Consider the following 123,194-nt stretch of genomic DNA (forward strand, 5'->3'; position numbering starts at 1 on the left):
ATTTAAACTCAGGTACTCCTGAATCCAGGGCCGGTGCTTTATCCACTGCGCCACCTAGCTGCCCCCCCCATCACTATTATGTCATGCCTTTGCACTAGGTTTGTAATTCATTTCCCTAATTCCTCATCTATTTTCTCTAAGTGACTAACACTATATTTCAATGATAAACACATCTTTTTGTCCTTCAATTTATCTTTACTCAAGTGTTCTCTAGCATACTTTCCCCTTCTGGTTTCTGCATTTTGTCACGGGTATACCTTCTTCTTCTTCTTTTTTTTTTTTTTTTTAGTGAGGCAATTGGGGTTAAGTGACTTGCCCAGGGTCACACAGCTAGTAAGTGTTAAGTGTCTGAGATCAGATTTGAACTCAGGTACTCCTGACTCTAGGGCCGGTGCTCTATCCACTGCGCCACCTAGCTGCCCAACGGGTATACCTTCTTAATATAGAATGTTAGTCCTTATCCAAAAAGAAATAAAGCTTCCACTTAGCAAGGATACTTTCTCGTCGTTTTACCTAAAAAAAATCACCTATGCTAGATCAGAATGGGTTATCTATCTCAATTTCATTTAACAAACATTTATTGAATACCCACTATGTGCTAGGCATGATGCTTGAAAGAAAGTGAGATTCAATGATAAGTAAGATATAGTCACTTAAATGGTCAAATAATATAGACAATGTTTAAAAGAGTAAGAAAAATGTTCAATAACTAACATAGCTAAATTAAAATAATTATTAGTTACTACCTCATATCAGGGCCTGGAATCAGGAAGACTCATTCCTGAGTTCGAATCTGGCCTTAGCCTTACTAGCTGTGAAATCCTGGTCAAATCATTTAATCTTCTTTGCCTCGGTTTCCTCGTCTGTAAATTGGGAAATGGCAAACCATTCTAGTATCTTTGCCAAGAAATCCCCAAATCAGATCATGAAGAGCTAGACACCACTGAACAACCCACCACCACCACCTCATATCCATAAAAAATTGGTAAAAAATATTTTTATAAGTGTATGTATGTGTAAAAGTGATGAAACTCCATGCTTGTGGATGCATGGGGGGATTATTGGTGGAATTGCAAACTCGTAAAATCTTCCTGGAGAATAATTGAACAATACACAGTAAAAATTACTGTGGACCTTGCCCTCCCCCCCTTCATCATATCCTTTAACCCAATTATTCCATTGTTGGTGATAACTGTGAAAGTGTTAACAAAAACATAAAAGAACTATATAGTCAAAGATTTTCAAAGCATCATTATGTGTAACTTCAAAAAACTGGAAACAACCCAAATATCCAACAATAGAGGAATAGTTAATTAAGTTATGTTATGGAAAGACCTCTGAAATAATGCAAAATAGGAGGGGGAAGGAAAATGAGAATGATGGTGTGGATAGTATAACCACATAAGAAGAAAAATGAATGAGAAAAGGATACTGATGAGGACTTGGAAAGACTGGAACAATTGTTGTGATATTTTATATGCTGAAGTTAATTTTGTTCATATAAATGACATGGAAGAAGTCGGAGAAATCCTTGGAAGCCTTTGGATGAAATGAGTTGATTCCATACCCGAGGTGGTTTTGGATTGACTGAAGAGACTTATTCATGCCCTGGGGGTTCTGTGTTAAGCAGCTGCCCGATCAGAACTCAGGAAGTGGACAGCAGTTCTAGCCAAGTCCCTGAATGGGAACTGATTGGCTGGGAGGAGACAAAGTCTCAGAAACAGAGCTCGTTACCTTTCCCCTCAAACCTACTCCTCTATCAAACTTGACTTATTTCTGTCCAAAAGCACCACCATTTCCCCAGTCTCTCTTCCAGCATTAGGACTATGACATTACCCTTAACTCTTCACTTTCCCTCACCCCGCGGATTAGTCAGTGGATAAACATTTATTAAACACCTAATGTGTACTGGGCACTACTTAAGCACTGGGAATACAAATACAAACAAAATCAAGGGCAGTTCCTGCCCTCGAGGACTTTACAGTCTAATGGGGGAAGACAAAGGAAGTTGGGGAGCAGAGGTCCAGAAGCAGCTGTGCTAAGTTCCTACTTTCAGTAGAGGTCCTGGAGTCCACAACCCAGGTCAAAGCGGACTGATGAATGGCAGGATGAGGCCCGGGCCAATTCAATCTTGCAGCAAAATGAAATACCTGCAGTCAGTCAATTGCCAAGTCTTGCCTTTTCAATGTCTAAGTCATCTCTTGCTACTGACCTCTTCTCCCTACTCACACAGCTTCCACCTCAGGCCAGGCTCCCGTTACCTCTTGGTCGGGGATTGTAGCAGCCTTTTGATTGGTTCCATCCCAATGACCCGGCTGCCAAAGTGATTTTCCTCAAATGCACATCTGACCATGTCACAAAGATCACAGCCCCTGCACCCCTAAAAACCAGCAGCAGCAGCCCCTTCTGTGTCCCTCACTGCCTGCAGGAGCCAGTGTAAATGCTTCTGCTTAGCTTTAGAGTCCTTCACGGTCTGGCCATAAGCCCATCTGTCCAACCCTGTTAGGCTCCGGAGAGCAATCCTGCCCCAGCCCGCCCTCTGTCTGGTCCTCCCACATGACGTGCTGCCTCCACACCTCCGCAGTGGCCACATCCTGTGACCGGAGTGGACTTCTTCACCTCTGCCTCACAGGATCCTTTTCTTCCCACGAGACTCAGCTCAAGCCAAACCTTCTACATGAAAACTTTCTTGATCCCCTTAAGAGCGAGTGTCCTCCCTCTCAAACGATCTTGTATTGAAAAACTTTGGACCTATTTTTATTTATATTTGTCCTGAATATTCTTTTTTGTTTTGTTTTTTTTTGTGGGACAATAAGGGCTAAGTGACTTGCCCAGGGTCACACAGCTAGTAAGTGTCAAGTGTCTGAGGGTGGATTTGAACTTAGGTCCTCCTGAATCCAGGTCCGGTACTCTATCCGCTGCGCCACCTAGCTGCCCTGCCCTGCATATTCTTAGGCGATGGGAGACTGGCCTGTGGAAGCCGGGTCCCTTGAAGCTTACACGGTATGCTGGAGGCTGGGTGAGTCTGCTTTCAAGGAGTCTTGACGGGAAGCCCTAGTGGTCGGCTGCTGAGCCAGGAAGCAGAGGGCATTGGGCCACAGTGATCTCCCTCCTCCAGGATACCAGGCCGCTCCAACCTGTAGCCAAGAGCACGGTGGGGGTGTCCTTTGTGGTTTGTTTTCACCTTGCTGTTTCTATTCTAGTGAAGTTGGAGCTGAAGGAGCACTGGAGGACTCCCACCTGGAAAGAGTGAATCACCAGAGGCCCAGGAACTGGACCTCAGGCCAGATGTGAATCTGGTGAGACCAGGCTGGCAGAGCAGCAGATGGACCCAGCAGCCCAGATGGGCCGACAGCCAGGGGTGTGGACCTGGTGCAGTGAATGCTTCCCAGGAACTGCTTTACGTATGAACTCATTCTCCCCAGGGGGCAAGAGGATATAAGGGAGAATGTGCCCAATTTCAGGGGACTTTTTGTACTTCAGGTCTTGCTATTTCTTTTCGGTAAATATCATTTTGTAAAAGCTAATTGAGGACATCTAGGTGGTGCAATGGATAGAGCACCAGGCCTGGAGTCAGGAAGACTTGAGTTCAAATCAGACACTTTCTAGCTGTGTGACTCTGGGCAAGTCACTGAAATATGTGTGCCTCAGTTTCCTCATCTGTCAAATGAGCTGAGAAGGAAATGGCCAATATCTTTGCCCAGAAAACCCCAGATGGGGTGAAGAAGAGACAGACACAACTGAATAATGGAAAAAGTTGCCTGATGTTAATTGGTTAAAACCATAGTGGGATGCTAATCACTGCTCTCTGTGGGATGACTGGTAATTGTCACTAGGGGGAATCTGCCAGAATGGGGACGAAAGGCAATAGCATTAGAAAGATCTCTCTTGGCTAGCTGCCCTTTGCATACCTGACTTGCCAGTGTGTGGGAGTTGGATAAGGATCCCCAGAATTTATATTGCTACACACACACACACACACACACACACACACACACCAGATGTCTCCCCCAAGTGTGTGAGTACCTTTTAAGCAAGGATTGTTTCATTTATTATATTTGTATTCCCAGTGCCTGATACATAGTAGGCACTTACTAAATACTGAATGATTGAGTGAAGGGGAATATTATGGGATTAAGGCTATGTTGAATGGAGGAATAAAAAAGCATTTATTTAGCACTTTTGAAGTGCCAGGCACCACAGGAGTGTTGGGACTATACAAACAGAAGGGACAAGATCCTGGCCTGCAAGGATCTTCCCTTTTAACAGGGGAAGATGGTATGGGGGCAGTGCCAAGGAAGAGGAACTTCAGCCTGGATGTCACAGTGGAGGTGAATGGAGCCGTCTGATTGGTACACCATTCCAGAAGTAACGATGGTACTAATCTATGACCGTGCCCATGGCAGGGGCTTCTTTGTAGTGACGGCATACGGTCAGAGGCCAGGAATGTGAAACATAATCTGGTTTGGGTCCAGTTAAGTGAGTTTGCATTCATTTGTTCATCATCAGTCAAGACAGCTCAATCCCAAAGCGGAGAATTCCCAAACTGAATGGACTAATTGCCTCCGGGACTGGGACCCCGGCTGAGGAGGGATCCTAATCAATAACATCTATTAAACACCTACTATGTGCCAGGCACTGCTAAGCACTGAGGATACAAAAAAAGAGGCACAAGACAGTGTCTGCCCTCAGGGAGCTCACAATCCCACGGGGGAGAGGAGTAAACAAATCTGTACAGCTAAGCTATGTAAGGGGTAAACAAGAAGCCATCAGCAGAGGGCAGGCACCAGAATTAAGCAGGGCTGGGATAGACTTCCTGTGGAAGATGCGATTTTAGTTAGGACTTAAAGGAACTCAGGGAAAGCCAGGAGGCAGAGACGAGGCCAGCTGGCTGAAGGGAGGACAGAGGAAGACTAAGGTGTGAGAAGCCTGGAAAGGCAGGAGAGGGCTTCGAATGCCAAACCCAGCATTTTCTATCTGCTTTTGGAGGCCATAAGGAGCCGCCGGAGTTTACGGAGTAGGAAAATCACTTTGGGGCTGAGGCGGGCCGACCCCCGACCCCCCAGCAGACTATTGCCAAAGTCCAGGCTGGAGGTGACTCAGGCACTTAGAGAAGGGGGCCTGTGAGGAGATGCTGCAGGTGACATCGACAGGCCTTGATGGCAGCTCGGACATGGGTAGTCACGGATCATAGGCGCAGAGCCGGGGGTAACCCGAGCCAACCCCTCATTTTACAGGTGAGGAGCCTGCATTTCTGCGGCCGCATACGCAGGGAGGGTGTTCGCCCGGCTTCCCACCTCTCTCCCTCAGGAGCCAAGTGGCGTCTCTGACCGTGGGAGGCTGGTTCCCTCCGGGAGGAAGTGGGGGGGTGCCTGGTCTCCCTTTCCCTTCTAATTAGACACCTGGAGGAATATGCCCCCTCCCCACCCTCAGGGTTAACAACCAGAAATTCTAGGTCACAAGACCTTGAGACGATGGGCAGGCTTGGGAGAGGGGAAATGAGGCTCCAGTTGGAGTGAGAAGTCATGGGTTCGAATCCTGCCTCGACACCTTGGGGGGGGGGGTTGTAGGAAATCACTTAAACTCAGGGCCTCAGTTTCCTCAAATGAAGAAATGAGGGCGGTTGCTCTTGATCCACACGCTTCCTGTACCCCACCCCCAGACTTGCAGGTACCTAGGAACCCCTCTAGCCCAGCCCCATCGCTTGGGAGACTCGGACTGTGCCCGAGGGGTCGGCACGTGGTCAGTGTCAGTGACTGGATTCGAACCCGAGCTGGGGCTCTTCCCCCTGTGCCGCATCTGCTTTGGCACTGTCGGGGTAACTGGGGACTCCAAAGGCACCTCCTGCCGAGGCTCCTAGAAGCTGCGCCAGGGGTTGGGGGGGGGGGGGGGAGTGGGGACAGCACTGGGTCCAGATTCAGAGGTTCTGGATTCGAATCCTACCGGTCACACGCCAGCCTGGGGGGAGCTCTAGCTCAGCACTCGGAAGCCACCACTTACCTCTTGGGGCCTCCCCGCCCTCATCAGTCAGGTCGCCGGGCTGGACCGAGCGGCCTCCGAGCACCCGCCCTTCTCCACATTCGCGAACCCGCCGGCCACCCACGAACCCCGCCTCAAGTCACCCCGCCCCCAACCTCCACCCTTGGAGCCCCGCCCCCGGCGAGCTCCGGGAGGGGGCGGGGCCTCCCGGGCGTCGCCATGGCGACCGCGACAAGATGGCTTCCTTGAACTCTGGGTTAGAGGGTCCAGACCACGGGGCGCTGAGTTCAGAGCAGATCACACGGCTGCGCAATTTCAAGGTGGGTATAGCCCGAGCGCGGGGTGGGAGAGTGAGTGAGTGAGTGAGTGAGTGAGTGAGTGAGTGAGTGAGTGAGTGAGTGAGTATGTGTGTGTGTGCGTTTAGGGGTCCAGAGAGGGGGCGGGGCCAGGCCTCCCCTCCCCCCTCCTCGGAGGGAGCTGAGGCTCAGCCTAAGGGGTGGGGCCAGGCTCCCTCTTCCCCGCCTCCTCCCCGCCCCCTTGTTGGCAGCCCGGGTTTTGTGGATGGGGGCGGGGCGTCTTCCCTCCCTCCCCCACCCCCGGTCCCCGGTCCCCGGCCCCCGGCCCCCGGCCCCCGGCCCCCGGGGCTGGGTCCGGGTCCTCAGCCGAGCCCTCCCTCCATAGATCAGCACGCGCATCGCGGACGAGAAGTACCTGCGCTCGCACAAGGAGGTGGAGCTGCTCTTGAGCGGTTTCTTCAGGTAGGCGCCGCCAGGCGTGATGCCTGGGCTTCAGTTGCACCGGGGATCGGGGAGGGAATGGGAGTGTGTGTGGGGGGGAACCGGACGGGGATGCGCAGCCTCGGAAGCCCCCTGCCCACCCCCACCGACGGCCCGACCCTGGTGTTGCAGCCGTCCGAGGTGGGCACTCGATCCCCAGAGGTAAGTTCCGTTCTCCAAACAACAGCAACTTCACACTGCATAACAACTACTGGAATGGCTGGGATTCACTGTCTTGTGGCCTTGGTGAAAATGGGACATGAAGCCCCCCCCACCCCCATTAGACCCTTCACCTGGCGTCTACCTCGAACGGTTGTGACCGCCACAGATGAGGAGCAGGATGGCAACGCTCCCAGTGATGAAAAGCACATTAAGACACTGACTAGGTCTACAAGGGCTTGATGAGACCAAAGAGAAGATGTCTTGATACAAAAGTTGTGGATGGAAAATCAGAGAATGAGTTGGGAGCAAGGGCTCTTTTCCATTTATGTTTGAAATTGAGATGAGGGGTGCTCCTTGCTAGGCTCTATGCCTTCCTTTTAGTCATTTTCTTAATTATCTGGAACCCCTAAGGGGTGAAAAGAAATAGATTAAAATCTACCCATGTTACTTTGTACACAGTATTTTTTTAAATCCAAGAAAAGTCGTGGGCCAGAGCAGTTTTAAGGATTCAATGTCAATATCTATTTACTGCCACCACCACCACCCAGTATCAAAGTTTTCCAAAGGAGTGAAAATATGTTGTCTTTGTTCCAACAATCATGCAGTCCAAGTCAACAGTGATTCACAAAGAGTGAAGAGCCATGTTAAATACCTGAATTAAATCAGTGTTAATAATCTAGCCCTACTACGGGGTTATACTATCTGAAGGGGGAGGGTGAAAGAAGGTAGGCACAAGCAGCTAGGTGGTGCAGTGGATAAAGCACCAGCCCTGGATTCAGGAGGACCTGAGTTCAAATCCAGCCTCAGACACTTGACACTTACTAGCTGTGTGACCCAGGGCCAGTCACTTAACCCTCATTGCCCTGCAAAAAACAAACCAAAAGAAAGAAAAGATGGCAGGCAGAGTAACTGCATGGCAGGTGAGCCTTCCCACTTGGCTTGGAGAACTTCCAGGAGTTGCTTAGGGCGCTGAGAATTGGCTGCATCTATAAATCAGGGGAAGAGTTGAGGAACCATACATCCCTGTCCCGTTGGTTCTGAGGGGAAAGTAGTGCAGCTGGTTGCCATGGAGCAAAATGTTTGTCATTAGATGACTCCTTATGGAGTCCACAAATGTCTCTCAACAACGTTCCTTTTGGCCTTTCCCCTTCCCAGCCCCCTTTCCTCTGTGCTTATAGGCAGGTAAGATGAGAAGCAGCGAGAAGGGAGTATTTAGGCTTGGTCTTCTCTGTCTTGATGGCTGGGTGACAAGAGAACTGGGTGACATTCAGCTTTTTACTTTTCTGGATGCTCCCTGCTGACAGGGAGGATGACAGGGGCATGGGGGAATGCAATCACAAGCCCAAACACCTGCCCTTTGATACTCCTTGCAGGGTTTGACTTGTTGGTATTTAGCTCCAGGCCTGACCCAAGTCGAGGGGCACTTTCAAGCAGCTCCCCAGTCTTACACTGGCAGAGAGGCCTTCCTATTTGGATTTTTCACATCCTGTTATTCTGTCATAAACCTCAAATATGTACTGTCATATATATAAAGTATATATGCCTATGCACATAAATACAATAGAACTTCAAACTTAAGAGATAAAAGTAGGGAACTTATTCTTCATAATTTAAAACTTCAGGTTTAATCTGAGGTATACAATGTATTATAGGAGTTTCCTATCTCTTTTATTAGAAGGAAAGAAGAGGGCAAAATCCACACTGCTCTGGAGTTATGGGGTCCCCATTACTTTATTTGGTGCCCAAGACAGGGTCTGTGTGGTTGGTGACTGAGGGGAAGTCCAAACACTGGGAAAGTAATACAAAGGAAAAATGAATTGTAACTCCCAGCTGATTTGGTGCCAGGTACTGGGTGTATTCAAGTTTCCAGGATGGTAGGAACCCATGGTAACCTTTCCCTTTTAGAGAACTTCACCCCAATCTATTAGAGGACTTTTTTCCATCTCTGATTTTATCATGTCGGTCATTGAGAAAAAAGGGATTAATTTTAAACCAACCTGGCCTATTCCGTAAGTTGAGGGATACCTGCATGTTTCATTTAAGAGTAGGAGTTCTTAATCTGGGGATCCAGGGGTTTCAGGAGGCTCATGAACTCAGTTGGGGAAGAATCCCATCTTTACTTCAATATAATTGGTTTCCTTTGTAATCCTAAGTATTTTATTTTATGCATTTAAAAACATGATTCTGAGAAGAGGTCTAGGACACAAAAAGGTTCTAGAGCTCAGAGTAGAATATCATTAAAATGGTTGTTTTTTTCCTGTCAAAACAGATTAGATTATAATCCAGTTAGCAGTAAAAAAAGACTTCCAATAGTTATGCCATGGATTAACTTGCTTTCTCTTTCTGATGAGAATACCTAATAAATTCAAGAACTGCTTGTTTTTAAGGCTTTTCTCCCCTTTCGTATTCTCCAGAGAAATGTTTTTGAAAAGGCCAGCGGACATCCAAGAGTTTGCTGCAGGTGAGACTATCATTTTTGGGTGTTTGATCCAATCAGGGAAAAAGATATTGCAGGTTTGGAGTAACTGGCAGAGTCCCTGTAGTAGGGGGGTTTACTTGGTGGGATCCAGGAAAGTAGGGGGCCCTTTCTTTCATAGAAATTTCCTTAGACTATGGACTGGTGAGATGAGGCAGAACTTCCGAGGGGACATATTTGTTAAGCACTCCACCATGGCTTCCCTGCAGGTGACATTTTGTCTCCCATTTCTAGCCTCCCACTTCTTTGAATCCCTGGCTTTCTTCAAGGCCTAGTTTTGGTGCCACCTTCTGCAGAATGCTGATCCAGTCCCCCAGATGCTAATACCTTATACCTAGAAATTATATATTTTTGTGTACATGTACTATAAGCTCTTTGTGGGGCAGACTTTCTTTTTTGTCGTTGTACCCCATGAACCTTAGTGTGGTACCTGGCACCTAAAAGGGACTGAAATGCTGGTTAAATCAAGTACTTCAAGGAGACACTCACATCTCCTATCTGGAGATCTGCAAGGGAAGCAGAGCTCTCCAGTGCAGTGCTATTGGCTTAGGTGGTGGTGGATGTGTTATGCCCCTTTCTAGCCTGAAGAATTAATTAGTAGTGGGAGGCATCTTCCAGCTTATTTAAGCAGGTCTGTGCTACCAAGCAGACACTGCTGTCTGTAGAAAACTTTGCTTTGGTGTTTTCAAGTCTGACTTTCCCCATTCTCAGGTGTGAAATCTAAAATGCAGGAGCCAGCAAGCAGAGCTTGGCCAAGAATAACTCTTGTTATTTCAATGGGCTGGAAATGGGCTAGGGAGCAGAAAAGCCCAGAGAATCCATCTTCAGAATGTTCCCTGGGCATCAGCAGGCACATAAGCAAACTCAGGGAAGCTTAGTCTTTGGAGAAAGGGAGCGCTTTCCCCTGAGTCACAAGTGATGTTGAGATTAGGCTCCCTAGCTTACAGTAATGTAAACTGTCTGCGTTAAATTATTTCCACCCACTCAAATTATTTCCTCCCTCTGCTTCTTAACCCAGAGTATTTCACAGATCCAGAACTTCCCGGAAAGATACAGTCACAGCTGCTAGAAAAACAAAAGCAGTAGCAATGAGCAGAACTGTGATTTCTGCTGTTGGAAGCACAGGTGAGAAAGAATCTAGCTCTTGGGCATTACCGTCACCCACTGAAGCTTCTTTTACTTTTATGAAAATAGGCACTGTTGTGTCCAGGGCCTAAAAGAATCTTGGTAGAAGATGCAGATTTAAAATATTTGATACTTCATTTTATTGAGGTTGTTGGTGGAGGGGAAGAGAGCAAGGGGAGTCATTTAATGTGTTAAGAGAAGCAAGAAGTATTTCCTTCTTTTTTTTTTGTTTTTGTTTTTTGGTGAGGCAATTGGGGTTAAATGATTTGCCCAGGGTCACACAGCTAGTAAGTGTTAAGTGTCTGAGGCCGGATTTGAACTCAGATCCTCCTGAATCCAGGGCTGGTGCTCTATCCACTGCACCACCTAGCTGCCCCTCAAGAAGTATTTCTTAAACTAGTGAGATAGGAGCAACTGAAGGCATGAAGATAAGTGTAGGGAAAAGGAGACAGTTCTGGTGAGTATTGCATCTTGGGAATTTTGCTTTTCCTGTGCAATTCCAGACTTCTGCCATCTGCTTGTGCCTCCTTGGCAGGGAGGAGCTTGAGGGTTCCCTCATTGCTTCTGTCTGTCCCATGCAGCTGTAATAGTTCATTCCCCCCCACCCCCCATCTGTGTTGGGGTAGGATTCTTCATGGGACAAAGGATAGGAGAGCTCTTGATTCCTTTGCTAACAAGATCATCTTCTGGAGCAAACACACCAGTGGCCCCAGTTTAGTTTTGCCATGGGGCCGGTGCACGGTTTTTATTTTAGTCTAAGGGACTTCTGGAACATCTTTTTAAGACTAACCTTTTTGGAGGGATGAACAAACTGCACACTGCTAGTGCAGCTAAACCTGTTCCTGTTCCACAGAGTCATATGAAGATGAGACCCGCTCCATCATCATGGATTTGTAAGTTCCCCTGGATTTTGCTTCTTGTGTGATAAAGCTCTGCATTAAAAACAGACTTCTCCCCATTTTACTTCATTACAGTCATCTTCCTCCTGAGCCCCTGTTCCCCTAGTAGTGACAAAATTGGCAGCAGATTCATCTCTCTCACTGCGGAATTTCAAATCTCCTTCATTCTTGGAGACCTATTTCCCTCATGCACTTTCAGTCCGTGACCTGCCCATAACACCCTGGATGTTGGTTTTGTGGGTGCGAAAAATAGGTGGGGATTTCTTACAGGGACATGGAGTAAAGGCAAGGCAGGCCCACGCCAGATCTGACAGGGAACCTTCTCATCAGTCGGGGGGTGGGTGGTGATGAGCAGCTCTTTTATCTCCAAAAAAGCAAGGAGAGGAGGAAGTGCTCTAACAGGGATGGCCAAAGGCAGCGAGGCTAGATGTCAAGAAGCACTTCCAGAGTGCTGGGTGGTATAAAAGGTGGAGGATGCTAGCGGGCAGCTGAGGAGGGTCAGGCATTCTGTCCTTGACTAGATTTAGGAACAGGACAGATGTCCAAGCTGATGGCTGAGGTTTAGCCCTGCTGAGACTGAAGCAATAGGTGGGATAAACTCTTGGGATCCTCTGCTAACCAAGAAGTTATGGAAGCCTTGCGTGTTTTGCTCCAGCCTCCCAAGTTGATCTTGTTTAGTGGGTCTATATATATAAATATATATAAAACCTTGTACCTCCTCATTATCTTCCACCAGCTTCACCACAGAAACGGTCTAGAGCAGGAGCTGTGGTCACAGTCAGGATTTTAGAGCTGGAAGGGACCTGAGAGATCCCAGGATCCCTGATTTAAGGCTGCAAGAGGCCCTTCAAGGTCATCTGCTCCAACCCCTGATTTTACACGCAAGGGGTCTGAGGCCCAAAGAAGTGAAGACACTTGTCCCACTGCTCCATCCCATGCTGTCTTTCTCCTATACCATCATGGAAGGAAGCAAAGTGGGGCACTCCGAGAACTACCCAAAACCAAATCACGAACCTCTGGTCTTGCAGTGGGAAGGGTTTTAATCACATCCCAGCCATTACTCCTGCCAGCTGTGGTTTCTCTGCACAGCGGGTGAGCAGCACAATGTCTTAAGAAGTGGGACAAAGCCTCCATCTTCAAACAACACCCCAGTGCCTCTCACTTGTCACATAGAGAATTAATGCAGTAGGCACCATGGGAACTTTTATAGACTGAAGACTTGGTTCCTATCCTTAAATTTAGAGTGTGTGGGGAGACACAGAAAGACAGTGTTTCTCAACACAAGTACAGCAATGATACAGACACGAGGCAGTGGAAATGGTGCCGGCCTTGTAATCAGACAACGTTAACCCCTCTCTGCCCCCGTGTGTTCATCTGTAGAATGAAGGGCTTGGACAAGATGACCTCTTAGGTCCTTCCTAGCTCAAAGTCTCTGAATCTTTATGAACACCTGGGTACATGTGTGCATATGTGCAGTATGTGATGAAAGCTCACACCACTCTTCAGATATGGGGGCTGCCAGTGGAGATGAGCTTAGTTTCTATTTAAAGACCTGAACCTTTATACTCATTCAAAAGTTTCAGTTTCTTTGTTTTAAAATGCTTTTATCACTCCTTGAAATCTTATCAGGGGCTTTCTGAAGTCTCTCTGGATCTCCCTTCCGGAGGATCAGTATAGATACATACACTAATCCTTGGGCTGGCTTCTACAACCATGGGTTAGACTTTAATTTAAAGCTTCTCTTCTCTGCTCCTTCCTCTCCTACGCCGGCAAAGACTTCCTAATCTTCCATGTTGTGAACATAAGGATGCAAAGGCTAGGAGCTGAGCATTCCCAGTGAAGAGTCCCTGTCACCTGGCCTGGTTCAGTACCCAGCCATGTAGAAGGATCAGAAGGATAAAGAGGGGGAGCTAAGCTAGGAGTGGTCATCAACATCCTCCCTTGGCCTGAAATCTTCCGACCCAGCTGCCTGGCTCCAGGCAACACTGCGCCATCACTACCTTAGACATTACTACTCAGTGTCTAGAATAATTCACTGAAGGATTGTGAGACAGTGATTCTTTTCTGTTGTTCTTGAGAACACTGAAGTTCTTCCTATCACAGCAATCCAGAGCAGACAGGTCTTGGGCAGCCACTGAGGCCTGTCCATCCCTAACAAGTGGTCCTCCAACTTTTGCTCAAAGACCTCAGGTACTTGCCAATGTGGCCTGTCCCACTTTCACAATTCTTTTTTTTTTTTTTTGGTGTGAGGCAATTGGGGTTAAGTGACTTGCCCAGGGTCACACAGCTAGTAAGTGTTAAGTGTCTGAGGTCGGATTTGAACTCAGGTCCTCCTGAATCCAGGGCCGGTGCTCTATCCACTGCGTCAACTAGCTGCCCCACCACTTTCACAATTCTAATCAATCAGAGGTTTTCCCTGATGACATCAAGCCTTTCTGAAATTGCAACTCCTTGTTTCTAGTTCTGCCCCTGGCACCAACTCTGGAAGCAGGGTAATTCTCCTTCCATAGGACAGCTTTTCCAAATCTTAAGAACAACCGTGCTGCAACATCGCAGATTCAGAGATGGAGAGGACCTCAGAGGTCATTGAGTCAAACCCATGAAGCCCCCCCCCCCCTGCCCCAAATGCTTGCTGACTCTTCTTCCTCTTGCCTTAAAAGAGTTGGTCTTTAAGCCCCCTTCTCTTTCTGAAAGCAGGGTCTTTGTTGTATCTCGCTTTGTATTTCTATTGTCCAGCACACTGTCTCACCCCTCAGGTCTGCTCGGTGCCTCAAGCTTTCTAAGTCCCTGGTCCTCCCAAGAGCTACCTAGTGAGTTGTGCTAAGGAAGGGCCGTTAGATGACTTTCTGTAACACTTTTCACCTCTCATTTATTTAGCACTTCCTGTGCTGGGCACTTCAGATACAAAGAAACAAAATGAAAGGAGTTTACATTCTACTGGGAGGAATCAATGTGTACAGCGACAGCTCCAACACAAAGTAGGTACACAGGGGAGGCACAAATCACCAGGGGCAAGAGAGACCTCCCGTAGGAGGCAGCACTTGAGATGTGTAGAGAGAGGCTGGGGGTTTCCAGGGGGAAAGGTGAGTGTTCAGCAGAGAAGAGCTAGGGAATGATAGGAATGAGACTGAGAAGAGCAGCTGAAGTCAAGCACAGAGAACACCCAAGGGAAGAAACTCTACAATAAAGATTGATAACCTTCTCTACAACTTATAGTCTTGAGAGATGTTTAGAGCATTTAGAGGTAAAGGACTTGTTCGTGATCAGACAGACAATATATGTCAAGGGCAGGACTTGAACCCAGGTCTTCCTGATTTCTGACAGTGAGCAGGTGGCCACTGGACCTTCTTCAGTTAAGAAGTGATATGGTCAGACCTCTACTTTAGGAATATCAGTTTGAAAGATGGATGAGAGACTGGAGGCAGGATGAACATATAGGAAGCTACTACAGTTATCCAGGTGAAAGCATGAATGAGGGTGGTGGCTACATGAGAAGAGAAAAAGGGACAGATGCAAGAGACCCAACAAGACCTGCCAACTAACTAGATTGAGATGGGAAGGAGGGGAAAGAGTTGAAGATAATCGACAGACCTGCTTAAAGAAATAAACCTCCCTAGAAGAGAAAACAGATGGGAAGAAATGTCATTTGGCTCTGTATAGGAGAGGCAAGCCCGAGTGGGGGAATGAGGCCCAGTTAAGATCCTTCCTGCATCAGATAATGAAAGAGCAGGATTAAATGATGGTCTTCCTTTTCCAAATCAGGCTACCTCACAATGCACTTAAAAATGACTTTGGCATAACCCATCAGTCAACCCTGACTTAATGGCTAGCCTTTCTCTTGCTAATGGGCCCTGAGTTCCTGCAGAACCATCTCCTCCCTCAATGCCTACAAAAAGTGAGTTAATGACTCTTGGCCTCCATTCCAGTCTGCCAGCCACCCACCTTTCCACATTTTAAGGCTCATCTAGAAGCAAAGGCAGCCTTCTCTTTCTAATCCTTTGCTCTTTTTAGTCTAGTAACTACTACTGTAAGACTTAGGTCTTCAGCAAGGTGCAGAGATTAAATTTTTTCTAACTGCATATGAAGAATTATAAACACAAGTAATACAGTCAGTGTCTTTGAGTGGCACTAAGCTTACCAATGGGCTTTTAAAAAACGTATTTCATTTCCATCACCAGAAGTTTGCTAACTACTGTTTTCATCAGACTGGCCAAGAACAACTTTGTTTTCTCTTTCACCTATCTAAGGTCAAAGTTTAGCATCTCAAAGATCTGGCTCAAATATTTCTCATCCTCACATTCCATCCCCAAGTAATCACACCTCCAAAGGGCACAATCTCTTTATTGATGATCATAATGCAGGTGGTGGGCCATTCGAGGCCCACAAAGAATGGAGAGATCCCAGGGACGCTAGTTAGGACTTCCATTTCTGTTCATTCAGAGGGGCTCATCCTGACTCTCAGTTTGGAAGATGCCCCATGGTATATTCCAATCCTGATCACATCTACTGACTCCAGTGCTTCCTAAGCAGGTCTGCAGTAAGGACAGTAGATGGAAAATGGAAGGTGCTGGAGATGTCCATGACGTAGGTGGCAAACACAGGGAAAGTGACGTGGCCTTCGCTCTGATACCCTCATACACTCAGACCCCAAACTAAGGCACAGTAAGTGAAGCAAGATTAAGTGTAGATCTATCTTCACTGATTCCAGAGCAGGGGCCTGGATGGTATCTGGTTGCCATAGGTGGAAAGAATACCATTTACTTGGCAGCTTGCTGGGCTAACCAACGCTTGTATCTCTTGGTCTTGGGCCTCTCAAAGTTCACCACAGACATGGGGACCCTCACCGTATCAAGCCCATTCACCTGTAGACAAACAGACAGGACATCCAGGGATTGGAAATGACGCCATCCCAAGACAGCGTCTAGCATTACCTCTTCAATTTGGTTTTCAATTACAATAAGAAAAAAGCTTCATGCAAGGGGGAAACTCACCGTCACCTCACACCAGTATTCGCCCCACCTTGTGATTGGCTCTTCAGGTAGCTTTAGGGCATGTGGGGATACTACCACGCCAAGCTGCAAGACAACACTCAGTTTCATTGCTAATGTTATGGCATATGGAAACCCTATCACAAAACTGCCACTGGAGAAAAGGCTCACCAAACCAGTTCCAGAATCTTCCAGTCTTGCCCATTCCTATGCAAAGATTTGACCAAAGTGAATTTTGTTATAGTTTCAGTTTCCCAAGGGGAGAAAAAACAAACAGGGAAACAGAAGCAAAGAGGTACCAACTCAATCTCAGGATCACAGAGTTAGAGAGGTTCTTAGAGGGCACGAGTCCAACACCTTCATTTCACAGAGAACGAAACAGACCCACACATGTTAAGTGACTTGCTGGAGTCCACACAGAGATTAAAGGGCAGACCCAGGGTTTGATTCCAGGTGCTGTGTCTCTAAATCCATTACTTTCCACTGAAATACATACCAGACCCCAAGAGCAGTATGCATTTACCATAACGATTTCAATAAAAACCACACTCTCCCCCAAATCTGGCTTGTATAAAAAGTGACAGTAGACATAACGAATGCAATTTTTTCAATGCTTACAAATTGTGGAGGGGAGCCTTTCACACAGCATCTGACATAATCCAATCAAATGCTTTTAAAGTAATCAGCCAAACAGGGTAGGCAATCTTGCATCTTCCACTTCTTTCAGGCAATTGTGTGATGGTTCGCTATGAAATATCACTTTCAAGTGCCTGCTTGTTTCCTTTTAATAATCTTTACAGGGGGTGGCTAGGTGGCGCAGTGGATAGAGCACTGGCCCTAGAGTCAGTAGGACCTGAGTTCAAATCTGGCCTCAGACACTTAACACTTACTAGCTGTGTGATCCTGGGCAAGTCACTTAACCCCAATTGCCTCACTTAAAAAAAAAAAATCTTTACAGCTTTCAAAGCACTTTCATACACAGCCAGTAAAGAGCAGACTGGGGACTTAAACCCAGGTCTCCTGACTCTAAGGCCAATTCTCTTTTCCTTTCTCCATCAACAATGAACCTGAGCAGTGTTATCACTGTTTTCCCAGCTTCTTTCTCTACATCTAGAAAACAAAATCAAACCAATTCTGCCCTATGTGCCCTCAAACCTGAATAACACCATTCCAAGGCCTTATACTTCTCTTCCCCCCTTCCCTACCTCTCCCTCAGGGACAGAGATGTACTGTGAAGTGTGCCTAACAGATGTGGTCATCAAAGGAAGAAACACTCACATTTCTGAGGAAGTGGCGGCAGACAATTTCAGGAGTTAGCTCCCACTTGACATTATTCTTCATTCCCACTTCTAGGTGGCAATTCTTCAGGAATTTCACTGTCTGGGAGACAGTGGGAGTAGGTGAGTTAGGAATGGGTTAGGAAGGGTTGTCAATATCACAGCTGGGAGTCCTGGGCTAAAAAGTAACTGAGGGATGAGGGACATTTTATGCATTTCAAAACTGGGGGTCTTAAACTTATGATCCTAAAAGACTAAGAAATTCCGCTTTCCTGAGAACATTACATAAGAATGGCTTAGCATTAGTATTACATAGGAAAGTCAGCCCTACCTAGGCATACATCCTTCCTGGATAAAGTTCAGATGCCTTCACTTGGAATTCAATGTCCTCTTCGATCTGGACCCACTATCTACTTATTTCTTAGAACTCCCAGAACTCTGCTGGGAGGTTTTATATCTGCCAGGGTTGTTGTCAGGGTCAAATGAGATAATAATTTAAAGCACTTAGCCTATGAATACTAGTTATAATAATAATAAAATAAACTAGACAATAAGCTTCTTTAGGGCAGTAAGCATGATTGTGTTTGCTTCTATTTCTCCAGAGGACCCAGCACTCTATAAGTCAAGGATTCCTCATTGGCAGAGGTGCTGCTCCCTCTCCCCGTTTCTCTCCTGTTTCCCTCCCTGCTCCCAAATTCATACCACCACTAGTTGGTGATTATTAGGACTTTGGGGGACCGAGGGAAAAAATCAAAAGCTGCTTCTCATTAGGAAAAGGTTTGGGCTTTGGCAGGAGGCATTCAGAGTCTGACTAATGGATCCCCACTCACCGTCACACCCGTCTTGGTCTGGAGCTTCTCCAGCTTCCCCTCCATCCGCAACTAGATGAGATAAGGAGCGATGGGGGAAAAAGAGTCCAGTGTTAAATATCATTCTACCTCTTGTTTGAAGAGACAATAGGTTTGAGCATCTGGGTCCCAATTCCTTTCTGTCACTGCCACATTTTCAAATTAAATCTCAAAACTGAATGGGATAACTGTCCTTCCAGGAAGCTCCTGAGGATTGTAACAACTCTTCCTCTTGCCCCTGACCTCCCTGGTAGCTGCTCACCTGGTTCTCTGCCTCAAACAAATCCTTGTTCTCTGGCGATGGGTACACAGCCAGACCCTGGGGAAGCAGTTTATTACGGCCCAGTGACTTCTTCACTGTGACAGTGTCGCCTCGGACTCCAAGGTCTGCCAGAGGGAACAACATAAACACTAAATATTATGTCAGAAAACCCAAAAAGGGGAAGAGAGCAAACTAAAGAGATGTTCTCATTTGAAGTTCATCTTCTTAGAGGAGAGAAGTATAGGCATATGTCAACTCAGGACATCCTTTGGTTTCTTTTATGACTACTTTGGAATATGTCTCCATGCAGGTGTCTCCCTATTGAAAAATTTAAATATTTGGATCATAGCAAGATTATTGGGATTTAGAATCAGGAAAACCTGAGTGAGAGTCCTGGCTCTGCTACTTATACGATGTATAACCTTGAACAAGTCATTTAATCTCTTGTAAAGTGAGGATAATAATTAAATACATTATTCCACGGGGATGGCATAAGGACTGAACAATATGCTGCATGTTGAAATGCTCTGTAGATAGGAAGCACTATAAAGATTGATAAAATAAAATGAGAGAATTCACAGTCCTTGTCCATACATCATGATCATACTAATACTGTGTTCTCACTTTTTATACTAAGTTTGGTTCAGTGCTACAAACACTTATTACAAATTATACCATGCTAGGTATACAGCAGGAATACAAAGCCAGAAACAACACAGAACTTGTTCTCAAGGACCTTCTAATCTAAGAGGAAGGAAATACAGATACACATGTGCTCGAGGCACTGAGGAACATACAAAGGAGAATCCAGGGAGTGTTAGGAAAAGGGGAAGGTCTTACTGTCCTTGGAGGAGTGCAAGACCAGGAAGAAAGAGCTTTCAAAGTTCTTCTCAAGAGCCCAGTGAAACAGAAGTGCATTATTAACCCCATTTTACAGTTGAGGAGACTGCTGAGGTCTCTCAACTCTAAGAGTGTGAGCCTATGAAGCAAAAACGTGTCGAGTAACTTGCTCAGAGAAAATATAAGAACCACAGAAATTCAAGTATAGAAGGAACTTCAAAGGTTACCTACCTTGTACAGGCCATACCTAACTTGAATCTCTACAGAACCAACAAGTAATCATTCAGCCTTCTCAAGTAGGGAGAAACACATGACCACATCTCCTGAGGCAGCCCATGCTATTTATAGGAAGTTTTCCCTTATACCTAGCCTAATATGTCTAACTTCTACTACTACTCCTAGAAGAACAAGCCTTCCACAAGATAATCAGTGAGCATTTATTAAGTGTCTACTGTATACCTGTGCTAGACCCTGGGGATAGAAAGGCAACGATGAAACAGTCCTTGCCGTCAAGGAGCTTATATTCTACTGGAGGAGACATCTACAAAAACATAGACAAAATAAAATATATAACAGCCTGCCGTCTACTTAGGAGATCTTGAGATAACACAAAGTTGGGACAAACTGATGTTTATAGACTAGCACACTGAGCCAAAGAAAGTATAATAAAAGTTAACAGAGGCAGCTAGGTGGCGCAGTGGATAGAGCACCGGCCCTGGAGTCAGGAGGACCTGAGTTCAAATCCAGCCTCAGACACTTAACACTTACTAGCTGTGTGACCCTGGGCAAGTCACTTAAGCCCAATTGCCTCACCCCCCCCTCCAAAAAAAGTTATGAAAATATATCAAATTAACAAACAAGCATTAAATATACATCCTACACGTGGGTTAAAAAAAAATCAGCTTTGAGATGGAGGACTAATCAGTGAGTCAATCACCCAAGCCTTCGTTAAGCACTTATGATGTGCTGAGCACTTGGGAAAAAAAAAGACAAAAGCAGATCCTGTCCTCTAACAGAGAATACATGTAAATAAGTAGGTATATACAAGATGCCTACAGGCTCAATGAAAGATAACCTCAGAGGGGAGATCATTAGTATCTGGGGAGACCAGGAAAAGCCTCTTGTAGGCAAGATTTGACGTGAGTCTTGAAGGAAACTAAGAAGTCGAGGTAAGGAAGGAAAGCATTCTTCCACGCACAAGAGGGATGTTAAGGGCAGAGAGGGGAGATGGAGGGTTATTTGTGAAAAAAAGCAACTAAGTCATTGTATCTGACCTGCATGGAGGGGAGTGCAAGGTAAAAGTAGAAAGGCAGGAAGAGGCCAGATTATGAAGAACACCAAAGGGTAGGCAAGAAGTGACAAGGGCCTAAACTAAGGTGATGTCTATGAAATGTGGAGTAAAAAGAGGATATATATTATGTGAGGGTAAAAATGCCAAGATTAGGCAACATATGGGATATATGGGATGACTGAGGAGTTGAGGATAACACTGGGGTTTTGAGAAAGTCTGGGTGACTGGAAGAGTGGTGGTGCCTTTTACAGTAACAGGAAAGTTCACGAGAAGGGAAGGGTTTGTGGAAAAAGAATGAGTTTTGTTTTGGGTATGTTCAGTTTGAGATGTTGAAGGGACATCCAGTTTAAGATATCCAAAAGACAGTTTGACTGAAAAAGTATCTGAGGATTTTCATGGACTGCAAGCTCAACAATATGCTAGCTAAAAATAAATTAAAAATTATTGATTTTTGGTTGCATTAAGAGAAGCCAGAACATGGGAAGTGGTAGTCCATCCCGTCAAACTTCATTTACAGAAATGTGTTCAGATCTGGGTGCAGCATTTTAGGAAGGACACTGATGAACTGGAGAGGGTGAATACAGAAATGGTGACCAGGATGATCAAGGGACTAGAGGTCATGCCATACAAAGATCAGTTAAGGGAACAGTTTAAACTGGAGAAGGAGGGAATATGATGTTGTCAAGTGTTTGAAAGATTATCACATAGAAAAGAGCTAGAAAGGAACAACTATCTTTTGGGACTGTCAAGGGATGGCTAAGGCAGAAAAATCTCTGCTTCCTCACCTCTGCCAATTTCACTTTCTCATGGACATCCCATGTTGTGTTCTTTTAAAAGTTTCTTAAAAGCTTATCTGTCCATCATAAAAGGAAAACCTATGAGATGATTCAGAGTGAAATCAGAAAACCAGATATCTGTTAACAACTGTATACCGTTAAGCTGGAAAAAAACCATGGGTAAGGATAGCAGAATTTCAATGCTTTACCCATAGGCTCTTTCCCAATGGGGGTTCTGTATGACACTTGTCCACTTTCAGACTCAGGTAAACAAAAGAGATTGGATACGCCCACTCTTCCTAAAGGAAGGAGAGAACCTATTTTTGGGTGAGCTAATAAAACAATGCCAGGGAGGCTCTTTTCAATCCACCTCCACTGAATTAACTAGTCCTTTCACCCCGGGACCTCTAAAAGATCTCCAGAATGAGCCTTCTCCCCCCGCACCCCACCCCCCTTTAAGATTCGGTTAACTCCTTAATCGTCCATGGGCTAAGAGATTTCTCAGGCCCCTGTGCTCTGGCACCTGCTGGAGAATAGTCAAGGGTGAGAGAACAGAGAAAACCCAAACGTGCTTCTTGGGAGGACCGTGAAAGGTCAGAGCTGTGGCCTGGAGGCGGCTTTGGTCTCATCTCCAAACATCAGACACGTTTTTTTAAGGATGGACGGGGTCACGGGCAAGGCCGGAGCCTCCAGGTTAGACCCGGCTGGTTTTGCCTTTGCTCGGCCGGCCGGGTCCTGGGGGTGAATCCAGAGCCCTTCCTCCCGACTCCCCCAAACCGGGCTCGCTTACCCTCCACCGTCTGGGTCAGGATGAGCTCCATCGTCCCCTGCGGCTGGTGCTGGGTGTCCTCCACCAGCCGGTAGACCCGGTGTCGCCGGCGCAGGTGCGGCTTCCGGCCCTCGGCTGCCAGCGGGACCTTCCACCAGCGCTCCACGATCACTGTGTTCTGACCCGACACGGGGGACAGAGGCGGGCTCGGTCAGCCTGCGAGGGCCGGGCCCAGCGGATGACCCCTAGCTCAGCCCATTCTCCCAGGGGAGCCCCGATCTGTCAACCAATCAGCGGGCCCACTCCGAACCCCAGAGCGCCGGTCCCTGGGCTCCCACAGCTCGCTCGCCCCTCCCCACCGACCCTGCGGCTCGTCTCGCCTCGCCCTCTCCCGCCGCCTCCAAGGCAAGCCCTCGGATCCCTCACCCGGCTGTGAGACAGGCTAAGATTACGCTCCAGGCCCGGAGCCCCGGCACCGAGCCGCGGCAGCAGCCGCTCAGCCGCAGCCAGCATCATCGGGCCCAACCGCGCCGCCATGGCCTTGGAGACCAAGGAGAGAAAGTCCCCGGCGACGGGCAGGAAGGAAGGACCCCAGCGCGGCCAGAAGGGCTCGCCCAAGACGCGCCTGAGTCAGAGCGTACTGCGCTTGCGCATATGAGGACAGGCAGTCTCCTGGTTTCCCTAGGGTTTCTGGTTGGAAGGGTCCTTGGGAAGTGCGCAACCCAATCTCTAAAAGAAGTTGAGGGGCAGAGGAGAGATTAACTGCCGCGGGCAGATTTGAAACAATTACCTGCATGATGTCTGCCCTCCCCACAGTTTGTTCTGTGCAGTTTGTGGGCCACAATTCTAGCAAAATTAAGAAAAGCAGCAGACTTAGCAGAGCAGGAGCAAACAAACCCCAGACCCCAGGAGGCAGGAGAGCTGGGTTCTAGTTGTCAGGCCTGAGACCTAAAGAAGGAAGGGGCCACTTCCTGCATCGGCTAAAATCATAGGATGGTCCTCCCATAATCAGAGGGTTATAGGTGTCAGGGGAAGAATAAAGCAGACAAATTCGGAACTATGCCCAAAGGGCTATAGAAATGTGCATTCCCTTTGATCCAGCAATACCACTGCTAGGTTTCTACCCCCCAAAAGAGAAAAAGACCATTTGAACAAAACTATTTCTAGCAGCTCTTTTTGTGGTGGCTAAGAATTGGAAATCAAAGGAATACCCATTGAGAGGGACATAGGGATATGACCCTCCACTGAGATGGAAAGTGCCCCCCCCTTCGGCCTAGTGATCTGATCTCAAAGTCTTAAAGCCCCTTAGAGCCCCCTATTTCTCTCTCTCTCTTTTTTTTCTCTAGAGAGAGGCAATAACGGGAAGCTACTATCCCCCTTTCTAAATATAGGCATATCAACTTAAAAATTGCTTCATAGGGTCTGCACCGAGATATTATGTAGATATGATAGATTATTGCTGAAACAGGAAATTTTGCAAAATAACCTACAGCTGAACCCCTGAGGATGGGGCACTCTGACCCAGGAGATAGACTTAGCACTGACCAACCCAGGAGAGAGTCTTATCGCTGAATATCCCAGGAGAAAGATTTATTGCTGAACATATAGTATTAACCCATTTACCGCATTTTGTTCAAATTAGATGTCTGTAAAGAGTATAAAAACTGCTTGGTTTCCTAATGTCAGTGTGTCAAACCTCCTGGTTGTCCCAGTGAGTGTGGTACACCTTTCTTTCGAAAGAAATAAAATCAGTGCTTTGGCCTCCTTTCTCCTCGAGTCTCTATTACAGGGGTCAGTGGGTGTACTTCCCATCCCACTCACCATCAATTGGGGAATAGCTAAACAAGCTGTGGTATATGATAGTGATGGAATATTATTGTGCTATAAGAAATGACAAGCAGTGTGATTTCAGAAAGGCCTGGAAAGACTTGTATGAACTGACAGATAGTGAAATGAGCAGAACCAAGAGAACATTGTGCACAGATAGCAATATTGTTTGAAGAACTGTGAATGACTTAACTATTCTCAGCAATACAATGATCCAAGACAATCCCAAAGGACTGTTGAAACATACTATCCACCTCCAAAGAAAGGACTGATATTGATGGAACATGGACTGAAGCATGCTATTTTTCACTTTCATTTTTTCCCTTTTATTCAAGTTTTCTTATACAAAATTACTAATATGGTAATGTTTTACATAATTGTACATGTGTAACCTATACCTGATTGCTTACCACCTCAGGGAGGGGACAGGGGAAGGAGGGAAGAAAGGATAAAAATTGGAACCCAGAACTATAAATAAAAATATTTATTACTTTAAAAAAATAAAGCAGACAGATGTACCACAAAAGTGTTTTTGCAGCTGTCACAGATACCAGCAGATTCCAGATGAGAGAGGTTCCCCATAAATGACTAAGTGACTTCCAACATTGTGTGATTATATTAAGCCCTGGAACAGTATGAGGCATCTCTAATGTAATGGAATATATTAATTTGATCATTGACAATGCTATTCTAAGGTTTAGTAAAAAATCCAGCAATTCAAACAGTTAAAGAGAATCCAGCTTTCCAGTCCAGAGTCCAGAGCCCAGTTTTCCAGACCAGAATCCAGCTTCCTCCTGATGACATCTTACCACTTCAAGAAGACAAGAGAACTCAGAGACTTTATATGAACAGTTTTGTTTTGTTGGTTTTTGTTATCTCCTTCTGTTATTATATACCATCTGTAACATGTGCTCTCTGCAGAGGTCTTCCCTCTGCAAGACCAATGTCAAAAGCGTTGCGTTCATGAGGGACTGCCCCTCTGGACAAAACTTTTCTCTCTCCCTTTTCTATATTGATATTAACATATTGTTAGTTAGCATAGGATATTATTTTTGGCTGTTTCATTGATCAAACTCATTCATTTTTCAAATGAAACAAAGGGGGGGAATGTGGTAAAATTATTTGTGGTAAAGATTAATATCGGAAGTTTTAGCTGAATCATTTGAGAGATTGCGCATGCTACTGAAGCGGCTTTTGAAGGACCTCCCTTTTGGAGAGGAGAACACAAGGAACTTCTGGGAAGCCAACTTAAAAGTGAGGGCAGGAACAGAAGTTCTCTTTCTCTGGCAGCGAATTTAGCATCGACGGAGTGGGATTGAAAGGAATGCACGTGGTTTGGTGTTTTGTCTTTTCAGGGATTCGCTGTCTGGTGGGCAGTTTGGGATTCGGTGAGTTTTATAAAGGAATAGACTAAGCTTAGATCTAAGATTATTCATTTGTATTTCTCCTTCCTTATTTCCCTAATTGGTTTCAGCTCTTGTTGTCTAATTCCCAAACAATAAAAAAACCCAAAACAATCCCTCACAGATTAAAGCTCAGTGGCTCCTTTTTCTTATTGGTCTGTGATATATATATATATATATATATATATATATATATATATATATATATATATATATATATATATATATATATATATATAAAAGGGAGTAGATTAATGCTCCATGTATCCAATTTGGCTCTCACACTAATAAAACCCACAAAAATTATTACCTAACTAGCCTGATAATTAAAAAACCAAGTGGGAGAAGACATTTTTCAGACTCATCTATTCTGCACATAGTAGGCACCTAATTCATGTTAAAATGAATAAACATTGATTGACCTTGGGGAAAGGGAACTCTTAATCCACACCTCCGATCTGTCCAGTTGTTGAAGGAGCTGCCATTCTGCCAAGTTCATACAGCATAGCAGAAAAGAATTAAGCAAAGAGATAAACAAATGCTAGGTTATGGGCCAAATAAGAAGAAACTGGTAACTTCGTCAGTTGAGAAGAGAAGTGTCCAGGACACTTCTTCCCTTGGATTCTAGCTTTGCGGTGGAGGGTACTTTTCAACCTTTCTCCCCTCAAAGCACCACTACCTAGAATGGGGAGAGGGACTACTCTTTGAGGGAGGATGGGATGACTTTCAAAGGGTAACATTAGAAAGTCTGTGTGTCATCTGAGAAAAATGGTCCCTTTGAACCACTGGGTGAAGTAGATGCAGAGCTACAAGAGGTCCTGAGATGGGTTAGGGCCAGGGCTTCTGTCCGTGTCACAGTGGGACTGTCTCTGGCCTAGCGGGTCACAATGGTTGTAGGGAGCAGAAGTCCCCAGCTCCTCCCTCCTCCTCTCACTTTGCCGCTGGGTGGCACTGAATTAAGAAACTGCCTTGTCACAGGCTGTGCCCTCCTGTATATTCCCTTTCTTATACCAAGAAAGGGAAAACACGGAACTATTTGTACCCACTCTGCTCTCCTTTTGCCTATTTTAATTACTGTTACAAGTACCGGTACACTGTTCGGGAGAAGATGCTGCCTTGTAACCCTTGTTTCAGAAGGTGAGTACTTTTAAACTCTTCCCTAGCTATAGTTGCTCCTTTAAACTCTATTCTTCCATCCATGTTTCAAATTTCAAAATGACTCAACCACTGGCAAAGAGTGGGGAAATGCCGAAATAGGGTGGGAGATTGGAATGCCTCTTCTCTGGAGAGCTCTCAGTAATCATGATACTGGATTAGAGGAGATCAGAGGGAGGACTGATGGAATGATTTGAAGAAAAGAGATGGCACGAGCGGGTCCAATGCTCCAATCCTTCCCCACCATACACAGATGAGCTTCTAATTTAGGCCCCTCCTTCTTCACCAGCTTCATTGTAACTGAGAGGGATAACCTGACACTCCGACCTCGGTGCTGCCTCCAGTGCTCCTGAGTCCCTAGCAGGCCTCCAGGTGGGCAGAGGCACTGAGCAGGGAGACCACGAGCAGCTCAAAGAGCTCTACTCGGTAAGTGGGGTTGAAGCAGGGGCCCCACCCCAGTCCTTGCTCTGCACAGTGACATCCTAGGGAAATAGACAATTGAAGGAGAAATGGTTATAATTTTAGAGTTGTAAGTGAATTTAGAGATTTACTTGAAGCTCATTTTACAATTGAAAAGGTGGATCCCTGGAGGAGCATAATTATTTTTTTGCAGGGCAATGAGGGTTAAGTGACTTGCCCAGGGCCACACAGGTAGCAAGTGTCAAGTGTCTGAGGCAGGATTTGAACTCAGGTCCTCCTGAATCCAGGGCTGGTGCTTTAATCATGGCACCACCTAGCTGCCCCTCCCCACCTTAAGTACATTTTTAGTTTGACATGCCCAGTTTTGGTTTTCTTACTCATAAGAGAGAAGGAAGGGATAGAACAAACCTAAAAGATGAAAGAATTAGCAGAGGAGGCAGTGGGCTGGAAAGAATTTGGCATAACTGCCTTTAAAAAAGGACAATATTGTTGCCTTGGGAAAATGTTTTTTCCAGTTGAAATGATGGTAAAACAAAAGATGGAATAAAGTCTTCAAGTTTCTAAACTCTACAGGGAAGGATGATAAGTATATTCATTCTCCTCTAAGTGTAAGACCTATAGAGGAAAGAGGGTAAAGTAATGATAAATTGAGGTTAGACAATATGCTCTCTAGATAATATGCTTCGAGTGTTGTCAGGCTCTGGAGTTAAGGGATGCTATGGAATCTCCAATAATTAGATAAACTCACCTCACCTCCCAAACTAAGATTCTGAAGGTTTGGGGTGGGGGATGGGGAAGCAAGTTTAGTTAGTAGCAGTATCCAGTAAATTAAAGCCTTTTCTAACCTTGGCCATTTTTCTTCTTTACAGGCTGGGAACCTAACGGTGCTAGCTAATGACTCCCTGCTCCACCAGGACCCAGTACAGTTAGATTTTCACTTCCGCCTCACCCCTCAGGCTTCTGTCCACTGGCACGGCCTCCTCTGTGACCACCGGCTCTTCCTGGACATCCCCTACCGGGCCCTGGACCAAGGCAATCGGGAGAGGTGAGAGCAAAATCCTTCATTATCCCAAGTTGTATTATTACTCTAATTGGATAGCCAGGGAGTAGTAGCCAGCTGTCCCAGAAACAATGACGCTTTAGATATGGAAGCCCAAGGTACATTTTGGGGTTAAATGACCACGAAGATATAATAGGTAAAATGGCACACAAACGGAGCCCATCAAGTTTTTAGACTGTGTTCCATGGAAGACTTCTCATCTTGGAGAGGGGCTTAAACATCACAAGGTGTGCAAGGACATGGGGCCCTCAGGGTTCTTGAAATTCTAGTCATTGGTATGGATGCATAATATTTTTCCTGTGGTAGGAAGAGTCCTTGGCTTTTTCCTCTGGATAAGCCTAATAATAGCTGCAGACCTCAGAGGAATATTTACAATACCAATTTAGGAAACTTGTTCCCCAGGTCTAGGTCAAGAGGATTAGGGACTGATGAATTTGAGTAATCCTCTAAATAGGCCGTCACCTCTGTCATAACTTAGTTATGCTCAGTAGCTTGTCTCTTTCTCTGGCTCCCAGTTTGACAGCGACACTGGAGTATGTGGAGGAGAAAACAGATGTGGACTCTGTGTTTGTGAACTTCCACAACGCTAGGAATGACCGAGGTACTGAGGTTGGGAAGCTGCCCTGTCCACTTTATACCCTGGCCTTAGTGTTGATGGAAGCTCTCACTGCTGTTCCTCTTCCTCTGCACTGTTGAAAACATGGGCTTGGGAAGTAATCCTTACTGGGTGTTTTCTATCCACATTTCAGGGGAGTTGGGGGAGATGGAGGGATAAGGAACTTGGTGAGCTCCAAAGGGATTTTCTGGTAACTTGCTTTCTCCTCCCTCATAGGTGCCTTGCTTCGGGCCTTCAGCTACATGGGCTTTGAGGTGGTTAGACCTGACCACCCCGCCCTCCCACCCTGGGACAATGTCATCTTTATGGTATACCCCCTTGAAAGGGATTGTGGCCAGTTACCTAGTAAGCCTTCCTGAATCCAGCCATACTCCCACTCAAGTGGGAGGGCTGAAGCTTTAATAATGTGGCTCAGGCCCCAGGCACAGTGGGATCCAGAGTCCTAGGTTTTTAGGATGTGATTATTCAGGGCACCTCCTCCCAACCCAGGAATAAAGGGTAGTAGAATCATCAATTCTTGGTCGTTGTCTTAGAGAGTAACAGAATAACAGCACCAGACCGCACACATTTGATCCTGAGGCAAAATGGTCTAGGATGGTGGTGCCAAACTCAAATAGAACCTGGGTCATGAATTTGCACATAAGGATCCCTGTGGGCCACATACTTAGTTTTAATAAGTAAGATTATTTTTTATCCTATTTTCTAATTTGGCTAAATATTTCCCAATTACATTTTAATCTGATTCAGGCCTCACTTGTGAGTGTGGGCCATATGTATGACACCTCTGGTCTAGTGATAGAGAGCTATTGCAGTACCTGGAATCAGGAAGGACCTGGATTTTATCAGCCATAAGCACCTGTGTGACAAGGGCATAGCACAACCTGAGTGTTTTCTTATCCATAAAGTGGGGACAGTACCACCACCTGCCTTGAAGGGTTGGTGCAAAGGATGCAAAATGTATTGCAATCTTTAAAGTGCCATGTAAATGTGAGCTATTACAAACTAGCACTCTCCCCTTTGTCTATCCACTGCACATCATGTGAATGATATTGCTCCAAGGCAATTAGCTTGCCACTAAAAGCTGACTTCTCTCCCTCCATCACCAATAGTCTCAGCAGAAGCCCAACTATTGAGGGATTTTTAGCTCACAGCAATGATCTATTGGTTCTGCCCCTTTAAAACTCCATTAGCAATAGGAAGCAAAGGGGAATCTGGAGATGGGCGACGTGAAGACGATAATCATTTTTGCAGAGATGAGGAAGGGATGAGAATAAGCATTTCTCTAGTGCACACTATGGACCAGGACTGTGCTAAGAATTTTGTAACTACCCCATTTGATCCTCACAACCACCCTGTAAAGGTGCTATTATCCCATTTTTCACTCAAGGAAGCTGAGGCAAACTAAATTGTAGTTGTTTTACTAAAGGGGAAAAGTAAAAGTGGTTTCATTGACCTACTGGTTCCCCTGTGTCAGACCCCATTTCTTCTGACAAGTCAGTACTGGAATTTTCTGAGGCAATAAAAACTTATTGTGGACATGGAAAAAGAGACAGGATTTGCCCAATAACAGCCTTCTTCATCTAGGACACTACTCAAGGTATTCTTAAAAGCTAAAAATGTTGGCTAAATTGTTCCTATCTTAGTTTCTTCCTAATACAGGGGCTCTTAACCTCTGGGGTCTGTGAACTTTAAGAAAAAAGTATTTTGAAAACTGTATTGCAATGTAATTGGCTTCCTTTGTCACCCAATGTTATTTTATGCATTACAAATATTCCGAGAAGGGGTCTGTGACACAAAAAAGAGTTAAGAACCTTTGTTGTAAAACAACAAATAAATGAAATCACTGCTCATTTCTATTAAAAATCACCATCCCAGGCAGCTAGGTGGCACAGTGGATAAAGCACTGGCCCTGGATTCAGGAGGACCCGAGTTCAAATGCGGCCTCAGACATTTGACACTTACTGGTTGTGTGACCCTGGTGGGCAAGTCACTTAACCCTCATTGCCCTGCATCCTCCCATCAAAAAAAAAAAAAAAATCACCATCCTGCATTTATGTACATGTATTCTTTCATCTATTTCATCACCTGGATCTTCCTAATGTCACTCATACTTGACAGATAGAGAAATGGAGGCCCAGAGAACAAATGGCTTTGTCAAACCAGAAAGCCCTAAGTCAATGTGCACTATTATTGCCTGAGGTCACAGTAAGCAGATAGGGAACCAGAACTTCAGGTCTCCAGGTCTCCAATTCCAGGCTCTGCCTACCACCAAACGCTGTTTTACTCACTGTTCCGAAATTGTTATTGTTATTCCGAAATTATTATTCTCAGTTTCTTTTCTTTTTTTTTTTTTTAAGTGAGGCAATTGGGGTTAAGTGACTTGCCCAGGGTCACACAGCTAGTAAGTGTTAAGTGTCTGAGGCCGGATTTGAACCCAGGTACTCCTGACTCCAGGCCCAGTGCTCTATCCACTGCACCACCTAGCTGCCCCTCTCAGTGTCTTTTCAATACTACATTAACCCATATGAAATTAAGGTATCAAGACAGAACTTGGTCCTCCAGCCTCTCCTTACATCTACAGGACTCTGCCTATTGTCAATTCAATTGGCAGCTTTTGGGGTCATTTAAAAAACAGAACTTTATTTTAATAATGATTTCCCTATGTGGCTTACAGAGTTCTCTCTCTCTTTACATACATATAGGCCATTGCACCTACCTAAGGCATTGCATTTTATAACATTTCCTGAGCCCTCACTGTTTTCCTGCTGGTACCACAGCCTAGGTTCAAGAGGGAGACAACTCTCAAAAATCTTGCCTTAAATAATAATGGCATCACCTGAAGCTGGCAGGGAGTATTACCAGCTTATTTCCTTGGGCTATTGATTCAATCCTGTTAACCTTATACCCAGGGTGTCTCTTCATCCACAGTTGTAAAAACCTGTGGGGGGTTCAGAACTTCTTCAATTCACAACTTAAAAATTTTAAATGAAGTAGACTTCTGAATAATCCCTACTCTCAACTAATAGAACCCTAACCAATGTTTTCCCTCCCAGTTCCAACCAAATACCCGGCATCATAGGACAGTGCTTTTATTGCTTGTGTCTGTGGGCAGTGCTAAGGGAACCCCTTCTAAGGCAGCGCCTGATACACAAACACATGCACACACATATATAGTCTTTTTCTGAAAAGTGCTTCATTCTGCTAGTAGAAGCAGCTGTATTTGGTTCACAGCAGGCCAATTAACAGGCAGTCCACAAAGGAGGAAATGTTGGGGTATCTTCTGTGGAATTTGATTTTCTGTCCAGCCACAGGCCTCCATGCCATACCTTGCCACTTCCTAAGCATGGACACAAATATGAGAAAGGGTCAATATCTGAGAGCAAGTCAAGCTTGGAGAATAATAGTCACAGAAAAGGAACATTAGGATCAGGGAGAAGGAAGAGAGAATGTAGCAACTCCCCATCCTCACCCCTCACCGTTTTCCTGCTCCATAAGACACAAATCAGAGCCCCACTCACAAAGCAGGCAGGTGGCTGAGCCAGCCAGAGCACAGACATCAGAGTAAGTCATCTTCTGCAAGGACACCATCATCACCAGAAACTGAGGCAGCTTCTAAGCAAAGACAGGCAGGGGAAGAATTAGACAATACCAAACTTTAACAGGCTGTTCCCAAAGTATGGGGATGGCCAGATCCAGGACCTCATTCAACTTTTCCAATTCAATCCCCTAGTTTGGATCAGAGAAAGGCAGCAGCAACCAAGGAGTTTTAGGAGGTAGGGTAAGAAATATTGTCAGTTACCTGATAAGCTGAGGCATGAGAGAGTGTGTGGTGTCTCCCCAGGGCTCTTCTTGGCCTCAGACAACAGGCTATCTAGAGAGGCATCTGTCTCTGTGGCCTGAGGAGGGAGTTACAGAAAAGTGAAGAAGACAGAAGGAAACACCACTGCACCAACAATATTAAATATGAACTACAGAAATCTGTGGAAGCAGCTGGACTTGGCTCTGGAGAGTAAACGAAAGCACCTTTTGTCAGCTGATGAAGTCATCTCAGCCCCAAAGAAAGTTCTATGCTACTAGGGGCCTGGGGCAGAACCCCAGGCTATGAACTGGGCTCCCCCAGGGGCATTGCCCTATACAACCACTGGAGCTCACCCACCAATATATCCTGCAGCATCTCAGGGACAGCAACATCTCCTTCTCCCACATCTTGGGGGAGTTCAACTGCATAACCCTGGCGCACTAGTTCTAGCCCGATATCAAGATTCTGGAGGAGGAAAAACAAGAAGGGATTATGAAAGATGACTTTTTTTTCCTATGCTAGTCATGAAAAAAAGGGAGAAAGGCTGAGATGAGGAATTTGGGGAAATGAGGAGTAACCCAAAAAGTCTAAAGCCTAAGGGACAGGGTTACTGAGCTCTGTGCCTCACCAAGGTAATCCAATGATCCTTGAGACCTCACCTGGCCATTGCTTGTGTCATAAAGGTGGATTTCTGGCCAAGTAGAAATCCCTGTTTGCACATAGCTGGAGATCTTGGCCACCAGAGGTTTCCACTCTGCACAATGAGTGAGGCGATCAAATTCATCTAGGGCTTCCTCTTCCCACTGCTCACCTGGTGAAACAGGCAAGGGAGTTAGTGCTAACAACTGGAATGCAATCAGGAGATTGCCTATCTTCTTTACAAAAGTGGTCAGAGCTCCTGGTAGTTCTTCTGTCAAATAGCCGGATAACATATGAATTTTTCAAGTGTGTTAATGTGTGAGTCATTCTACCCTGAGAACAAACCACATGGCTACCTTACCTGAGGGAACAATCCTTGCTAGACTACATTCTATTGCTTGGAATGGGAGGCTTAGGAAGTCACTCCTGAAGTTAAAAAAGAAAAAAAAAATAGTTAAGAAGAGTCTTATGACAAGAAGGATCCTCTAATCTAGTCTTCCTGTTTTTCAACTACACATAATATATGGGCAAATCTAATGTATTCTCCTTAAAATGTTTTCATCCTAAATCTCCTGATTAATGAGCTCTCCACAATCTCTCTACCTGACAGGGATGAATTAATTGGAACTAAGATTTGAATGTGACCTCTCACTATACATCCAAATATGACTGGCTTTGAACTGACCTGATAGCTCTCAAGTCCTTGAGTGGGCTCTCCCCATTATCTCCAAAGTCAACAAAGTAGAGATCCAAGTTCCCATTCTCAAGGGTACCCAGGACCCGGGCCCGATACCAGGGTCCATCTGTAGGTAAAGGAGCTGCTACAATGTCACCCACGTGCACAGTCAGATCTTCAGGCTACACGTCCAAGTTGGAGGTAGGGAAGGGGGGAGGGTGCAATGACAAATAAATAAGTCAGATAAGAAAAGATGATAAAGGAGAACAAATGGCCATTTGAGCCATAGAAAACTGGTTTCCAAAGGGAAAGGAAGAAAATACACGGAAAGGGAAAGGTGGGAGATACTCCTTTCTCTCAAGCCCTATTATCCCCACCACCCCTGGTCCATATGGTAACTCACTGACTGACTGTTCTCATAGTACTGGGTCATCTCGTTGACCAGCTTGTCCAGCTGTAAGCTGCGGGAGCCAATAATCTGGATCCAGAAATGGTTGGGGTTTTCAGAGGCAGACACATAGACTTCTAGATACTCGTCAGCATGGAAACTGAAGTCAGGGCTGGGGACTGAACACATTGTGGGGTTGAGGTTGGTGGCTATGACAAAACCATCCCTGGCTAGATGAGGGAATGGGGAGTGGTAGCTTTCAGCTTTCAAAATACTCAGGAACAAAACAGAATGATTCACTGAAGAGAGAAATACTGAATGAGGATGTTTATACTTCTCTTGTTCCTTTCCCATTAAGACATGACCATGGCCATGACATAATTCAGATCCGGTCACATTTTACAACGCTTCTAATGTTGGTCTCCTTTGGAGATTGTCAGAACTCCCACCAGATGGATATGACATAAGACTGAGCAAAGGAGGCACTGGGTAGCAAGAGATTTGTATTCTATTGTCTGCCCTAGACTCAGATTCCCAATATGAACCCTGGGCTCCCTCCCCATTTACCACTCTCTCCCACAATTTGTGGAAGAAAAAGTTTCCAGACCCTAAGATCTTCCTTTGTAGGGATGTTGTAAAGCCATATGATATATGACTACAAAGTAACAAGATGTATTCCACAAACCACATAAGAAAAACAATTGCTTTCCTTTGTATTCATTCACACCTCATACTGAGAAGTGTTTTGATGAAAACTATATAAAGCCAAGGTAGAAAAGATCTTTAATTAGTTGCTGGCTTATCTGAGGAAAATCTTTAACCCTGGACAGCTAGGCTTCCAGCAAAAGATTTTTGAGGTTCCTTTTCTCGCCATCACTTTGTACTTTGGAAATGGACTGCTGGAATAATTATGAGCAAATATTATTAGCTTAGCAATTTGCTATTTTCAAAGAATTGTGGTTCATTCCCAAGACAAATATAAAGTACTTTTGGTTATCTGTAACTTTTAACTATCCATGTGAGTCTTCCCCCATTGGTTAGCATTGACAATCAAGCTGTCATTGGAGATAACATACTTTCAAACTTTGGCATCTCTGGACTGGCCTGGGCTCCCACGTTCTCCTGGTAGCTGTTCTCACTAAACTTTCGTTCATGGGAATATTCTACCCGCTCTGGTCTCAGCCCAGCTGTATCTCCTCCTCCTCGGCTAGGAGCAGAAGCCATTGTGGGGGCCAGCTTCTTGCTGATGCTCATGTCCTTAGGAAAGGCTGGCTCCCCAGCTCCCCTGGGCCCTACCACTTCTTCTCTCTTGACACTGATGGGCTGCTTGCGCTGTACTCTGGATTCTGCTGAATGAGCAATCCTCTTCCGGAGCTCTTCATCTTCAGAAACTTTTTCTAGGATAAGATGCTTGCCAGAAAAAGAGAAGGAATAATCAGCTCAGATCCTCAAGTAATGAGGGCAGGAAGGAAGGTGCTCTTCTCATTCAGATGTATATACCCAGCTCTATTCCATACCCACCTTGGCCGCTGCCACTTCCTTCTGGGTTCCTGAGATCTTTATGAGGCGTGTTAGTAGCAATGTCCCTTCTGATTCCTTGTCACAGGTGATTTTGGCCCCAGAGCTTTTGCAGATGGCACGAATGGTCTCCCCACCTCTCCCTGCAGAAAGATACATATACAAATTCCTCTGCTCATCTCCTTATACTCCACAGCAAATAGAAAAGTCAGCAGAAATAAGAATTTTCATTTCCAAACTGAGCCAAGCACCAGGTTCTTAATAAATGCTTCTTATGGAACTAATCATTTCTGAATTCTTTCCTGCCAATATAGCCACTAGGTAAGGAATGTTTGGTTTTTCTTTTAATTTAAAAACTTTAGGTCAATTCAATTCCTTCACTCCAAATATCTCTATTTTCCTAAACCATTCAGGGAGGCTACACTCTTCAGTCCTAAAATAAGCCAGCACACTACAATAGAGTAAGATAATAGAAAGAGCACTTGGGGGCAGCTAGGTGGCGCAGTGGATAAAGCACCAGCCCTGGATTCAGGAGGACCTGAGTTCAAATCCAGCCACAGACACTTGACACTTATACCAGCTGTGTGACCCTGGGCAAGTCACTTAACCCTTACTGCCCTGCCCCCCCATCAAAAAAAAGGGGGCGGGGGAGAAAGAACACTTAACAAGTTAATGAGAAGAAGTCGGTTCTAGTCCTTGCTGTGGGGGACTCATAACTTTTATGACCTTGGAAGATGTCAGTGTTGAGTTTGTTTGCTCATCTGTAACCCAGGGATAGTACTTGCCCTACCTACTTAAACAGAGGAGTTATGAGATACAAAGAAAATTAGCTTATCAAAAGCAATATGAATATTATTAAGTTCTATTAAATTTTAAGATCTCTCTTAGAGTAGCACAAAGGGACAATACTTTATGTATGGGAAGAAAGTATGTATTCTACTGCCTTCAAAAGTTAAGGATATACCATGAGCAGTCTTACTTTTTAAAAAATCCTTTTTGAATCTACCACCCACGAATTTCTCTAAATCCTTTTTTAATTCATTTTGTATTTTGGGATCATATTTGAGATAAACTGTTTAAGCTTAACATCTTTTGAATATCTTCCCTTATGAAGATGATACTAACCAAGAAAAACACCTAAGAAGATGATATGAAGATGCAAGATACAGAAAAGAGGAAGCTAAATTAGAGGGAGACAACAGTACCTATAATTCTGCCCACAGATCTCTGAGGTACTGAAAGCTGTTCATACACTGGGGTGTTCTCCGTCAGGATCTGGTGGATTGCTGCTTTGGCTTTGCAAACCTGGACAGGAAAGCCACTGATGAGCAGCACCCGCTCCTCACCTACATCTTCTGTGTCCACATCAATACGAGCACCAGTCTGCTTCCTCAACTGCAAAGAGGACAGGGGAAGGAGAGGGAAAGTATATGTACGTGGTCGGGCTTAGGAAGAGACCCCATAGACATAGTTGTTTATACATGATCAGGATGGGAATTTGTTTTGGTTGACTATGCATATTTGTTACAAGGGTTTTGGTTTCTCTCTCTCTCTTTTTAAAACAAGGCATGGGAAGAAGAGGAAAATCTATTTTGGTTAACTGAAAAAAATTCTTTTTATTAAAATAAAAGGATTCATGAGATCTGGTTACTGATTCTTTAAACCAAACTATGGGTGCTTTAGAGAGATAGAAGGAGACACAATGGCTCTCTAGTGAACTCCCTGATCTGGCTAACTGGAAACTCAATTGCTCCTTACTTTACTTGCACTGATAAGCAATAAATGAATGATGGCAAAGAACAATTTTAAAAAGTCAACTTTTAAAAAACTATTCAGGTTTGTAATACTTTTTTAAACTTTAAAGCAGATTCTTTTCTTTCTTTAAAAAAAGTCTATTTTATTTTATTTTCAGGTCTGTCTTCTTTCCACTTTCCCCAACCCCCACAAAACTATTACAAACATCTATAGTTGAACAAAACATATTCCCAACACTGGTCAGGAAAAAAAAAGTCTCAATCTGTACTTTAGTCCTTCATCTCTCTATCAGGAGGTAGGTAGCATGTTTCATCAGGGCAGCTAGGTGACAGAGTGTAGAGCACTGGCTTTGGAGTCAGCAGGACCTGAGTTCAAATCTCACCTCAGACACTTACTAGCTGTGTGACCCTGGGGAAATCACTTAACCCCAATTGCTTTAAACATCTGGAGCCATCTCCAGTTGTCCTGATATATATCTTGCCATTGGATACAGAAGGCCCTCAAGGACAGAGTGAGGTTGGTGACCTTGCACAGCCCTTCTCTCACATAAATACAACTCAGTGCAAGTCATAACATCACCTGCTGTCATGGTCCTCTTCGAGAAAACGAAGGACAAACAACAACAGCATGGTTTCATCACTAGATCTCTGGAATAGTGTTTGGTCATCAGTCAACAGGAGTTCTGAAGTTTTTCAGAGTTGTTAGTCTTTACAATATTGTTGCTATTATATAAATTGTACTATTTTTTTACTTTATACTACATCAGTTCACACAAACTTTGCCAAGTTTCTCTGAATCATCCCTTTATTATTTCTTACAGCATAACATAACAACATAATCCTATATCTTAATTTGTTCAGCCATTCCAATTGATAGGTATCCCACTCAGTTTCCAATTTTTTTTGCCACCACAAGAAATGCTGCTATAAATATTTTTGTACATGAGAGTCCTTTTCCTCTCTTTGTTCTCATTGGGGTATACACCTAAATGATATACACTGGGTCAAAGGAAATAAGCATGGTTTAAAAGCTTTTGGACATAGTTCTGAACTGTTTTTCAGCAGGATTAGATTAGTTCACAGTTCTACCAACAGTACATTAATGTACCTATTTACCCCAGAATCCCTCCAGCATCTGTTTTCCATTTTTTGTCAACTCTGACAATCTGATAAGTATGAAGTAAAACCTCAGAGTTGTTTTAAGTTGTATTTTTCTAATTAGAGTTTTAGAGCATTTTTTCATATGGTTATTTCAGGCTAGGATTTCTCCTGAAAACTTCATATCCTTTGACCATTTGTCAGCTGGTAAATGGCTTATTATTCTTATCACAAATCAATTCCTTAAGTATCTTAGGAAATGAAACCTTTCTAAAATTATAAGTAGCATGTATCTAAACTATTAGAAAGCATTATATGTAATGGAGATGAGCTAGAAATCTTTCCAATAAGTTCAGGGGTGAAGAAAGGATGTTGATTATCATCACTATTATTCAATATTTTACTAGAAATGATAGCTATAGAAGAAAGAGAAGAAAAAGAAATGAAGAAACAGAATTATCACTCTTTGCAGATGATAGGATGGTACACCTGGAGAATCGACTAAAAAAATAGTTGAAATAATTAAAAACTTTAGCAAAGTTGAAGGCTATAATTTCACACAAATCATCAGCTTTTCTATGTATTATCAACAAAATCTAGCAGCAAGAGATAGAAAGATTTCACTTAAAATAACTGTAGACAATAAAAAATACTTGGGAGTCTACCTGACAACATAAACCCAGGAACTGTATGAACACAATTACAAAACACTTCACGCAAATAAAATCAGATCTTAACAACTGGAAATACATTAATTGCTCATAAACAGGTCAAGTCAATATAATAAAAATAACAATTCTATCTAAATTAATTTATTCAGTCTCGTACCAAACTACCAAATATTATTTTATAGAACTAGAAAAATACAATACAAAATTCATCTGGAAGAACAAAAGATCAAGAATCTGGTACTGGCTAAGAAATAGAGTGGTAGATGAGTGGAAGAGATTAGGTACACAATACACAGCAGTAAAAGACCATGGTAATCTAGTATTTGATAAACCCAAAGAACCCAGCATTTGGGACAAGAATTCACTATTTGACAAAAATTTCTGGGAAAACTGGAAAGCAGTTTGGCAGAAACTAGGTATAGACCAACATTTCATACCATATATGAAGATAAGATCAAAATGGGCTGATGATTTAGACATAAAGGTTGATAAGCAAATTAGGGGGAGCATGGAATATTACCTGTCAGGTATGTTAGTTAAGGGAAGAATTTATGATCAAACAAGACACAGAGAACATTATAAGATATAAAATGGATAACTTTGTTTACATTAATTAAAAAGGTTTTACACAGGGGCAGCTAGGTGGTTCAGTGGATAAAGCACCGGCCCTGGATTCAGGAGGACCTGAGTTCAAATCCAGCCTCAGACACTTCCTAGCTGTGTGACCCTGGGCAAGTCACTTAATCCTCATTGCCTCGAAAATACCAAAACAAAACAAAAAACCAAACCAAAACAAAACAAAAAGTTTAGCAAAGGAGCATCATTCACAACTAAGTGATGAATGATGAGGATGCTGTATAAACTTTAAAAAAAAAAAAAAAGGTTTTACACAAACAAAACCAATGCAGCCAAGATTAGAAGGAAAGCAGAAAACTGGGGAGAAAATTATAGCAAGTTTTTCTAATAAAGGCTTTATTTCTCAAATATATAAAGAACTGAGTCAATTTTGTAAGAATCACAAGTCATTCCCCTAATTGACAGTCAAAGGATATGAACAGGATATGAACAGGCAGTTTTTAGATGAAGAAATCAAAGCTATCTATAATCTTATGAGAAAAATGTACTAAATCACCATTGATTAGAGAAATGCAAATTAAAACAACCCTGAAGTACCAACTCACACATATCAGATTGACTAATATGGCAGAAAAGGAAAATGATAAATGTTGTGGGGGATATGGGAAAACTGGGACATTTTTAAAGCACTGTTGGTAGAGTTGTAAACTGATTCTTCTGGAGAGCAATTTGGAACTATAACCAAAAGGCTTTGCTGTGCATATCCTTTGACCCAGAAATACCACTACTAGGTCTGTATCCCAAAGAGATTTAAAAAAGGATCTATATGTACAAAAATATTTATAGTAGCTCTTTTTTGTGGTAGCAAAGAACTAAAAATTGAGGGTATACTTTTCAACTGAGGAATGGCTGAATAAGTTGTGGTGTATGATTGTGATAGAGTACTACATTGTGCCATAAGAAATGATGAGCGGGGTAGCTAGGTGGCACAGTGGATAGAGCACCGACCCTGGAGTCAGGAGGACCTGAGTTCAAATCCTGCCTCAGACACTTAATACTTACTAGCTGTGTGACCCTGGGCAAGTCAGGTAACCCCAATTGCCTCACTAAAAAAAAATAAAATAAAATAAAATAAAAACACCATAAAATAAACATTAAAAAAAAAAAAAAAGAAATAACGAGCAGGATACTCTCAGAAAAACCTGGAAAGACTAACATGAACTGATGCAAAGTGAAGTGAGTAACAGCACTATAGTATGATGATCAGTTGTGAATGACTTAGTTATTCTCAGCAATATAATTATCCATGATAATTCTGAAGGACCCATGATGAAAAATGCTATCCACTTTCCAAGAAAGAACTGATGGAGTCTGAATGTAGATCAAAGCATACATTAAAAAAAAAAATTTGGGGGGGGGGGGGAGGTCTGTGTTTTCTTTTACAATATGACTAATATAGAAATGTTTTTTGCATGTCTGAGCATGTATAACCTATATCAGATTGCTTGCCTTCTCATTTAGGGGGGAGAAGAGGGAGGGAGAAAGAATTTGGAAATCAAAATTTTGAAAAATGAATGTTAAATATATATAACATATATTGGATTGCCTGCTGTCTGGGGGAGGGTGGGAGGGAAGGGCGAGAGGGAGAAAAATTGGAAATCTTATGTAAACAAATGCTGAAAGCTATCTCTACATGTAACTGGAAAATAATAAAAAATACTTTTATTTAAAAAAAAAAAGAAAAATGAATGTTAAAATTTTTTTACATTTAATTGGAAAAACCTGAAATCTTCATCAAAGAAACTTACTACACCAATTTTTTCCCCCCATTTGTGAAGCAGTTTTGTTTTCCTAATTATTACCTGGATTAGGGAGATAGTAAATTGCTTTCTTAATTTTCTAAATGAGAAAAGAAGAAGGTGATTGTAAGATATATGCTGGGTTGCAGAAAAAATCATCCAGTATGAAACTTTTTATTTATGGTAAATTATCTACAAAGTAAATTTCTGAGTAACTGAGTCGTCCATTTCTTGAATGTCAAGAGCCTTATATAATGAAATAATGGCTAGATTGAAAGCCATCTGTCATATCTAAGGGGAGCAACTTAGCTCGCCAAAGGTGCTTTTCTCTAAAAGCAATTTATTTTATGCATGTGCATGCAGTTTGGGTTTTTTTGGGTGGGTGGGGAAATCTACAAAATACCCACAAAAGCAAACATCCTTACCTGTTTAATATTGGCTCCTTGTCGGCCAATAATCAGTTTCACAGCCTCCTGGGGGACCCGCATCTCCACCTCAATATCATCTTCCCCAACGAATGTCAGTCGTTCTTCTATAAAATGACCATCAGATAAGTCTTAATGCCAAAGGCTAATATAATACCCCTGCTCCCTGACTTCTACCTCAAAAACCTGACTGTCAAAAACAAGAGGAGCCAAGGGAGAAAATGGGTAAAGAAACCCAATAACAGCAACAAAAGAAGGTGCTATCTGAATGGGAATTTATAGATTATAGAAGATATGGCTGGCAGACAGAATAGCTCTGCAGAATGCTGCTTCACAGATACTAAAGCACAAAAAGCTCTTTAGTCCTACAGGGAAAGTATGCTGAGCTTTAAAGGGGCTTCTAATTCCAAACTGTCTCCAGTGTTACCAGGAGAAAATCCTAGAAGACAGTGAACTAGAAGGAATCCAAACTCGACTGCATTTTCTGTTCCCATTCAGAGTTTATCCCACCAAATGTTTACAATCCATTAACACCCTGAAACACAGGTTATTAAGTGAGGAGAGCATGAATGAGAAGAGACCCCAATCTCTCCTCACGGATGAATAGGAGGGTACATATAAAAAGAATAGGCCATTTATATTTACAAGTACATATTAACAGATATAAGACTAAAAGCCATTCCCCAAAATATAAGTGGTCAAAGGATATAAACAAACATATCTCAAAAGAAGAATTGCAAAGTATTAACTATCACACAAAAGAATGTTCCAAATCACTAATAATAAGAGATACAAATCAAAACAACCATTAGGTTTTAGCTTCTAAGCAGTATACTGGCAAAGATGAAAAAAGATGGGAATACTTAATCTTGGAGTTGTTGTAGGAAGATGAGCACCCTAGTACATTACTGGTAGAACTATGAATCAGTACAACTATTTTAGAAAACAATTTTGGAGTATGCAAGTAAAGTGATAAAAAATATCCATAACCTTTGACTCAGAGATTCTAATACTAGGCTTATATCCCAAGGAGGTCATGAATAATAAAGTCTACACATACACCAAAATATTTATAGTAGCATTTTTTTGTGGTAGCAAAGAATTCAAAACAAATTACATACTTACCAATTGGGGAATGGCTAAACAAATTGTGGTATATAAATGTAACGGAATATTTGCTGTGCTGTAAGAAATTATGTGTATGATGAATACAGAAAAGTGTGGAAAGATCTACATGAATTGAGGCAGCATGAAGTAAGCAGAGCCAAGGAAACAATATAAATGGAAAGAACCACAAAAATTCAAGAATGAATATTGCAAAATTACAAAGAACAAACATGACTTGAAAGAATAGCTATGAGGAGTATTGTACACTGCACATATTTTCAGATTTTTTCAAGGATTGAGCAGTTATGCTGGTCCCCTCCCTCTTTTTGTCTTTTTTTTTTTTGACAGGGCAATGGGGGTTAAGTGACTTGCCCAGGGTCACACAGCTAGTAAGTGTCAAGTGTCTGAGGCCGGATTTGAACTCAGGCCCTCCTGACTCCAGGGCCAGCGCTTTAACCACTGTGCCATCTAGCTGCCCCCTAACATGATATTTTTAAGACAAAAAGAGGGGGGCAGCTAGGTGGCGCAGTGGATAAAGCACCAGTCCTGGACTTAGGAGGACCTGAGTTCAAATCCGGCCTCAGACACTTGGCACTTACTAGCTGTGTGACCCTGGGCAAGTCATTTAACCCTCATTGCCTCACCAAAAAAAAAAAAAAAAAGAAAAAGAAAAAGAAAAAGAAAAAAAGGGGGGCTAGTGGGTGGGTGGGTGGGGGAGTATAATGGGGGAAATTATGGTCATGTGAAAAAAAAATAATTTTTTTTTGGCAAGGCAATGAGGGTTAAGTGACTTGCCCAGGGTCACACAACTAGTAAACGTCAAGTGTCTGAGGCCACATTTGAACTCGGGTCCTCCTGAATCCAGGGCTGGTGGATGCCCCCCAAAAGATATCTTTTAAAAAAAGAACCCACTACAATTTTAATGCTGGTGCCCTACTTAGATCGATAAGGCTCTTGGAAAAAGACAGATGAGTTGGTATCTCAGTCTACAGACTAGCTGCTAGTGGCAGAGTTGGGGTAACTAAAAGGAACAAAAAGAATCTGTACTCCTGGAAGTGCAGCCAGTTGGCAAAGACTCCTTATGTTGTTCTAGTTGTAATACAATAAATTATCAAGTCTAAAAGGTTTAATATTTTTTACTTCAGGTTAATGAAGTATATCAATTTCTAAAACTTTCCATAATCTATATGCACATACACAAAAACACATACCTCGGCTTTCTCTATATCTTCGGTAGAGAATATAAGCAACAGTCAGGCTGGCTGGAATTCCAAGTCCCAGTGCTATTTTCTGAATGGTTGAAAGGTTTGTCCAAGAGGACCATTCAGTAGACATTTTCTCTGGAGTTCTAACCTGCATTCTGACACACGGGAGGGGAAACAAAGGAAGCTTTCAACCAAAACTCACGTATGGCTACCAACACTTTTGCCCACATTCCTAGCACCAACTTCAAGGTGAGAAACCTCACTCACTGGATAAGCAACTGAAGGCCACAAATAAAAAGAAATTTAATTTGTCTTTTTACGGCCTAACCCTAGAAAAATACACATTCAAACTCATGAGATTTAGAAACAATGAACAAACCAGTGTGGCTGGAGTTAGATGATAAAAACAAAAGTAACAGGAGTTAAAGCTGGAAAGTAGGATGGGATCAGATTGTGGAGGCCTTTGAAAGTCATGCTGAGGAGTTTCATTTGTAGTAGTAGTAAACCCAAAACAGGTTTTTGAATAAGAGAGTATCAGGATGACAATAATATTTATGAAGTTTGCAAAGTGTGTTACATCTACAATTGATTCTTATTTGAATTTCACAGCTCTGTAAATTAAGTGCTACGGATATTATCCTCATTTTATGGAGGAGGAAATTGAAGCTAAGAAAGGTTAAGTGACTTGCCCCAGGATCATACAATTGGTTGTGTCTGAGATGGGATTCAAACTCAGGTCTTGGCTTCAAGTCCAGGGCTTTTTCAACTATACTGTGCTGACATCAGGAGTTAGGAAAACCGCTCTGCATCAGTATATAGAATAGACTGGACAGTAAAATTTGATATACTGCAGACTTTACTATTCAACTAGAACAGTTCTCTCCCAGGTCAAAAATCTTTCAGTTATTAAATCAAATGACCTTTTTCTCAGTCCTTCTTCCTAAAGTCTTTGTAGTATTTGAAATGACTACTTCTAGCTTCTGGTTATTTTCTCCCTGAGGGGGTTCTCTTATCTGCCTAATTCTTCTCAGTTTCATGACAAGATCAACATCTATGTCCTAACCCTTACATGTTGGTATACCTTGGGGCTCTCTCCTCTTGTCTCTCTCTATACTTTCTCTTGGCGATTCCATCAGCTCCCACCATTTCAACTATCACCTCTTTGCAGATAACTCTCAAAACAATGTTTCCAACTGCCTACAAGACATCACTACCCTGAATTCATCTTTTCTCCTAAACCTATGCCATTTTCCCTATTTCTATCAAGAACACCACTCCTCCAGCCACTCAACTTTGCAATCTCAGAATCACATTGGAGTTTTTCCTTTTCTTAGTGGCAGCTGGTGGTGCAATGGGGCCTGGAGTCAGGAAGATCCAAGTTCAAATCTTGGCTCAGGCACTTATTAGTTATGTGACACTGGCCACAAATAACTTAACCTGTCAGCCTCAGTTTCTTCAAGTATAAATGGGAATAATAGCATTTACCTTCCAGGTTTGTTATAAGGATCAAATGAGATATCTATAAAGTGCTTAGAACAGTGCCTGGCACATGGTAGGTGCTATATAAAAATACCTGTTCCGGGGCAGCTAGGTGGCGCAGTGGATAGAGCACCAGCCCTGGAGTCAGGAGTACCTGAGTTCAAATCCGACCTCAGACACTTAACACTTACTAGCTGTGTGACTCTGGGCAAGTCACTTAACTCCAATTGCCTCACTAAAAAAAACCAAAAAACCAAAACAAAACAAATACCTGTTCCCTTCCTTTTTTCAACCCACATCCATTAAGTTGCCAAGTTTTGTTGAATCTCACTCTAGAACACTTCAGATCTGTCGCTTTCTCTCTACTCTTGAACCAAATAGTTCAGGCCCTCATCACTTCTTACCTGGACTACTCCAACAGCACCCAACTGGTGTCCCTGACTTCTGAAACTCCCCTTGCCTATCCATCGTCCAAGAAGCTACCATAGTGACAACCAGATTTCAATTTATTTTCCCAGGATGATCATTTTATTCCCTTCTGTGCACTCTACATTTCAGCCCAACTAGTCCACTTGCGGTTTCTTATATATAACATGCCATTTCCCATATGGGTGTCTTGTCAGCTGCATTCCCCCTACCCCAACCTTCTGGCCAGTAATGTATGCCTTTCTCATCTGTGCCTCTTGAAATCTCTAATTCTTCAAGGACCAGCTCAAATGCCACCTCCTACACAAAAGCCTTTCCTGATCCACTAATAGTAGAGGTGTGTATGTACACATGTGTGTATACACACACACACACACACACTGTACATTTCTTGAGGGGAAGGACTGCTTCATTTCCATTTGTGTCCTCAGTGCCTGGTAACATAGTAGGAATGTAATAAATGTTTGTAAAATTGAATTGGAAGAAGAAAGTCCAGTTAGGTTATTTTAACAGTATATAGCTTTACTGCTTAAATGAACCAAGGTAGTAGGAGTAGGGGTAGCCTGGAGAAGACCAGTCCAGAAGAATTTGTTATATATTCACAAAAACTAAAAAGCTTTTTTTTCTTAAAAAAAAAAAAAAGCATGTGTGTGTGTGTGTGTGTGTGTGTGCATCTAGGTGGCACAGTAGATAGAGCACCAGCCTTGGAGTCAGGAGTACCTGAGCTCAAATCCAGCCTCAAACACTTAACACTTATTAGCTGTGTGACCCTGGGCAAGTCACTTAACCCCCAACTGTCTCACTTAAAAAAAAAAAAAGCTATACCTTTTTTCTTCTTGGAGAGGCAAGTAAAAGGGAGAGAGGGAAGGGGCTCTACATGTCATATGGTTTCATGTTTCTGTTAGGAAGATTACATTCACGGGTGTTCCATTAACTTGAATAGTTAAGACAATCTAAATTAGTCAACCGAAAAGCCTTCTACCAATTCAGGCAGCTTTGTGAGGCTGCTGCAGGCTACAGTTGTGATTTCCTGTTACCAACAAATCAAAAGGTGTTTTCCCATTGGGTTTGCTCAGGTATAGGAAAAAAACCCTTTAGTTCATATGACTACTGGTGCGAAAATGCGATTTAAATGATAATTGGCAAAATAAATCTTTTTCAGTTCTAGTGATGCTAGAAAAATATATGAAAAAAATCTACTCGAAATAAAATGTTAGTTTCATTTATTTATTTATTTATTGGTGGGGTAATGAGGGTTACTTAAGTGACACACAGCTAGTGAGTTTCAAGGGTCTGAGGCCTCATTTGCACTCAGGTCCTCCTAAATCCAGGGCCAATGCTTTATCCACTGTGCCACCAAGCTGTCCCAAAACGTTAGTTTTAAATGGGCTCTTCTCTGAAAAAGAATACAGAATTCCTGTTTCAGATACAAGAGCAGCTGTACTGCCACTACAACAACCAAGAAGACAGAATTAAATCTGGAAGACCAGATAAGGCACTGGAGTTGCAAGACGTGGGTTCAAGTCCTCAATCCAGTTCTGTCTAAGTGACCCTAAGCCAGTCTGGGCTTCAGTTTCCTGATCTATAAAATGAGGGGGATGGACTACCCAACTTCTGATTATCCTTTCAGCTCCAGATATATGATTCTCTGACTAGATGTTTTCCACTTCTGCTCTTTGGAATAAGCATCTCGCCCTAACTCTTAATTTACAATTAAAATGTAGGCTGCCATGTTTTTGACAATTCATTGAAGACATGGCTAAACTGTAGTGTGTAACAGTAACATTATACTCTTGTCCAGCCTGGCTCCCACTTCTCCCTCCCCACCAAAAAATACCCCAAACCTTTACTACTATCTATTTTTCCTATTGTAAATTAGCAAGCTCAGGGCAGCTAGGTGGCGCAGTGGAAAAAGCAATGGCCCTGGATTCAGGTGGACCAGAGTTCAAATCCGGCCTTAGACACTTGACACCTATAGCTGTGTGACCTTGGGTAAGTCATTTAGCCCTCATTGCCCTGCAAAAAACAAAACAAAATTAGCAAGCTCACTCTTACCTCTTAGGAACCAAGTAATTTTTAGTAAATTGTCTTTGGCAAGGAGACCTTGACTGGATTGAGATTCGTGTGTATATAATTTTATGATTACAAAATTTTGCCTCAATTTACCATATATAAAAGTCGGTTTTTCTTTGAAGATAAAAAACTTTTCAGATCCCTCCCAGTGAAGCCAGGTAGACTTTTCTTTAAAACATAAAGTGCTGACTGATTTTAATTTTGAGGTCTTATTTAAATAACAGTAACTGACACTGGAGAAACTAAAGGCAAAAATCTCCAAACAAACAAAAAAACAAACTCCAACTCCTTCCTAAGAGAGAAAGATTTTCTTTGAAGAAGTCTCAACATATCTACATCATAAACAGCCATTTACACAGTGTAAATATTATTTATGTTGGACATGTTATTTTTCTTAACCTCTGAGTACTTTGTAAGTTTTTGCATAGAATCTTCAGAGCTCAAAGTTCCTCTATTATATTAATGTATATAACACTGAACCAGTTAAAATGGCTTTATCCATAGATTCTAAATGCTTAGTCAAAGCAGTAGCTTGGAACAGTATATGCCAAGATTTCTTTATTAGTTTTGTACTTTAAACAACAAATGCTATATCTTCTGTGTGAACTGTCTCTCCTCCTCCCCTTTCTCTTCTCTGCCTCCAACTCTAAAATTTAAAGCAAGCAATCTACCATATGTACAAGCACTAGCTCAACCAGCAGCCTAGCAACAGTTTGCTCTGAATGCCAATCCTCTTTTGGTTGCAATCTAAAATTCATGGTTGTGGGTTTTTACATAACTGGCTACTTTGCTCAATATATCTTGTTTGTACAATTTGCAAGTCGTCTCCCCCATTAAAATGTGAGCTCCTTGAGAGGAGGGACTATGTTATGCCTTGCTTTGTATTCCCAATGCTTAGTACAGTGCCTGAGCACATAGTAGGTGCTTCATAAATACTAGCTGACCAAGGAAGAACAAACCAGTTCTAAGGGCCAATTACACAATCATCTATCTCAGGCGGTCCAGAAAGGAATGCACTCCTCTCATCAGAAAACATCTGGACCTAAGCCAAAGGTCCAGTATACAACCAAATTCCCATCTAATACTCTGGTACTGTATAGAGGTTATGAAGATGAAGTTAAGTTACAAGGGGTTTGGCATTTTTGTAACTTAATATCCAATGTCAGTATCTAGCACAGTAATGGACATATAGTTGGGTGTTTAATAAGTGTTTTTAAAATTGAATTGACCGGCCTCAGACACTTAACACTTACTAGCAGTGTCACCCTGGGCAAGTCGCTTAACCCCAATTGCCTCACTAAAAAAAAAAAATTGAATTGAGAGGGGGCAGCTAGGTGGTAGAGTAGATAAAACACCAGCCCCAGATTCAGGAGGACCTGAGTTCAAATGCGGCCTCAGACACTTGGCACTTACTAGTTGTGTGACCCTGGGCAAGTCACTTAACCCTCATTGCCCTGCGCCGCCCCCCCCCACAAAAATTTGAATTGAGAGCACCAAAAAGTATTTTCAGAAAAGTATCTGAGCTTCCAAATATCTTTTTTTGGTGGTCAGCCTTCTCATTTCCTATTCCTATCAAAATGTATGAAAAAAGGGGACGTAGAAGCTAAATCTGACTTTAGCATTCAATTAAAATTAAGTTTCTGGGGGCAGCTAGGTGGGCAGTAGATAAAGCACCGGCCCTGAATTCAGGAGGACCTGAGTTCAAATCCAGCCTCAGACACTTGACACTTACTAGCTGTGTGACCCTGGGCAAGTCACTTAACCCCCATTGCCCCGCAAAAAAAAAAACCAAACCCAAAAAACCAAACCCAAAATTAAGTTTCTGTTACATACATGGAACTCTACCAAACACTAGATTAATAAAGTTCTTACCCTCAGGAATCTTATAATCTAATAAAGGGGATAAGACATAAGTAAATCTATGATGAACATGTTAGAGAGATCAGAATGGAATGAGAGGGATCCCAGAAGTTTTCATGGAAGAAGTGGCACCTAAGACTCAAAATGCTCCCCCTTCCAAACAGAGGGAAGACAGAATACACAAGATATTAACTAGTCTCATTGTTTTCAATAAGATCATGATTGCAGCAATGCAAATAGTTTTATTTCCACTGATATTTGGGCCTATATAGAAAGAACGCATTCTAAACTTGAGGAAATCAAAGCAATTTGAAAAAGGGAAGGCAGATGTGGCAAAGGAGGTTTCAAGTAATTATAGATGAGCACCATAAAGCCAATAATTCAAGGGCAGGGTACCATTTAATCTTTCTCAGATCAGAAGACACCATTTGGGAAGTATCAACATTTGCTGATATGAATGTATTTATACGACAAGCCCATCTGTACCAAAGACTAAATTTAAATAATCTCAGGAATTACAAAATCAAAACCTAGGCTAATTAAAATTTTTAGTTGCCTTCTTTATAAAAAATGTGTGTATAGTAAGAGAATATGTATACCATGCTTGTTTCTTGCTAAATTGGTCATGAACACCACTGGATAAATAGTGTAAAAGAGAAAGATAAAATAAAAGATATGGAGATAAATGACTGCTGGTAGATACTTGCTTGCCTGATTTTATTACTTCAAATGAAATGGGAAAGCAATGCATGGAAAAGAGAGAATGCCAGAATCTCTAACCATTCTACAAAGATACCAGAATGCAGAGTAAGCATACACTTCAACTCAAAGCAGTTAATTCTGCTCAAGGATGATCATAACCTCCTTTGAAAATGCAACATCTGAGATCTGTGAACCCAATTCTGGCAATGATAAATGACAGTATATGAAAAGGAAGTGCAGATGCAAAAAGAACCCAAACTACATACCTAAAATAAGTCAGAGTTGAGAGTTCAGACTACTCAAAATGGGAAAATTTGCAATACTGTCATCAGTCATAACTCTGACACCCCCCCCCAATTAAATATTACTTTCCTCCTTGCATATGGGCAGTGTGAACAAATAAAAAAAAACGTTTAAAGCGTTAACCTTGAAGTCAGACGGAAACTGACTCTGACACTAGCTCGGTGACCCTGGGCAAATTGCTTACCTGTTTTGAGTCTTTGTTTCCTCATCTGTACAAAGGGAATAGAAAGGCATTGTGGGCTAGTGTATAAATGGAAGCCTTTTGAGTCAGAAGAATAGAGTTTTGGTTCTGATAAATACTAGCTGTGTGACCCTAGGGAGTCGATTAACCTTTCAATGACCTAGGCAACTTTCTTACACTTCAAGTTTTGAATCAACATTGGTAGAGGCTGTTTTCTTATCAGGAACTCCTTAATGATGAAATCTCACATCCAGACAGAAAAATATGAGGATACTTGCTTACTTCACAGAGCTGATGTGAAGAAAATGTTTTGTTTTGTTTTTTTTAGTGAGGCAATTGGGGTTAAGTGACTTGCCCAGGGTCACACAGCTAGTTAAGTATTAAGTGTCTGAGGCCAGATTTGAACTCAGGTACTCCTGACTCCAGGGCCAGGGCTCTATCCGAAGAAAATGTTTTTAAACCTTAAACAGATATGTAAAAGTGTTTATTTACATTGTAAACAAGTTGATAATTTTAACTAGCACATTTTTGTACCAAATTTCCTTTTATAAGTCAATGAAATAAAGTCAAATAACTGCTTCCAAAAGGAGTTTTAACAAGTGAAGAATTAGTGTTCCTCATGACTATAAGAGCATTTTTAGATCCATTTGAGGCTAAAGATCCTGAGTCTTCTCCTTTTACACGTAAAAACCAATTGAAGAGAAAACCCCCAACCCTTCATTAAAAAGGGGAAAGGACTAAAAACAGTTTCAAAGCAAAGTCAGTTTTTAGCTAATTCCAAAATAATGCTACCTGCACTGGGAGGGTGTCAGAGAGAGGGATCAAATGAGTGAATTAAGTAATACAGGCAAAAATTAGGCAGCAAATGATAATTCTATTAAAAGGGCAATTAAAGAAGAAGAAAAAAAAAGACCTGAAGAAAGGCAAAGGGACAGCTATCTGATGTGATGTGAAGCAATGTGTCAAATGCTGGCTATGGAGCTGAAAGACCTAGGTTCAAATGTGGGGTTCTTACCTGTGTGATCTTGGGCAAATCACTTAACAACTCTGGGGATCAGTTTCCTCATGTGCGGAATTAGTGGTTTGGACCAGATAAGCTCTACGGTCCCTTCCAGCTCTAAATCTAAGATCCTAAGAACAGAACCCTGATTAAGACTTTCCAATTTATCCCAGCATCGATAAGTCCTACATTATACTGAGGGAAGAGGCTCTTCTCTATCGCAGTCAATGATTCTTGTAGTTAAGCTGGACATAAAAACAGTCCTTAAGATATCTGTGGCTTCCTGACTACTTTTGGGTTAACACCCCGACCAAAGACGGAGACCCACATTCCATCCTTACCTACCCCCACCGCCAATCCCCTCAGACCCTTCCTGTCTCCAACCTCTCTCCACTCCCAAGCCAACGTCAACCTTGGCATTCCCCCCTTCCTACCCTCACGACCTTTTTCTTTTCCTCTTCCTTCTCCTCAGCCCCCTCCCCGCTCCCATCTCCTCTGCCTTTCTTAGCTCCCCCTTCATTCCCAGGCCTCCTCTGCCAATCCCCCTGCCCCTCCCCCAAAACTCAAGCCCTGCGGCTCTCCTCGGCCCCTTCCCCATTTCCCCAGGACTCACCCAGTCTTGACTCCCCCCCCCCTTTCCCCTATCTTTCCTTCTGCCTCCCCGCCCCCGCACAAGCCTCTTCCTTTTCACTTCCCCTCAAAGGAGGCTTATAATATGCTTCTGAACTTGTCTCCTCAGCTCCCTCCCCACAAGGCCCGGGGCCTCCATCTTCCTCAAGTCCCCTCTCCCCATCCTCTCCGCCCCCAGACTCTTGGCCTCTTTCCAGCTGCTTCGTGCTTTCTATCTCCATTCCATCTTCTCACACGCCCTCGGACCCAGCTCTAAACTTCCTCTTCCGACCCCGGCCCCGGCTTATACCGCTCCTCTGAGAATAGCCGTCGTCCCCTCGGCTCCCCAGGGGCCGTCTCCTCACACCCCGACTAAGGGAGCTACGGGCCTTGCTTCAGCCAATCAGCGGTCGCCCACGTGATCCACCCCAGCCAATCCCTAATCACCGTTCTCTCTGGCGGCTCCCCTTCCATTGCTCCCGACCCCCGACCCCCTCCACGTTCTTCCCAAGCCACTCACCCCGCGAGCTCCTCAGCGAACGACGTACCTGCCGCGTGCGGGTGCCCAATAACGGGGACGAGTTTCAAAGTCGGTCCTCCGCGACTGCCAATAGGAGCTGCAAGCTAGGGAGGGACGGCCCTTTCATCCACTGGCACGGCACCTGCCTGAGAATTAAGCAGCCAATCGGAGGCTCAAGGAGCTCGAACGGCGCAGCGTTTGGCCAATCACCGAACTAGACCTCCGCGGCTTCGGTTTCAGCAGAAAACCCGGCGTCCCCCTAGCTCGGAAGGCGACCCGTAGGGGTTTGGCCGGGGCGGGAGGGACAAGTCCCCGCCGTGTCGCGATAGGGTGTCGCGATTGTCTGCACATCGCCCGTGTCATGTCTTGTCACCAAGCCAGGGAACAGTTGGGATGGGTCGCGGGAGGGACTCTTCGTGGTCAGAGCCCTTTCTGTGGCGGCAGGGTCTCCGAGGTGTGACAACAGTCTAGGAACCTCGGGCTGCTTAGGCAGTGTCGGAGCACGTGGAGAGGCGGGAGCGAACCTCAAGACTGGGGTCCCTCCTCCTCGGTCAAGGAGGAAACCGGGCGGATGGAATGAAGCATCCGGAAGGATTGGAGATCAGACCTCGGAGAGGATCCTCCCCCTTCCTCACATGTGGGAGGCTTGGTAAGGGGCATGTGAGGGGTGCGGGGCTAGGGGCAGAAGGGAGAGGAGGCGTGCTTCCCTGCGTCCCTGCGGGGAACATCTCAGCGCAGAAATCACTGTGGTGATAGGCTGAAGCTTACCTAGTTGACTCGAAGTCTGCAACGCACTTTCCATCGCTCCGTTTCATCCGATCCTCATCGTAAGCCTGCTGCTGTTATCCCTCCCGCCCTTTTTACAGATGAGGAAACTGAGGCTCAAAGATCAAGCGACTTCCTTGACATTTTCTTTCAAGTTACAACGAAAATCCCACTTTCTGTAGGGAACCCCTTCCAGTCTCACTTAATGCTTAGTGCTTTCTCCTCCGAGATTATCTTCAGTTTATCCTCTGCATATCCTGTTTGTGTGGAGGTGTTTTCTTGTCTTCACTATTATACTTGAGAGCAGGGACTATTTTTGCTAGTTACAGCATCTGGCATGTGACAGGTGCTTAATAACAAGCATTTATTATTTATTATTATTAATGCTTGTTGACTTGACTTTTGGCTAGCTAGACCTGGATTACCGTAGGGCATCAAGAGACAACTTGATGGTTTGGTAGTTAAGAGAGTTGGGTTTATTGTCAAAAAGAATTGAGATTAAATCCTTCCTCATTTTTCTAGCGGTGTGACCCTGAATAAGTCACTTAACCTCACTCATTTTCAGTCTCCTCAGTCTGTAAAATGGGGTTGTTAATAGAGGCCACCTCACAAGGTTCAAATGAGATCAAGATATGTAAAATGGTTTGCAAACCTTAAAGGGCTACATCAGTGCTAGCCATCATTATTAGTCTTCCATACTCAAACCTGTTCAAAATAGAACTCATAGCCATTCCCTCCAAACCCTCCCAAGTCATCCAGGCTCAAAACCTCAGAGTCCTTCTCAGTTCTTCCCTTTCCCTCACTCTATACATGAGTCTGTTGCTTAAAGTCCTCATTTCTATCTTCATGACATCTTTCATATGTGTCCCCTTCTCTCCATTTATATACCCCCCCACCCCTCCAGTTCAGGCCCTCATCCCCTCTCTCCTGTACTAATAGAATAGCCTTCTAATTGTCTTCCCACTCACCAATCCATCTTCCTCTCATTTGCCAGAGGGATTTTTCTAAAGCACAGGTCTGATGATGGATGTTTCCCTGCCCCCTCCATCCAATAAATTCCAGTGGCTCACTGATTCCTCCACAATCAAATAAAAAGGTGCCCTGTTTGGTATTTAAATCTCTTTATAATCTTGCCCTTTCCCACCTTTCCAGTCTTCTTGCACTTCAGTGCCCTCTACATGCTCTACATCCAACTATCTATTCTTTGCTGTTCCTCACAAACAGCACTCAATCCTCCATCTCCTTGCCCTTGAACTGACCTGGTATGCCCATGCCTGGAATGCTGTCCCTCCTTGCTTCTCTCAGCCTCCTTAAAGACTCAGCTCAAGGTCCAGTCTTCTGCTAGGGGCCTTCCCTGCCCCGAGATCACCTGTCATCTCTTGTGTATTTATCTTGTATGTTCTTTGTTATTCATGTTATCTCCATTAGAATGTCAGTTCCTTCTGGACAGGGATTACTTTTGCCTTTTTAAAAAATCTTTCCAGGGGCAGCTAGGTGGCGCAGTGGATAGAGCACTGGCCTTGGAGTCGGGAGTACCTGAGTTCAAATCCAGCCTCAGACACTTAACACTTACTAGCTGTGTGACCCTGGGCAAGTCACTTAACCCCAATTGCCTCTCTAAAAAAAAAAAAAAATTAAAAATATTTCCAATGGTTAACACAATGCCTGGCACAGAATAAGCACTTACTAAGTGCTTATTCACTGACTTGCTGACTGACTCCAACCCATGAACACCCTTGCCAATCCCCATAGACGGAACAAGGGAGAGAGAGGTGAGTTGCAAACCACTATGGTAATTCCAAGGGTCTTTCTATTCTAGGGATGAGACATGTTGTGGTTTTTTTTTTAACTCAGTTTACCTTTTCTCTATTTTCTTTCCCTCCTACCTCTTCCCCATTGGAAAAAAGGAAAACAAGGAAAAAGAAAAGCCTTGAAATAAATATGCATAGTTGAGCAAAACAAATTCCTGCATTAGCCATGTTTTTAAAAATGTCTCCAAAAAAAATGTGTCATTCTGCATAAGATGATGAGCTTTTGAGATCTTTAGTTACAGTTTTAAATATCTGAGTCTTTCTGCCTCCCCTTCCCTGCTTCTATCTCTTTATAATCTAACAGAAAATGAAGGGGGGAAATCCTGTACACCTGTGACTTTAAAAAGGTGGCTTCAGCCAGGTGCTATGTAAATTAGACTATGGTAAGTGTTGACTGGGTGGTATGACCTGTTACTTACTAGACTGAACGTAGGACAGTCTAAAGAATACTGCTTTTGGAGTTAGAATACCTTAGTATAATAACAAGTTTTGCTACTTTTCACCTGTCTGATCCTAGCAGACACTTTACCAGTTTGGGCCTCAACCCTCTCATCTGTAAAATGGGGAGGGGGCAGCATTGGACTAGATGATATTGCAAGTTCTTGCTAGCTCTTAGTCTCTGTGATCCTCTGTGGGAGACAGGGTTCTGTTTGGGCTGGGGGAGAGTGCTTCTGAGGTACCTTTAACTCTGAGATTCTGTGACTGTAATAGTATCCTTCTGTTGTGTAATATCTTAGAGGAGCTGTCCAGAGCATGAGTCAGTTATAAAGTACCATCTTTGACTCGTTCATAGATGACCTGGTGAGTGACAGTGAGTGAGCAGAATAAGTAAGAATACACACTGGATTCCACTTTAACTTTTTTTTTTAAGTGAGGCAATTGGGGTTAAGTGACTTGCCCAGGGTCACACAGCTAGTAAGTGTTAAGTGTCTGAGGCTGGATTTGAACTCAGGTACTCCTGACTCCAGGGCCAGTGCTCTATCCACTGTGCCACCTAGCTGCCCCTTTAACTTTTTTTTGAAGCATCTGTTACCAGCTTCACTGTTGCTGAGGAGGTAATCGAGTGAGAGAGTCAGTTGGGGAATGGAGAAAACTAGGTGGAATAGGGGGAAGAAATACTTAACATCAGCCATCTCCAATTCATACACTATGACATGGCCTGATTCTGACTTGGCCTGAACCTTTCCTATAGGACTGATCCCCTTAATATATCCATACCCTTTCATACCACCACCATGTTCTATCACCTGACTCCCTAATATTTCATAAAAATCCTTCTCTCCCTCCCTTCCCCCCACAAGTATAAGGTCTTATGTGGTGAGGGCAAAGAGAGGTAGGTAAGAGATCCAATTATATGTGCCTCATTTACAGCAAATAGGGACAAAGGGAGGCCTGAGGTTTACAGGGGGCAGCAGGGCCAGGAGATCCTTGGGGAGGGGGGAACCAGAAACAGATATTTCTCTGTGCCTTAGAATTTTCCCCATAATCCCATTCCCCCATCTCCTGGACCATGGTTTCCAACCACCCAGCTCTGATACAAGGTCATTTCGAGGTTTGGGGTCTTAGCCATTGGAAGAATCACAGTCCTGGGCAAGCACTCAACAGCTATGATTGACCTAGACAAGCCTGGCACTTTAGGTACAGCTGGATAGAAAGAAAACCTGGTATGGGAAGGGAATAGGATTTTGTGTCATGGCCATCAAAAAAGCCGAAGTGATCTTAGTTTGCATTAATAGAGACATAGCATCCAGGACGGGGGCAGTGGTAGTCCTTCGGGGACGTCTGTGGCTGGACTCTGGTCAGATCACATCGAGAGTGTTGTGTTTAGTTCTGGGTGCTAAATTTTAGGCAGGACATTGACAGATGGAGATGAATTGACCTGGGATGGTGAAGGGCTTCAAGACCATCCCCAGTCAGGATCAACTGAAGGAACAGGGCATGTTTACCCTGGAAAAGAGAAGACTTAGAAGAGATATGATAGGGTTGTCATATGGAAAGAGGAATTTGGCTTTTTTTCCCCCTTGACCTCAGAGGTAGGATACAGGAACTATGGATGAGTGGAAGTTGCAGAGAGAAAAAACTTGGCTTCTTGTAAATAAAACAATTCCCAATAATCAGAGCAAAAGCGGTATGGGCTGCCTTGGGAGGTAGCCGTTCCCCCTCACTTGAGGTCCTCAATCGGAGGCTTGTTCAGGTTAGACCAGATGACCTTTACAATCCCTTCCAATGCTGAGATGCGATGATTTCGATGATTTCGTGACCAGGAAAAAAGAAGAGAACCATGAAAACAGGACTTCCAGTAAGGCCAGGAATATAGAATAGTTTTCAGTGTTAGTCTAACCCAACTTTGGAACACTTAGACTTCAACTTCTCACTGTTGATCATTGCCTCTCCCCCTTTGGGGCTGGCTAGAAGGAGGAGCCCATTGGAAGTTGGGGTGCGTGAGACTGCCTGTTGGACATTTGAAACCGAATATCCCACGCACAACCTCAGCAACCATAAGTTATTATCTCCCCCCAAGCCTCCTCTTCTTTCAGACTTCCCTAAAGGGCCCCCCACCATAGTACCAATCTCTTAGGTAATTCTGGTATTATCTTCCCCTTTTCATTCTCTCTCAAACCTAATCCATTGCTGAGTATTTCACAGCTGATCTTTTCTTTCTGCTCAGCCAGCCATTGCCTTAGTTCAGGTCTCTCCCATCTCTCACCTGTATTATTGCAATGGCCTCCTAAGGGTTTGCCCGTCTCAGGTTTCTCCCCTCCCTAGTGACTTTTCTTGAGCATAGATCTGGCCCTTTTCTACCCCAGGGGCTCCCTGTTGCCTTTAGAATCAACTGTAAACTCCTCTGTTTAGTTTTTAAGGCTCCCCACAATGTCTTGCCAGCCCTGTTTTTACACTAGTTGCTCTCTCCACTCTGCAGTCCAGCCAAGTGGCTTGCTCTCTGTTCTCAGACTGTATATTATCTCCCATCACTGTGCCATTGCATTGGGCAACCCCTATGCCTGCAGTGCATTTCCTCATCTTTGCCTCAGAGAATTCTTCCTCTCCTTCCAGACACCGCTTACACTCCACTTTCTACATCAGGGCTTCACTCGTTTTGTGTCCCAGACCACTTTGGGTGGTCTGGTGAAGCCCACATACTCCTCAGAATCATGTTTTTAATGCAGAAAATACATAGGATTACAAAGGAAACCAATTCTATTGAAATATAATTATCCAAACCTTGTTTGAAAAACGAGTTCACAGAAATAAGGTTAAGGTAACAGCTAAAGAACTCCTGTTCTACATGAAGCCTTTCCTTACTTCCTCTCCCCCACTGCTAGTGCCTTTTCTTCCTTACTCCCTTGTATTTATTTTCTTTATATTTAGTCTGTTATACGTATTTGCATTTATTGCCTCCTATGTTGGAATATAAGTTCCTTGACAGCAGGAATTTTTTCATTCTTTGCATATGTATTTCAGCACCTAACATAGTGCCTGGTGCATGTCAGGACTCAATAAATGATTATTGTGTGATTCTTTGATTGATTGTAATGGGCACCACCTGGTGGAAGAGACTAATCCTTGCTTGCTCTGTAGATAATAAATTCCACATGTGACATTTTCCAGAAAATCCCACTTGTCCATACTTTCTCTTCTCTCATCGGAAAAACATGTTTCAATGACCCTCCCCTTTTTTGTGTCACTATTGATACCTTCTTCCCTCCCTGCTGTACCCCCCTCTTTACTCCCCAATCCTACCCCCTGGCAAATTTTTTTTTAAAAAGTGAAAGAAAGAGAAAATAAGCTGCACAGTGGCCATGTCCAGAGAAAGCATGTCTACTTTTGTGTCTTGGGTCCCATTCCTCTGTAAGGAGATGCTCATAGGTCCTTGAGAGAGATGGTTGGTCATTGCATTGATCAGAGTTCTTAAGTCCTTCAAAATCATTTTCTTTACATTGTAGTTGTCATTGTAGAAATTATTCTTTTGGTTCTGCTCACTTCACTCTGCATCAGTTCATACTACCCAGGATTCTTTGAAATGTCTCTTTTATCATTTCTTTCAGTGCAATAATATTTTATTATATTCATATACTGCAGTTTGTGCAGGAATTCCCAATTGATGGGCACCCCCTTATATTCTAGTTCTTTTCTTTTTTTAACTCCCACTTCAGGATCAGGAAGTTTGTTTTGCCCTCAACTATTCCCTCCCTGGTATTATTTTCCCTCTTGACACCTCCGTCCCTCCTTTTCCCCCTCTTAAGCTTGTTGTATTTCTACACCAAACTGTCAGCACTCCTTTTTCTGTTCCAGCTAAGAATGAAGTTCATCTACTGTCTATTCCCCTACTCTTTCTATATTTGTATACTCTTCTCATGTACCCTGATTATCAGAAATAGCAAGTTCTATGCCTTTTTTGTTCTTTCTGTACCAGTATATTCCTATTATCCTCCCTTCTCTTTGCCTCCTTAAAAATCCTCAGAGCAGAACCAATCTTCCCTTACCGAGATCCTCTGGTTTTCTCATTTAACTCCCTCGATCCTTTTTTTTTTTTTTTTGCGGGGCAATGGGGTTAAGTGACTTGCCCAGGGTCACACAGCTAGTAAGTGTCAAGTGTCTGAGGTCGGATTTGAACTCAGGTACTCCTGAATCCAGGGCCGGTGCTTTTATCCACTGCACCACCTAGCTGCCCCCCTCGATCCTTTTTAAAGACATTCAGGTTCTGAAGGGACACTTTTCTTCTCCCTTTATTTGAATAATATGTCATCATTCAGCCCTTTCCAATTGCTCAAATAAATGAACCTTTCTAGATTTCTCTCGTGGTCTTTTCATTCGAAACACTATTCTATTATTCCATTTCCCCTTCTTGTAGGATTACAAGCTTTGGAGGGTTAATTGTCCTTGGTTGTAAAACTAGGTCTTTTGGACTATTGTATTTTAATATATCCTTTAATGATAGTAGAAGCTGCCTTGTTTTACGTGGTTCTGTAGTTCCTTGAGGCTTAAACTGGATGTTGTTTTGAATGCTTGCAGACTTTTTCTTTGATATGTGAGCTTTCAGTTTTGGCTGTGACATTCCTGGCACTTTGCTTTGGGGACTCCTTTCAGAAGGTGATTGATATATTCTATCTTCACTTTGCCCTATGATTCTAAGAATCAATTTTGTTTTGTTTTGTTTTTTGGTGGGGCAATGGGGGTTAAGTGACTTGCCCAGGGTCACACAGCTAGTAAGTGTCAAGTGTCTGAGACTGGATTTGAACTCAGGTACTCCTGAATCCAGAGCCAGTGCTTTATCCACTGCGCCACCTAGCTGCCCCCATTTATGATTTTTAAAAATGTAGTGTCCAAGTTTTTAAAATTATAGTTTTCACATACTCCAATTATCTCTCCTTAAATGATTTTTAATATCAGTTCTGATATAAGATATTTATATTTTCTTCTAATTTTTCAGTCTTTTGGTTTTAATATTTCTTCCTATTTTCCAGGTTCACTGATTTCTGTTTGAGGTATTTTATTTTAAGAAGTCTGTTACTTGGGTAGGATTTACTACTTTCTTTCCTAGTCTATTTATTCTCCTTCTAATTCTTTCTTCCAGAGCTTTTATTTCATTTTTATCTCTTGCTTTATTTTTTCCTAGATATTCATATAGTCCTTGTGGAAAGTGCCTTTTTTGCTGGGGCAGCTAGGTGGCACAGTGGATAAAACACTGGCCCTGGATTCAGGAGGACCGGAGTCCAAATCCAGTCTCAGACACTTGACACTTACTAGCTGTGTGACCTTGGGCAAGTCACTTAACCCTCATTGCCCCACAAAAAAAAGAAAAAAAGAAAAGTCCCAAAAAGGAATTGCTCTTGCAATTGTAATGGAGGTGTTTGATCCTTCTTTCAGGGGAATCTCTAGATCTCTAATCATTTTTGTATGGGTCAGTATTTTATTTAGTTTAAGTGTCTCTCTTTAGTTCCTGAAGTGAGGCTTTGCATTTTTTAAAGCCCAGCCTTGCCCCCAGCTACGCTTTGGGTTGGGGTGGTTGGTCCTGCATGGTCTCGCTCTAGGTCACTTGGGTTCCTGTGATGACCTCTGCCTCTTGGAGTTAGGTTCCCCCTGTTAAGGGCTAAAATTCTAGCTAAACTGTCTAAAATTCTAGCTAAACTGTCTAAAATATCTAATGAGTGGTCGCCAATAAATTATAAGCTTTAGCAAGAGTTAGACTTTTAAGCATTTATTAAGGAGAATAAGAATTTGGTAAAGAGAGAGAAAGGCCTAGATTCCTATCTATTAAAGGGAGAGCACATTTCTAGCTCCGCTCTCCACCAGAGTCCAAAGGAAAGAGCCTGAGACCGAGCGCCAGTCTCTTCCTTCCTCCTCCCACTAGCCCACGTCACTTCCTGACGCCAAAGAAAAGACTCCGGGTTTTGCCCTCAAAGACCTTTGCTTCATGGGCGGATCTCTTCTACAGTAAGTCTCCAGCAGGTGGTGTTATTCCAATCGTTACCCCCCCAAAGATCTTTGGAGTTCAGAGTACTGGACCTCTCAGAGCAAAGACTAGGGACTCTAGTCCTTAGTTCCCCGAGCTAATATGTCATTCTGATTGCTGCCGTTCCCTAGGATTTCCAAGGTTCTCCCCCTGGGGGGAGGGAAGGATGGAGGAAAGGGAGGGGATAACCCCCTTCAGTTCTTCTGTCTCAGGATGTAGACCTCTGCAAGCTCTGCATGTCTCACTGGGAGGCTACTGGCTTGGATGTCTGTGCTGACATTGGCCCTATGGGAGGCTCCCTGTCCTTTTTTTCATAGGCTTTTGGCTTACTTTTTGTGCATTTCTAAGGTGGAAGAAGTCATGTACTGTAGCATTTCACTAGATTTCTTGATCATTGTTTGGTCTCATGCAGATTTCAGGTTTTTGATGGAACAGGTGTGTGGGACCCTGGATATAAGGTGGCCTATCTTCATATAGGCAGATATCTTGATCAGAAGTTTATACTCATTTCTTTTTTTTTTTTTTTAATTTTTGTGGGGCAAGTGAGGTTAAGTGACTTGCCCAAGGTTACACAGCTAGTGTCAAATGTCTGAGGCTGGATTTGAACTCAGGTCCTCCTGAATCCAAGGCCAGTGCTTTATCCACTGAGCCACCTAGCTGCCCCTATACTCATTTCTTAGAGCAAAGGTTCTCTGATAAGTCTCCCTCCCTCATCTTGGTAACTAGATTTGCTTCCCCATTCTCCCAAGACTATATTCTCTTCTAGGTCAGGGGACAGAACTTAGGGTGCCTATCTCCACGGCTCAGCCATCTTCAGATATCTCTACCCTTCTTCCCTGTGGTTGGGAGCTATGATAAACTGAGGGGACTTAATTCACTTTCCTGTTTAATAATAGCTGGAATTTATATAGTGTTTTAAACAAGGTATTTTACAAACATTTTAGCTTTTGAACCTCACAGCACCCCTGTGAGGCAGATATTATAGGCATTTATTAGTCCCATTTTACAGATGAGATGGGTTTCTGTAGTAGAGGAAAGGCTATTAAAGGTTGTTTTGACATAGTTTATTTGTGTAAAGATTAAATTAAAGGCAAATACCATTTTGCTGTGCAGGTTCCTCCCTATTCTCCTAATTCTTTCCTCCAGAGCTTTTACTTCATTTTTATCTCTTGCTTTATTTTATTATCTATTGTGCCTCGGACATGGGAGCCCTCCTCCTTTTCTGGGGCCTTGGGGACAGATGTGGAAAGAGGCACAGAAAGAGTGCAAAGATGCAATATTTTCCTGTCAGGGCCTCTCTGGACTAGGCTTTCACCTGTATTGGTAAATACTTGCCTCTTTGATAGGTCATGGTATCATCAATTTAGAGCAAAAAGTGACTTTACAGGTCATCTTGTCACATTTACAATTGAGGAAGGACATGGAAGTCCAGGTAGATCAAGTTGCTTGCCCAAGGTCACAATCAATCAACGAATCAACAAGAATTTATTAAGCATTTAGCCTGAACCAGGCACCAGGCTGGGTGTGGAGGATGCCAAGGAAAAGCAAAAGCGGTCTCTGCCCTCCAGGAGCTAGTATTCCAATGTTGGAGACACCTTGTCTATAAACAGGTACATACGCAATACATACAGAATGGGTGGAAGGGAAGGAACAAGCAAGTGGAAAGACTTCCTGCAGAAGGTGGGATTTGAACTGAGTACTGCAGGGAGTCAGGGATTCTGAGAGGCAGAGGGAGGGAGGGAGAGGATTTCAGGCATGGGAGACAGCCAGTGCCAAGGTATAGACAAGAAGGATGGAGGGCTGTGTGTGAGGAAAAGCGAGTGGGCAGGTGCGGCTAAACTGTGGAGCGTGTGAAGGGTTATAGCATGCAAGAAGACTGGGAAGGTGAGAAAAGGCCAGGCTGGGAAGAGCTTTCGATGCTAAAAAAGAATTTCTTTTTGATCCTAGAGGTAAGAGGGAGCTACTGGGTTTTGTGGAGAAGAGGAGTGACATGGCTGACCTGAGCTTTGGGTGAGAGTGAGGGGAATTGAGGCAGGGACCCCCTAGAAAGCTCTTTGAGTGGTCCAGGTGAGAGGTGATAAGAGCCTCTTGTAGGGTACTGGTTGTATGAATGGAGAGGGGGTGTCAGATGGGAGAGATTTTTGTCGAGGTAGAAATGACAAGATTGGGAAACTGGATATACAAGGTACAGGAGTAGGAGATACCATGCAGATTGCAAGCCTGGGTGGTCTAAAGGTGTTCTGTGGCCCGGCTGAATCTGGTCCCAGCTCCCCTGGCTGTAAATGCCCTACTGCCTTCCTGTTCACAGCTTCCTTTTCTATTCCCAAATTAATCTGAGAGGATAATCTGTTTTAAATCCCTTCTATTTTTGGTGTTGGGACTACAAAGATGAAGCAAAATCAGTCTCTGCCCTGCCCTCAGGTGCCTTTCAGAAATAAAGGTTGTCAAAGAAAAGGGCATCTACATCCACAGGGCTGAACGGCAGACCTTGGGAGGGTCTTGCCAAGCTCAAGATGGGGGTGATTCTGGAATGAGTGAAGAGAGGGTGAGGGCGGCTAGGTGGCCCAGTGGATAGAGCACCGGCCCTGGAGTCAGGAGTACCTGAGTTCAAATCCGGCCTCAGACACTTAATACTTACTAGCTGTGTGACCCTGGGCAAGTCACTTAACCCCAATTGCCTCACTTAAAAAAAAAAAAAGAGAGATGGTGAGCATCACTGTTCTTAGAGATATCTGAGTTTAGAAGAGGACCCCTGTCTTTAGTCTGGAGAGCAGATGGCGGAGGAGGGGTCTGTTTAAGTGAAGGTCAGGAGATCTGAATTCTCGTACTAACACTCAATTGATCAACAAGTTTACAGACTGTGAGACTGGTGCTGTTTCAGGTCCCTGGGGCACAGATACAGAATGAAACAGTCCCTGTTCACAAGGAGCTTCCATTCTAATGGGGAAGTCTGCAAGCACATTTATACAGAATAAATATCAAGAGAATAAAATCAAAGCCATTATATGCAAGGGAGTTTGGAAGGAAAGGCTTCCTGCAGAAAGTGGTCTTGAACTGAGTCTTATTTATTTATTTAGGCTGGGCAATGAGGGTTAAGTGACTTGCCCAGGGTCACACAGCTAGTAAGTGCCAAGTGTTTGAGGCCGGATTTGAACTCAGGTCCTCCTGATTCCCGAGCAGGTGCTTTAATCCACTGCTGCCCCTTGAATTGAGTCTTTACGGAAGAGAAAGGTTCAGTGAGCTGTACTCTCTGGGCATGGGAGTGATGAGTAAAAGACTTGAGGACAGGAAATGGAACAGCAAGTATGAGAAACAGAGGGAAGACAAGTTTATCAGGATCACAGAATTCAAGAGGTGGAGTGATGTTCACTGAGGCTGGAAAGATGGGTTGGGCCCAGATTGTGAAGAGTTATAAAAACTAAAGAAAGGAGTTTCCATCCTAGGGGCAATAGGAGTGGTTTGAGTTAAGGAGCGGGGCTTGACAAGATCACACCTGCATCAAAGGAAACTGACTTTGGCTGCAGAGTGTTGGGTGCCCTGGGAGCCTCAAGGCAAGGAGAGACCACTGAGAGGCTACTGTGATGATTCAGGTGAGAGAGGAGGAGAGCCTGAGCCAAGGTAGCTGTGTGAGAGGAGGAAGGCTTAGATGCAGAGGACCTTATGGAGGTAGAAAGGACAAGACTTGACAGCTGGTGGGATATGTGGGAGGAGACGAGAGTTGGAGTGGAGAATGATGCTGACATGACGGGGCTGGGACCCTGGGGCCTTGCCAGAAATCACAAAGTCTGGGTGAGGGCAGAGCTTAGGGACAAAGATGAGTCTGGTTTGGGACATGTTGAGTTTGAGGTGTGCCCAGAACATCCAGTTTGAAATATCCAATTGGCAATTGGTGATGTGGGTGTGTAAGTCAGGGGAGAGACCCGACTGTGTGTGTATGTCATCCTCATAGAGATGATAGTGAGCCCATGTGTGATCATTGGTAAGTTTCAACCTCTTAACACCTTACCCTCCTCTTTAAAATAAAGAAGCTAGAACAAATGACATCTCCGGTCTATTCTGTTTCTAAAACTGAACAGATGCATTACAGTGAAAAGAGTCTTGAGTCAGAGGACTGGCATTCAAATCTCCCCTGAGACACTTTCCTGCCAGTATGACCTTGAGCAAATGGCTTAATCTCCCTGAGCCTCAGTTTCCGTATCTGAAAAAGAAGGGGATTGAATCAGATGGGCACCCATCTCTAGGTCTATGAACTCTTGACCCATTGGTGCCATTTCGGGAGAGCCTAACCCCCTTTCCTATCTCCAAAGTTCAGTTGTAGTTAGTCCTTCTGGTGAGCTGCTTTTGGGATCATGGCATACAGGTCCCTGAGATCTTTGCTCTTCTTTCTAGATCTGCTCTGTTTCCCTCTCAGTGGCCCCTGAACAAGGAAAAAGCGGCAACTACAACTGGAGACGGTGTGTGTGGAAGAAGAAAAGGGAAAAGGGGAAGGGGACCAGGGACAAACATTCATTTGGATATGGAAGGATTTGGAACCATTGAAGGTAAGAATCAGCAAGTGGTTCTGGTCTCCAACGGGGCTGATGAGAGTGGGTCTTGTGAAGGGCTGTTCTCATGGTTCAACCCTGGAGAGTTTGGGAGGAGAGAAGCCGACACACTTGGCCATTTGAAGGGGAATAAGGGAAAGAGCTGGAGGTATTAACAATGCCCTTTTTATCCTGCTGTTCCTTCCATCTGTGGGTAGGATGGGGTGAGACTAGGGTTTCAGTCCTTATTCTTTGGAGATGGATCCCAGGATGCTCCTCTGTAACACAGAGAGGTACAACATAGATGCATGTAGTTTTGTACGCACTCTCCTCCCTGCATATCTCCAGATGCCCCCCATCCATGGCACCGGTGCTATGACAAGCTGGATGAGAGACAATGCGGAAGGAGCACCGAGCACCATGTTGGAAGTCGGTGAGCCAGGGTTCAAATCTGGGTTCCTCTATGGTGTTGGTCTCTTCCCTTTCACAAGGTGGTGGGCTCCCGGATTGATGCCTCTGGCTCCACGTCCTGTGACTGATTCCCGCCCTTACACACAGCCCCAGACAAGCCTGCCAGCGCGGGCACACAAGGAGTGCTCCTGCCAGACCTGCTATCCTGCAGGCTCCGCTGACCCCACTGATTTGTCCTGAGGTTCAGCCCCTGGGCGCCACCTACCGCATTCTCCTTGGAAAGCAGTCCAAGGGCCCAGCCAGCCAAACGTGATTCTGGAGGAGCCAGTGACTCCACATGGGGACGTTGCATACATGCCTCAAATGGCATTTCATACAACAGAGGGTGCCCCTGGCCTTTTCAGCCTGCCTTGCCTACACTCCCACCTCAGTGTGGCCATCCCTGCTGCCACCTACAGGAATTGCCTGAAATAACTCTCCCCTGGAGCAGTGGGGGCTTTTGCCCTTCTTTGCATTGCAGCTATGGTGAACTGGACAGATAGGCCCAGGCTTCTGGCCGTGGAGAAAGGATAGATGAGGGACTTGGGAAGTCTAGGAGGGCATGGGGCAGCCTGCCTCTCTCAGGCCTTGTAAATGGGAAGGGAGGAAGAGCACACTACAGCATTTTGGAGTGGGAAAAGGGTCGCTGGGTGGTGGCCAAGTCTCCGAAGGCCTCTAGACAGACTGACCTTTCACTTCATCCCCAAACTGCTGGGTTCCCAACCTCTTTCTTAGCATACTAAACAGAGACAGCCTCTGGGCTGTTCCTTCGGGATCTCCCATTACGGTTTCAACAATAATGGTGATTCCTGAATACCAGTAGGAACTTCTGGCTTCTCATTCATTGGGGGCAGGGGGCAGTTGTGTCCCCAGTTAAAGGCTTCAGCAAGAGTCTGGACTTTTGGTGTGTGCGTGTGTATGGGGAGCTGGGGGAAGTTTTTCCTCTTGTTGGAGCAAGAGGAAGACTGTGGATGAAAAAGGGTAGGAACTGCTGACAGTAGGCGCTAGAAAAAGAACCCACTCTGTATTTTAGTCCTCCTTGCTTGCTCTTTATCTCTTCTTTTTCTCCACCCCCCTTCCTGTGCTGCCTCCTTTTCAGCTGCTAACACCACTTCTATTCTCTATCTTTCTTACTTTGTGTTGAACACTCTCTTAGTATCTCTGTCTCTTCTCTCTCCTCTCTTTTTTCCTATCTGTCTGTCTATCTATCTGTCTATCTATCATCTCTCTGCCCATGTCTGTCTGTCTGTCCATCTATTCATCCATCCATCCACCCACATATCATATATCTGTCTGTCTCCACATTTCCCTTCTGTAGGGGTATTTCTGCAGAATAAGTTTCTTTTGCCAGCTTCCTCATCCTTGATAAATGGGTAACTTCCCAGTCACAACTTCTACTTCTGTGTTGAAATCAGAACCAGATAAAACTACCAGAGGAAGGTGGCCATGGTGGGAGTTAGCAGCCCTCTTGCCCTCCCTTCCAGTGGCTGCAAGACCCTTGTCCCTTGCCGCTCGCAGTCTTGCTGCCCCTTTCCCTTTTGCGCTACCGCTCTTGGTCTCTGACCGTATCCTGTATCCCCCTCTGGTAGCTGGTGAGTACAGTCATTCTCTGGAATTTCCATCTTTCCCCCCAGGATCTGTGTCACAAGGAAGGAAGACAAAAGGAGCGATGATGTCCAGCTAACAGAAGGCCGAGGAGGGGACTATCTGATGGGTGTTTTCGGGAAGTGAACTTTCCAAAGGAGGAAGACCTTTTATTCCCTAGTCCTATGGCGAATAGGGGAAGAGGCAGAAAGACTCCAATAGGAGGGACTTTGGTTAGTTTTCGGGATGGAGCATATTTAGGGAGGAAGGCAGGGTAACTTCTTCCCTGGAGAGCTCTCGACAGAGAAATGATTCTCGTTTGCTCAGACGGGATATGTCAGTCACAGAAAGTGGAGGAGTGAGTGTCAGGATTCATGAATTCATAGATGAGAGAGGCAAGGCAAAGGAGGAAAGTGGCATCTTTGACAAACATGAAGGGAAGGTCAGAAGGAAATGGACTGGTGGAAAGAAGACTCAAAATCACTCTTAGTTTTCAGTGATTTCAGCCTTTTGGCAGCAGATTTGATAGTCTGCCTCTGTTAGGCAGACATGGTGCCCATGTATACTCTATTTCCTCTCTTTCCCTTGATCCCAGAGACCATGAAGAGCTGTCCTCTTTCTAGCTCTCGGTTCCAGGGGTGGGGTGGGGGCAATAGAAAGGCATCTGCCTCTAGAATCTGTACCTGGGGGGAAGAGGCAGAGAAGCAAGTGGTAACTTCACAGACTGATCTCTGAATGGTCCTGTCAGTGGTTCTGATGATTGTTTTTGACAGTTAAACAAAGTGAGGAGCAAAGATGTGATGCTAGTGATTAAAATAAGGAATGGGTCTAAACCCCTGGGGTTTGCCTGCTTGTCTACTGGTGGGAGATGAGGACTGATAGCTTTGCACCCCACTGTCAGGAGAGGATGATGTCCCATAAACTTCCAGCACCCTAAAACCCTCAGAGAACGGGGAGAATCAAGAGAGGTTGGCTGTCGTTTCCAGATTGGAAGTGTCCATAGAGACAGGCAGATGGTGGGCTCAGGAGATATCATTAACTGACACAAGGAAGGCAGGGGCATGCTGGGGACACCCTTTGGGGTAAGGCACTGGCCCAACTAGCCTTTTCTCTAACCAAACCAGGCTTGTCTGGGCTCTCAGGGGAGGAGGAAAGGGGGATCAGAAGAGTTTGGCAGTGACTCGGTTGCCCCCAGCACCCCGCTCCCCTGAAGACCGAGGGGGCACAAAGTCAAAGGTTGTGTGATGTTTGACCCGTCCCTTGCTTTTGCTCCATAGGGCAATGAGGCCAAAACAGAGGGTCACAGAGGTGAGGAAGGGGAGGAAGCCAACAGCCAGCACTATGACCAGGCCCCTGCTATCCAGGAAGAAGGGTCCTGGGCTTCCCAGGGTGGTGGCATTAGTATCAGAGAGGGTCCCGTTTGGCGACTCAATCCGGATCACCTCTAACCAGGTGCTGAGCGAGTCGTTCCCAGCCACATTGCTGAGCACACAAACATAAGCACCCCCATCTCGAAGCTGTACCGACCGGATCTCCAGGGTCCCATCCTCCAGGACTCTTACTCGTCCAGTTCCACCCAGCCAAGTGCCTGGGGTCCTCGCCATGAAACGGTAGGGGCTGGGTCTCCATCCCCAGAGCAGGAGAAGACAGCCTGCTGCCCCTCCTTTGCACTGACTCTCCGTGGCCCCGACCTCTGGTCAGGGCTGCTCGGCAAGTGAAGTGTCCCGGGGGCAGGATGCAGAGAAGTCCTGGAGGTTACTTGCCCTTGACGTGTGGAGTGGGCTGGCACAGGCCGGGGGGGATTTGCCAAAGTCGAGGTGGCGGCCGAAGGCGCAGTAGCCACAGCAGCGGCAGTCACAGATCAGGGGGGTTCCCGGCCAACCGCAGGGTGGCCAGGCTGCTTGGGGAGGGGAAGGCCAGCTTTCTTCCAGAGTCTGGAGGGCATTGTCAGCCACATCCAGCAGGCAGAAGGCAGCCAAAACCGTGGAAGGCATGGGCTGCAATGGAGGCGAGGTGGGCCCCTGACAGGTGGAGCTCCCTGCAGGCCGAACCAAAAAACTCAGTTTCCCGGCTGGATATTCGAGATGGGGTTCTGAGATAGGTCCAGAACCCTGAGGAAGTCAGGTGGCTCAGGGCTTGGAAGGGAACGGAACTCAGGTTGCAGAATAAGTGATGGCCAGGCGGCTGAGGTTGAGCCCGACCAGGCTCCCAGGTTCCAGGGCCCTCAGAGCTGGCCATTGGTGGATCTCTAGCTCCCGTAACTGGTCCCAGTCTCTCAGGGCCCCCGGTGGGCAGCCGACTTATGTCTAACTCACGTAGCCTCAGCCCCATGAGCCCTGGAAGTCGCGCGAGGGCAGGCCCTGGCACGGTGCTTAGGTTACATCGTTCTATGGTAAGGGTGCTTAGCTTTGCCAGTCCCACAAAGGCCCCTGGTGCCACAAACACCAGATGGTTGTCCCCCCACTTCCAACTGCTGAAGGCTGCCCAGCTCTCCAAGGCACCATCCAGGAAGAGGACTATCTGGTTCAGGCTGAGGGTCCAGTAGGGTTAGGGAGGATAGGCCAGAGAATACCCCAGGGGCCACAATCCCGCAACCTGTTACCCCGAAGCCGCAGAGTGAGGAGGTTCCGGAGCCCCTGGGAAGGCCCCGGGTTCTAGGGTGGAAAGCTGGTTGTGACTGAGATCCAGCTCAGGAGTGGTCCCAGGAGTGAGAGCATCCCCCTTTGGAGGCCCCATAGGCGGTTCCTGCTCAAGTCCAGCAGCTCGGTGTCTGGGGGGATCCCTCCAGGGACTGCTTCCAGCTGCCGGCTGGCACAGATCACCGCTTGGGGCTGGGAGGCACAGTCACATGCTGCCGGGCAGCCTCGGCCACTCCTCCCCACCAGAAGGAGCAGAAAGAAGAGGGGTGGCCAAGGGGCTGAGCCCCAGCGGCATACGAGGTCTATGTCCATTCCCTGTCTGCTTCTAGAATGAGTGATGAGGTGTCCTTTTTGGGGGGACAACAGCTCCAGGCCTCCCTTCATTCTGAGCACAGATACAGGGCTTCCTTGGGAATTTGTGAGAGGTGGGAGGGAGGAGAGGCTGGTGTTTTCAGCTTGGGCATTGCCAATGGGCAGGGCACAGGACCAGGTAGAATCTAGGATTGACTCTATACCTGGAGTCCTCTCTGCCCTTCTCAGGGCTGTGGCATCCTCTCCCCACCCCCTGCACCCTAACCTTTATCTAGAGTGGGTGTAGCTTGAGGTCCCCACTGTCTCTCTTGACTCCATGGCTTCTGGTGGGCGCTTAGGGTTAGTTATAGCCAGCTAAGTCTGGTCTTGGTGAAAAACGTCGGGGAGAGTTCGAGGGTGGGGGGTGGAGAAATGGTTTTTGGTCTGTCCCTCTTTATGCTGAGGATCTCTATCCATTTGGACCCCTCTGGTCCTTTCTCTCTTGGACTGCCTTCCACGGTTACCTCACCTCAATTTCCCCACTTACCTGGAGCCATGCCCGGTATGCAGCCTGGACGGCTCGAAGTTCCGTCTATAGTTTCCCTGAGTCTCAGGGGTGTGTATCCATGGCCCAGAGCTCCCTGTCTTGTGAGGAGAGAGGCCCTTAGGTCCTGACTTTATCAGCCTAGGATGGAGAAAAATGCTTCATTGAGCTGGGGGGGGGGGGTGTGCACCTGCTCTGCTTTGTAGCCTCAGAGAGCTAAGAGTCAGAGGAGCCAGCTTCCTGTTCCAGCCCTGCTCCTTACAAGCTTTGTGACAAGCTTGTAAGCTCCCTTTACATCCCTAAACGTCCTCCCTTGCTGACTTCACAGGCTCTTTGTGGGAATCAAGGAGAGTAGTGACTGGGGAGGTAGTTCAGAAGTTGTAAAGCACTTCACGGTTACTATGCATAATTGTTACTGAGGGTGGGGCTGGGACCCAGGAGTTCTCCCCATTTCCCACGGCTCCCACACACTGAGCCCATGGTTCAGGGAGATAGTCTGGATGACAGCCAATCTGCACATTAACCAGGGCACAGAGTGCAGGAGGGAAGTATGGAGCTGTGGGGTAAAGGGCTTTACACCTCCCCCATCCACACACACAAGGGAGGGGCTCTGGGGGATCCTTTGGCAGCTAGGCATGCCCTGAGTCTTCGAGAGCCATTCTCAACAACAACCTTTTCTTACAGGGGGAAGTCCCGTTAATGTGTGAGAGAAAGAAGGAAGGAATGCTCAGATCACAATCCAAGAATTTTGCTCTCCTTAGTCCCTTTAAATGCTGCTTTGATTCTGCCTTAGGGGCTGCTCTCTTCTGTTCTAGCTCACCAGAGAGAGAAATACAGAGGTAGAGATAAAAGGACGCACAGAGATAGGAATGGAGAGAGAATGCCTAGTGAGAGACCTCAGGAGCTGGGTCACTCAGCTGGCACAGTGGTTTTGGAGCCGGCCTTGAATTGGCACCATCCTAACCGCAGGCAGTCTGCAGAGCTGGCTCACAGCAGGGCCTCGGGGACTGGGCGGCCAGACATCACCCAGACAGCTGCAACCATGAATGACTCTTGGATAAGGGTCCAGGGTAGCAAGCAGGAGAAGTGAGGGGTGGGGGGTGAAGGAAGAAAAAAGGAGAAATGATCCCTCCTCCCAACTTTTCACCTCCGGTAGAAATTCTGGATAGTGGGCAAGAAGAATGGCCCCAAATGCCAGAGCCCCGGGAGCCAGTAGAGGTGGGCTTCAGGTCAAGGGCTTCTCCAGTCCTGGCCCCTTGTTTTGGTGTGGGTACTCCAAGGTGCAGCCTCCCTAAGGACCTACAAGGTCAGTTCTGTTTTGCCTTTTCTGTCAATTGGGAAACGAGAGCTGAAGAGGCAGTGTCACTCTGGCTTTTTCCTGCAGAAGGTAGCTGCTACACTAGGCACTAAGACTCAGGCGCAGTGAAGTTTTGAAGACACAGGGAGAGGGATGCAGGAAAACAATGGGAGCTAGAGCATCTTCGACTTCCAGAACTGGCCGCACAGTAGCAAGATTAACCTGACTGCTAAAGTGAATGTTGCCAACCCCTGCTCCCAGGTTTGTTCATCGGGATTTTTCCTGGACTGAGGGATCTGCTGACTGAGCCTCCCCTACTGTGCCTATACTTTCCTCCCGACCGACCACCGGAAAGTTCACCCCGAGGGGTAAAATCATTCCTGATGCTGCAGTTCCTGCCCATCCTTTGTAATGCTGTTCCTCCTTATAAGGCAGTTCCTTTTCCCCTTCCCCCCTCATTTTCAGGTCGGGGAAGGAGGGGGGTGGGGGGGGACAAGGAGCAGAAAGACCGAAGGATCTAGAGTGAACCTCTCTCTTTAGTTTATTTACAAGGCATCTAAGAGCAAACTTTTCTCATGATCTCTTCATGGCTGCCATACTGGCTTCTTGCCAGTTGGGACAAGGGAAGGGAAAGGTGTCAGTCCCACTCCTTTTTTCTCTTTAAATTGCAATGAATAAACTGGTGGTGGTGGTGTGGGGGGGAAGAGTATAGAGAGATAGAGGCAATCAAAACATTCGAAGAAAGGATCATCTCTTCCTCATGGTCGGAGAGATTCCTTCTTCCCAATCTCTATGCTGCGGTGTTGAGGACACATTTGGTGCCAGCCCAAATGATCATGTCCCCTCTAAAAGGACCCTGTAGTGCCCAAATTAGGGTATATGGGCAGAGAAGATAAGGGCACAGAGAGGTAGATTTCAAGTACAAACAGGTCAGACTCACTCTTGCTTGGCTAAAGATTCCCCCCTCCCAAAAGGGAAAAAGAGCCCCCCCCCCTGTATTTCTTTTCCGTAGGCATAGGGCACCAAGTGCCCCTTGGCTCCTCCTGACAAAGCCCTGGTATTCATAATCCATCCTATGTGTCAGCAATCAAAGAATGGGATGGAGTTTAGGGGCTGAGAAATCTATCACACACTCTTGGATACTATAGTCTAAAAATGCCATGGAAATGAGGAAAGCTGCCTAAAGATAAGAATGGGGGGGGGGGAAAGATAGGGCTGGAACCGTTGGGGGAGGCACTTACCAGGGAGATCCTGGGAGCTTCATCAAGTTGGGCACTGCATCCTGTCTGGGGTTGAGGAGTGCTCCCATTCAGTCTGTGCCTTCAGATCCCCCCACCCTGCACCTCTCTTGCACACCTACTTCCCCTAAGGCTTGCCTGCCAGCCTCTGCTGCTGGCACTAGAGTAGAGGGAAGAACTGGCAAGGGTTGTTCTCTCTCTCCCCGTCTTTTTCCCCTTCTCTTTTTAAACCAAGTGAGAATGAGTCTGCAGCAAACCCGTTGGTGCAAAATAAATAAATAAAGTCTTAGGGGAGGGCTGCAGCAGGAGCCACTGATACAGGGCAGAGAGAACCAGGGAGCAAGAGAGCCTATAGGAGAGCAGTAGCGCCTGGGGAGGATAGCTTTATGATTCAATAGGATCTCTCTGGCGCTTGGGAATACCCCTGTAGGCTTATCATAGACAAAGGATATTACAACTGAAAGGGATTTTGAAGATCACGTAGTCTAATCTGATTTTATGGATGAGGAAACAGGATCTTAAACTGGGCCTCTGAGGTTAGAGACATTGAATATTAGAGCTGGAATTGTCAGAAATCATCTAGTTCAACACTCAAGTTTTACAAATGAAGAAACTGTGACCCTTTTGTTTTGGGCCCCTCCGTGAAGCGGCTCGATCCAAAGAGCTAGTGGGAGATTGGCTCATAGGACTGTTGATTCAGAGCAGGAAGATCCTAAAAAGGACAAATGCAACCCCTTCATTTTAGAGAGGAAGCCCAGGCCCAGACCCAGCAACTTCATCCCAGATAAGTGCCTGAGACAGGATTTAAACTGTATTTCTTACTCTAAGACCAGGACCCAAACCTCTATCCCCACCACGGTGAGCAGCGATTCTGGTGCCGATGGTTTTCTCCAGCGCAGGAATGATATCAATCAGGTCATCTGGGTAACCTTGTTTAACTTTAGCCAATAGTAGCTCAAACGTTCTTGATTTTCTCACCGACCGCTATTGCATTTCCGGCTCTGTCCTCCCTCCCCATATCCTTTAAAATCACCTTACAGAGAATGACACCAATCTAGAATTGAGTTTTCCCTTGTTACCTTTCCCCAGAGAGTAAAAGTAATGAGACTTGCAGCTTCCATCACCCCCTCCAACTGCCCTACACCACCAAAGTAGGACAATAGCTGTTTGTAAGGTTGAAAAAAGTGCAGAGGCAGCATAGAGGGTTTTTTTGGGGGGGGGTATTTGAGGGCTGCCTTCATCCCCTCTCCCCTGCCCACCCAGAGTCTGTGATCCCAGAACTGACATTTCACAGAATGTATGGCAGTGTGTCATCTTCCTCTCCCCAGAACAAGGAAGCAAGTCTGGTGGGTGGGGCAGAAGGGATCCTTTGAGGACATGGAGATGGTGTCATCTATTTCAGTTGTCTCCTTGGTCTGTGCCCGGCTATTGTTACTCATGTTTATGCCATGAGGTATGGTGGCCAAGTGCTGCTGACACTATGCTGAGAAGTGGCAGCATCCCAGACCAAAGGCAGGAGTTCTCAAGGACAGTGGAATTCAGAAGTCCATCATCGTCGTCATCCTCAGGACTAGGGATTTCTTCCTGGAGCACCATATGGGTATGATTGTGGATTTGATTAAGACCTTGTTTATGCATCTATAAGTGTCTTTCCTTTGTATGAACACTTACATAATTTGTGATTATGTTTGTACACCAATTCCTGTATCCCATGTATAAAGTGCATGTGACTTTTGTCTTGTTCCCCATCACTCCTACACACTGAACTCTTGCAGTTGTTATCTCTAATCCTCCCTTCTCCACCCCTACCCACACCATTAACACAGTTAGTTTCTCCTAAGCCCCCCTGAGAAGGCAGTGAAGAAATGTGACCATTCATTTTCTATCATAACTTGGAAGAAAAGGATGAAAAGATGAACTTCTGGGTGATGTATAAAATGAACAGTTCCTTCAGGGCTTGAACTCTTGTCTCTGAGCTTGATCTAACTTCCCTGGCCACAGCCCTTTGGGAAATGAAATGAGGTATTTCAAAAATCCCCTCTTGGGTTCAGAGCTTAGAATTGGAATTTGTCCAGTGTGGCCCGAGTTTCTTTGTTGCATCGATTTCCCCCTCTGCCCCATATCCACTGCCTCCTCCTGAGGCTTCACAGAAGCTTAGAGGGATGAGGGGAAATGAAGCATCATAAAGCTGTAGCTGGTGAGATCCCAGCATCTCTTCCCTCTAGCCATCTATTCTACTGCCAGACTGGTCAGTAAAGATGACCCCCTCCAGGGAATGTATTCAGTCACCTGGCCTGAATACTTATCCCTCGCCACTTCTGGAGGCCATGGGAAAAGAGTGGGGGGCAGGGCGGAGAAAGCAGATAATGGCTGGGCAGTGGAGAGACAGCTGTGGAGGGCTTGAGGAGACTGGTGGGGAGGAGAACTGGCCTTCAGCTCAGTCAGATAGCACTCCGGGGGGCTCAGTTTCAGTACTGAAGAGTTCCTTGTAGAGGGGAGGGAAGGCAGCTTGGACCACGACAGGATGGAGGTGTTGGAAGGATTGTAACTTCTCCATGTGCTGGCTACATAGGCTCCGAAGCTTCCCCTTGGGTGGCAGCTGGAGAGAGGTGGGACAGAAAGGGGAGATAAGAAAATCAGGGCCGATCTCCGACCTTCCTTCCTGCAGCCAAAGGGATTTGGCTGGCTTCTGTCATCCCCGGGGGCAGGGTCTCTGTGCTTGGCCTTCCTTCCTTAGTATATAGAGGGCTCAGAAGAATCAAAGTGATAGAGAAGAGATACTTCCCTGAATAAATATCTATGTTTGAGGAGACACAATGACAGCAGTAGAACAAGCACAATAGGAATGGGGGGGGGCGGGTAAGTATGACAAGTTCAGCAAATGGAATCAAGTTGGATTCTTTGAACTAAGCTGGTTCAGGACCCATAGTGGTTCAGGTCATGGGTTTTATTATCAGGGAAGGTTTAGGAAGTTGTGAAAGATTAAACTCCTGCAGCTAAATGCAAAAGTCCCCTTGGATGGGTTCCAAGGAGGAGTTGGAATCCCCCAACCTGGATCAATTAAAGCCCAGGGCTGGATCCTGGACCACAGAATCAAAGAAATTCAGGGCAGGAAGGTACCTCCAAGGTGAACTCATTCAACACCCATTTTAACTGCTTCTAGCCCAGCTTTCCTCATTTGTAAAATAACACTTGAAGTATGGGCCTCACAGGGTTGTGAACATCAAATAAGATAACTAACCATTTAAGTAGTGCTTATCTAATTTGTTCCTGATAACGACCTGGTGAGTTAGTGCTATAAGCATTATTTTTAGGAAGCTGAGAATCAGAGAAGAGACCAGACCATAGTTACATCCTGAGTCAGTCTCAGAAGCAATATTCCAAACCAGATCTTGCCCAATTCCAAAGCTGATTCTCCACTGCACCACACTGCCTCAATGGCATTAATTAACTCACATTTATAGAGGACTCTTAAGGGTTGTAAAGAGCCAAGATCACACATTAGATGTAAAAGTCCTTTGTAAACCTTAAGTTACATAAATAACAGTTATTACTATTACTCTGCAGATATTGAGATACAGGCATTTGTCAGCAGCTACACTGCCATTAAGTGGAGACTAAGGGACTTGAACTCAGTACTTGTGATTCCAAGTTGGGTCATCTTTCCCCTTGATCTGGGTGCTGACCTATGCTTGAGAGCTGACCCATGGGTCAGCTTTGAGGTGCTCCAGGTCAAATGCAAGCATTCTTCTATTCTTCAGTCACCGCACCCTTTGAAACACTAGGCCTCAGTGGCACCAGTGTGGGCATGGGCACGAGCACTGGGATGCCATATTCCGGCATCACCCTGGCCTCGCTCTAGTCACCTTTCATCCCAAACACATGTTTGGTCCATACCATTCATAGCCTTTGAGATATAGAGATGGAGTAAGAGAAGAACAAGTCCGGAGGCTGTTGTGGAAGAAGAGGAGGAACCGACAAAGCCTATCTGTCCCTCAAAATCACAGAATGTTAGAGCTGAGCAAGATCTTAGAGATTATCTCGTCTCAAACCCATTCTTGTACAGATAAGGAAACTGGGGCCCAGAGATTTGCTTAATGCCGTGGTAGCTAGCTAAGTGGCAGCTCCAGCGTTCAACCCAAGGTTTTCTGGTTGCAAATTTGGGGGGGGGTGCTTTCCATTCCACCACTCTTCCTCCCTTAAGATCTTTGTTTCACCTTCCTGGAGATGTCGCCCAGGTGAGACCCAGGAGCCACTACTTACAGTTGTTTGCTCTTTGGGAACTAGTGTACTCCAGCCTCTGTTCCCCTGGGTCCTTAGCTCTTTGGTGGCAGTGGGGCTCCTGGTTGAGAGCTGGGCCCAGTGGATCATACCAGTGTACTTTCTTAGGTGTGCTCCATCCCCTTCCCTCCTCATAGGGACCTCACCTACCTTAGCCAGGATGCTCTGACGGTGAGTCTTGCACAGGAGGTGGTGAAATGCCAGCTCCAAGTTGTGTTGCAACTGCTCCACTTTCCTTTTCTCTTGTAACCATGGCCTGTCTGGGAAGAGGGGCCAGGCCACAATGGGCATGGGGAATGGGCTGCCCTTATGGTGGACAAGCCAGTGTACCCACTCTCTGAGAAATGTCTGAGCCTGAGAGTCCCCACAGAGAGATAGGGTTGGTTGGGGGATGGTTCTGCTGATTAAGCTTAGCTTAAGGGGCAGGAAAAATGGGAAGAACCTGGGGTTGAGATCCTCCCAATTCCCAGATCACTTTATTCCATGACCTTCATTGTCCTATGGGCTAAGATCCCTGATCTGTGGAGCCCCCTATCAGGGCTTCCCATTCTCTCCCATGTTGTGAATCATCCTGGGGGGCTAAGGGGAACACAGTCCCATTTTTGTTCAGCTAAAATCAGGTCAAGTGAACACCAAACTTAGCCTTGGAGAATTGAAGAGGACACTAAAAGTCAACATGCCGCCTAAGAGGAATATGTGAAAGCATGTTATAGCTGGGAAATAAGGTCACCCTACAACCCCAGACCCCATTATATTTTACATATGTCAGTGTCTATTCCCTAGATCATGTTTCCCCAATTGCTCTTTTTTAATTTTTTGGACTTTTAGTAACCTGGAACCAACAAAAAAATAGCTCTAGCTTTGGGGTAGATGGAAGCAGACCCCATGATTTAAAGTCTTCTCATGCATACAGCATGTTTCAGTAGATTGAGAGCTGGTCATGGAGCCAGGAAGTCGTGAGTTCACGTCCTGCCTCTGAAAAATACTGATTGTCATTTGGACCCTCTATTCTGTGTAACTTTCTAAGACTATACATTAAAGAGATGGTGACAACCTCCATGGAGGAGGGAATTCCCTCATCTGGGAGGTCCCTGTACCAAATGAACTCTCCAGTTCCTGTCACCTGATCTTCCACCCCTCTCTCCTTTCTCCCCCCTCCCCATAATTCCCCAGCCCCCACAACTGAGTGGTGGCTCTGGACACCTCTGGCAAAAGGCATATGTACACTAAATTAAGATAGAACTTAATCCCTAGGGACTCACTTTCAAGATAAGATGGTCCATCATTTTGGGTTGTTTCCTTAAGAGAGAGTGTGTGTGTGTGCGCGTGCGTGCACGCGCACGTGGTGGGTGCACACATTTATCTTAATGGTACAATCCTTAAATATACCCACATTTGGGCTGAAATAACAAACATGGATCTATTTAAGAACAAAATTATAGGGGATCTGGTCTGTCTCCTCGTAATCATTGCTTTATCTAAGGCAATGAAACCTGTCTTGGATAACTTGAGACTCAGCATAGTATGTGGCAATACATGCATGTGTATCATAGCATCATTGCTTTCTCTAGACCTTTCCTTCTAGGAAATGGTCGATATCAGAGCTTTGAAATCAGACAAGACTCATACACATAACAGTTAATGTAGCCTGATCTGAAGGCTCACTCTATCTCTCTTCCAGCCATCCCCAAGAGAAAGGGGGCATAACTCTCTTTTCCCTTGACATTTAGTTTCTTTATCTGTAGTATGAGAGCTTTGGACCAGTTAGAGATCACAGGATTTCAAAATTGGAGGGGACCTTAGAGATCATCTAATTCAAGTTTCTTATTTTACAGTCAAAGAAACTGGGGCCCATGTAGTTAAAACAGCCTGCCCAAGGCCACACAGATGGCAGAACCAGGATTTGAATCCAGGCCTTTTGAGTCCAAATCCAGTGGTCTTTCCATTACACCACAACAGATCATTTCAAGGTCTAACCTTCACTGGGTCTGCCATATTTCTATGTCCTGTCTCCTAAGCTTCCCTTCTGTGACTTTTTTCCTCTTAATGGCTACTCATGATGTTCATTTAACTCAGAATAAAATTATTGGGGTAGATAGGTACAGTGTAGATTGCCCCAAGCCTGGACCTTCTAGAGGCATCATCTTTCTTCTCTGTTAGTTGTTCCTAGCAATTAGGGACTGCTCCGTCTGCATGTTCCAATATCAGGCCCCATCTTTGCCCTAGCATCTTGTCCCCTCTCCCCACTTATGTATGCACCTCAAAGCCCTGCCACAACTCACTGGCATTGATGAGAACGAGGGCTGTGTAGAGAGCAATCTCATCGTCGGAGAAATGCAGAGCACACAGGGAGTGGGAGAAGTCAAAGATGGAACCAATGAGTTCACTGCAACCTAAAAGAAATTGGAAGTGCAGGGAGAGCAAAGGGGTTTGTTGAAAGGAGAGGAGCGAGACATTTGCTGTTGAGGGTCCAACCCATACTCTTGGCTTGGAGTGACTGGGGGAAAAGGAAATAGTTGGCCTTGAAATAGAAATATACAGTGTCATAGTGTTTGACAGTGGGTTGGAGCTAGGAGCTTTCACCTTCCTTTCACTGCCCCTCACCCAAGGCTCTGAACAGGTCCATGCCTCCGTATTTGCCCTCAAAGAAGACTGTGCGGTTGTCAGCATTGTAGGCCCGGCACATCCTCACCAGAACCACCTCCATGGCTCCTGTGGGGAGGGAGGGGGAGCTGATAAGAAGGGAGAGAAGGCAGGATGCAACATCTGCAAAGTGGAGGATGGTACCAAGGCCATGACCCAAGCCCAACCCCAAAGCCATCCCAGCTCTCATGTTGGACAGGAAACCTCCTAGCCTTCCTGGACTCTTCCTGAGAACCTCTCCTCTAGGTCTTTCTGGACACCATCTCTGACCCTGGCATATTCTCTGTCCTCACCCCATCCTGTTCCCAGCGCAAGCCTTCTTAGCCCTTCCCTGGCACCTGCTTTCAGCAGCACAATCTGGTCATTCTGACACAGCTCCATGAAGCCGGCTAGCCTTTTGGCGAATTCCACCACGTACTGGATGGCCTCGGTGAGCCGATGGGCGCAGCGTTCCCACATCTCCCACATTGACTTGGGGTGGGAGAAAACCACCATGGGGAAGAGAAGAGACACAGGTCAGAGCCCCACAACCCTCTCCATGACCAAGGCTCCTTCCACCTTTGACCCCATGTGATCCCCTGGGCATCTTCTATTCGGACCATTTAACTCCTTCACAGAGTATAAACCTGAGCACACTATGGTAGGAGTTGTTTCCTGAAGTCATATGCATGCACTAACATGTGTAGACATATAAAAACATTAATAACAGCAAATATTTGAGTATTCGCTGCATACAACACAGCATAGTGGAAAGCTGGATTCAGAGTCAGTAGTTCTGGCTTTGAATCCTGGCTCTAACACTTATTAGCTGTGTAACCCTGGTCAGTGCTTTTCCCTTCTCTGGGCAGTTATTATCATCTATAAAATGGGAATATTTATACTCATATTCCCTCCCTCGTGGGGTTGTTGTAGGAGAAGCACTTTCCTTTTGGGGCATGGTCAGTTCTGGAGCTTTGGAATGACAAGGCTAATACAGAGTTAATCTATAGCACTTAAAATGGTATAGAAATGTGAACTATTATTCCAAGGCACTTTGGGGCATTAAAAATGTATGCAAGGGCAGCTAGGTGGCACAGTGGATAAAGAACCAGCCCTGTATTCAGGAGGACCCGAGTTCAAATCTGGCCTCAGACACTTGACACTAGCTGTGTCACCCTGGGCAAGTCACTTAACCCTCATTGCCCCACCAAAAAAAAAAAGTATGCAAATGGGTTCCTGCCCTAAATGGAGCTTGTCATTTAGTTGAAGAGAGGAAGCATAATATATACATGCACTAAATACAAAGTAGTATGTATATATATGTATGTGTGTGTGTGTGTGTGTGTGTGTGTATACACATATGTCCTCAATATAGTCCCTAGTGAATAAGAAGTCCCCAAATGAGGGATTCATTTTGTACAGGGCCCAGAGGGAAAGATCACTGTTGGGAGCGAGGTGGTAGGCCTAGACTGGGCAGGAGTTTACTAGAGAGGAGTGGCGAGGATGTTCAGCAAGGGGCGAAAATTCTGAGATTCCACATTGCTGAAGTGGCCATTTTCGGGAATCGAGAGCCCTTAGGTCTAGTTCCATCTCTGCCACTTACTAGCCATGTGACCTTGGGCCAATCACCCCCTTTCTCTGAATCTCAGTTTCCCCATCTGTAAATGAGGGGGTTAAACTAGATGCTCTCTTAGTTCCTATGCAGTCCTGAGACTCTATGGGTTTCTCAACATACTGACATACATAGATGTATGTACATGAATATAGGTGTGGGCAGACACGTCTTTCCCCCACCCAGGTGTGCATTCACATGTGTGTGTGCCTGTCTCCGAACTTTCCTGATGACTAGGGAGCTGCCTCACCCTTTTGGTCTGAGCCGTGAATCATTACCTTTCTTTGGTAGTTGGTCACCTCTTCCCGGGAGAAGACGTTGGAACGTTGCCGCTGCAAGTCCTCCAGGCGAAGCTGACATGTCTCTTGATAGGACTTACAAACATTTTGGACCAAGTGTTCTGCAGCCGGGAAGGCATACACTGAACCTCAATTCTCCCCTGCCACATGGGAGTTCCCACCATTAGACTATCCCCCTGCTTTTCCTCTTCCACTCTAGCTTTCTGTCTAGCACCATCCACCCCTCATGCTCCCACTTTCTGAAGCAGATGATTGAGCTTTGGTGTGTCTTTTTTGCTCTTGAACATCGGTCTCTGGCTTGGGCACCCCAAGGAATCTGTTACCCCTCCTTGACCTCAGTTCCTTCCCTATCCTTCCTTTCTTCTTAAAGAGAAACTGCCCGGCTGGTCCTGCCCCTTTTTTTCCAGCTGCTTACCAATCTCAGTCAGGGAGGCGTTGGGGAGCTCGAGGCGGAAGCTGGGACTGCCGTACAAGTCCCTCCCCTGGCTTGGCTCCCCCAGCACCAGATGTCGGGGTTCCCCAATGAGGAGCTCACACCTGTCAGGGGACAGCTGGCTGCCCAAGCCATAGAAAGCTCTGCCGACCTCAGCCTTTGCCCGGTCTGGACTGTACCCCCGGGAGTACACAACCCCGGGCAGCCCTATTTTGGCCAGACTATTAGGGTAGGAGGGTCCAGGCCCTGGCACGCTAAGGAGGGCCGGGGGGCAGGCAGAGGCCTCAGGCAGGTCAGGGGAGGAGCCCAGGGGCAGCTGCCCACTGGGGAGGGCAAGAGTATAGGCAGGGGTGTCCGCCCCTCTGGTCCCTGCAGGGGGTGGAGTGGCCACTTGTTGCTGCTGTTGCTGCTGCTGCTGCAGTTGCTTCTGCACCTCGGCGTGCAAACTGTCCCTCTGCTTCTTGGACATTCGACCAAACTTGACAGCTGCAAGAGGCCCAGGGAGAGATCAGAGTTGTGGAGGTAGGGGCATGCATGGTCAGCCCACCTGGATAGGACTGACATGGCTGGCTGACGATGGACCCTCTTCCATCTCACTCTGACTTCCTCCTCGGAGGATGTGTATCCTCCGGGCGAGCCCACCTGGAGGCCTTCTCTCACCCTTCTCTTCCCAAGTCCTCCAGGCAGCTGTCTGCTTCTATTCCACTTTCTCCCAAAGTTGCATCTCCCAAAGTGATACTATCAAGAGTAGGTGAAGGTGAATACAAGGAAAGAGGCGAGGCTAGGGTATCTGGACCGTGGGGTTCAGGGTGGGAGGTAGGGGGCCAGAAGTGCTGTATTGGGGTCACCCCCTGGCCCAAGAGGAAGAAGAGCCAGGAGAGCTGTGAACATAGGTCTCCATGTGGTCAGGTCTACAGGCTCCCTGGTGACCTAGATATATACCACAGCCCAACCCAGGGCTCAGTGGGTTTTCTGAACATCCTCTTCTGACTCTCTTTCCTGCCCCTTCACTCCCCCCCCCTTCTACCCCTCCCAGGTGTGGAGGCACAGTCCCCCTCCCTGCCTGCTCCCTTCACACCCCAGGCCAGCTCTCCGCCTGTGTGTTTCCTTTTGCTTGGTTACTTCAGGCACTTAAAAGTGCTGACAGGTTCCTTCTGGCTTCTTGTGTCACATCATCCCACCTTCCCCTCCTCTTGTTCCCCCAATAACTCTGCCCCTTTCCTGAGCTCCCTTGTCAGTAGGGCATTGGGTGAGCAGCTGGGGAGATAGACAAAGGCTTCAAACCTGCTATTCCCCACCCTACTCCTTTGCTAGGGACTATGGCTATTTTCCATCTTGCTTGGGCCTCCTACTTCTCCCATTAGTACCAGAGATAAGTAATTTCATTTTTAAATTTTTTTCACATTCATATCCTGGCACCTATCACAATGCCTGGCACCTAATAAAATGCTCATGGGGGAGATGTGTAGGAACAAGGGAGAATAGGGAACCAGGTGGGGTCTGAGGATGGGGTCAGAGAGGAGAGAGAAAGAACTGGGAACTATTTAGCCTAGAGAAAAAAAAACATGAAAAAAGGCTAGGGCCTGAGGATTTTGGGGGGGGGGTGAGAATAAAAAAGAGAGAGAGAGAGAGAGAGAGAGAGAGAGAGATTGATTCACCTTTCTCCATTCATATTTCTCTAGTCTTTAGAAAGCACTTTCCTCACAAGACCCTTGTGAAGCAAGTAGTACAAATATTTTTATCCCCATTTTACAGATAAGGAAAAAGAGGCACAGAGAAGTTCAATAACTTTCCCAGAGTCAAAATGAGTAACAGAGCTGGGATTTGAACGCAGGTGTCTCCTGACTCCAAATCCGTTGCTATTTTGACTAGCCCTATAGAAGGTCTAAGATTTCAGGAAGCACTTTGATGTCTTCTGCCTGATTAGCTATTTAGGGCCCCCATCTTACAGACCCCATAGAGGGAGGGGTGCCAGGTAGCAGCCAGGGAGCCTTCCCTGCATTGCCTCACCATCCCGGGACATGCCCAATGCCAGGCATTTCTGCAGGCGACAGTGTTGACAGCGGTTCCGGCTGGTGCGGTCTATAGGGCAGCTTTGCTGTCGGGTACAGGAGTATGCTACATTACATTGCTGGCTCCGACGAAAGAAACCCTGGTGAGAAAGGGTTGGGATTAGAAGACTGCTCGCAGGGGCAGCTAGGTGGCACAGTGGATAGAGCACCGGCCCTGGATTCAGAAGGACCTGAGTTCAAATCCAGCCTCAGACACTTGACACTTACTAGCTGTGTGACCCTGGGCAAGTCACTTAACCACCCTCATTGCCCTGCAAAAAAAAAAAAAAGATGGCTCTCCTCAGATTCCTCAACTTCCCTACTTTCCTTTCATGCCCTATCACCATGCCTAGAGATAGAATGCTTGTGTTTAGAGATCTTCAAGGAAAAAAATATCTTACCACCCTTTTCTCTGGATGCTGTGTCTCCTCTAAGGACTGTTCTACAATACTCCCGGGGACCAAATGAGGGCTCCCGAGTCTCTGGCGTACTACTTTTCCCTCTTATTGCTAAGTATATATATATGTGTATGTATCTCACCTTGCACCCTTCGCAGGTGATGACCCCATAATGGATCCCAGAAGATTTGTCCCCACAGATCTTACAAGGGATCACTTCAATCTGAGCTGAAAGAGAGTGAGAAAGAATGAATCCGACATATACCAAAGTTTCACTCGCTAATTCAATCACCACGTGCCCAGAGCTTTTGGGTACTGAGTGCTCAGCTTTACCCTCAAAGTTTGGAGGGAAGCAGGGACTCCTAGAGGAAGCTAACTGTTTATGGGAACTAGGGAGAAGGCAGGGATGTTAGAGAAGTGGCATCAACTCTGTGGGGTGGCAAAGGCAGCAGATGTACAGAGATGCCACCTGTTCCCCTGCCTTCACCCCACCTCTCAAGTCGCAGGGACTTCTCTGTAGTTCCCTCCCATGTTGGGACCCCAGAGTCCCTGCTGCCTCACAGCACCTGCTTCCCGCCTGAGGAACCTTGCTTTCTCTCTCTTCCCCACCCCTCACCCCTCACCCCCAGCTCTGCTCCCACGGGCAGAGTATGGGGCATGTGAGGAGGATGTGGTGGGCTGGGCTAGGGCACCTGGGCACCAGACAGGAACATATACCCTTGCTCACCCAGGCTCAGAGGGGGAGGATTGGGCCCATGCTACCACAATATACTTTCTATATTGAGCTCAAGAGACGTCAGGGTTTGGGACACAAGTACAGTCACAATGGGGCTCAAACAGTTTCTTGAAGGGTAGGACTGTCTTACTGATCCAGGATTCGGATATGTATCTGTATGCTAAAGGGTGCATTGCGGGAATGCATGTAGACATTAATGTTTGTATACTAGAATACGTAATACGTATGTGTGCGTAAGTCTGTTGGAGGGTGTTTATGTACAAATCACAATCTCAGAGTTTGAAGGCACCTTGGTGGTAATTTGGACTCAAATTCCCTAATTATAGATGAGGAAATTATGGCACTAGGTGGCGCAGTAGATTGAATGTCAGCCCTAGGAGCAAGAGGACCTGAGGTCAAATCCAGCCTCAGACACTTATTAGCTATGTGCCCCTGAGCTAATCACTTAATTCTCCATTTACCTCAGTTTCTTCATCTGTAAAATGGGGGAAATAATAGCACTCCTCTCCCAAGGTTGCTCTAAGGATAAAATAAGCTAATATTTCATAAGCACTATATGTTTTATAAGCACTATATAAATGTTGTTGTCAATATTATTAATTATTATTCTCATTAAATGATTTAGCCAAGATCACATAGCCAGTTAGCAAAAGAGTGGTAGATCACTAGGACCCAGGTTTCCTGACTCGGTTTCCTGGTCTTTCCACCATAGCGTGCTAAGATTAAGTGTGTCTACTGGGCGTCTGAGGTTCCTGAGGCTTTCAGGAACAATGTACGAGCTATTGTTATGTCTAATTTCCCTGATTGACTTCCAGGCTCAGCCCAGGCTGCACCTTGTGCACAGAACCTTGCCTGACTCCCTCAGCAGCCGGCCGGTGCCTTCTCACCCAAATGACCCCGTGTCGGCTGTGTATGGTTTGCCCATGTACAGACCCTGTGTAATGAGGCACTTCTGTGAATGGATGTGAAAGCACCGAGATCTGAGGGCACGTGTATCGGTGCCTACGTGAATGCGCGTGTGTTTGCGATGGGGTGTATGCAGACATCAGAGTGTGCACGCATGCCCCTGTGTAGGGCTGAAAGTATGTCGGCGCGCCTGTGGCATCCAGATCTCCGAGACTAGGGCCATCGTGTTCGCCCTCTCCCTTCGTGACTGGGGGCCCTGCGCTTGCCCTGCTCTCCCCGCACCCCCACCCCCGCCCCTGTGGTTTGCTCTTGGCCATCAGGTTCCTCTCTCTTTCTTCGCTTTGCGCTTATCAGTGCCCCCCGCTTCCCGCTGAGTAGCGCAGGCCAGCACGCAGCCCCCCCACGGGGCCTCCCTCCCCCGACCTCAGAGGGTAGCCCAGGGAGGCTGCTTCCAGCCACCGCAGATATTTTCAGTATTGCCACAGGCCAAGCACTCCTCTCTGGCCCCATGGGAGGTCATCGAGGCCCCAGTGGGGAGGGGGGGAAACCTAGGCAGGAAGGGGTAGTGTGGGGTTCCTTGGCTCTTCTATGTGCTAATCCTACCTCCAAGGTGGGGGGACATAACACATAATGTTACCTACTTCTAGAAAGCTTACTTAGGCAGAATTGTGGCTAAGGTCCACTCACTTTACCCCAATACTTCCTACGAGGGGGGTGGCCTTTCACTGAAGTAAATCAAGTGGCTCCCTATAATGGGGCATGGTATTAGGTGGCAACTGATGCTTGAACAGGGGTGATCCCTAGACATAAGCATGGTTTTACATCAGTGATGCCAGATTAACAATTTCCTTTTTTGACAGTGTATGTAAACTGAGCCTGAAGTCAGGAAGACTCGTCTTTCTGAGTTCAAATCTGGCCTCAGACACAAGTTGTGCGACCCTGTGGAAGCAAGTCACTTCACCCTGTTTGCCTCAGTTTCCTCATCTGTCAAATGAGCTGGAGAAGGAAATAGCAAACCACTCTAGTATCTTTTCCAAGAAAACCCCAAATGGGGTCACAAAGAATCAGACATGACTGAAATGACTGAACAAAAACATAAACTAGAAGAAAAGCAGGATAGAATAATGAATAAAGCCCCAGCCCTGACTCAGGACAACCTGGGTTCAAACCCTGTCTTTGATATATACTGGCTATAAGACCTTGGGCATTTCACTTAACCTCAAAGGGACACAGGTATCTCTCTAAGATTATACGTGGAAGAAAATTTGGCAATCTGCATTGGTAGGAGTTTCTTATCTGTGAACTTACTTTGTCAGTCACAGGTTCAACCTCTTTCCACCATCAAAAAAACCCCCAAAACTAGACTGGGGCTATGTCAAAGACATAGTATGCTAAATTTTCAACCAATTACTTGATAAAGCCTTTTATGATATACTTCAGGATAAGTCAGAGGGACATGCACTGGACAATACAATTAGGCAAATTTGGACCTAGATGAATAACTAGGATGTTAATAGTACTAATTAATGACATAATGTCAATTTGGAAGGATGTCAATTTGTAGTGGAGATCCCCTGGGGATCTGGCTTTGGCCATTTGCTTGTCAACATTTTATTAATGACTTGGATTAATGTATCCAATTTGCAAAGGACATGAAGGTTGAAGAGAATGCAAACCCATTGAATGACTGGATCTTAAAAGATCTCACCAGGCTAAAATGATAGCTCAATTGAATTGGATGGCATCTGAAAGAAATAAAAGTCCTGTCCTTGGGGCATCTAGGTGATGTAGTAGATAGAGTACTGGCCTTGGAATCAGGAGGACCTGAGTTCAAATCCAGCCTCAGACACTTGGCACTTACTAGCTGTGTGACCCTGGGCAAGTCACTTAACCCCAAATGCCTCACCAAAAAAAAAAAAAGAAAGAAAGAAAGAAAGAAAGAAAGAAAGAAAGAAAGAAAGAAAGAAAGAAAGAAAAGTCCTGTCCTTCGGTTCTAAACATCAACTTTGAATGAATACATGATGGAGTAGTGGCTAGCCAAAAGTTCAAGTGAAAGATCTGAGGGCACCCACAGTCCCACCACTGGGTATATACAACAAGGAGGTCAGAGAAAAACTTTTTACATGTAAAAATATTTGTAGTAGCACTTTTTGTGGTGAGAAAAAACTTGAAACAAAATGGGTACCCATTGATTGGGTAATGGTGGAACAGATTGTGTATGAATGTAATGGAATGTTATTATGCTGTAAGACATGCCAAATATGAGAAAGTCAGAGAAATATGGGAAGGCTTATATAAACTGATGCAAATCAAAGTAAGTAGAACCAGGTATACATAATGGTTAAATAATGTAAATTTAAATCATACAAAGAGTCAGGGGGAACTCTGATTAATTGTAATGACTAATCTTGGCCCCAGAGAACAGATAATAAAACACATCCCTCTCCTCTCAAAAGAGGGGGGGGGCACTACAGATATGGAGTATTACACACACTGTCAGATGAAGTTGTTCCATCAGTCAGTTTTTCTGAAATGTTTTCCATAGATACAAGAGAGGGGGTCAAGGTTGTGGTATACTAGGCAATCACCGTGATATAAAGGCAAAGGGCATCAATAAAACTTTAAAAAGATATTTTTTAAAAAGTTCTATTGGTTTTAGTGGATTGTGAAGTCCACATACATCCACATACTGTGCCACAGAAGCCAAAAAAGCTAATATTTTTAGAGGATATATGAGGCAGGTATGTGGTGCAGTAGATAGAGAAAACTCATCTTCCTGAGTTCAAATCCAGCCTCAGACACTTACTAGCTAGGTGACCCTGAGTACGTCACTTAACTCTGACTCTGTTTTCTCATCTGTAAAAATGAGCGAAAGAAGGAAATGGCAAACCACTCCATTATCTTTGCCAACAAAGCCCCAAATAGGGTCTTGAAATGACTGAACGACAAATACATTAAGGGAGGCATGGTGTCTAGAATGAAAGAATGATAGCTATTGTGTCTGGGTTGAGGGCATTATATTTTGTGAAAGACAGAAATGTCCAGAGCTATCACTATATGGTGGAAGGTTTACTTGCTTTAGAGTCAGAGAATCCTGGGTTCAAATCCTAGCTCTGATACTAAGTAATTAAGTGAGCTTGGGTAAGTCATAGTCTCATGAAAATGAAAGGTTGGACTGGATGGCCTTTGAGGTCAGGGTCTCTGTCTCTCTCTGTCTCCCTCTCTGTCTCTGTCTCTCTCTCTGTCTCTTTTTGTGGGGCAATGAGGGTTAAGTGACTTGCCCAGGGTCACACGGCTTCTGCGGTCTCTTCCATAGGATCTATGGTCCCCTGAAAAGCCACCATTTGATTTATAGCAGTTCTTTTTGTGATGGTGAAGAATTGAAAATGAGAAATACCCATCAACTGGGGAATAGTTGAACAAGTTATGATATATGAAGGTGATGGAATGGAATTTTGCTGTTAGAAATGAAGAAGGGGATGATTTCAGAAAAACATGGGAAGATTTGTATATACTAATGCAAAGTGAAGTGACCAGAACCTGGAGAACAATTTGTGCAAAAACAATAATATTGTGAAGATAAAAAACTTTGCAAGATGAACACAATGACCAACGACAAATCCAAAACACTCATGATGAAATAGGCTATCCACCTATTCAGATAGAGAGCTGACATGGATTAAAGCCTATTTTCTTCCTCCTTCCTTCCTTCCTCACATGATAGAAAATTTTCTTGCTGAACTATACCTATTTGGGGGTGGGGGACAGGACAATGAGGGTTAAGTGATTTGCCCAGGATCACACAGCTAGTAAGTGTCAAGTGTCTGAGGTCATATTTGAACTCAGGTCCTCCTGAATCCAGGGCTGGTGCTTTATCCACTGTGTCACCTAGCTGCCCTGAACTATACCTATTTGTAACAGGTTTTTGCCTTCTCAACAAGGGAAGAGAGATGGGATGAAAAGAATTTTGAACTAGAAATAAAATTCAATTCAATTAAAAATAAAACAAAAAAGCAAAATGAAGAAAACCCACCATCTGAGCTCCGTTCTTTTGACTTAAGGTATGGTCAAGAGATAAAATACAAACACTCATGGGATCAGTTAACAACAATTTTTTTTTTTTTGGTGAGGCAATGAGGGTTAAGTGACTTGTCCAGGGTCACACAGCTAATAAGTGTCAAGTGTCTGAGGTCATATTTGAACTCAGGTCCTCCTGAATCCAGGGTTGGTGCTTTATCCACTGTGCCATCTAGCTGCCCCCAACAACAATTCATTATGAACCATCAACAACACAAATGAGTCTCTCAAATTCTTTTCCAAGAGGTGAGAACTGGTTTTGGTGAGGAGGGAAAAGGAAAAAAATATGTTGGCATTGTGTGTGTATGTATGTGTGTATGTGTGTGTGCATGTTATGCTGCCACAAAGATGCTGGGGGGAAAAAAGGGACATTAAAACCAACATTAACCTGTTATGAACTAACTGTGTGACCTTGGGGAAGTCACCACCCTTCTCTGGGCTTCCGTTTCAACTCTGATATCCCATGATTCTCCTTTACAGCTTTGCCAAGCTCTGGTCCTCCACAATGGCTATGGACAACACCTCTGCAAGCCTCAGTTTCCTCATCTGCAATATGGAGATAATAATCCTTGCACTACCTACCTCGTAGGATTGTTGTTTAAAAAATAAAAGTAGGGGGCAGCTAGGTGGCGCAGTGGTAAAGCACCGGCCCTGGACTCAGGAGGACCTGAGTTCAAATCTGGCCTCAGACACTTGACACTTACTAGCTGTGTGACCCTGGGCAAGTCACTTAACCCTCATTGCCCCTCAAAAAAAAAAAAAAGTAATAACAGCTCACATTGGTATGGTGCATCCTGTCTGACACATGTTGACCCTATGGCTTTGGGCAAGTCACTTGATGCTCCAGGCAACCCTTAGCCTACGAGTTGTGGAGAAGGTGCTGACCTATACTAGTGAGGGACTTTCGTCATCTGGAAGTTCCCTCTAAAGATCACAGGCCCGGGCTTTATTCCATATCTCATTTGAGGAAAGTGCTGAGTAAGCTTTGAAGTGCTGTATTCATTTGTGTTCTCCTGTTTACCCGTAGGTGAGGACACTGTGCTAACAGATATGTACATGTGCTTAGAGATGCAGGGACAAGACATAAAGAAGCCCAGGGCTGTCTGTCATATTTTTCCAGGATCTGAGTACCAAGAGGGAAGAAACTGGCCCAGAGTAACTTAGCAGGTCAAGGACAGGGGGTGGAGATTCATAAACCTAATCATGGTGGGAATCCAGGCATTTGAGCTCTTTGCCCACTAGCCACTGTGGTCCTTCCTCCTGCTTCCCTTCCTTGGGGAGCCACATCCGTGTGCGTGCATGTGCTGACCACAGTGTATGACCCCAGACACATCTCCCCTGACCCAGGTGGCTGGAAACTGGCTCCCTCCCTTACTAGACATGGTCTTAGAACCCCACCTTGAGGTCAGAGTCTCTACTGTTCCCATGGAGGAAAAGGGCCAACCGAGATACAAAAGTCCTAGGCCGAAGAAGCCTGGGGGAGGGGGTTAACCAAGGTCCCACATGCCACAGCTAGTTTCACAAGGGACTCTGAGAACCACAGGACGGAGCAGCTAGAATGGACCTCAGAGGGCATTCTGGTCCAACTAGATTGTTTTGGAAGCCAAGGTTTAGATAAACTTGAGTAAAGAGATATGAAGTCAAAGCAAGACAGAGAAGTACCAAGAGATAACAGTGACAAAAGGAAAACAGAGGGATGGGCTCAGAGAACCAGTCAGCAATAGGCCACCCAAGACCTGGAGAGACAGAGACAAAGAGATAATGAGAAAGATTCAGAGATGGAGAGATGAAAACAGAGACCTAGAGAGTCCCGTTCTGTGGAGTGTGTGCCCACACGAGCACACACACCCACACTCTCTCTGGCCCAATGCCCAGTCCCTTAGCCCTTGCCAGCTCTGTCAGGCTCTTGCCAAACCCCTTCCCCCACTCCCATAACCCCTGTACTTCCACCCTCCTAAAACCTCAAAGAGAAAGTGTCTGAGGTTTGGGGAGGGGGGCGTGGTAAGACCAAGAGCCAAAAAACAGTTTGGTGAACTCACCTACAAACCCCAGGCCCCTCGAGAAGAGCCTTGGGTGAGGTGGGGGGGAGGAGGGGAGAGGGAGAAGGTGAGTCATGGACAGACCGCGGGATTACTCAAACCGATGCCCAGGATCTGGTCTGCCGGGAACTCTCCCCTGTCAGGGCCAGATAATGCCAGGAACTAGAGCCAAGTAAAGGTCAGCAGCAGCCCAGCTCAGCCCCCGAATCCCCCGACTCCCACAGCTAGACGGAACCCCTGCCCTTGGGAAGTTCTTCCCTGTGTCTGGCCGTTATCCCTCCTTCCTGTTTAGAGTTATCAGGGTGGTGATGTGGGGAGGGGGAGGTTATAGTTGATCGTTAACTAACTATATATAGTTACTGATGAGGTCAGAACACACTCCTGTGCCACACCCTTCTGTATCAGGGAGGGAACTTTCTTGAGATCACAGCCTCTGCCCCCCTCTCCTTCGGTGCCAGAAAGTTCTCCGCTGGGCCTGGACAGAGGATGGAGCAGATGGGGTGGCTGTTTTCTCCCACAACCTTAGGGATCGCCAGAGTAGAGGCTGGTTCAGTGGAGAAGGCTCTCAATGATGCCACGTCTCCTAGCCCGATCTCTGGGAGTACTTGAGCTGTCCCATTCATTCATTCCACTGCGATGTCAGGAAAGACACTGGGGGCATGTTTTCTTGGCTCTCTTTCCCTCACCCAGGGATGACGGGGCTAGTCCTTGGCAGTGTCATTTGCCAGAGGATCGGGGAAGTGGAAGGTAGGGATGGAGACGAGATAGCCTGACAGCAAGAACTCTGAGCTTGGACAACACAAGGATCTAGGTTCGAGTCCCAGCTCTGACACTCACTCACTGCCTGTGTGACCCTGGGCAAATCAATTAACCTCTCTGAGTTTCCTAACCACTAAAAAAGGAATGGTACCATCTGCCTCCCATGCTTGGTATGAGGAAAGTCCTTTGTTAAACCTTTAAAATGATGAGCTATTGTAATTGCCATGAGGACGAAGGAGACTGCAATATGTACTATATTTGCTGGCCTGAAAGCTACTGTGACAGCCTCACCCCTCCGTCCCACTGCTCCTAATACCTGATATCCAAATGGTACCTCTTATGGGGGCAGGGGGGTGAATACGGCAGAAATAATGAGAACTCTCCTCCCCAAGTTTCTTGTTTTAATCTCGTCTCCTCTCTCAGGTGTGAGATTCATGCTAGGCCCCCTGAAGAAGTCCTGGCTGGCACTATGCCCCCAAGCAGCCGATCCACAGGCCCCAGTCCCCATGCCCCTGGTACTGGGGAAAATCCCAGAAGGAAGTAATAAGGTAAGGGGAGAAGGGAATAGGCATTTATACAGGGTCTGCTATGTTCTAGGCACTGTGCAAAGCACTTTTACAAGTGTTATCTCATCCTCATGACAACCCTTTGAGGTAGGGGTTATTATTATTAGTCCCATTTTACAGTTAAGGAAACTGAGGCAAGCAGTGGTTAAGTGACTTGCCTCACACAGCTACTAAGTATCTGAGGCTGGATTTGAATTCAGGGCTTCCTGACTCTAGGCCTAGCACTCTTATCTACTATATTACCAGCTCCCTCAGGGGTGGTATCCATAGTTCTGGAAGTGAGGCTTCATTTGAATGAAAGCAAGGAAAGAATTCATAATGAGGATCCCACTGGCCTTAGTCTTAGCCTCCTCCTGGGCTCCCTTCCCAAACTCAAAATTGGTCTCCTTTCTTTCTCCCCAAAGGTTAATATTAAAATACCAGGCAAGAAGGCTAGATGAGATTACGAACCCAGCCAGGGAGTATACGTTGGTGTCTCACACAGGGCGATTGAGAAGTCAGGGGGAAGGCAGGCCAGGTGAATTCTCAGGCAAGGACGGAATTCAGGGAGGGTTAAGGAGGTCCATTAGACTTGGAGCCAGAAGACCCAGGTTAAAATCTTGGCTCTGCCACTTAACAAGCTATATGTTCATTCTCTGGGCCTTGGTTTCATCTAGGAAATGAAGGAATGGGACTAAATGATTTTTAAGAGTCTTTCTAGCAGCTCTAAGAGTTTGTGATTCTACACCTAACATCCACATTTAGGATTAGGAGATTCTCCCTTCATCCCCTCCCCCTAATTCTGACTGGCTCTTTGCTCCCTTGGTCTAACCCCGTCATGCCTTCCATCTCTTGGGTCCTACCCTGTCCCTACCTTCTCCCAATTGCCCAGGCTCAAGGGAGTCCCTGAGGATGAGTCAGGGTCTCCTCTCCCCTCTTGAGCAAGATCCCTCCTCTGCAAAGGGAGATGGGTCTGATTTTCCAGTTTCTTCTACCCCCAATCCCTGTCCCCCCATTTTCTGGTTTTTCTTTTCTCCTTGGGGATTACAGCTCTAGTCATTTATCGCCACTACATGGATCGGGCTTTGGCCCTGAATGTGGGGGTCCCCTTCCCAACATGGGATGCTCTGAGAAGCAGGGAACTCTAACCCCTTTCCTCTACTTCTGGTGGGAGCGGCCCCCTTCTCTCTCCATATTAATTCTTTCTTCCCCCCACATTAATTCTTACTTCCCTCTGACCAGAGACCTGAGCCTCTGTGATGGCAAAAACCAAGGTGGCTAGGGTCCACCGCAGGGGAGGGGAAGAAGGGGAAGCCTGAAGGCTAGGGGGAACCACGTTGTTGTGGTTGTTACTTTGTTGTGCTCCCCCCCCCCCCCCCCGCCCAGGTCAACTCATTCTAATCCCTCTCAGACCCTGGGCAAGAGTTTTCTGCTGACACACCGGGATGCCTGGGTCTGAGAAAGTATCGGAGCCAAAATTCAGGTGGGCGAGGGTGTCTGGGGCTCCAAAAAGCCACAAAGAGAAGGCAGCCACCCGAAACCCCCTCTCTGAGCCCCCGCCACCCCCGCAGTCTGAGATGGGAGAAAGGAGGGGAAACAATAGAGCCAAGCTGAAAACAACCACCCCGTGAGGGCTCTGTAGCTTGGGGGGGATGGGGAGGGGGAGGTGAATCACGGGCAACAGTGAAGTCTGAGAGCCCAGGGCTCTGTTGCTGGCTTCAACACCATCCCCACGATTTAGCCTATGAGACCAAAAAATAGGTCCAACCTATTGGACCAAACTCCCATCCTTTTCAGGAGGATGTCTGGGGCCAGTAACAAAAAACAGTTGACTAAGCTCCTGGACCTCATCCCCCACACTCCTACACCTCATATCTCTCTGTATCTGTCTCTGTCCCTCTCCCCCCATCTCTCTTTCTCTCTCCATCTCTCCATTTCTCCCTCTCTCTGTTTCTCCTTGTCTTCATCTCTCCCCATCTCCATCTCTTCCCTTCTCCCCCCACCAAGATTTCTGTAAACATAATAATAGGTCTCATTTCCCTTTTACTTCCTACTGACCCAGGGCCTGTCAAATCATACACTTCTCCATCTTTTTTTTTTTTTTTTTTGTGGGGCAATGAGGGTTAAGTGACTTGTCCAAGGTCACATAGCTAATAAGTGTCAAGTGTCTGAATGAAGCTGGGTTTGAACTCAGGTCCTCCTGAATCCAGGGCTGGTGCTTTATCCACTGCCCCCCCTTTTTTTTTTTGAATACAGAAGATAAACTGCAGCAGCCCAAGGAATGGAGAGTAAAATCACAAGGAAGTACCACCCAACCACTCAGGGATATAGTGAGGATTGCCATGTTCCCGTTCCTTGGACCGCTATGAGGTTTGGGGCTATTTGTTTGGGCCAGAAAGAGCACGGTGGGTGGGTGGTATGGCTTTTGGAAATTCTTTAGATAGAGGTCAGTAATAGTTCTGTGCCTTTACTCATATTGTCTCCTATCCTTTCATTTTTCTTCCTCTCCTTCATCTGTTGAATTCCTACTTCTCCTTTAAAGTCAAACCTCCCTGACCCAATGAACGACCTTTCCCCCCTCAGACCTCACATGGTACTTGGTTATGTAATAATGGGGATTGTGGCAATATGCGTTTGTACCTTGTTCCTGGGCCAAATAATTAGCTCCAGGAAGGCAGGGGCCCTAAGCTTTGCATCTCCTCAAAAGTCCGCCCAGTACTCTGTACTCACTCGATACTTAATAAACATTTCTGGAATTGGACAGCAAAAGTATTCCTTTGGTTATGATGGGACAGGATGGGACCCTCCAGAAGCTAATGCTTTGGGTTGTTGGTATTTGAAAGGTTGAAAACAAAAGGGAAAAGGGAGCAAGTATAGGGGTGGAGGCAGGACCTTGCATGAGGTGGGGGGGGGCTATTTCTAGGAGATTGGACCCCAATTCAAGAGATCTGGGTTTCTACCTCCTCACCTGCTGCCCCTGTGGAGAAGAAGAATCTTTCACTGCATTAGCCATAAGCAAACCAAGCTGGCACAGGGAACACAGCAAGATATAGATGGTTGTAGCTCTGGGTGGCCTGGGTTGACAGATCCTTGGACAGATAGGCTCCCTCACACTTTCAGGGTGTGTCCCTCTTTGGATCTCAACTCCCTTTAGCTTAGAAGGTACAGAACATTGCAATTATAAGCCAGTTCATGGTGTTGGGTCCTTGCCTGGGGTGTGGTATCCTATTGACAAAATTTTGAGCTATGCCTCTGACTCAGAAGCACCGTGGAGTTGGTAGCTAGATAACGCATCCCCTTATTCCCAGAGGATACTTATCCACCAGGTATCATGACAGAGAGCTACACTTGGGAGTCCGGAGACCTGGGTTCATGCACAGCAGGATCACAATCAAGTAATTTAACCTCTTAGCCTTCTCTGTGTTTAAAATGGGGCCCAGGATGATAATACTTTTTACATGTCCTTCACAGGGTGGCTGTGAGGAGAGTAATTTGCAAATCTTAAATTGCCAAACACATGTGAATTAGGATTAGATATTAGATATGCACATGGATATGAATAGCTTGTCTTCCGTTGACCACCTTAGACAGCAAACTCACAGTACTTCAAAGACCCAAATTCCCAGGATCCCTTCAGGAAAAAATTCCAAAACCAATCCACCCTTTCTTCTCCACCAACTAGATTTTAGCTCTGATGCTAGCTGTGTGACCTCTCATGGCCTGCGTTTCTTCGTTTGTAAAATAGCACCCACTTTCTAGCACTATTGTGAGCATCAAAATGAGATGATATATGTAAAGCATGTGGCAGATCTTAAAATATTATATGAATATATGCTACCTATTATTACTATTATTATTATCATCTATAAATGAGGGAGTTGACCCAGAAGTCCTCAGGTTCCTTCCAGTTTTACATCTAAATCCACAAATAAGTAAATGCTAGTTCTTTGCAGAGAGAGACATTAACGACCCGAGGAATCAGGGTGGGCTTCACAGAGTTGGTGGCCCTTGAGATGGGCCTTGAAGGAAGATGAAGACTCTGAGAAGTAGGGATGAAGAGTAAGTGATTCCAGGCATGAGGTATGCTCCATGCAAATACATAGTGGCAGGAGATGCTTAGGCTGAGTTAAGGAACCGTTAGTTGTCTAGCTTGGTTGGGACATAGAGTACATGGAGGGAAGTAATGTGAATTGACTTGGAAGGTCGAGCCAAACTATGGGATAGTTCAACCTGAGGGGCCCCTTTAAAAAAATTCTAGGAGGCAAATGGAGACCAATAACGGTTGGTGAGTTGAGGAGTAAAATGGTTAGACCTGCATCTTTGCAAGGTTGTTTGGCAGTTACGTGGAGGGTAGATTGAGAGAAGTGGGAAGCCTGGAGGCTGGGAGACCAGGTAGGCTAATAAAATAGTCCTGGAAAGAGGTAATGAGGGGCTGAACCTGGGTGATTACAAAGAAGGGGATGGAGGACAGACATTACTGGCAGAAGCAACAAGACTTGGCAACTGATTGAATATAGAGGGGTGAGGGGGGCAGAAGTGTCACATATAACTTCAAGGTTAGAAACCTGGGTGATCGATTGGGGGGCTGGCAATGCCTTTGGTAGACATGGGGAAGTTTGGAGGAAGGATAGATCTAAAGGAGAGATGATGACTTCTATGCAATTGTGAGGTATTATCATCACATCATCTTGTTCTTTGATTCTCTCTTCATTCCTATGTCTGTTTTTCTTCTGCTCCTTCCCTTGGAGTATATACTTTTTTCTTATTCTCTGCTTATATCTTATGTACTTCCTTACTCTCTCTGCCTCGTCTTGTTCTCTGTGTTTGTGTTTTTTGGTTTTGTTTCTATTCCTCTACGCAAAGCCGTACACAGCATGGTAGATAGAGAGCCGGCCTCAGAGTGACCTTCTCTGATCCCTACTGGCTATGTGACCCTGGGCAGGTCACTCTCTAAGCCTGGAACACTCTCTCTCTTCTGGGGGGGGGGCTGGGTCTGCTGATCTTTCCTGACTTTCTTTGAAGTCCCAACTAAAATCCTTCATTCTGCGGGAAGCCTTCCCTAACTCCTCTTAATTCTAGTTAAGAGAAATTTCCCTGTTTTATTTGTTTCCTTTTTATCCTGTATATATCTTGCTTGTTATATTTGTCTGCACGTTTGTCTCGGGACAGGGACTGTCTTTTGCCTCTTTTTTGTATCCCCAGTGCCTGGCATATAGGTAGGTGCTTAATAAACGGTCGGTGATTGATCGATAAGCTACCAGCATTGGTAGAGGAAAGTTCTTCCTTCTACTAAGAAATCATAGGTTTGATCCATATCTCAGTGTGTGTCTTTATTTCTAGATGTTGCAGGACCCAAGCCTCTATGTTGCCTGACTCGATCAATCAAGCAATAAACATTTATTAAGCACCTACTATGTGTCAGGACTACCTCCCCTTTATTTTGGGCTCTCCTTTGATCAGAACAGTCAGAAACAGCCCACATCTGTTGGCTAACTCCACCTGGGATCATTAGCACACTCTTGGCACTTGAGAACTTAGGTCAGCGGTAAGTCAGCCCTAAATTGCTAGAGATTCCCTTACCCATTTTTAAAAATCTGGGGGTGGGATAGTGGTGCACATTGAAATTAGAGTTCACTTCAAGCTCCTTCCAAATGATCAACTTCACTGTTGGATTCCCTGATTTGGGGTCTCCATTCTTGAGAAGCCTAGCACCTTAGTCTTTGCTGCTAAGGAAAACTGAGGTTTTAGGGGTTTCCTATCCCTGTATATTCCATCTAGTGGCTCATATCTACTCATTACCACTCTAACTCCCTCTACAATCATGGTGGGGGAGCTTCATTTGATTTATCCCTAAGCTAACTCTTTATAATCCTTTATGTCTCCGTTGACCCTTGGGATACCTAGCTCATTAAGACTTTCAGTTCCAACCTTCCTCCATAAAAAAATCATTTCCTTCCATCCAGGGTTTCCCACAGTTATACCGACTCATAGAAGGTTAGTTTGCTGGACCTTAGAGATCTTTGTCAACCATCTGATTTTATAGAGGAGAAAAATGAGGTGAAAACTCTCATAGTTTGTGGGAACTAGTGACCCAAGAACCAGTAAGAACACTTAGGGATCCTGACTCTCTGCTCAAGGTTCTTCTATGGCTTTTAGGGAAACCCTTGGTCTGGGGCACCTCTCAGGTAACAATTCCCTGGAGCCCAATGGACTTTTTACATCTTCCCTCACAGACACCAAGATCCCCGCCTAACCCAGACCAGGCTCAGGCTTTCTTGATGGAGAATAAGAGCAGACAGGTGCTTGCCTGGCTCCAGCCAGCAGGAGATGGAAGAATGTGGGCCGTGGACCTCCCTTTTTCCCATGCACCCACTCCTCCAAACTTTGGTGCATGGGGGTGTCCTCTAACTTCCCTTCATGAACTTAGAGGGGGGGAACTTTCCCTCTGTTCCATTCCAGCTCAGGCCCTTCCCTAATACACCCTTTGACAAGAGTCATTAGGGATTGAGCCTTATTAGGAGAAGATGGTTGGTTACTCTTAATTCCCACACTTCATCTGGAGCACATCCATAAATGCACACTCAGAAAAACAGATACCCACACCTGGACACAGACTGCCCTGGCTGGTTCAAGTCCTCACATCCATGCGATATGGATGATGTGTTGGCTTTAGTTCCCGTTCTCCCTCTCACTTGACCTGGTCTCAGTTTACTCATGGTAAAATGGATACTTCTTCCTCCGAAGAAGTGGATACTGTAATTCCCTATTTCCTTTTCGCCTTAACCTTCATTCCTTGGCACCTGGAACCACCCTTGGTCCCTTTCTCCATCACTCTGCAACATACTCAGCAATGAGCTATGGCGCCAGCTACACCAATAGAGACCTACCTAGTAATACACATGTGGGTTTCCCCTTTACCTCAGCTAGCATATCATTCCAGAAGGAAACAGTTTCTCCCAGGGTCCTCTGCTCTTTCTCTCTAGGGCTGGGTTGAGCTAGGCAAATACCTCTCCCCTGGCCCAATTCACTTACTTCTCATGGTTGAGCCACCCTGGGTTGGCAGGTCACCTGTGGGTCCTGGGGGAGGGCTGAAGGGCACCTTGGCACTGTAGTTCTGGAGTGGGGGGTCAGCAGAGACAAAGTCTGTCGGGAGCACCAGCAGCCCACCTCTCCTCCTCACTTTGCCCAGACAGCAATGGAGAGGGGGGGTTTAAACTAAACAGTGCACAGGTGGCTTTGGGACAGCCCCCCCCCCCCGTGGGGTGGGGAAGGAGTGATGGACGCCTCTTGTGGCCAATCTGGGCTGGGCAATGGAAGGGGTGTGTGTGTGGGGAAGGGTTTTTGGGTAAAGCAGCCAATCGTAGCAGGCGTTGGAAATTCCAAAACCACATGTGAGCAGCCACAGGCAGCAAAAGCTGTTTCCATCTGCTGGTTGGTTCAGGGGCCTTGGGGGAGCAGGAGCCAGACTCAAGTACACCTGGGGGTTGGCTCCTCCTTGCACTATTCTTTAACCTCTACCTCTTATCTTCAAAATGTCTATATTGCCCTTCATTGCTAGATAACCATCCTAGGAAGGAGTGCCCAGGGCCTGGGTTAGCATCACTTCAGTAATCCAGACCACCCAAGGGGAATGCTTCCAGGGGTAGATGGAGCATCTTCCCTAGGGGTCCTTGAGTTGAGGGAAACAACTTAGACCCTTGGACCCTTAACAGTGGTCCAAGGCCCATGCTTGGGATTTGTCTGGCATGGTATGGGGAGGTTCTATCACCTTGGATGGCCAATATTTCAATATTGAATGGCCTTTTATTTCTCCACAAGAAACAGTTCTGTGCCCAGGGTTAGGAAAAGGGAGAAATAGAGGAAGTGCGCTCTTTGGGGTTTGTCTCAGCCTGCCAATCGATTTCCATCCCAAGTCTGGTCCCCTTAGGAAGCACTTTCCAAACCCTAGGTCTGTGATAATGCATAGCTGCATTCTCTGGGCAAGAAAGACCTCAAGAGGAGATTCAGTAGAGAGGTGGGTCGGCTTGGAACTTGCTGACCTCTGATGCCCAGGAAAAGTGGGTGATGAAGGCCAATGGGCCTAGGGCAGAGAGGGTCAGAGTGGATGCCTAAGGAGGGTCCTGATCAGGATTGATGTGGGTGGGTGAGGGAGAGGAAGGAAGACTAGGACTTTGATCTCTATTCCAGGTCTTCCAAAAATCCCCTACCTCCCCCCACCCACGTACTGCCGGCCCTTGCCTTGCCCCCTCCTCCCCTCAACACACCTCACTCACGTCACTCCCTGACCCGTTTTCCTCCTGGGCGGGTGGGTCGTGCTCAGCATTTCCGTGAGGCCTTGTGGCTAGGGGAGGGTGAGGCCTTAAGAATTCTGCTGAGCAGAGCAAACCCCCCACCCAAGAGGATGCAACACCCCTAGCCCCCAGCTTCTGGGCAACTCATCCCCCCCTCCCTCTAGCTCCTCAGCCCTGGGGCAGTTGGGGAAAGTAGGAGAGTCCTCTGGGGCACTTCTGGTCCCCAGGGGCAGCTTCCCAGCAACTCTTGTAGCAGGTGGGATGGAAATGAGATATTCAGGAAGTGTGGGGGGTAGGAGACCCAGGGATAGAGCATCACGGGAAGCTCCCCCATCCTGATATTTATTGATTCCTATGCATGTATGAGCTCAGCTACTCCTTGGAGCTTTTAGGGAGGATGCCCAGGAGTGGAGGTGGAACTGGACGACTTGTCCTGGAAACCAGGCAGCATCGTTCTGATCCTCTGGCACCTGACCACTGGCTCTTGGGCTTTGGGATAGCGGTAGGTCTGTGTCTAAGAGGAAATTCAGTAACTATCCAAAAAGGAGGGAGTTGCTCCTTTTCTCCATGTGTCCCAGATCCACAAAAGGTGTGTGTGTGTGTGTGTAGAGGTGGGGGTTGGGGGGTTTGAGGGGAGGTACAGCGGGAGGGTGTGAATCTTGCCCTGAGCAGAGACATTCTTTTCTTTTTTTTATTTTTTTTTTTTTTTGGTGAGGCAACTGGGGGTAAGTGACTTGCCCAGGGTCACACAGCTAGTAGGTGTTAAGTGTCTGAGGTCAGATTTGAACTCAGGTACTCCTGACTCCAGGCCAGTGCTCTATCCACTGTGCACCTAGCTGCCCTGAGCAGAGACATTCTATAGGAGATGAAGTCCCTTCCTTGTCTGACTTTTTAGCAGCTCCCTAAGGAAGTCCTTCCCGAGGTCTAACCTCACTTCTTCTTGCCGATTTGCCGGTGTCCCGGCAACTTAGGTCATTGAAACACTTTTGGGTCCCGTGGCAGGTGGGAGGATGAGCTCCCACTTCTTCCTCTCTCTCCGCTCCCCTCCGGCCCCCCTCTCCTGGCCACGGTGTTCTCTCCCCATTCACACCTCAGGATGTGTTAACCACAGAGAGAACACCAAAACCCCAGGCTGGCCACAGAGCCCTTCCACGTCCTCTTGCCAGCCTCTCTTACCCACGTTCCACGCTGAGCCTCCCTCTATGCACTTTCCTCCGTCCCTGTCTACCCTCAGATTTCCTACATCCTCCCTGTCTGCCATTGCTTATCTCTTCCTGTCTTTCTCAGTCTTCCCCCCTCCCCATCATCTAATTCTGCTTTCTTTTCTATTCTTATCCTTTCCCTCCCCACATTTTCCTTTCTCCAGCTTCCCAATATCAATGGATATTTCTCTTCTTTCTCCTTTTCTCCACCTTGTCCTTTCTTTCCTCTCTCTCTCTCCTGGTCATTTTATCTCCTCTGGTCTCTCTCCTATTGTTTACCTCTTCTTTGTCCTCCCCCACCTTAATTTTTTTTTGGTAAGGCAATTGGGAATTAAGTGACTTGCTCAGGGTCACACAGCTAGTAACTGTCAAGTGTCTGAGGCCGAATTTTGGAACTCAGGTCCTCCTGAATCTGGGCGCCAGTGCTCTATCTACTGTCCCACGTAGCTGCTCCTGCCCCACCTTAATTTTTCAACGTTGCCTGTTTCTCTAAAATTCTAGATCCCGGTACATCCTGCCCCCAGTCAGAGGCCTGTCTCAATCCCCATCTCCCAGACTCCCACCACATATGTATATACACTCACAGGTATGGGTCTTCTTGGCAGTTTCAGGCCCTGTAAGAAAAGGAGAATTATGAGGACCCATAGAGCCAAGAGATGAGAGTCCTCTTTCCCTCATTGGTCACAAATACACCCCACATTCAACACATTGCACCCCTCATCCCCTCAATCAAATCTGTTGCTTGTTCTTGTTAGCTTCTGTAAGCCCACAATACCACACTGATCTGGACCAATTTTAGTTTGGGGTCCAGGTAGAAATGTCAAAGTTCTTTAGAGTACCCAGTGGGGGAAGGATAGGCCAAAGGCCCTTACTCACCTCTGTACCTAGGAGGACAGGTTAAGAAGTAAGAGTTACTGAGCAATTCACCTTGGACCCCTCCAAGCCTGCCGAAGACTTGGGGAAACTACTCTGGGGCTTCCTATTCTCTCCAACCACACAGATACTCATTTTCCCTGTTCTCTCAGATCCATCAGGTAGAGGAGACTTCATGAACCTAGGGCTAACCTGTTTCAGCTAAGTCGGGGAGGAGCAAAGGCTGTAAGGATCCTTACTTTTTTGGGGTGCGGCCTACAAGGGTCCTGCTCCTTGACCAGAGATAGAGGAATACCTGGAGTGAACAATCAATCCTTCCATTTCCCAGTAGTTGCTACGGCCCTCCTTGACCAGGAGGGCCTTCCTCTCAGTTGGGGAGAGGCTATAACTGAGAGGGTTTGAGGCCTGACCAAGACTAGAATCCCTTGATGACCCATGGTTTCCATACCCCGGAACACACAGCTATTCTGGTCTGTGCCTCAGCTGGAGGGGAGCTGCTATCCATACTAAGCCAGGAGTAGAATCAGGCTTGCCCTGTCCAGGCTGCCCAAGGTGGGGGAATAGGAAGCCTCTTTTCAGAGACCATAGCAGTTATTTTATTTTATGTTGCAGGGCAATGAGAGTTAAGTGACTTGCCCAGGGTCACACAGCTAGTAAGTGTTAAGTGTCTGAGGCTGGATTTGAACTCAGGTCCTCCTGACTCCAGGGCTGGTGCTCTATTCATTGCGCCACCTAGCTGCCCCTATGTAAAGTGTTTTATAAACCTCAAAGCACTATATGTAGCAGTTCTAGCTTGCTTATCTTTTAGACTCCAAACAGGGCAGATTTTTTACCCAGTCAGTCCAATCACATCATGATCAGTCAGCATTTCCCCCTAAAACATACGACCTTTCCTTGCCCCCCTCCCCCCCGCCCCGGGACTCCCCCCAACCCCCCACCAGAGTCTAATTTTGATAATTTTTTTCCTAGGCTTCACTTCTCTTCTTGATGCTATATACTCTCCCCAATCTCAGATTTCACCTTCTTCCCAGGGGACAAGACCTCCTCAAACTTCTCCTGCTTGGGGGATGATGGGTTCCTGACTTCCTGGCTCCCTTAGCTCTAAGTTGGCGGCATGTCTCCCAGTACCCACAGCCAGGAAAACTTCCAGATTGGAAGGGAAACTTCTGAGGAAGGAGAGTGAGAGTCCTTCCTAGCTCCTTGGACCTAATCTGCCTTATCCCCAGCCTTAGTGTTTCCTTGCTAACTCCCTGATGTGGCATACTAGTATGCAGCACTCATCTACTGCACCACCCAAGAAAGAAACTGAACCCCATGAAGCTTTTCCTCACCCAGGGATGAACAGCTAGTAAGTAACTAAGGTGGGTCCTTCAACTCCAAGACCAGTGCCCTTTCTGCTCCATCTGACGTACTAGATTCAGGAGTTTTTAAAACTTGGGGAATTTCAATAGAATTGGTTTCCTTTATAATTTTATATATTTTACAAAACTTTGCTAGATTGCCAAAAGGATATCAAGAATCTCAGGGCTAGATCTGCATACCCTCTTGTGCCCTGGTGCCTCCATCTCCAGAAAGGGCTTCCCATTGTCCTTGTGATCGATACCATACCCCACCCCCACAGAAATTAAAAATATAACTGGTTGGTAATCGCACTGACATCAAAATGTATAAGGGGTGGGGCATGCTCTTCCCCCGGTACCCCTCACTATCCTCTATAACCAGGACCAAACTCCCTCAGCTTGGGATATACCAAGTGGGATACACCAGGAAAACTGGGGACACCCAAGAGGACCTCAGACACAGGATGTGGAGCCAAGGTGTGGATAGGACCCTAATAATTATGTATGTGGGTAAGGAACACGTACGCTGAGGGACACACAGCACACTGGCTGAGCATTCATTCAGAGATTCCCACCCCCTGCCCAGCTTCTCTTCCTCCTTTTCTCTTCTCCACTTTTGCCCGTCCTCTTTCCCAATTCCCTGTCTTTCTTTTTCTGTCTTCCCCTTTCTTCCGGTGGTCCCCTCTCCTCTTTTCTCTCCCTCCCTGTTCATCACTCTTCTTTTTTCCATCTCTCCTTCTTCTAGCTCTCTATTCCCTGACTCTTCTGTTTTTTTCCTTTATTCTCCTTTCTAATTTTTCTCATTACCTCTCTTCTTGTCTCTCCCTTTATAGTCTCTCTCTCCTGTCTAATCTCCTCCCAGTCCCCTATCTCTTCCTTTTCTGTTTCCCCCTCCATTTCTCCTCCTCTTCCTCCTCCTCCTCCTCCTTCTTCTTCTTCTCCTCTCTCTCTCTCTCTCTCTCTTTCTCCCCTCTTCCTGCTTCTTCCTGATGTTTGCTTTCTCCTCATTGCCTCTCCCCTTGCGCCCTGTCTCTCCCCTTTCCCCCTTTCTTCTCTCTACCTCCTGTCTCTCTTCTCTCTACCTGCCCTTCTATCTCTTTTCCTTCTCCTCTGCTGTGTCTTTCCCCACCCTCCCTGTCTTACCCCTTGTGGCTTTCTGGTGACTCGGTGGGGCCCCTGTCCATGGGGCGGCTCACTTGTTGGAAGTCCTTGGTCCCGGGTGGGGATCAGGGCCCAGGGGAGAAAGAGAGGGAGGGAAGGAGGGAGGGAGCACCTGGCTAGCAGTAGGCAGGGAGAGGAGTGGCTGGCAGAGCATCCTGGCACTACGGACAAGTGGGGGAAGGGGGGAGGAAAGAGACTGGGGAAATGGAAAGACAGAAAAGATACAAGTCAGAAGCAAGGACGATAGAGAGATGGGTGATAGAGGAAAGATACAGATGCTGGAGGATGGGAAAAGATAAGGGGGATACAGAGATACAGGGCATCTAGCAGGGCACCTTGGGCCTCTCCTCCACACTACCTTCAACCTCAGTTGTTCTAAGCCCTCTCCCTATATTGCCTTAAACCCCTCAGGTGCTCCTGTTCCTTCCAGACCAGGTATGACCTCCCATACCTTGAAGACCTAGGAGATACTGAGTTTACACACCTCTATATACCAATTCACTAGTCCCTGAACTCAACGAATGATCTGGGGAAATCTGAGACAGGTAGATTGGAGGAAGATGGGACTGGGGGGGGGGGGTGGGTGGTGGGGGGTGGGACAGCAAAGAAGTGAGGCCCTACAGGGACCCCAGGACTTAGAGAGGCCCCCCCCCCCCCCACCCCCCACCCCCCCTACCCTCCACCCCCTTCCTCAGGCCCTGAGAGACGGGAACAAATGCCCCTGCCCTGGTAAGCTGCCTGTCCCAGTCCCCAGGGTTTGATTAGCTGGGCCTGGCCTCCCAATGTTACCCAACAGGCTGGGACTGGCAGGGAGCCAGACTGGAGGGGGCAGGGCTCCCTGGGCACCCCTCCCTCCTCCCCAGCTGGTAAACAGTCGCTGAAAACCTGGCCATGCTAGGGCCTCGTGACTCCAGCTTCCCCCCCCTCCCTTCCATGTTCCCACCCCCCCTCCTTACCACGTGGAGGCCTGCATGGAGGAAGTAGGTGCAGTGGCTGTCCTTTCATTCTCTAGCACCCGGCCCTCTTCCTCCCTTCCATGGAGACCTGCTCCCATCTCCCTGCCAAGATTTCTGCTTCTAGAACCAAAGAGAGGAGGTGAAGTTTAGCTATGAAGATGAATTTCCCAGGGGGAAGTCAGATGGAAGAGGACCAGTCTTGTCTGGAACACTTGTTGTAAACTTCTGTACACTGTCTGTGTGTTTATGGGCTCTTAATAGTGGACATTAATATAGTCTTTTAAGGTTTTCTTTTACATTTCTATTATCGTAATTGGTTCCTCTCTTCATGGACCCAGTGGTGTTCATTATTCTGAGGCTCAGAGTGACACAGGAAGTGTAAGAGAGCAAATTTGAACCCAGGTGTCTCCTGATTTCAAATCCAGTCCTCTTTCCAAATCCTGTAAGGATTCAATTTAGTTCAACAAGTGTTCATGGAGTGCCCATGGTGGGCAACAAACCAGGAAGTACAAAGTTTAGATGAGACATTAATCGGCCTTGCCCTCTTAGAGCTTAGAAGGGGAATTCAAGAAGGGGAATTCTACAAGGGGAATATGAAATGTGAAAATTCTACATCAATGCCAAAGACTGGGACAAGGCCTCCTGGAGAAGATGGGGAAACCAAGAGGCAGAGATTGCGGTATGCGGGGGTAGGGGAAGGGCAGAGCATTCTAAGCATGGGGAACACGTGGTGCTCAGATGGAGATGAGACATGGAGTGTCCTATAAGTAGGCCAATGTAGCTAGTCATTGAGCTTATGGAAACATAAGATGAGAATCATGAAATAATAATGATTTCATCACCTGTGCACCAGCCCATAGGATGTTAAATAATAAGAATAGCCTAGTAAACTGACTCCAAACTGTTTCTATATGAACCCTATTAAAGGAGATGAGAAGGACAGAGATAATAATAACACTGTGGCTAGAATGGGATTGAGAGGCAATGTGTCACAGTGGAAAGAGGGCTGTGAGACTGGGCTCAAGCCCTGCTCTGACTCTTATACCCAGCATGATCATCGGCAGGGAGGGTATTCAACTCTTAGCACACCTAGTCAACTCTGTAAGACTAAGTTAGGATTGACTTGCTGATCTACATTTGTTGTTTAGAGCCAATATAGCATAATGGATAGAGCCTGGCCTGGGAGTCAGATATAACAACTAAGTTCAAATCCTGTCTCAGGCACTTAATAGTTGTGTGACACTGGGTAGATCACTTAACCTCTGATGCACTTCAGTTTCTCTACCTAGAAAATAGGATAAATAATATCAACCTGCCTCACATGGAAGTTGTGGAAGTAATGGAAAGTTTCTTAAAATGCTAATACAAATGTTAGCTATTATTGGCCACTGGAGGGAATTTCCATATTAGGCTTTCCCCCACATTGATGAAATCAAAAGGTCTTGACCAAAATAATAATTCAAAGTTCTGTAATAACTAGATGTTTACAAAGTAAGTAGTAAGTAATCTAGGTAAACCCCTCCATTTTACAGATGAATGACTGACCCAAGGTCATTCAACTTGTAAGTGCCAGAGCTAAAATTTGAATCCAGACCCCTTTCTGTTACACATTGCTTTAAAATATGAGTAAGAAATTAGCACACACAATGTCCCAGATTCACTCTCTTAGTTTTTATCTTTGTGCATTATGATGACTTTCTGCTAGGGATAATCAAGGGCTGTGGATGGGTTACAAACCAACAGGTTTGACATAGAAGGGGAGGGGCCTCACCTGGATTGTTCCAACCCTAACTGACTCCTCTCCTTAGGGGCAAATGGACAGGCTGTGCTGGATGGAGGGGGGTGAGGCACAGCTGATGCTTTGGAGGGCTCAAGTCTGGTGCCTTGCCTTTTATATAACTTGCCAAGTCAGGCTGGACAAAAGAGCAGTAACCAGAAGGCCCAACTCTGCTGGCTCTTGCACGTCGGTATTTGTGAAAGGGAAGGTCCCAACCTCCAATGTAAAGGAACTCACCCTGCCACCACAGGGACTCAAACTTGGTCTCTTCCCCTATCTACTTCTCAGAATCCAGCTTCTTTTTCCTCCTTTGCCCAGTTCCCCCTCCCCACGTGAACAAGCATTTATTAAACACTTGAGGGAACAGAGAAAGGTTAGGGAAGGTGATGGTGATAGTAAAGTCTACAAAAAATGAGTGCTTTACAGATATCATCCCTTCATAATCAGTTCAGACCTGTGTCCTCTGTGTATTCCTTACTAAGAAAGTTCTTATGAGTTGGGAGTATTATATTCTCATGTAAGAATGTAAACAGTTTAACCTTTTTAATGTCCCTCATGGTTTCTTTTTCCTGTTTATCTTTTTATACTTCTCCAGGGTCTTGTATTCGAAAGTCAAATTTTCTATTCAGTTCAGGTCTCTTTCATCACAAATACCTGAAAGTCTCTCTTTTTTAATTGAAATCCCATTTTTCCTCTGAAAGATTATAATCAGTTTTGCTAGGTATGTGATTCTTGGCTGTCAGTCCCAGTTCCTTTGCCCTCTGGAATATCATATTCCATGCCCTCTGGTCCTTTAATGTAGAAGCTGCTAGATCTTGTTTTATCCTCATTATAGCTCCATAGTATTTGAATTCTTTTTTATAGCTGCTTGCAATATTTTCTCCTTGAACCAGGGAGCCTCTGGAATTTGGCTATAATATTCCTGGAGGTTTTCCTTTTGGGATCTCTTTTAGGAGGTGATCGGTGAGGATTCTTTCAATTTCTATTTTAGCTTCTGCTTCTAGAATATCAGGGCAATTTTCCCTGACAATCTCTTGAAGATGATGTCTAGGCTCTTATTTTGGTCCTGGTTTTCAGGTAGTCTAATGATTTTCAAATTATCTCTCCTGGATTTATTTTCCAGGTCAGCCTGTTTTTCCAAGGAGATATTTCACATTGCCCTCTATTTTTTTCATTCAATAGGATTTGCTTTACTGTGTCTTGATTTCTCATATAGTCACTAGCTTCCAATTGTTCAATCCTAATTCTTAGGCAATTATTTTCTTCAGACAGCTTTTTTATCTCCTATTCCATTTGACTTTTCAAGCTGTCGACTTTTTTTCTCATGACTTTCCTATATGACTCTCATTTCTTTCCATTCTTTCCTCCCTCTCTCTAAATCTTCCTTCTGTCTCTCTCCTACTTTCTCTTCAAAATCCCTTTTGAGAGCTTCCATGGCCTGAGACCAGTTCATATTTTTCTGGAAGCTTTGGATGTGGGGGCCCTGAGGTTGTTATCTTCTTGTGAGGGTGTACCTTGATAGTTCTCAACTTTCTTTGCTGCTCATCTTGCTGTCTTTTACTTGACTTTTAACTTCCCACTGGGGGGCCCTGCTTCTAGGCTACACTACTGTCCCCCAGCTTCAGAGGGTCACAGGTGTTTTGGTTTGAGGGAGGGCAGATTTTTCTCTTGCCTGGCTTCTTCTCTGGTCCGAAGATAACCTCAACCCAACTTATTAAATAACCAAACAGCAAAGCTTTCTGTGCTGTGGTTCTTAGCTTTGATGAGTCTGAACCCCTCCCCTACTTGGGCCTCCTCCTGCTCAGGATTTCTTCCTGGTTCCCTGCTGGGGTGGGACAGTTGAATTCCTCCCTAGGTCCTGCTGACACCCCTGCACTTTCCCCCCGCCAGCCATTCAGCCCTCTCATCTGACTGCAAGCTCAGTTCCAGAAGACACTGGTGCTGAGGCTGATTCGGAGGTTCGGGGGTTAAGTTTCTCTGTGAGGTTCCTGGGGTCTCTGTAGGCATGATTGCAGGGTTGGACTTTACTCACAGCCCAGTATGGCCCCCTTTAATCTGTCTATGGCTGGAAAATAATCTCAGCCTGTATTTTAGTGGGTTTTTCTGCTCCAGGGGTTCTTTTATTGCTGTTTTGGGGGTAATTGATAGTAAAGTCTAGAGAATGAAGGATGGTTGGTATGGACCTTTCTAAAGTGGAGGTTCTGGGAAAAAGTCCCCAATGGGAGAAGGTAGATGAATGGGGTGGGAGAAGGCAGATGAGGCATGGTATACAAGTTCTGAGAATTAGTGGCCTTATTTTATTTTTTTTTCAATTAATGAACATTTGTTTTCTCTCCTTCCCACTTATAAAAAGAAAGAAAATCAGAACCTTTGTAGCATGTAAAGTCAAATAAAATATGTAATATGCACAGTCCAAGTAGAACAAATTGCCTGCATCCAGCAATGTACGGTCTCATTGTGCATCTTGAGCCGGTCACCTCTCTTTCAGGAGGTGGGGAGCAGGAGAAGGTCTTGAAATGAGGCCTAGGCCCTATGGGTGCCTCACAACAACAAATCGACTTCTCATTGGCAAAGTCCCCTCTCCTTCTCCTCCCAGTGGACACAGTAAAAGGGCCCAGAGAGTAGAAGTGAGGCTCATTTGTCCTGGTGGGTGGGTATGCCATTCCCTCCCTCACTTATGGCCGGGTATGTAGGTGGAGGAAGAAAGGGAGGAACAGGGCCCGGAGAACAAGGAAGTGTTTCCTCCTTCACTCTGGCCATTTCTTTCCTACAAAGCTTGGACTGGAGTTTCCCTCCATGGGGAAGGAGATCCCCTAACCTCCTCAGTTACTTGTGTTCCAGGACCTCATCCCTTCCCTCCAGCTGCAATATCAGACTATTTTCCAGGAGAAACAATCCCTACTGAGCCAGGCAATGGTTTTTAACACGCCCCCCCCCCCCTCCCAAGCACTCTTATGCAAGGAGGCAGATAGATATCTGACAGTCATTTCAATCCCCCCACGTGCAGAGCCCCTTATCAGGCAGGGGAATCTCAGCCTTGGGGGCAGGCGAGAGGGTGGAGGTGGGGTGGGGAGGGAAGAATAGCTGGGGATCAGCATCAACTTCTCCTTCCCCTCCCTCCCTCTTGCCCCAACCGCAGAAACCACTTAAAACCCAGCCTGGCTGCCTTCTCAGGGAAGGTGCCTGAGGCAGTGAGGGCCAGGGGGTGAGTTTACCATGGGGACAGCTGAGGCCTAATCACTCCTGCCATTAGATCATCTCCCCAAGGCTTGCATCCCCACCCCTTAATCGCCTCATTCTTCAATTCTTAGAGTCCCACCATCTCTGAGAAGCCTGATGCTGTGTCTGACTGCTCTAGTTCCCAGCAGTATCTCGTTTCTCTGAATTGCTAGAAGCCAGAGGGAACCTTTAGGAATTGGTGCTTTGGGGAATAGAATAACTAGAACTGTTATAGAGAGGAGAAGGCTGGAGCAGAGTAGTGACTTCCAGCTTGAGTGGGGAAAAAAAATTAGAAGCCTGAATATTGAATTAGCACCAATTTGATTCAATAAGCCTTTATTAAGTCTCTTGGGCACACCACAAATTTCTATCGTTAGGTAACTTTCTGAAGACCAACTTCTCCAAGCCTTGCTAGACTAGTCTTCCCGCAATAAATATGTGTCACTAGGCCTGTGGTGGCGTCTTCTCCAGCTTGTAGGCCCAGAAGTTGCTAAACTTAGTTCCGCCAGCGGGGGAGAACCCAGGGTTACCTGGATGAGGCATTGGAGTAGGCCCAGTGGAAGTACAGGGTCTAGGCGCTGGTGGTCCCCATTCCTGGAGTGAACTGCTGTCTTATGAGGCCATCTTTTCCTTGAAAACACAGCTCAGGCACTTTTAGGTGAAGCCTTTCTTTAATTCTTTTTTTTTCCATAATAAATATTTTTATTTAAAGTTTTGAGTTCCAAATTTTATCCCTCCTTTCCCTTTCTCCCCTTCCCTCTCCCCAAGGGAGTAAGCACATATAGGTTATACATGCAATTATACAAAACTACCATATTAGTAATTTTGTGCAAGAAAACTTGGATAAAAGAAAAAAAGGAAAGTGAAAAATAGCATGCTTCAGTCTGTGTTCAATCAATATCAGTTCTTTCTTTGAAGGTGGATAGTATACTTCATCATGGAGTCCCTTTGGGATTGTCTTGGATCATTGTATTGCTGAGAATAGTTAGTCATTCACAGTTCTTCATCAAACAATATTGCTGTCTCTGTGCACAATGTTCTCTTGTTTCTGCTCACTTCATATCCATCAGTTCATATAAGTCTTTCCAAGCCCTTTCTGAAATCATCCTGCTTGTCATTCTTATAGCACAATAATATTCCATCACCATCCTATACCACAGCTTGTTTAGCCATTCCCCAATTTACGGGCATTACTTGATTTCCAATTATTTGCCACCCCCAAAAAGAGCTGCTAGAATTATTTTTGTAACAAATAGGTCTTTTTCTCTTTTGGGGGATGTCTTTGGATAGAACCTAGCAGATTGGTATTGCTGGGTCAAAGGGTATACAAATTCTATTGCCCTCTTGGGCAACAAGAATGGTTGATCATAGGTGAAGCCTTTCATTAACCTGTCCAACTCTTAGTGCCCTCCCCAACTATCCTGTATTTAACTGCTTTGTATGTATGTGGATTTATTCTTTTTTTTTTTTTTTTGTGAGGCAATTGGGGTTAAGTGACTTGCCAGGGTCACACAGCTAGTAAGTGTCAAGTGTCTGAGACCAGATTTGAAACTCAGGTCCTCCTGAATCCAGGGCCAGTGCTTTATCCACTGAGCCACCCTAGCTGCCCCTGTATGTGGATTTATTAACTTCTTATTTATGCTTACCTTCAAGTCTCAGCTAAAGTTCTACCTGCTACAAGAAGCCTTTGCCAGTCCTTCTCATCTTCGGATCTTCCCTCTGAGATCAGCTCTGATTTGCATGTCTCTGTCGTGTTTATCCATAGCTGTTGGCTGTGTTGTTTGCCCCTTTAGACTGTGAACTTTCTGAGAGCAATGCCAATCAATGACAATTCTACCCCTTCTTTGTTTGTTACATTTATTATTTAATTTTAAATTTATGAAATTAAACCAAGTATTTCCATAACAAAGTAGAATAAAGAAAAAGATCCCCACCAAAACCAAACCAAACAAAACAAAAAACAATGATTGTCTCCTCACTGCTTGGCATAGTGCCTGACACACACAGTAAGGGCTTCATAAATGTTTGTTGACTTGACCTGACAACATATTTTTATTTGTACCTTGTCTCCTCAATATGGATGTAATCTTCTTTTTTTTTTTTTTTTTAGTGAGGCAATCTGGGGTAAGTGACTTGCCCAGGGTTCACACAGCTAGTAAGTGTCAAGTGTCTGAGGCCGGATTTGAACTCAGGTACTCCTGAATCCAGGGCCAGTGCTTTATCCACTGCGCCACCTAGCTGCCCCAGGATGTAATCTTACATGTAGAGATTTCTTTTTTCTTCATTGTTTTGTACTCTGCTACCCCCAGTGCCTGGCACATGATAGATGCTTAATAAATAACTTGTTGATTGATTAATCTCAGCTTGGATATATCTGGCCCCATTCACAGCTTTCATTATTGCTCATGAGTGAGCCTCTAGAGGGGTAGGCAGACCCAACAATATATATGAAACTCCCTTTTGTCTTCTTTCCCCCTGGCCTAGGACTCAGCTGGGATAGTTGGATGGTGAGAAGACTCACTACTGGGGTGGGGAGCTTCTCCTCCCCACAACCCCAAGGTCACCCAGAACCTATTTGAGCTCCTTGACTGTTCAAAGCACTTAGTAGAGATGGGAGTTGCCAACTCTTTCCTGTTGTTGAGATGTAGTCCTGCCAGGTGTTGACATTTGCCTTGCCATGGCCTCTTCAGGACCTCCAGTCCTTACCATTGACTTTGTCTCTATGCCTTGCCGATGCCCCGGCACTGCCATCTGACCCACTGATGAAACCTAAGGCCATCCAGGTTGTACTATTTTCTCCTCTACAGTAACCCTAGGACTTCTGGGTCTTTCCATCTATCCTGGAGCTGAGATTTTTTTGTGTAATGTCCTCCAATTAGAGTATAAGCTTCTTGGGAGCAAGGACTGTCTCTCTTTTTTTTTTTTTTTTTGGTGGAGCAATGAAGTGACTTGCCCAGGGTCACACAGCTAGTAAATGTCAAGTGTCCTGAGGCTGGATTTGAACTCAGGTCCTCCCTGACTCCAGGGCAGTGCTGTACCCCTAGATGCTCATTTTTTTTTTTCTATTTGTATGCCTAGTTCTTAGCACAGTGCTTGGCACATAGTGAGCACATATAAGGTGGCAGCTAGGTGGTGCAGTGGATAGAGTGCTGGCGCTTGGCGAATTGACACGACTCATCTTTCTGAGTTCAATCAAAGCCTTACTATCTATGTGACCCCGGGCAAGTCACATAACACTGTTTACCCTCAGTTTCCTCATCTGTCAGTTGAGCTGAGAGAAGGAAATGGCAACCATTTTAATCTCTTTGCCAAGTATACCCCAAATGGGGTTACAGTCAGCCACCATTGAACAACAACAATAAAGCACTTTATAAATGGCTTTTTCATTCATTCATCCTTACTTGCCCTTTTCTAATTGCTTTCCCAAACAGAAGTCTGGAAAAGAAGAGCAATTGGAGGCAAGGACTGCAACAGGAGAGATGGAAACTAAAAGTTCAGGGAGGGGAGTTTTCAGAAATGGAGAATAAAAAGGCGGAGCTCTTGCTGATAAGTTGCGCTCATGCGGTGAATGTTTCCCCAGACCTGAAGAACTAAAGAAAAGAAATGTGTTGAGACCTAGCCTCATAAAATGATGAACTCTAAGAAAGGGTGAAGACCAGAAGCAGTGTGGTCAATAAGCCAATTTTCTGAGGGGGAGAAAAAAGAGGCCAAGACCACAGAGAAGATCGTGCTGAGCCTTGATTTCTGTTGAACCCAAAAGCAAAGCCTAAGAGGAGGCTGGACATTAAGCAACGTAAGCATTTTGAACAGAGAGGAGAAAGGAAGAGAAAGAGCCAAGTGATCCAGCTCTAAGCTTCATCTTTGAAATTTTCATAAGAGCAAAATGTTGCTGCTCTAATATTTACATTCCTTAATCTCATATTTGCCATTTTAGAAAGGCAAAGGCTTGAGTAAATCAAGCCTTTGTGAAGGTTTTTTCCCCCCTTGTAGGAAAAGTCAATTGGTGCCTGAAGATGGGGCTGAATGTTGTAACTTTAATCATATTTAAACGTGTTTTCTAAGGAATCTTCAGAATTCAGAAAGCCCAATGGAGGATTTCTGTGAGTCTTTGGCTGTTAGATTAATTTTAAGATCAGTTTAACTGACAGTTTATATTCCCAGGCAAACTAGGGGTGGGGAATAGGGATAGAAAATAAAAAAGATGGGACAGTTATAGTGTAATCCTACTATACTAGGGCAGCGTTTGGGGATTCAGCAAATCAGTAGTGAATAATTCATACCTTCAGGGGTTGCCCTGTTTCAAAGTATTATCTTAATGAAGTGGCTCCTTCCCCAAACATATTTTGGGTCCGGATAATCCTCTGAGGGAGAACAACTTCAATCCCTAGTGATTAAAGACATGCCTGTTAATTGAGAACTGCTGACATTAATTATGTACTAAGGGGTAGAGTGAAAGACAGGTGTTAAAACAATGACCCTAGTGAAAACATACATGGAGGTCACTGACTCTGGGCAGTTATGGGTTAGTGTTGAATTCTGAGTCATGAAGACTTGTGTTCAAAACCCTGCCTCAGACATGTATTAGCTGTATGACCCTGGAAAGTCATTTTCTCTCTGTCTGTCTCAGTTTCTTTATCTATAAAAATGAGGATAATCAAATGGGACCCTGCATGGCAGGGTTATTGTGAAGAATGAATGAGATAACATGTAAAGCACTTCGAAAATCTTAAAGTGCTATGTAAATGCTAGTTATTGTCATGGTGTTATTATATTTTATATAGGGAAGCTAGGTTGTGCAGCTGCGTGACCCTAGGGAAGTACTTAATGCTTTTTGCCTCAGTTTCCTCATCTGTTTAAATGAGCCGGAGGAGAAACTGGTAAACCATACAGTATCTTTGCCAAGAAATTCCAAATGGGGTCACAAAAAACTGAGACTAAACAACTTAAAAATGACTAAAAACAATAGATACTTTAATAGTTATTTATGTTGTCCTGCCCATGTTAGGTTATAAGCTCCCTTTGGGGGGGGTAAGTGACTTGCCCAGGGTCACTCAGTAGTTAGTGTCAAGTGTCTGAGGTCATCGGATTTGAACTCAGGTCCCTCCTAGCTGCCCCCAGCTATAAGCTCTTTGATGGCAAGATCTCTATCTTAAACTTTGTTTCTCTTCCTTAGTGTCTAACACTATTATTTTCACACAAATGATGCTCAATAAAGGGTTTTGAGTCTTGCTTAAAAAAATAAAGACAGGAGCATTAGAGTAGAGAGGAACCACTGAAGGCAGTCATTTATTACTTCAGTTTCTATTTTACAGATGAGAAGTAAAGTGACTTTCTCAAGGTCACAGGAACTAAGAAGAAGAGCCAGATTCAAACCCAGGTCTTAAAATTAAAAAAAAAGATATATTTGTTTTTACATAATCTAGATCTTAAAACTGTGGGTTACCACCCTATATGGGTTGTGTAACTGAATGTGGGGATTGCATATGTATGTATATATATATATATATATATGTATATATATATATATATATATATATGTGTGTGTGTGTGTGTGTGTGTGTGTGTGTGTGTGTATACATACACATACATACACACCCACACCCACACCCACATATATATATTTATATGTAGTGGTGTTGTAAAAACTCTGGTGAAAAGGGGTCATGAGTGGAAAAAGTTTAAGTAGCCCTGATCTAGATTCTGCCCCACCCTGTGTCTTTCTTCTCCTGTCTCCCAGAGCACTATCCCATATAACAACAAAACAACAACAAAGATAAGAGGAAGAAGAGGGGAAATAATTAGCAAAAGTGATCCATACTTGGAAAAAAAAATCTGACACTATATACAACATTCTATACCTGTGGATCTTCCTCCAATTCTCCACTTTTGCAGAGGAATGGGGGGTATATCTTATCATATCTCTTCTTTGGGAGTTGTGTTTGTACTTTGTTTTTTATTTTATTTTATTTTATTTTTTGTGGGGCAATGGGGGTTAAGTGACTTGCCCAGGGTCACACAGCTAGTAAGTGTCAAGTGTCTGAGGCTGGATTTGAACTCAGGTCCTCCTGAATCCAGGGCCGGTGCTTTATCCACTGCACCACCTAGCTGCCTCTGCACTTTGTAATTTTATGATATTCATCTTCAATTGTTTCATAGCCATTCTTTCAGTTGACATTCTCATAGTTATTGTGTATATTTTGTTTTGCTTCTGCTTACTTCACTCTGAATCAGTTCATTTAAGTCTTTGCATGCTTCTCTATATTGATAAAATTTATTGTTTCATAGGCAAGAGTTGTTTAGTCATTCCCTCATTAGTAGGCATCTACTTAAATCTTCTGAATCTAAATCTTTCCATTGCCTAAAGCTTCATGAAGGTTCTGAGGAAGCCAGAGGAGTCTCCTCCCTAATAGAGACCTCAGCAAAGGGAAAGGAGAGAGACCTCTTATCTTGTTTAGGTTGGGCCAGATGGTCTCTTAAGTCCCTTCCAGCTCAGATTTTGTGATTGTTTAGCGACTTTGTATCTGTGTATAAATTTAAGGAGATGAGGTAAGAAAAAGTACTCATTAGCAGGGGAGGTATCCCTGATTCTTTGACCAATGTTGCCCCCTGGTGGCTCTCTGGAGTACAACTAGGGTTGTTTAGTTGAATTCAACTCTTGCCAACGATATTGGAGTGGTTTTCCATTTCCTTCTTCAGTGAGTCCCCATTTTATAGATGAGGAACTGAGGCGAATAGGGGTTAAGTGACTTGCCCAGGGTCACAGAGCTAGTAAGCGTCTGAGGCTGGATTTGAATTCTGATCTTCCTGACTCCAAGCCCGGTGCTCACTGTACCTCCTAGCTGCCCCACAACTAGGATAGTCAAGCCAAAAGAGGTGTTTATTACCTCAGGAATGGAGTGAGGAAGGGGGATGGGAAGGAGGCAAGGAAGAAAGAAGAGTAGGAGCCTGAGAGAAGTCAAGAGTTTGAAGAGGGGAGGGAGGAAGAGGGAAGAACATGGCCCTATATTGGCATTAACGCAATTGTTGGCACTATCCCCTCTTATCTTCTACCTTCCTCTTGGAAGACGGAGCCAAAGGGAACAGGCTTCATTAAAGGAATAAGAAGGTCAGAACTGACGTCAAGGGATGATCCAGGTAGGATGTAAACACAGCCTGACCTACATTTTTTTTTTTCTATGTCTGCCCATGCAAGACAGACCCTGCAATGTAAAAGCCCCAGTGCCTGGGGGCTTTTATCTCATTCATAAACAGAACCCTCCCGTAGCTAGGCCCAGCCTTTTATACCCCCTCTGCCTCAGAAACCCAAAGAGAAAGTTAGGCTTAGTCTTTGTCTATTGGAGTAGGACAGATCAGGAAGGGGTGGGGTAGGTATGGAAATGGATGTGTATTAGAAAGATGGTTTTGTTTAATTCAATTCAAACAAGCATTAAGTCCCTGTTATGTGCAAGATACTGTGCCAGGTTGGGAAAGAAGCTAGTAATCTACTGGGGATCATAGACCAAGAGGTGGAAGGAAACTGAAAGGTCACCCAGGCCAAGTTTTCCGTTTTACAGATGAAGATACTGAGGCCCCGGGAGAGTGATTTGTCCAGTGTCATTCAGGTAGCAGATGAGAGAGCAGGGATTTGAACCCAGGTCCTCTGACCCCAATCCAATGGCAAACCCTCCCCCTGCCACCATTATGGAATAACCTTTCCTTCTTTGAGATTCATTCCTAATAATTATCACCCTCGACAGATCCTGGAAGCTAGTTGGTGCAGTGGATAGAGTGCCTGGCCTGGAGTCAGTTTCAATCTGGCCTCAGACACTGAATAGCTGTGTGACCCTGGGCAAGTCACTTAACCCTGTTTGCCTCCATTTCCTCATCTGTCAAATGAGGGGGAGAAGGAAATGGCAAAACATTCCAGTGTCTCTCCCTGCTAAGAAACCCCAAATGGGGTCATGAAGAGTAGGACACAACTGAAAAGTAACTGAACTGAAATCCAGAGGTGGCTCACAGCTTTCCTCTCCACTCCAACCCATGGAACATCAATATACGCGTTAATGTCCTTTCAGACATCCTGGCTCCCTAGTCCAACAACTTTCTTAAGCCACCTCTCTCCTCTGTTCCCTCAGCAGAAAACCTTTTATTTTTCTTTACCCAGAAAACTGATGTCATTTCTCTTGAGCTGCCTTTTCTGCCTAATCTGTGAATGCCCTCAGCATTCCTCCTTTGCCAAAGCTGGCTCTTCTCCCCTTGATCCCATCAGAAAAGTGAAAATAACC

At 45.4% G+C, this 123,194-nt stretch overlaps 6 protein-coding genes and 1 long non-coding RNA gene across 17 annotated transcripts; 3 read left to right on the top strand and 4 right to left on the bottom strand.

The window, feature by feature from the left end:
• Positions 1–2,958: 2,958 nt before the first annotated feature.
• Positions 2,959–11,473, top strand: RIIAD1 (regulatory subunit of type II PKA R-subunit domain containing 1). Its single transcript, XM_044003574.1, is given in 8 exon segments — positions 2,959–3,003; positions 5,663–5,818; positions 5,975–6,120; positions 6,122–6,299; positions 6,661–6,737; positions 9,332–9,378; positions 10,412–10,518; positions 11,372–11,473. Coding segments are annotated over 7 exon segments (717 nt in total). The 3' UTR covers positions 10,480–10,518; positions 11,372–11,473.
• A 4,269-nt stretch (positions 11,474–15,742) lies between these two features.
• Positions 15,743–23,052, bottom strand: MRPL9 (mitochondrial ribosomal protein L9). The gene is made up of 7 exons (XM_044000322.1): positions 22,895–23,052; positions 22,490–22,646; positions 18,793–18,917; positions 18,513–18,563; positions 17,684–17,785; positions 16,409–16,492; positions 15,743–16,279 (listed from the first exon to the last, which is right to left on the bottom strand). Exons 1-7 carry the CDS (start codon positions 23,003–23,005, stop codon positions 16,175–16,177), a joined length of 735 nt encoding a protein of 244 aa, XP_043856257.1. The 5' UTR covers positions 23,006–23,052; the 3' UTR covers positions 15,743–16,174.
• A 3,739-nt stretch (positions 23,053–26,791) lies between these two features.
• On the top strand, positions 26,792–29,308 carry OAZ3 (ornithine decarboxylase antizyme 3). Its single transcript, XM_043963365.1, is given in 6 exon segments — positions 26,792–26,835; positions 27,143–27,203; positions 27,205–27,279; positions 28,143–28,318; positions 28,849–28,934; positions 29,166–29,308. Coding segments are annotated over 6 exon segments (570 nt in total). The 5' UTR covers positions 26,792–26,806.
• A 2,260-nt stretch (positions 29,309–31,568) lies between these two features.
• On the bottom strand, positions 31,569–53,876 carry TDRKH (tudor and KH domain containing). 8 transcript variants are annotated; one of them, XR_006356278.1, is made up of 15 exons: positions 53,548–53,647; positions 52,644–52,759; positions 44,611–44,759; positions 42,293–42,399; positions 37,175–37,364; positions 35,973–36,112; positions 35,528–35,861; positions 34,467–34,630; positions 34,073–34,245; positions 33,749–33,813; positions 33,408–33,559; positions 33,106–33,213; positions 32,749–32,845; positions 32,426–32,561; positions 31,569–32,286 (listed from the first exon to the last, which is right to left on the bottom strand). XR_006356278.1 is itself a non-coding variant. In XM_044000736.1 (15 exons), exons 3-14 carry the CDS (start codon positions 44,756–44,758, stop codon positions 32,506–32,508), a joined length of 1,734 nt encoding a protein of 577 aa, XP_043856671.1. In that variant the 5' UTR covers position 44,759; positions 52,644–52,759; positions 53,786–53,876; the 3' UTR covers positions 31,569–32,286; positions 32,468–32,505. The 8 variants fall into 8 exon arrangements, 7 of the variants coding, with proteins under 7 accessions (XP_043856671.1, XP_043856672.1, XP_043856673.1 ...); XM_044000736.1 differs by lacking the exon at positions 53,548–53,647 and adding an exon at positions 53,786–53,876 and having other exon boundaries at positions 32,468–32,561; XM_044000737.1 differs by lacking the exon at positions 53,548–53,647 and adding an exon at positions 53,758–53,776 and having other exon boundaries at positions 32,468–32,561.
• Positions 53,877–54,132: 256 nt separating this feature from the next.
• LOC122753374 lies at positions 54,133–70,265 on the top strand. Of its 2 annotated transcripts, XR_006356279.1 has the most exons (4): positions 54,133–54,406; positions 67,177–67,328; positions 67,659–67,743; positions 69,395–70,265. It is a non-coding gene; the product is annotated as an uncharacterized LOC122753374 (long non-coding RNA). The 2 variants fall into 2 exon arrangements; XR_006356280.1 differs by lacking the exon at positions 67,659–67,743 and having other exon boundaries at positions 69,395–70,176.
• A 132-nt stretch (positions 70,266–70,397) lies between these two features.
• LINGO4 (leucine rich repeat and Ig domain containing 4) lies at positions 70,398–75,781 on the bottom strand. Its single transcript, XM_044000733.1, is given in 17 exon segments — positions 70,398–70,935; positions 70,938–71,036; positions 71,039–71,083; positions 71,086–71,167; positions 71,169–71,261; positions 71,264–71,323; positions 71,325–71,387; positions 71,390–71,424; positions 71,427–71,465; positions 71,468–71,507; positions 71,510–71,629; positions 71,631–71,879; positions 71,881–71,931; positions 71,933–71,983; positions 71,985–72,037; positions 72,040–72,959; positions 75,357–75,781. Coding segments are annotated over 16 exon segments (1,839 nt in total). The 5' UTR covers positions 72,368–72,959; positions 75,357–75,781; the 3' UTR covers positions 70,398–70,504.
• A 137-nt stretch (positions 75,782–75,918) lies between these two features.
• RORC (RAR related orphan receptor C) lies at positions 75,919–109,182 on the bottom strand. 3 transcript variants are annotated; one of them, XM_044000742.1, is made up of 11 exons: positions 108,961–109,182; positions 106,189–106,218; positions 87,192–87,272; positions 86,611–86,752; positions 84,583–85,086; positions 84,147–84,268; positions 82,616–82,748; positions 82,239–82,346; positions 81,917–82,027; positions 79,785–79,894; positions 75,919–77,952 (listed from the first exon to the last, which is right to left on the bottom strand). In XM_044000742.1, the coding sequence occupies exons 4-11, from the start codon at positions 86,621–86,623 to the stop codon at positions 77,791–77,793; spliced, it is 1,263 nt and encodes a 420-aa protein (XP_043856677.1). In that variant the 5' UTR covers positions 86,624–86,752; positions 87,192–87,272; positions 106,189–106,218; positions 108,961–109,182; the 3' UTR covers positions 75,919–77,790. The 3 variants fall into 3 exon arrangements, with proteins under 3 accessions (XP_043856677.1, XP_043856679.1, XP_043856678.1); XM_044000744.1 differs by having other exon boundaries at positions 87,192–87,277; positions 108,961–108,987; XM_044000743.1 differs by lacking the exon at positions 87,192–87,272.
• Between the last annotated feature and the right edge of the window lie 14,012 nt (positions 109,183–123,194).

Source organism: Dromiciops gliroides, chromosome 4 (assembly GCF_019393635.1).
Source record: "Dromiciops gliroides isolate mDroGli1 chromosome 4, mDroGli1.pri, whole genome shotgun sequence".
Lineage (NCBI taxonomy): Eukaryota > Metazoa > Chordata > Mammalia > Microbiotheria > Microbiotheriidae > Dromiciops > Dromiciops gliroides.

Bases quoted from the DNA above. Each gene is read 5' to 3' on its own strand.
- MRPL9 (XM_044000322.1), bottom strand. From the start codon at position 23,005: ATGGCGGCGCGGTTGGGCCCGATGATGCTGGCTGCGGCTGAGCGGCTG. The intron at 22,647-22,894 runs GTGAGGGATCCG...GTGTCGGGTCAG, and splicing joins TTAGCCTGTCTCACAGCCGG to AACACAGTGATCGTGGAGCG. The intron at 18,918-22,489 runs GTAAGCGAGCCC...TCCCTCTGGCAG, and splicing joins CCTGACCCAGACGGTGGAGG to ACCTTGGAGTCCGAGGCGAC.
- TDRKH (XM_044000736.1), bottom strand. From the start codon at position 44,758: ATGCAGGTTAGAACTCCAGAGAAAATGTCTACTGAATGGTCCTCTTGG. The intron at 42,400-44,610 runs GTATGTGTTTTT...GTCATTTTATAG, and splicing joins AAGATATAGAGAAAGCCGAG to AAGAACGACTGACATTCGTT. The intron at 33,214-33,407 runs GTGAGGTCTCAA...TTCCTCCTCCAG, and splicing joins ATGACACAAGCAATGGCCAG to AATCTTGATATCGGGCTAGA.
- RORC (XM_044000743.1), bottom strand. The intron at 82,028-82,238 runs GTGAGGGGCAGT...AATTTCTTTTAG, and splicing joins GGACCTGTTCAGAGCCTTGG to GTTGCAGTGAACTCATTGGT. The intron at 77,953-79,784 runs GTAGGTGAGGTC...ACCTCTCTCCAG, and splicing joins GTCAGAGCATCCTGGCTAAG to CTGCCACCCAAGGGGAAGCT.